Source organism: Salvelinus sp. IW2-2015, linkage group LG16, assembly GCF_002910315.2.
Source record: "Salvelinus sp. IW2-2015 linkage group LG16, ASM291031v2, whole genome shotgun sequence".
Taxonomy (NCBI): Eukaryota; Metazoa; Chordata; class Actinopteri; order Salmoniformes; family Salmonidae; genus Salvelinus; species Salvelinus sp. IW2-2015.
The window spans coordinates 12,463,508-12,584,756 of record NC_036856.1 but is presented as its reverse complement, the minus strand read 5'-3'; the positions used below and the strand labels follow the sequence as shown (position 1 = coordinate 12,584,756).

The 121,249-nt window shown below is 42.2% G+C and overlaps 1 protein-coding gene across 4 annotated transcripts; it reads left to right on the top strand.

Moving 5' to 3' along the window:
- Positions 1-7,808: 7,808 nt before the first annotated feature.
- LOC111976149 (protein strawberry notch homolog 2) lies at positions 7,809-117,789 on the top strand. 4 transcript variants are annotated; one of them, XM_024004906.2, is made up of 30 exons: positions 7,809-8,025; positions 37,013-37,217; positions 39,691-39,779; positions 56,768-56,882; positions 97,420-97,581; positions 98,214-98,297; positions 98,952-99,051; positions 99,273-99,433; positions 99,916-100,049; positions 100,364-100,454; positions 100,574-100,717; positions 101,072-101,189; positions 101,443-101,548; positions 101,728-101,881; positions 104,359-104,535; positions 104,726-104,823; positions 105,457-105,539; positions 107,740-107,916; positions 108,045-108,166; positions 108,347-108,478; positions 108,684-108,819; positions 109,714-109,826; positions 110,872-110,943; positions 111,056-111,164; positions 111,246-111,461; positions 112,093-112,187; positions 112,706-112,798; positions 113,417-113,548; positions 113,866-114,133; positions 114,313-117,789. In XM_024004906.2, exons 2-30 carry the CDS (start codon positions 37,107-37,109, stop codon positions 115,317-115,319), a joined length of 4,599 nt encoding a protein of 1,532 aa, XP_023860674.1. In that variant the 5' UTR covers positions 7,809-8,025; positions 37,013-37,106; the 3' UTR covers positions 115,320-117,789. The 4 variants fall into 4 exon arrangements, with proteins under 4 accessions (XP_023860674.1, XP_070303632.1, XP_070303633.1 ...); XM_070447531.1 differs by lacking the exon at positions 98,214-98,297; XM_070447532.1 differs by lacking the exons at positions 7,809-8,025; positions 37,013-37,217 and adding an exon at positions 39,351-39,395.
- The last annotated feature ends 3,460 nt before the right edge of the window (positions 117,790-121,249 follow it).

Genomic DNA, 121,249 nt, shown 5'->3' with positions numbered 1-121,249 from the left:
AAAGATCGTAACCATGTGTGTGAAGGTGTATACTTTTGTATCAAAGTAAATTTGTTTAAGACTACCAAGAAACACTCTGTGTGACCCTGATTTAGCCCACTGCAGTAACTAATTAAACCACATTCAAATTATGTGTTTTTTGTAACAAGAATTTGCATATGTTAAATAAATGATTGACTGTGCCACTGCCAATTATCAATTGCTTGCCTAACATACCTAATTGGGCATTGTATGTCCTTTTGCTTTTCTTCCAGCAGAGTGCGCCAAATTCAAAATTATAGTATATATACACCAAGCTGGAATTTTCAGAGTAGTTTATGGGCAATGCTAAAATAAAGCAAGACAGGTAATGTGTGGGCAGGACTAATAACAAACTAATCCAATATGGTAATAAGGAAATCACAGCAGCAAGGGAACTTTGGCAGCTGTGAACAAYAAGAGGCAAATAAACACATACAATAAATCTACACGGAAATGAGGAGAACTCAAAGAGATAGATAGAGGACTCATCTTTGTATATTTTTGCCATCATAGCATCTGTGACAACATGGGCAGTGCCATTGAGGCAATCTCCATTTTGAAGTATTTCATTTTTTTCTTCACAATTGTGTGATCCCTGTTGAACATGACTCCAACAGGGTCACCAGGAGGGATCAGCCAATAAAATTGGAAGTCCCAACCAGTTGACTACATTAAAATGGTGGAAGCCCTCAATGGCGCTGCCCATACTAATAAGGCCTTTTGGCTAGTAGAGGCCGCTATCATTCTCTATGGTAGAGCATAACAATGAAATTTGGATTGTGATCTTCAGGAAATGTCATTGAACGTGGAAAAAGGTCTCTATAACTACTCAATAACTATTCACTCGAGATGGAGACATGCATTGCTAATCTCTAAAAACACTATTCCAACACTATTCCCAGAAGTGAGCCAGATCAAATTTGATTCACAAAATGCCCCTGTTCCATCCTGTTGTTATCAGTTTGGGATGATCATTTGTTTTGTTTGTAAAATACTTACTGGCACCTCCTTTATGTCCCACTCCAGGGACACATTATTTGAATTGCTGAGGCAAATACAAACCTAAGAYGTGATACACTTCTGTGCAGACAAAGCAATGCACCACCTTGTCTGTCCCTTTTTGTCCGAATGAACCTCACCCTGTGCTTCATAACGCCCCCTTTGTTGGAAAAGGGGACTGTTGTACCAGGAAGTCAGTGGCTGTGTTTACTGGAAACAATTTAACCTCTTCTAGTTGCATCATTTAATAACTCAGCAGGGAAGGATGGATGCCAAAATGACAGCAATCAGCAATCTATACACACCGAAATACACTTATTAGATGACCTCAATGGTTATTATTACTGTGGGATAATCATGATGCATTAAAGGTCCAATGCAGCCGTTTTTACCTCAATAACAAATCATTTCTGGGTAGCAATTAAGTACCTTACTTTGATAATTTTCAATGAAAATTGTCAAAAATAAACAAAAATTGCTTCTTAGCAAAGAGCAATTTCACAAGCAAGAATTTTACTATGACTCTCTGGGAGTGGGGAGGGGACAACTGAAAACTATCTGTTATTGGCAGGGAGGTTTGGAACTTTTCTTAGTAGTCAATTCCAACACTTTCCAACCTCATATTCATTATCTCCAGCACCATACCAGTGTCTACATATGTGAAAATAGAGCTATCTACGAAAACGTATGTAGCGTCTGAATGGTTTGAGCTACAAACTAGCTAACTAGAGTCTCTGAAGGTAAACTGGTACCAGTTTTAAAAAATGAATGGAAGTATGGATGTAGTTTTATACAGTACCCGACAAAAGTTTGGACACACCTACTCATTCAAGGGTTTTTCTTTATTTTGACTATTTTCTACATAGAAAAATACTTCTACTGTAGAAAAATAGTGAAGACATTAAAACTATGAAATAACACATATGGAATCATATAGTAATCAAAAACGTGTTCAACAAATATTTAAACATTATATTTGAGTAGCCAGCCTTTGCCTTGATGACAGCTTTGCACACTCTTGGCATTCTCTCAACCAGCTTCACCTGGAATGCTTTTCCAACAGTATTGTTCCCACAAATGTAATAATAGCACCGGAGAAGAAGGCAGACGCTTTACCTGTCCCCAAAACCGATTGTGTTTTTTTGTTCGTTTATTTGCTGTTTTTTTACTTATTTTTTTTCTTATTTTGTACATAATGTTACCGCTACCGTCTCTTATGACCGAAAATAACTTCTGGACATCAGGACTGTGATTACTCACCACGGACTGGCAGAATCTTTTTTTTCCTTTAACGAGTCTGACGAGCCCGACGAGAACGATATACTGCTTTCTCTGGAACAGTTCCAGATGAGGAGGCGGAGAAAAAGGGGCCAAAGGGCGGGCTGCCTTCTGAGAATTCATAGGCGATCGAATAAACCCCCACTTCCTTCCATTCTGCTAGCAAATGTGCAATCTTTGGAGAATAAAATAGATGACCTACGCACAAGATTAAGATTAGAATCGGGCCGCGGCCCTTGCAGAGCAAGGGGAACCACTACTTCAAGGTCTCAAAGCGAGTGACGTAACCGATTGAAACGCTATTAGCGCGCACCACCGCTAACTAGCTAGCCATTTCACATCCGTTACACTAGCACAGACTGGAAAATGTTCCAGGATTCCTCCGATGGCATTGAAGAGTACACCGCATAACTCTAAACACACCTCTGCTGTCTTCAACTAGGATCTCAGTGATCACTGCCTCATTCCCTGCGTCCGTAACGACCACCCCTCATCACTGTCAAACGCTCCCTAAAACACTTCAGCGAGCAGGCCTTTCTAATCGACCTGGCCCAGGTATTCTGGAAGGATATTGAGCTCATTCCGTCAGTAGAGGATGCCTGGTTATTCTTTAAAAGTGCTTTCCTCACCATCTTAAATAAGCATTCTCCATATAAAAAAAACGAACTAAGAACAGATATAGCCCCTGGTTCACTCCAGACTTGACTGCCCTTGACCAGCACACAACCTTGCTGTGGTGTATTGCATTAGCATCAAATAGACCCCGCAATATGCAACTTTTCAGGGAAGTTAGGAACCAATATACACAAGCAGTTAGGAAAGCAAAGGCTTTCAGAAATTTGCATCCTGTAGCACAAACTCCAAAAAGTTCTGGGACACTGTAAAGTTCATGTAGAATAAGAGCACCTCCTCCCAGCTGCCCACTGCACTGAGGCTAGGAAACACTGTCACCACAGATAAATCTACGATAATCGAGAATTTCAATAAGCATTTTTCTACGGCTGGCCATGCTTTCCACCTGGCTACCCCTACCTCGATCAACAATTCTGCACCCCCCACAGCAACTTGCCCAAGCCTCCCCCATTTCTCCTTCACCCAAATACAGATAGCTGATGTTCTGAAAGAGCTGCAAAATCTGGACCCCTACAAATCAGCTGGGCTAGACAATCTGGACCCTCTCTTTCTAAAATGATCCGCCGCAATTGTTGCAACCCCTATTACTAGCCTGTTCAACCTCTCTTTCGTATCGTCTGAGATCCCCAAAGATTGGAAAGCTGCTGCGGTCATACTCATCTTCAAAGGGGGCGACACTCTAGACCCAAACTGTTATAGACGTATATCCATCCTACCCTTTCTAAAGTCTTCGAAAGCCAAGTTAATACACAGGTCACCGACCATTTCAAATCCCACCATACCTTCTCCGCTATGCAATCTGGTTTCCGAGCTGGTCATGGGTGCACCTCAGCCATGCTGAGGTCCTAAACGATATCATAACCGCCATCGTTAAAAGACAGTACCATGCAGCCGTCTTCATCAACCTAGGCTTTCGACTCTGGCTTTCGACTCTGTCAATCACCGCATTCTTATCGGCAGACTCAACAGTCTTGATTTCTCAAATGACTGCCTCGCCTGGTTCACCAACTACTTCTCAGACAGAGTTCAGTGTGTCATATCGGAGGGGATGTTGTTCGGACCTCTGGCAGTCTCTATGGGGGTACCACAGGGTTCAATTCTTGGGCTGACTCTTTTCTCTGTATATATCAGTGATGTCGCTCTTGCTGCTGGTGATTCTCTGATCCACCTCTACGCAGACGACACCATTCTGTATACTGCTGGCCCTTCTTTGGGCACTGTGTTAACAAACCTCCAAACAAGCTTCAATGCCATACAACTCTCTTTCCGTGGCCTCCAACTGCTCTTAAATGCAAGTAAAACGAAATGCATGCTCTTCAACCGATCGCTGCCCGCACCCGCCCGTCTAGCATCACTACTCTGGACGGTTCTCACTTAGAATATGTGGACAACTACAAATACCTAGGTGTCTGGTTTGACTGTAAACTCTCCTTCCAGACTCACATTAAGCACCTCCAATCCAAAATTAAATCTAGAATCAGATTCCTATTTCTCAACAAAGCATCCTTCTCTCATGCTGCCAAACATACCCTCGTAAAACTGACTATCCTACCGATCCTTGGCTTCGGTGATATCATTTACAAAATAGCCTCCAACACTCTACACAGCAAATTGGATGCAGTCTACCACAGTGCCATCCGTTTTGTCACGAAAGCCCCATATACTACCCATCACTGCGACCTGTATGCTCTCATTGGCTGGCCCTCGCTTCATATTCTTCGCCAAATCCACTGGCTCCTGGTCATCTATAAGTCTTTGCTCAGCTCACTGGTCACCATAGCAGCACCCACCTGTAGCACGCACTCCAGCAGGTATATTTCACTGGTCATCCCCAAAGCCAACTCCTCTTTTGTCCGCCGTTCCTTCCAGTTCTCTGCTGCCAATGACTGAAACGAATTGCAAAAATCACTGAAGCTGGAGTCTTATTTCTCCCTCACTAACTTTAAGCACCAGCTGTCAAAGCAGCTTACCGATCATTGCACCTGTACACAGCCCATCTGTAAATAGCCCACCCAACTACCTCATCCCCATATTGTTATTTWTTTTTTTGCTTCTTTATACCCCAGTATCTCTACTTGCACATTCATCTTCTGCACATCTATCACTCCAGTGTTTAATTGCTAAACTGTAATTATTTCACCACTATGGCCTATTTATTGCCTAACCTCCCTAATCTTACTACATTTGCACACACTGTATATAGATTTTTCTATTGTGTTATTGATTGAACATTTGTTTATCCCATATGTAACTCGGTGTTGTTGTTTTTGTGCTGCACTGCTTTGCTTTATCTTGGCCAGGTCGCAGTTGTAAATGAGAACTTGTTCTCAACTGGCCTACCTGGTTAAATAAAGGTGAAAAAATATATCTATACATTTTTTTTTAAAGTCATTGGCTTCATCAATAAGTGCATCGATGACGTCGTCCCCACAGTGAACGTACGTACATACCACAACCAGAAGCCATGGATTACAGGCAACATCCCCACTGAGCTGAAGGCTAGAGCTGCCGCTTTCAAGGAGCGGGACTCTAACCCGGAAGCTTATAAGAAATCCCGCTATGCCCTCCGATGAACCATCAAACAGGCAAAGCGTCAATACAGGACTAAGATCGAATCGTACTACACCGGCTCTGACGCTTGTCGGATGTGGCATGGCTTGCAAACCATTACAGACTACAAAGGGAAGCACAGCCGAGAGCTGCCCAGTGACACGAGCCTACCAGACGAGCTAAACTACATGTATGCTCGCTTCGAGGCAAATGGCACTGAAACATGTATTAGAGCACCAGCTGTTCCGGAAGACTGTGTGATCACGCTCTTCGCAGCTGATGTGAGTAAGACCTTTAAACAGGTCAACATTCACAAGGCCGCAGGGCCAGATGGATTACCAGGATGTGTACTGTGAGAGTGCGCTGACCAACGGACAAGTGTCTTCTCTGACATTTTCAACCTCTCCCTGTCCGAGTCTGTAATACCAAAATGTTTTAAGCAGACCACCACAGTGCCTGTGCCCAAGAACACTAAGGTAACCTGCCTAAATGACTATCGACCTGTAGCACTCACATCTGTAGCCATGAAATGCTTTGAAAGGCTGGTCATGGCTCACATCAACATCATTATCCCAGAAACCCTAGACCCACTCCAATTTGCATACCGCCCCCAACAAATCCACAGATGATGCAATCTCTATTGCACTCCACACTGCCCTTTCTCACCTGAACCAAAGGGACACCTATGTGAGAATGCTATTCATTGACTACAGCTCAGCGTTCAACACCATAGTGCCCTCAAAGCTCATCACTAAGCTAAGTACCCTGGGACTAAACACCTCCCTTTGCAACTGGATCCTGGACTTCCTGACGGGCCGCCCCCAGGTGGTAAGGGTAGGAGACAACACATTCGCCACACTGATCCTCAACACAGGGACCCCTCAGGGGTGCATGCTCAGTCCCCTCCTGTACTCCCTGTTCCCTCATGACTGCACGGCCAGGCACAACTCCAACACCATCATTAATTTTGCCGATGATACAACAGTGGTAGGCCTGATCACCGACAACGACGAGACAGCCTATAGGGAGGAGGTCAGAGACCTGGCCGTGTGGTGCCAGGACAACAACCTCTCTCTCAACGTGATCAAGACAAAGGAGATGATTGTAGACTACAGGAAAAAGAGGACCGAGCACGTCCCCATTCTCATTGACGGGGCAGCAGTGGAGCAGGTTGAGAGCTTCAAGTTACCTTGGTGTCCACATCACCAACAAGCTAACATGGTTCAAGCACACCAAGACCGTCGGGAAGAGGGCACAACAAAACCTATTGCCCCTCAGGAGACTGAAAAGATTTGGCATGGGTCCTCAGATCCTCAAAAGGTTCTACAGCTGCACCATCGAGATTATCCGGACTGGTTGTATCACTGCCTGGTATATCAACTGCTCGGCCTTCGACCGCAAGGCACTACAGAGGGTAGTGCGATTGGCCAAGCTCCCTGCCATCCAGGGCCTCTATACCAGGCGGTGTCAGAGGAAGGCCCTAAAAATTGTCAAAGACTCCAGCCACCCTAGTCATAGACTGTTCTCTCTGCTACCACAAGGCAAGCGGTACCGGAGTGCCAAGTCTAGGTCCAAGAGGCTTCTAAACAGTTTCTACCCCCAAGCAATAAGACCACTGAACTGAAATGGCTACCCAAACTATTTGCATTGACCCCCTTCCCCTCTTTTACACCGCTGCTACTCTCTTTTGTTATCATCAATGCACAGTCACTTAAATAACTCTACCCACATGTACATATTACCTCAACTAACCGGATATAGTCTCGCTATTGTTATTTTACTGCTGCTCTTTAATTACTTGTTACTTGTATTTATTATTCTTATCTGTTTTTTATTTGTATTTTTTWATGTATATATGTATAATATATATTTTTTAACTGCATTGTTCTTTAGGGGCTCGTAAGTAAGCATTTCACTGTAAGGTCTACACCTGTTGAATTCTGCGCCTGTGCCTTATAAAATTTGATTTGATTGAAAGTAAGAAACTGTTATTTTCAAAACCTGCAATGAGTTTCTAGCCAGAGGGAGGATTTTTTTCTTACTCCCCACATTACCGCGAATCTAAAAGGGTGTGTATGAAGATGATTTTCGAATTGCTCAATTTAACCAGCAGCAGGCGTTGTAAGCACTGTTGTTGATGATCTTTGATTTTAGGGCCATTTCAAAACAGCTGAGAATAGGCAATGTAGGCAATAGACTGTAGTGTTTGAATTGGCTAAATTGTGTTAACAATATTTCTTGTAGTGTTTTCTGTACTTATTTATTTTTATTTTCGTTTTTAATTGTCAAAGTTACTACGGCAGATAAAGTATGCTGTTTGTTATCCACGAACCTCAAGTCACAATCAGAGTAGCCTACAGTGTGACGACAGCAGCGGAACTATCTGCTTTCAATTCAAAATGGCAGCGTCTATCAGGAAGTGAAGAAACAACTGAAAATAATAAGTTGGACCAAATTCCTTGTTTTGGTTCATTTAACTCAGGAATTCGATTGAAAACATACGTGCGATCTGAGCTGGAATTTAGATTAAGTAACACATTCGTGGTAAGTTTAATTTAAGCGTTTCATAAAGATAAAACACGGTGCGAGCGACACATCGGCAGCTAATGTTAGCTAGCTAGCTACTGTTAGCTATCAATTCCAAACTCCAGCGGCTCGAGCGTTCTTGTCAAGCAGCTTGATTTTAGTTAGCTTGGAAGTCAGGCTAGTTTAAGTCATCGCACTTTGATAGAACAAATTTGTTTAGCTAAGTAACATTTGTGCATGTATAAGTTACATTTTTTCATAGTTAATGCTGCTGAAATGTTGTCAAATGTCCATATTTTTGTTTGTCCAGGTTGAGGTTCGCAAAGTTATACATCTTCGTTTTGCTATCGTTATCTCTTACCCAGCTAGTATTGCTAACGCTTTGTGGTACTATCTCAGCTAACACCTTGGCCTGGCTAGTGGTAGCTAACAAGATATCTCTGTATTTGCACTGCTTAGTTAGCTAACCTAGAGAGTGGAGTAGGGGGAATAGCTGGAGGCGTTATATGTGTCACTAGCTTGCRTGGATTGTAGATCACGGACAGCTGTGCGGAGGCATTGACCCCCTAAGAGTTAGTCTTGCTTATCTGAGTATGTGTAAAACTAGTGGAACTTTATAGCCCTAGCCGTATAAATGTTAGCTATTGAGTCTGCCTTTTTTTTATATATCAAATTGTAATTGTCGGCTTGTGTAGACTTTGGCGTGAAATGCTCGCTTGCTTATGAGACCTTCGCAACAATGCAGAGTTTAAAAATGGCAACACGAGAAATAAAATGCATAAGAATGGAGCTAGTTAACAGTTATATACAGGGAGTGCCAGTACCAGATCAGTGTGCAGAGGTACGAGGTATTTGAGGTAAATATTGTATCTTCTTGTAGGAAGGGTAAAGTGACTAGGCATCAGGATAGATAGTAATAAGAGTAAAATAAAAAACAGTATCAGCAGCAAATTGTGTGTGATGTGTTTGTTGGCCTGTGTGATGTTTGTTGTCGGTATGTGTGTGGAAGTGTCAAGTGTGTGTTAATTCTATTTAACCTTTATTTAACTAGGCAAGTCAGTTAAGAACTAATTTTGACCTAACCCTATCCCGGACTACGCCAATTGTGCGCCGCCCTATGGGACTCCCAATCACGGCCGGTTGTGATACAGCCTGGAAGCGAACCAGGGTCTGAAGTGAAGCCTCTAGCACCGAGATGCTGTGCCACTCSGGAGCCCCCCCCCCCCCCCCCAAAAATATATATATATGGTCTAGTGCAGGGGTCTCCAACAGGTAGATCGCCAATCAATTCTGAAAGTACATACATTTTATCATGTGTTCCATCGCATACTGTCATAAACATAAAGCTCCCAGCTACTATCCAATCAAAGCTACATTGACATTATCCCACTCCTGGTTAGCCACTATTGGCTTAAAAAGCCAAATGTAACACAGRCTGCCAGTTAATTTCCAGCAATATTGCCTATGTCTGTTTGGTGCGCACATTTATTTCACTCCCGAGTGTAGCCAGTTAGCGATGCCAATGATAATGGTCTTGTGGTTAGACAGAAAGACTTTACCCCAAAACCTTCTCAATTAAATGTTAAGTGCAAGGTAGGCTTAAATGACAAAGATAATCATGATTATTTGTATCAATTGGGTGGCCATTGTTTTCCAAATTCTGCCATGATGTGCTGCAGCAGTAGGCCCAACAGCAGAAACATTGCTAGACTGAGACATTCATCTCTTGCTTAATGCGCAATTAAGAGAATTACTCCAAAAAAATCACCCAAAATTGGTCTTCTGATGTGATTTAAGCATTAACATGTGCCAAGAAGGTCCATTTTCATTGTTTCTCTATTGAGAGTAGGCTTGTCAAGATACCAACATTTTACAAATAAGATACCACGTACTATCGCGATACCACAGTGGGGAAAAAGATGTGGCCTAGCATCCTGTTCGCCCAGTCCCCCAGATGCTTGTTCACATTTTCTAAATGTTCTACAAAAACCTGTCACTGAAATTCACACTTCTACTCAATACAACATATTGAATTTAACTTCACACTTTTCAGTGTATAATAGAATAGTGCATAGAATGGCTGATTTGCTAAGTCCTACCTGTGATTTGGCTGGAGGAATGGGAGGAAGGAATATACACCAGCAGAGGCTGCTGAAGGGAGGACAGCTCATAATAATGTCTAGAGTTGTGCAAATGGATTGGCCTCAAACGCATAGAAACCATGTTTGATACCATTCCACTCCACCTATTGCGCTCCAGCCATTACCACGAGCCCGTCCTCCCCAGTTAAGGTGCTACCAACCTCATGTGATATACGTTACCCATTGCTCCACAAAAGTCTCCGAGCAAGTGGCGTAACCTATTGAAACGCTATTAGCGCGCACCCCGCAAACTAGCTAGCCATTTCACATCGGTTACACCACCCTAATCTCGGGAGTTGATAGGCTTGAAGTCATAAACAGCTCAATGCTTGAAGCATTGCAAAGAGCTGCTGGAAAAATGCACGAAAGTGCTGTTTGAATGAATCCGTACGAGCCTGCTGCTGCCTACCATCGCTCAGTCAGAATGCTCTATCAAATATCAAATCATAGACTTAATTATAACATAATAACACACAGAAATACGAGCCTTTGGTCATTAATATGGTCGAATCTGGAAACCTATAATTTAGAAAACAAAATGTTTATTCTTTCAGTGAAATACGGAACCGTTCCGTATTTTATCTAACTGGTGGCATCCATAAGTCTAAATATTCCTGTTACATTGCACAACCTTCAATGTTATGTCATAATTACGTAAAATTCTGGCAAATTAGTTCGCAACGAGCCAGGCGGCCCAAACTGTTGCATATACCCTGACTCTGCATGCAATGAACGCAAGAGAAGTGACACAATTTCACCTGGTTAATATTGCCTGCTAACCTGGATTTCTTTTAGCTAAATATGCAGGTTTAAAAATATATACTTCTGTGTATTGATTTTAAGAAAGGCATTGATGTTTATGGTTAGGTACAGTCGTGCAACGATTGTGCTTTTTTTGCAAATGCGCTTTTGTTAAATCATCCCCCGTTTGGCAAAGTTGGCTGTCTTTGTTAGGAAGAAATAGTCTTCACACAGTTCGCAACGAGCCATGCGGCCCAAACTGCTGCATATACCCTGACTCTGTTGCAAGAGAAGTGACACAATTTCCCTAGTTAAAAGAAATTCATGTTAGCAGGCAATATTAACTAAATATGCAGGTTTAAAAATATATACTTGTGTATTGATTTTAAGAAATGCATTGATGTTTATGGTTAGGTACACGTTGGAGCAACGACATTCCTTTTTCGCGAATGCGCACTGCATCGATTATATGCAACGCAGGACACGCTAGATAAACTAGTAATATCATCAACCATGTGTAGTTAACTAGTGATTATGATTGATTTTTTTATAAGATAAGTTTAATGCTAGCTATAAACTTACCTTGGCTTCCTACTGCATTTGTGTAACAGGCAGGCTCCTCGTGGAGTGCAATGTAAGGCAGGTGGTTAGAGCGTTGGACTAGTTAACCGTAAGGTTGCAAGATAGAATCCCTGAGCTGACAAGGTAAAAATCTGTCGTTCAGCCCCTGAACAATCCCGTTAACGGGATTGATTTGACAACAGCCAGTGAAATGCAGGGTGACATTCAAACAGAAATCTCATAATTAAAATTCCTCAAACATACAAGTATTATACACCATTTAAAGATAAACTTGTTGTTAATTCCACCACAGTGTACGATTTCAAAAAGGCTTTACGACGAAAGCATACCATGCGATTATGTTAGGTCAGCCCCTAGTCACAGAAAAACAGCCATTTTTCCAGCCAAAGAGGAGTCACAAAAAGCAGAAATAGAGATCAAATGAATCACTAACCTTTGATGATCTTCATCAGATGGCACTCATAGGACTTCATGTTACACAATACATGCATGTTTTGTTCGATAAAGTTCATATTTATATCCAAAAATCTCAGTTTACATTGGCGCGTTATGTTCAGAAATGCATTGTCTCAAACAAACATCCGGTGAAAGTGCAGAGAGCCACATCAAATTACAGAAATAGTCATCATAAATGTTGATGAAAATACAAGTGTTATGCATGGAATTAAAGATGTACTTCTCCTTAATGCAACCGCTGTGTCAGATTTCAAAAAAGCTTTACGTAAAAAGCACACCATGCAATCAMCTGAGTACAGCGCTCAGGCACCAAAACAAGCCATACAGATACCCGCCATGTTGTGGAGTCAACAGAAGTCAGAAATAGCATTATAAATATTCACTTACCTTTGATGATCTTCATTGGAATGCACTCCCAGGAATCCCAGTTCCACAAATGTTTGTTTTGTTCGATAAAGTCCATCATTTATGTCCAAATACCTCCTTTTTGTTCGCGTGTTTAGTTCACAAATCCAAATTCACGAGGCGCAGGCACTTAGTCCAGATGAAAAGTCAAAAAGTTCCATTACAGTTCGTAGAAACATGTCAAACGATGTACAGAATCAATCTTTAGGATGTTTTTATCATAAATCTTCAATAATATTACAACCGTACAATTCCTTTGTCTTTAGAAATGAAAATTAACGCAGCTCGCTCTCACGGCCGCGCGCATGACTTCTGCCTGACCTCTTAGTCAAACAGCTCTTATTCGCTCCCCCTTCACAGTAGAAGCCTGAAACAAGGTTCTAAAGACAGTTGACATCTAGTGGAAGCGTTAGGAAGTGCAATCAAACCCAATATTGGATAGGCAAAGAGTTGAAAACCTACAAACCTCAGATTTCCCACTTCCTGGTTGAATGTTTTCTCAGTGTTTTGCCTGCCATATGAGTTCTGTTATACTCACAGACATCATTCAAACAGTTTAGAAACTTCAGAGTGTTTTCTATCCATATCTACTAATAATATGCATATCTTAGCTTCTGGGCCTGAGTAGCAGGCAGTTTACTCTGGGCACGCTTTTCATCCGAACGTGAAAATAGCGCCCCCAGCCATAAGAAGTTAACCCTGTTGCCCAAAGCTAACGTTATAAGCAGCCAGCTAGCTTCAACTGGCCAGTGATGCTCGACTGGACCGGGTTATGTGTTGTGAAGCTAGCCACAATAAGGATTAGGCACAATAGTGGCATTTGCCTTTAAAATAAAAGTGTAATTGACAGTGATGCAAATGAATACAAATAGTAAAATTATGCCGTACTTTTATTTTGAAGGCTAACCGCTAAGTCCACTTGTGGCTAATCCTTAAAAAAAAATGGACACTCAAAGTTCCATAGAAATCCTGGTTGAGAATGAAACTACTGAACAAATGAACAACGAAACAGCACAGCAAGTAAGTGAAAGAAATAGGTTTTGATTGTTTTACTGGTATTGGGGACATGCGTAAATGCCAACAAAACAACTTGTTGATGTGTGTGTGTAACCTTTAATTAACCAGGCAAGTCAGTTAATTAAGAACAAAGTCTTATTTACAGTGACGGCGCTGGGCCAATTGTGCGCCGCCCTATGGGACTCAATCACGGCCAGATGTGATACAGCCTGGATTCGAACCAGGGACTGTTACGCCTCTTGCACTGAGATGCAGTGCCTTAGACCGCTGCGTCTGTGTGTGTGTGTTAACTATTTAACTGTCTAGAATGCTTAAAAGGCAGCTGACATTTTAAATATCTGTTATTGTGTTTTTTGGCAAGGAAGATATTGGTATCTGACAAATGTAATATTGGTGCATCACTTATTAACCATTATTTTGCTGGGAATATTGACAAATGCATCTGTTGTACCCAAGAACCAGGGGAAGGGCTTGCAGGGTAGAGGAGAAAACTGGCTATTACAAAAATGAGTAGCTCGTGACATGTTTCATTTAAAAAAAAGTAGCGCTCATGCAAGCAAATGTTGGAGACCCCTGGTCTAGTGAGTGTGTGTGTGTGTGTGTGTGTGTGTGGGGTCAGTGCAAGATAGTTTGCATACCATTAATTGATTATTTAGCCATCTGGCTATTTAGCAGTCTGACGGCTTAGGGGTAGAAGCTGTCTCTGATTCCGTTGGCCCGAGAGCCATTTTCCGGACGGTAGCAGAATGAGCAGTTTGTGGCTGGAGTATTTGGCAATTTTTCAGGCCTTCCGCTGACCCCACCTGATATAGAGAGGTCATGGATGGCAGTGAGCTCGGCCCCAGTAATGTTCTGGGCTGTCTGCACCACCGTCTGTTGTGCTTTGCACTCAAGGGCGGTGCATTTGCCATACTAACAGTGGTGCAAAGTACTTAAGTAAAAATACTTTAAAGTACTACTTTTACGAAACTACATTCCCAAATAAAATGATTTACTTTTTACTCCATACATTTTCCCTGATATCCAAAAGTACTTGTTACACTCAGCAGATAGACAAAAAGTTATGTTAATAACAATTAAACTGTTTTGCCTTGCTAGCTGAATTCAGAGCTTGTGAGATAATACCTAAATCCAATTTGGCTAAACTTCCTCTGGAACACGATCCTGGACTTCCTGACGGGCTGGCCCCAGGTGGTGAGGGTAGGTAACAACACCTCCACCACGCTGACCTTCAACACAGGGGCCAGCCCGTCAGGAAGTCCAGGATCGTGTTCCAGAGGGAGTGGTTCAGTTCCAGGGTCCTTAGCTTGGTGATGAGCTTGGAGGGGACAATGGTTTTGAATGCTGAGCTGTAGTCTATGAACAGCATTCTCATGTAGTTAGTTATTTCCTCTCTTGTCCAGGTGGTAGAGGGCAGTGTGAAGTGCAATTGAAATTGCTGTATGTGAATTGGAGTGGGTCTGGGATGATGGTGTTGATGTGCGTCATGACCAGAGTTTCAAAGCACTTCATAATTACAAATGTGAGTACTACAGGGCGATAGTCACTTTGGCAGGGTACCTTGGAGCTCTTGGGAACAGTGATAATGGTGGCCAGTTTAAAACATGTTGGGATTACAGACTGGGACAAGGAGAGATTGAAAATGTCTGAAGTCACTTGCCAGCTGGTCTGTTCATGCTTTGAGAACGCACCCTAGTATTCCCGCTGGCACGGAGGCCTTGTGATTGGTAACCTGTTTAAATGTTTTGCTTACATTGGCCATGGAGAGTGAGATCACACAGTCATCCAGTCAAAAACAGGGTCTTTCACGCAAGCCACAGTGTTATATTCCTCGACACAAGCATAAAAAGGCTTTTAGCTCGTTTGGTAGTTCTTGCTGGCAGTTGAGATAGACCCTCTTACCCTGTCTCTGGATTCCTTGGAGGTACAAGTAAGGATAATTGCCCATGAAGAACTCAAATGACCATTCTCTCACAAATCTGTAGCCACTTAACACATTTTTTCCCCAGCAGAGTACAATTGCCACAGTCACTTTGCTGCCTGCAGGATAGTCAGGGAAAATGCTAACCTTGACACAGGTTGCCATGGCTACTTTTCCAATTAATTCGTTTCCCCTTGTGAGGGATGCTATTTACTGATTGTGAAGTGAATGATATGCTGTGTTGCTGAGTTTCCTGACTATCCAGTGACATGGTCACTGGCCTTGGTGTTGTGAATATCTAACCACCTCACTCTCATTCCCCACGGGCACTGGATCTTAATGGCAGCAGACAAGCTGTTTAACTATTGGAGTGTAATGCAGGAATAGGCCTACTGAGTGAAAACCGCAAGCTTCCGCCCTTGCTTCTCTCAGTGTACCCCAGAGCTCGATCAATAGACACCGGTTCTCTTCATGATGACGTGTTGACAGCATGTCATTGTAAAAAAAATTCTACTCCATTGTTCCTCTTTTGGCATGTCCTGTGAAACAGCGGTGTTGATGAAATGGATCTTACATGAAGAATAAATGCAAAATGTTGACTTCTTTGTATTGAAGATGATAACAAACTAACATTTAGGCTAAGTCTTCCGGAGGATGTTTATAAATGTGCTATAACCGAAATCTTAATGTTTGTTGATGTCTTGCTGCTAGGCTGAGTGAGTTGAGCCACAGTCTTGCTCCCGGTCACTGCCCCAGAGTGGGCTCCGAAGGGCACAAGGCTCTGTTGTTGTCGAGCGCAGGCAGGAGTAGCAGAAGGGACGGAGAGCAGGGTGAGCACTGCTGTGATTTAATCCACCCAAACAGCCCGACATGGACTTTTTGTACGCCCCCCCCCTTCTCCGCTCCAGCCGGAGCTAGTGATCAATTTCATTTATGACCTCTGGGCTGATTCGAGCAAGAGTGAAAAATGTAGAGTTGAGGAGGGAGGAGTCAGGGTTGTGTAATGGGTTTGACTGTTCCAGCCGTTCCTGGAATCTGGCCTTCATTAGGTAATGGTCCATGTATTAAACATGAACTTGATCCGGCAAAGCCATGGCTTTTGGAGCTAAAAGGGGTATACTGTTCCTACTACAGAGTCAAGACACCGAGCCTTTTCTGGTTGGCTACGTCCTATGTGTGTCGGCCACATGAGCCATTCTGAAGATGATTGAAATGCTGGAGAGCGTGCTCAATGCTGTGCCTTGCAGTAGGTTGTGGAAAGCTGAGGAGTATGTCAACATCCTTTTCTGAAAAGCAAACATTGTAATTTCACCATGGGACTGATCCAGGAAGGAAATATGAGGGAAGTATTAACAACCACATTGATGGATGAAGATGAATAACATATGTGTCATTGTCCAAGCTCGCCTAGATTGTGGGCAGTGACATTTTAAGATGTCTAATTTAACACATACCCAACAACAAATAAGGTATTTATGAAGTACCTGGAAATGTATCCATAGCATGAGGATTATTTGCATTCATAAATAACAAAACATGCCTTGTAGTTTTGCATCTACGCAGAGCATTCCCATGAGTGCCTACAGAAATAGATGATTGCAAATTAGCTGCCATTTCTCATTCTCTCATCAATGATGTGTGTAAAAACTGCAGAGCGAAGGGGCTGTTTTCATTAGTAGTTAATTTATGGAGAAAGATTAGTGTAGTACTGCTGGTGCAGAGGATTGTAATTATTGTGTGGATGGTTTGTCAACTCGCTCAGATCTGCATATGTACTTTAGCATACTTGTCTGCGTGACGACAGACCCTGGGGGAATTGTCTTAATCACATACAGATCTGGGACCAGGCTAATGTAATGCTACTGTATGTGACATAAGCGCTCTCTTTTRTGTGACCTGGTGAAAAAGGAGCTTAACTCTTTTACTCCTCTCCCTGGTGATGGATCCCTTGTGGCAGTGGTGGAAAAAGTACTCAATTGTCTTACTTGAGTAAAAGAAAAGATGCCTTAATAGAAAATGACTTGAGTAAAAGTATTTGGTTTTAAATATACTTAAGTATCAAAAGTAAATGGAATTGCTAAAATGTACTTAAGTATCAAAAGCAACAGTATAAATCATTTCAACTTCCTTTATATTAAGCAAATCAGACGGTACACTCCAACACTCAGACATGATTTACAAACGAAGCATTTGTGTTTAGTATTTTGTCAGATATAAATATTGAAGTACAGATACCAAAACTACTTAAGTAAAAAATACTTTAAAATACTACTTAAGTACTCTACACCACTGCCTTGGGGGCATTTGGAATGAACATTCTCAGGAGATTATCTTGTTTGACTTGGGAAGATTATCTCCAACTCACTTTTAACCCCACCTCGGGTTGAGCTCACCTATGTAGGAGAAAACGTAATACACTACATGACCAAAAGCATGTGGACACTTGCTCGTCGGACATCTCATTCCAAAAATCATGGGCATTAATATGGAGTTGGTCCCCCTTTGCTGCTATAACAGCATCCACACTTCTGAGAGGCGTTCCACTAGTTGTTGGAACATTGCTGCAGGGACTTTCTTCCATTCAGTCACTACAGCATTAGTGAGGTCAGGCCCTGATGTTGGCGGGTTAGGCCTGGCTCCCAGTCGGCGTTCCAATTAATCCCAAAGGTGTTCCATGGGGTTGAGGTCAGGGCTCTGTGCAGGCCAGTCAAGTTCTTCCTCACCGATCTTGACAAACCATTTCTGTATAGACCTCACTTTGTGCACGGGGGCATTGTCCTGCTGAAATAGGAAAGGGCCTTCCCCAAACTGTTGCCACAAGTTGGAAGCACAGAATCGTCTAGAATATCATTGTATGCTGTAGAGTTAATTTTTCCCTTCACTAGAACTAAGGGGCTGAGCCTGAAACATGAAAAACAGCCCCAAACAGCTGTTTTTCCTCCACCACACTTTACAGTTGCACTATGTGTTTGGTCAGGTAGCGTTTACCGCCAAACCTACATTCGTCTGTCGGTCTGCCAGCTGGTGAAGCGCGATTCATAACTCCAGAGAACGTGTTTCCACTGCTCCAGAATCCTATGGCGTCGAGCTTTACACCACTTCACCCGATGCTTGGCATTGCGCATTGTGATCTTGTGTGCGGCTGCTCAGCCATAGAAACCCATTTCATGACGCTCCCGGCTAACAGTATTTGTGCTGACGTTGCTTCCAGAGGCAGTTTGGAACTCGGTCGTGAGTGTTGCAACCGAGGACAGACGATTTTTACGTGCTTCAGCACTCGGCAGTCCCGTTCTGTGACCTTGTGTGGCCTACCACTTTGCTGTTGAGCCGTTGTTGCTCCTCGGTGTCTCCACTTCACAATAGGGCAGAAATTTGAGTAACTAACTTGTTGGAAAAGTGGTATTCTACTGCCTAAGTTTGTCAATGGAGATTGCATGGCTATTTGCGCGATTTTATACACCTGTCAGCAACGTGTGTGGCTGAAATAGCCGAATCCACTAATTTGAAGGGGTGTCCACATTCTTTTGTATAGTGTATTTAGTCTTGTGGTGACAGCTTCAACAATCCCTTTTAAGAGGATGAATTACATTCGCAGAGGAAAACATTTTAGAGTGGAAGTCTTGGAAGATAATACACCAAGAAATCTTGAAAGGCTGTCATGTCTGTAGATGCTTTTCTGTGTGTCTGAGAAGGGAAGGGATCGCTCTGTGCAATGTTTTCACAGATCAGGCTCTGGCTGAGGCTCCAAAGGGAGCGGAACAGAAACCAGATGAGTCCCCTTAACACCTGTCCACTGTAGGAAGCAGCTATCTTGAAAGCAAAAATACCCAGTCAGACTGGCACCGGACGTGCTGAGCTTAACATTGTGATAGTTGTGTGTTTTGGAATTGGGTGGAGAATGTGAGGGATAGAGAGACTTGTAGGTGTTGCTGCTTGCAAAATCCACACATGCTAGCTAGCTAGTCTAAACCAAACAAAAGAATTTACAATGGAGTACAGATACAGAATGCAGGGAGTGGTCTGGGGGCTTGAAGATTGCCCTTGCAGCCAAGATGAATAACATATTGTGTAGCTTTTAGTCCACCCCCAGCTTTCCCATCTCTTTCAGTAGTTTGTCTTTCCAGCCACTCTTCCTCAGCCTCTGTCTACAGCCAAGCCATGTCCCCAGAGCACTCCAAATGTCATAGGTGGTGACCAATTCCTCTAAACTCTTGCCTTGCCCTGTCAAGCTTCAATACAAAGCAGTAGCTTTATTAGACTTTAACAGAAATATTTGTATCGGTCTTTATTCCACAGATAAGGCGCCAATATTAGAATGAACAGATCCGTCATTTGCAGTCATTTATTTATATTTTTCAATGGTTGCCTGAAGAGGGTGGTCTACGAGCTGCTCATCATTGTCTTAAGTCAAGACTTGAGAGAGAGTAGGCATCATGGCCTAAAATTAACACCCGCCAAATGCGGCCTTATTCTAAAATGGATTAAGTAACCCCAAAAAATCCTCAGCAATCTACACACAATAGCCCATAATGACAAAGCGGCCAGCTCTAGGAAGAGTCTTGGTAGTTCTAAACTTCTTCCTTTTAAGAATGATAGAGGCCACTGCGTTCTTGGGAACCTTCAATGCTGCAGAAATGTTTTGGTACCCTTCCCCAGATCTGTGCCTCGACACAATCCTGTCTCAGAGCTCCATGGACAATTCCTTGAACCTCACGGCTTGGTTTTTGCTCTGACATGCACTGTCAACTGTGGGACGTTATATACAGTTGAAGTCGGAAATTTACATACACCTTAGCCATATACATTTAAACTCAGTTTTTCACAATTCCTGACATTTAATCCTAGTAAAAATTCCCYGTCTTAGGTCAGTTAGGATCACCACTTTATTTTAAGAATGTGAAATGTCAATAATAGTGAAGAGTGATTTATTTCAGCTTTTATTTCTTTCATCACATTCCCAGTGGGTCATAAGTTTACATACACTCAATTAGTATTTGGTAGCATTGCCTTTTAAATTGTTTAACTTGGGTCAAACGTTTCGGGTAGCCTTCCACAAGCTTCCCACAATAAATTGGGTGAATTTTGGCCCATTCCCCCTGACAGAGCTGGTGTAACGGAGTCAGGTTTGTAGGCCTCCTTGCTCGCACACACTTTTTCAGTTCTGCCCACAAATTTTCGATTGATGGCCACTCCGATACATTGACCTTGTTGTCCTTAATCCATTTTGCCACAACTTTGGAAGTATGCTTGGGGTCAATGTCCATTTGGAAGACCCATTTCCTATCAAGCTTTAACTTCCTGACTGATGTCTTCTTGAGATGTTGCTTCAATATATCCACATAATTTCCCTACCTCATGATGCCATCTATTTTGTGAAGTGCACCAGTCCCTCCTGCAGCAAAGCACCCCCACAACATGATGCTGCCACCCCCGTGCTTCACGGTTGGGATGGGGTTCTTCGGCTTGCAAGCATCCCCCTTTTTCCTCCAAACATAACGATGGTCATTATGGCCAAACAGTTCTATTTTTGTTTAGTCAGACCAGAGAACATTTCTCCACAAAGTACGATCGTTGTCCCCATGTCCAGTTGCAAACCGTAGTCTAGTTTTTTTTATGGCGGTTTTGGAGCAGTGGCTTCTTCCTTGCCGAGCGGCCTTTCAGGTTATGTCCATGTAGGACTCGTTTTACTGTGGATATAGATACTTTTGGCCCTGTTTCCTCCAGTCCTTTGCTGTTGTTCTGGGATTGATTTGCACTTTTCGCACCAATGTACGTTCATCTCTAGGAGGCAGAACACGTCTCCTTCCTGAGCGGTATGACGGCTGCGTGGTCCCATGGTGTTTATACTTGCGTACTATTGTTTGTACAGATGAACGTGGTATCTTCAGACATTTGGAAATTGCTTCCAGGGAAGGAACAGACTTGTGGAGGTCTACAATTTTTTTTATCTGAGGTCTTGGCTGATTTCTTTTGATTTCCCCATGATGTCAAGCAAAGAGGCACTGAGTTTGAAGGTAGGCTATGAAATACATCCACAGGTACACCTCCAATTGACTCAAATAATGTCAATTAGCGTATCAGAAGCTTCTAAAGCCATGACATAATTTTCTGGAATTTCCCAAGCTGTTTAAAGGCACAGTCAACTTCGTGAATGTAACCTTCTGACCCACTGGAATTGTGATACAGTGAATTATAGGTGAAATAATCTGTAAACAATTGTTGAAAAATCACTTGTGTCCTCCACAAAGTAGATGTCCTAACCGACTTGCCAAAACTATAGTTTGATAACCTCTTGGTGCACGGATCCCTTTAACTTCTCTAATATATGTGGGACGCTAACGTCCCACTACCAAAAGCCAGTAAAAATGCAGACTGCCAAATTCAAATATATTACTATAAAAATCAAACTTTCATGAAATCACACATGAAAGACACCAAATTAAAGCTACACTTGTTGTGAATCCAGCCAACATGTCTGATTTCAAAAGGATTTACGGCGAAAGCACACCAAACGATTATGTTTGGTCAGTACATAGCCACAGAAAAACACAGCCATTTTTCCAGCCATAGAGAGGAGTAACAAAAAGCAGAAATAGTGATTAATTTTATCTCTAACCTTTGATGATCTTCATCAGATGACACTCATAGGACTTCATGTTACACAATACATGTATGTTTTGTTCGGTAAAGTTCATATTTATATCCAAAATCTGAGTTTAGGCGGGACGCTACTGTCTCACTTGGCAAAAAGCCAAAGAAAATGCAGAGCACCAAATTCAAATTAATTACTATGAAAATTACTATAAAAATCTAACTTTAATTAAATCACACATGAAAGATACCAAATTAAAGCTACACTGGTTGTGAATCCAGCCAACATGTCAGAATTCAAATAGGCTTTTCGGCGGAAGCAAACGATGCTATTATCTGAGGATAGCACAATAGTAAACAAAGACAGAGAAGCATATTTCAACCCTGCAGGCGCGACACAAAACGCAGAAATAAAAATATAATTTATCCCTTACCTTTGACGAGCTTCTGTTGTTGGCACTCCAATATGTCCCATAAACATCACAAATGGTCCTTTTGTTCGATTAATTCCGTCGACATATATCCAAAATGTCCATTTATTTGGCGCGTTTGATCCAAAAAACACCGGTTCCAACTTGCTCAAACGTGACTACAAAATATCTCAAAGGTTACCTGTAAACTTTGCCAAAAAATGTCAAACTACTTTTGTAATATAACTTTAGGTATTTTTGATGATCTGTGTTCAATACAGGATTAAAACCAACTATAGCTAGCTTTCTGGTCACGCGCTTCTATCTAACAGGACACTTCATGTGACTCTCGTTCAAGATGGCCGTACTTCTTCATTACACTAAGGAATAACCTCAACCAATTTCTCAAGACTGTTGACATCCAGTGGAAGCGGTAGGAACTGCAAGCAGGTCCCTTAGAAATCTGGTTTCCCAATGAAAARTCATTGAAAAGAGTGACCTCAAAAAAACATCTGAATGGTTTGTCCTCGGGGTTTCGCCTGCTAAATAAGTTATGTTATACTCAGAGATGATTCAAACAGTTTTAGAAACTTCAGAGGGTTTTCTATCCAAATCTACTAACAATATGCATTTCTTATCTTCTGGGGATGAGTAGCTTGCAGTTGAATTTGGGTATGCTTTTCATCCAAACGTGAAAACGCTGCCCCCTATCCTAGAGAAGTTAACGGGATCATTTTCGTAAACAACCACTGAATTGCAGAGCGCCAAATAAAAAATAAAAAATWACTAAAAATATTTATTTTCATGAAATCACAAGTGAAATATACCAAAACACAGCGTAGCTTGTTGTTAATCCACCAGATTTTGAAAATATGCTTTACAGCGAAAGCAATCCAAGCGTTTGTGAGTTTATCGATCACTAGACAAAACATTACGAACAGCTAGCAGCAATGTAGATTGGCCACGAAAGTCAGAAAAGCAATAAAATTAATCGCTTACCTTTGATCTTCGGATGTTTGCACTCACGAGACTCCCAGTTACACAATAAATGTTCCTTTTGTGCGATAAATATTATTTTTATATCCAAAAACCTCAATTTTGTTGGTGCGTTATGTTCAGAAATCAACAGGCTCGAGCGGTCATGAAGGGCAGACGAAAATTCCAAATAGTATCCGTAAAGTTCGTGGAAACATGTCAAACGTTTGATTTATTTATTTTTTAATTAATTAATTTTACCCCCTTTTCGTGGTATCCAATTGCTAGTAATTACTATCTTGTCTCATCGCTTCAACTCCCGTACAGGCTCGGGAGAGACGAAGGTAGAAAGCCATGCGTCCTCCGAAACCCAACCAAGCCGCACTGCTTCTTAACACAGCGCGCCTCCAACCCGGAAGCCAGCCGCACCAATGTGTCAGAGGAAACACCGTGCACCCGGCTCCCTTGGTTAGCGCGCACTGCGCCTGGCCCGCCACAGGAGTCGCTGGTGCGCGATGAGACAAGGATATCCCTACCGGCCAAACCCTCCCTTATCCGGGCGACGCTAGGCCAATTGTGCGTCGCCCCACGGACCTCCCGGTCGCGGCCGGCTGCGACAGAGGCTGGGCGCGAACCCAGAGTCTCTGGTGGCGCAGCTTTAGCTGCGATGGAGTGCCCTAGACCACTGCGCCACCCGGGAGGCCGTCAAACGTTTTTTTTTATAATCAATCCTTAGGTTGTTTTTAACATAAATAATCGATAATATTTCAACCGGTCGGTAAACTATTCAATAAAAGAGTGAGAAAATTTCGAGCTACAACTTTCACGTGCATGAACTAATCGAAGGACGTTCAGCTATCCACTGACGCGTTTTGATAAATATTGCTCATTTTTCAGAATAAAAGCTTGAAACTATGTCTAGACTGTTCACACCCTGAGGAAGCAATAGGAACACATCTGGTTGATATCCCTTTAAATGAAGGAAAGGCAGGCAATGGAACAAGGATTTTTCAAAATAAAAGGCACTTCCGGGTTGGATTTCCTCAGGTTTTCGCCTGCAAAATCAGTTCTGTTATACTCACAGACAATATTTAGTGTTTTCTATCCTAATCTGTCAATTATATGCATATTCTAGCATCTGGGCCTGAGAAATAGGCAGCTTACATTGGGAATGTTATTTTTTCCAAACATAAAAATGCCCCCTAGCTTCAAGAGGTTAACAAGACATTTGTGGAGTGGTTGAAAAACGAGTTTTAATGACTCCAACCTAAGTGTATGTAAACTTCCGACTTCAACCGTAGAAAGGTGTGCCTTTCCAAATCATGTCCAATCAATTGAATTTACCGCAGGTGGATCAATGGAAAAAGGATGCACCTGAGCTCAATTTAAGGTCTCATAGCAAAGGGTCTGAATACTTATGTAAATAGGGTATTTCTGCAAAAAAAATTATACATTTGGAAGATATTTATATTAACCTGATCACTTTGTCATTATGGGGTATTGTGAGTAGATTGAGGGAAAACATTAATTTAATATATTTTATAATAAGGCTGTAATAACAAAATGTGGATAAGTCAAGGGGTCTGAATACTTTCTGAATCCACTGTATTTGTTCTCTTGTCTTGACAGTGTCAAATGTATTTTCTCCCACTTAGATTAGACACCAACTTTATATGTAAAAAATTAACCTTACAAAGTGAAAAATATGTTCTTACAGTGTGTGATGGCAGTCATAATGTGTTTGACTTCACTACTTTGAACCTTTTCTTAAAGATTTATTGGATACTTTAAGGACCCAAACAGCTTTTCATTTACAATACCAAAATCTTATTTTCAATACATTTAGTGGCTTAAGTTTCCTTTAGCGGGGTCCTTATGCAGTTGTAAAACGTGCWTTTAAGATGGCTGATTTCCACAAACAAATGCTTAATTTTTGGTTCCTTATATACAAACATAATTTGTATAGTTGCAGTTGAAATATATAGCCAATACATTTTGTATTGAATAACAGTGAAATTTACATTATGGTTTCAGTAAGAAAACATTGTCGTAATGAACAGCTAGCGTGTGCTTGTTATAACAAGCTCTCATTGGTTGGCGTAAAGTGTTTGTTTACATGGCCTTTGACTATTGTAATTAGAGGTCGACCGATTATGATTTTTCAACGCCAATAACAATACCGATTTATTGGAGGACCAAAAAAAGCCGATACCGATTAATCGGCCAATTAATTTTTTTACAAATATATATATATATTTTTTTAAATACGTTTTTGTAATAATGACAATTACAATACTGAATGAACACTCATTTTAACTTAATATAATACATCAAATAAATTTAGTCTCAAATAAATAATGAAACATGTTCAATTTGATTTACTATTTCTCTCTATACCATTTGTACACTGCTCAAAAAAATAAAGGGAACACTTAAACAACACAATGTAACTCCAAGTCAATCACACTTCTGTGAAATCAAACTGTCCACTTAGGAAGCAACACTGATTGACAATAAATTTCACATGCTGTTTATTTCATATACCTTTGACTATTGGATGTCCTTATAGGCACTATAGTATTGCCATCGTAATCTCGGGAGTTGATAGGCTTGAAGTCATAAACAGCACAATGCTTGAAGCACAGCGAGGAGCTGCTGGCAAATGCAGGAAAGTGCTGTTTGAATGAATGCTTACAAGCCTGCTGCTGCCTTCCACCGCTCATTCAGACTGCTCTATCAAATATCAAATCATAGACTTAATTATAATAAAGACAGAAATTTGAGCCTTAGGTCATTAATATGGTCAAATCTGACTCTGCTTGCACAGAACGCAAGAGAAGTGACACCATTTCCCTATTTAAAATACATTTATGTTAGCAGGCAATATTAACTAAATATGCAGYTTTAAAAATATGTACTTGTTTATTGATTTTAATAAAGGCATTGATGTTTATGGTTAAGTTCACATTGGTGCAAGGACAGTGCATTTTTTGCGAATACGCTTGTTAAATCATCACCTGTTTGGCGAAGTAGGCTGTGATTCGATGATAAATTAACAGGCACCGCATCGATTATATGCAACGCAGGACAAGCTAGTTAACTATACATGGTTGATGATATTACTAGTTTAACTAGTGATTATGATAAGATTGATTTTTATAATTTTAATGCTAGCTAGAAACTTACCTTGGCTCCTTGCTGCACTCGCGTAACAGGTGGCCYCGCAGTTTCCTCATGGAGTGCAATGTAATCGGCCATAAACGGCGTCCAAAAATGCAGATTACCGATTGTTATGAGAACTTGAAATCGGCCCTAATTAATCAGCCATGCCGATTAATTGGTCGACCTCTAGTTGTAATGCACTGTAGTGAATCTACTCAATACAAATGCTGACGTTGACACCTAGTGGTGACATTACGAACAGAATGTTACTGCATTTCTCTGCTGTTGTGAACAGTGCAGTTTCAGATTTATTCATTCAGTCCTTGTTTATTAGTGTGCTTGTGGTGCTTCAGCACAAACACTTCAGCATTTTTATCCACTGCCGTAGATAGACAAATCTTTAAGTTGTACCTAAGGTAAACTGAACAAGTGTTTTGATGTACTTTCATAGTTAGAGGATTTAGTTGCTTTTTGGTGGTTATCATGTAAACCACAAATGTTCTTAACTAATGTTAATTTTAATATTTACTTAAGAAATCATCAATTAGTGTATTTGTTAAATTGTGCTCCAAAGGATTGTAAAGTTTTTTTCATTCCACCTCTAAAAGAAATTAAAATAAAATATATATTGTTAATTGGTGACATTTGCCCCCCTAAAATTGGTATCGGACCCAAAAATTCCATATCGGTCGGGCTAGACTTTATTGCTGCTAGTTTCTTTGTTGAATGTTTTATTAAGTTCAGGTTCAATTGATTTGGGAGTGTAGTTTTCAAGTGAAATATAACTCGTATTGCTTTCTTGTCATTGAGGCCTATTTCACTTGAAGCTGAGCTTGTTGAAGGGAAAAGATACCTCTTGCGCACACAGTTTTAAAATCTTGCAACAGCTGTTCTAATATAGGCTAATCTAATCTCTCCTTGCTGTTGGTTTGACAGTGAATGCTATTCTGCCATCCTGCTAGTGTGACCAAACAGTAGACTCCACTGTATCCTGCCCTGACCAATATTCCAGTGCCCTATGGCCTAGATCAGAATCACCCTCTCCCTGTTAAAATCCAAGTTTATTGGTCGCGCACACAGATTTTCAGATGTTATTGCAGGTACAGCAAAATGCTTCTGTTTCTAGCTTCAACAGTGTAGCAATAAAAAATAATATAAAAAAATTATATGGGATGAGCCATGACTAAAATACAGTATATACACATATATAGTGGGTGAAAAAATGTGTAAACATTATTAAAGCAACTAGTGTTCAATGACTCTGTACATAGGGCAGCGGTCTCAAAGGTGCAAGGTAGAGTACCGGGTGGTAGCCGACTAGAACAGTAAGGTTCAGGGCAGGGTACTGGGCGGAGGCTGGTTAGTGACWTTCACAGTCTGATGGCCTGGCGGTAGAAGCTGTTTCTCAGTCTCTCGTTCCAAGCTTTGATGCACCTGTACTGGTTGTGGCTCGGTTGGCCGAGGTCCTTGATGATCTTCTTGGCCTTCCTGTGACACTGGGTGCTGTAAATGTCCTGGACGCTCACGAGGACTGTGTGCTCTTGTTCTGTGTGGGCGACGTGAGTAAGTCATTTAAGCGTGTTAACCCTCGCAAGGCTGCCGGCCCAGACAGCATCCCAAGCCATGTCTGATGAAACCAGTCAATGAATCTGTGTATACGTCGATACTATTCTCAGAGGCGACCTGGAACATTTCCTAATCTGTGTGATCAAAACAATGAAGCATAGATTCGGATTGGTCTGACCAATGTCGAACAGTCCTTACCAATGGCGCTTCCTGTTTAAGTTTCTGCCTATAGGTGGGAAGGAGCAGAATGGAGGTGTAATCTGATTTTGCAGAAGGGAGGACAGGGGAGGGCCTTATTGCCTTCCCGGAAGGGAGAGTAACAGAGTAGCAATGTTTTAATACCACCCTATTCAGAGTCAGAGCAAACGGTCTCCTAAAGTGATTGTGAGAGAACTGTTATATGATGATCATTAAAGAAAAATACTAGTTATAATCTGAGGTAGGTGGTGGGGGTGTGGAGGGAGGAGTTGTAGCCTGGAAGGAGGCTGGGTTCTCTGGGTTAGCTGAGAGACACAATGCTTTTCTTTCCTAATGAGGTGGTGTTCCAGCCCTGGGAGATGGGCTCTGTAGGAGTCCAAAAGCCTGTTCCTTGGTTACCCAGCCATTACACACACTCCCTCTCCAGTCTTAACGAGGGCTGTTAAGGTGACTGTATTACCACCACACGGGCAGTCAAGAGTCATGACCACAGTCAAATTCCGTGTGAGTGCTGAGTCACGGAAACTAGACTTCTCCTAAACTGTGCTCTGATGCCGCTGGTGGTCATAAGTAGCCTACCAAACTTTCTAACGGCTAGCACTCAGAGCTCTATTGTCCCTCTAATCCAAGGCTCTCCAACCCTCTTCCTGAAGAGCTACCGTCCTTCAGGTTTTCACTCCAACCATAATCCAGCGCACCTGACTAATAATTAGTTGGTTGATAAGTTGAAACCGGTTAGTTACAACTGGGGTTGGAGCGAAGACCTACAGGAGCATAGCTCTCCAAGAACAGGGTTGGAGAGCACTGCTCTAATCAGTCTGACATCAATGCAAATGCAACTTWAAAAAAACTAAGTGTAGCCTATAGGCCTAGGACCCCTGGAACTGGGTTGGAGAGCCCATAGCTTACAGTTCTTAAAGCTCAGACACACCGGTAGGACTTTCAAAGTTTCCCTGCCCGACAGTACTTTGAATGCTGACACTCTGTTCAGAGGTGCTATCTCGTTTGTGTTCAAAAAGTTTGGAAGTCGTCAGCCACCCAGCCTTGTTAAAATACTCCAAACCAGAAGGTGGCAATAGTGTTTGGCAATGCATAGCCATGAGTGTTGCTTAAGATCTGGATTTCTATACGTGCTAATGTTGCTTTTTTCTAGAAAGACCCTGTTGATAGTAGCAAGATGGCCACAGCTAGATGACTACCTAACAAGATGACGAAAAACAATTTAATTCGCTCTCCATAGTCCTGTATTGCCAGCCCATTGCCCAATATTTAGCAAGCTAGCTAACGTTAGCACATAATGCCATGTCCTTAGCTAGCTAACACAGGCAGCTGTTTCATGGAAACTAGCTAATACATTGTGTATGTCAATAGTAGCTACAAGTGGTTAGCTAGCTTGGAGGAAGTATTTAGTGTTGTGTGCATTGTCTGTGGACTTAGCTAGCTACCATCCCATAGCCTACATTGCATATAAAGTGTGGCTGGTTCCCTGCTTAATCTTTTATAAAAATGTGGCTCTCCATGGGGTGGTTCATGCTCTCTGATTGGCTCAAAGTCAAGCTGTTGGCCACTGAAGAGCTCAAATTCTCTGGCACGGATGTCACGTGAATGTAAATTAGTTAACCTTGTGAGTCAATTTCCACCCCCCCAGGCTTATACTCTAGACTAAATGGTTAAAAAATAATGTACACATCCTATCTTGAGTCAGGCTAATTCTAATGGTGTTTCTAATAATGTTAAATTCAGCAGGAATAATGGAACGTCTGACTGTGTAGCATGATTAATATTTGAATGGCTGCAGTAACTCTAACAATACAGGCTCATAAAACACCATTTGTTTCTATATCCCTCCACTTTGATAGCGCTGCAGATTTGGTTACTCAGTCAGTTGATTAATTTCTCTTTGTCGTTTTCTCCCGTACCGAGCCACCCACAGATCCTCTCTGTGCGTCCGTGCCGCTCCATGAAATGGCGTGAGTTGAAAAGGGCCTGATAAATAATTCACTGTTTTGAATGACTGCTGAGTTTCCCAGGGAAGTAACTTGTTCCTTTTATGAATTTTTCATCACTTGGATAATTAATCCAGCATAGCAAGCCAGCCTATCATAACCACCAACATACTGGTTAATATAATGTAGCGTTGCTTTGTAATTAGATTAAAATAGGAGGACATTTAATGGGCAGAAATTTGCAGTGAGTGACTTTGATGTAGGTTGGAAGAAGTTTCATCAATGGTGAGGTCTGAGATGGTAACTCTGCGCAACAGGAACTGATGTAAAAGGTTTGGTCTGTTCAGTCTTGCAAGTGTGTGTGTGTGTGTCACCCTGTCTGTCATGATGCCCTGATCTTTAGAGCGTTGTTAATGAAGATGAAGCGGGCCGTTCATTAAAGGATTTACTCGGTGTGCCTTAAGCAGGATTAATGCCAGGCCTGTGGAGCGAGGGAAGACGAAACAAGTGTTTTTAAAGATTGAGGGATCGCATGGGAGGGGTGGAGGCCTGTCAACAGGCTGGTAGAGACAGCAGGCCTATACTGAGGCATGTTCAGATGTTTAGCTTCTATCCGGGATCCTTGGGATGTCCCTCCCCTAAACCCTAACCTTAATCCTTAACCATTATCTAACTGTTTTCAATTTAAACGTTAATAGGGTGATGTCAGAGTTTGGACGTCCCAAGGATCCCGTTTTTTCCATTGTTCCCTTACCCATACCACCGATGGAACAGGGAGCCAAGCGCTAAAATGGCGGCGAAAGAAATGGCAGCAGCTTTACAGACGCCTAACCAATTGTGCTATTAGGTGTTTTTTCCCCCACGTCATTTGTAACTTATTTTGTACGTAATGTTTCTGCCACTATCTTACGGCAAAAAAAGAGCTTCTGGATATCAGGACAGCGATCACTCACCTCAGATTTGAGAAAGATTTTTTCTTCTACAAGCAGGAAGCACAGGACATACTGCGAACACCCGACAAGGCCGACATCCCCGTTTATTAGCAAGAGAAAGAGACGCAGGTACAGAGGATACAGAGCGGGGTGCCTCGTTAGAATCCGGAGAAGGCGAGTGTGAAAGCTGCCGTTACGTCAATATTACTCGCCAACGTATAATCATTGGACAATAAATTAGACGTGGTACGATCAAAAATATCCTACCAACGGGACCAAAAACCGTAACATCTTATGTTTCACGGAATTATGTCTGAATGATGACATGGATATTCAGCTAGCAGGACCGGCTAGATAAAACAACCCACTCCGTTAAGATTGGGGGGTGGGGGGGGGGGTCTGCATGTTTGTAAACAGCTGGTGCACGAAATCTAAGGAAGTCTAGATTTTGCTCTCCTGAAGTAGAGTATCTTATGATAAATTGCAGACCACACTATTTGCCAAGAGTTTATCTATACTTTTCGTGGCTGTTTATTTACCACCACAGTGACTGTACGTACATAAGCCATGGATTACAGGCAACATTCGCACTGAGCTAAAGGGTAGAGCTGCGCTTTCGAGGAGCGGTACTCTAACCCGGAGGCTTGTAAAAAATCCTGCTATGCCCTCCAAACCATCAAACAGGCAAAGCGTCAATACAGGGCTAAGTTCGAATCCTACTGCACCGTCTCCGACGCTGGTCTTATGTGGCAGGGCTTGCAAACTATTACAGACAACAAAAGGAAGCACAGCCGCGAGCTGCCCAGTGACACGAGCCTACCAGATGAGCTAAATCACTTCTGTGCTCGCTTCGAGGCAGGCAACACTGAGGCATGCATGAGTGCTGTCCCGGATGTCTGTGTGATCACGCTCTCCATAGCCGACGTAAGACCTTTAAACAGGTCAATATTCACAAGGCCTCGGGGCCAGACGGATTACCAGGATGTGTGCTCCGGGCATGTGCTGACCAACTGGCAAGTGTCTTCTCTGACATTTTCAACATGTCCCTGATTGAGTCTGTAATACCAACATGTTTCAAGCAGATCACCATAGTCCCTGTGCCCAAGAACACTACTCACGTCCGTAGCCATGAAGTGTTTTGAAAGGTTGGTAATGGCTCACAACAACACCATTATCCCAGAAACCCTAGACCCACTCCAATTTGCATACCGCCCTAACAGATCCACAGATGATGCAATCTCTATTGCACTCCACACTGCCCTTTCCCACCTGGACAAAAGGAGCACCACTCTTTCTCTTCTGGTTAGAGCCAGTTTGCGCTGTTCTGTGATAGGAGTAGTACACAGCGTTGTACGAGATCTTCAGTTTATTGGCAATTTCTCGCATGGAATAGCCTTCATTTCTCAGAACAAGAATCGACTGACGAGTTTCAGAAGAAAGTTCTTTGTTTCTGGCCATTTTGAGCCTGTAATCGAACCCACAAATGCTGATGCTCCAGATTCTCAACTAGTGTAAAGGCGGACAGTTTTATTGCGCCTTTAATCAGTACAACAGTTTTCAGCTGTGCTAACATAATTGCAAAAGGGTTTTCTAATGATCAATTAGCCTTTATAAAATGATACATTTGGATTCGCTAACACAACGTGACATTGGAACACAGGAGTGATGGTTGCTGATAATGGGCCTCTGTACGCCTATGTAGATATTCCATAAAAAATCAGCCGTTTACAGCTACAATAGTAATTTACAACATTAACAATGTCTACACTGTATTTGATGTTATTTTAATGAACAAAWTTTTTTGCTTTTCTTTCAAAAACAAGGATGTTTTTAAGTGACCCCATAACCTTTGAACAGTAGTGTGTGTGTATATATAATACTTTTGTTACTTTTACCCCATTTTCTTTTACATGGATATTTTTGAAAAAGTGTTAAAATAGGCCTATACGTTGGTTTTGTTTCGAAAAATGTATACTCACACAAGTATTCAAATACTAACGTCCCTTTTGAATATTTGAATAAATGTGCACATCCCTAACCCATTGAGATGGGAAAAGGCCCAGATGGTAACCCTCTATACCCATCCTAGACCTGGCTGACCTGGCCCAGCCGGTCACCAACCGATGAAGCAATTAAGAGATTACCCACTCCTGTGACTGTTTTGAAATATACCCCCCTTTCTCTACCAAAAACCAACTCGACACTAGGCATTAAACCACTTAATACAAAGGTCAGGATTTTATCATTACTGTGTAACTGTTAATAGGGCTTACACAATTACCGTATAACCGACAGTTATGGATGAAAACCGTCATTGTTTTTGTGTGGAAGAAACAGCAGACTGTAGATGGGACAGCCGGTCATTCGTCTGGTTGAGTCCGATTCTGCTGTAACATATGCCTTGTTTGCACCTTGCGCTTAAATGTGGGCTTGGTGATTTAATCAATATGATCCTATCACTATCTGATCAACGTTTGTTGTGTCTCCACACGATTTCCTGGTCCAATATGAATGCATTTATTTTAAAGGTCCAATTCACCTATTTTTATCTCTATATCAATGCAATTCTGGGTAACATTAAGTACCTTACTGTGATTTGTTTTCAAGTAAAATGGCCAAAAATACATTTTACAAGCAAGAATTTTCACTCTGGACTGTCTGCGAGGGGAAAACGTACATTTTGCTGTTATTGGRAGAGTGGGTTGGAACTTTCTTATTGGCCTATTAACTAATTCACTGCATGGTGATGTCACTATGGAAGGCCGAAACTTCCTTCCACCAAAACAGGCTTTCAGGCGGTGTTTTCAAACGGCCAATCAGAATTTGTTTTTCCTCACAAAAGGGATTTTATTACAGAAATACTCCTGTTTCATCAGCTGTCTGTGTGGCTGGTCTCAGATGATTGCGCAGGTGAAGAAGCCYAATGTGGAGGTCCTGGGCTGGCGTGGTTGTGAGGTTGGACATACTGCCAAATTCTCTAAAAATAACTTTGGAGGTGGCTTATGGTAAAGAAATGAAGATTCAATTATCTGGCAACAGCTCTGGTGGACATTCTTTCAGTCTACATGCCAATTGCACGCACCCTCAACTGGAGACATCTGTGACATTGTGTTGTGTGATACAACTGCACATTTTTAGTGGCCTTTTATTGTCCCCAGCACAAGGTGTACCTGTGCTGTTGAATATTTTTTCATATGCCACACCTATCAGGTGGATGGATTATCTTGCAAAAGGAGAAATTCTCACCAACGGGATGTTAACACATTTGTTAACAAAAGTTTTGTGCGTCATGGTACCAACACTTTACATGTTGCGTTTATATTTTTGTTCAGTGTAGAACGCTTGTGGATTTATATTAAGAAGCGAAGTGGAAATCGTTGTCACGAACATCTGACTATACAGACGAAGTGTCCGTGGTCAAGCAACAACGACTGCTCTCCTTGAGTGACGTGGCAGGACTCGCTCTCTCCCTCAGTGGCAGGGAGTTTTTTTCCCTTTTTTCCAGTAATGACAATAGGGCTTGCAGGAAGAGGATCACTATCTATTGTCCTTGAACACAGTGGGCTGCTAAAGATGGACACCTTTCGGTTGCTAGGAGACATGAACTGCCATCATTGGCATGGTGATATGTTTGGATCCACTGGAGAAAAGGCGGGAGGAGCGAAAAGGGCCCAGGGATGTTGGGATTGGATCCCAGCGCTTCAGAGATGGGGACGGTGAGGGAATAAGGGAGGGAGCTGAAGAGAGTGATTGGCTGAGGTTAATAAGGAATAATGAAGCACTTTTGTTGTTTCTCACACTGAAGTTAGCGCCTGCCTGTGTTTGGCCTCATTTTCAATCTCCTGCACACCACTCTCATACAAACACATGCATGTTCCTCTTAGGTTTGTTTGACTGTACACCTACAATGATTTCCAAAGGGTTTTGATTGGAAATAAGACGGTAAGTAGGCCTCGCAATCACTGGGCATCCCAGGTTGCCTATTACAGCGCTGCATCGCTTACACGAAACCCAAACCGGCTGCGCGTGTGCGCCATCGTGCATAAATTAATTTTGTCCCCCTACACCAAACGCGATACACAGGCTAAAATATCAAAACAAACTCTGAACCAATGACATTAATTAGGGGACAGGTCGAAAAGCATTAAACATGTATGGCTATTTAGCTAGCTTGCTGTTGCTAGCTAATTTGTCCTGGGATATAAACATTGAGTTGTTATTTTACCTGAAATGCACAAGGTCCTCTACTCCAACAATTAATCCACACACAAAATGGTCAACCGAATCATTTCTAGTCATCTCTCCTCCTTCCAGGCTTTTTCATCTTTGAACTTAAATGGTGATTGGCATCTAAACATTCATAGTATTACCAAGACAACCGGCAAAACAGTTCGTCTTTCAATCACCCATGTGGGTATAACAAATGAGGAGATGGCACGTGGGTACCTGCTGTGTGCATTATGGTCAGATGTAATCAAACCTGTGTAAGAGATGTTTGATGACCGCCTGAAATTTCTGCCTGTTTTGGTGGGATGGAGTTTTGCCTGCCTGTTGACATCACTAGGCGGTACAATAGTTAATAGACCAATAAGAAAGTTCCACACTTCTCTGCCAATAACAGCTGGTTTTCAGTTTTCCCCGCCCCACTCAGACCACTCACTGACTTTAGACGAGTCTCCTGACACGTGTGGAGGTTGTAGATCAAAACGGAGAACACATCACGTTTCGCATGAGTCATCTTTCCATAGAGGTGCGCTACAGATTGTGAGAAGACCGATTTTCGGGATGTCTCATGATCTGACAAACGCTGCTCTAGCTCTYTCACCTTTCACCGCAGATGCGGTAGAGGGACATGGGTAAATTGCAGTTGGTCCAGAATAGAGCAACACAAATTGCACTTAGATGTACACGGAGCCCGGATGTCAGTAACATGCATGTTAATCTCTCCTGGCTCGAAGTTCTGGAGAGATTGACTGCATATCTATTGGTCTTTGTGAGGTGTTGGTGCTGAACTGTCTGTTCAAGCTTTTGGCACACAGTTCGGACACTCATCGGTATAACATAAAACATGCAATCGTAGGTCTTTTCACAGTCCCCAGGTTCGGAACAGAGGCTGGGAAACACCGTTTTAAAGAGAGCCATGACTACATAGAATACTCTGCCTCCCCAGGTAACTCAAGCTAACAGTAAAAACAGATTAATAAACAGATAAAATAACACTATGGCACAACTTGGACTGTGAAGAGGCAGCCATTATTTAGATGTATATATTTTTTTGTATTGTAATTTGGGCTGTATTGTGCTATGTAAGTGGGTGGCCATTCACGAGCCTTGGAAAGGCTCATATTGCAGGAGCCATCACCTATTTCTGAAGCGTGAGGCAGAGGCAGGATATTATGTAGTGTTATTTGTTTTGTTACCAGTTTGGACCCCAGGAAGAGTAGTCACTGCCTTGGCAACAGCTAATAGGGGATCCCAATAAAAAACAAAATAATACTATCTAAACTTGTAGTAATCATGGTCGAATTACAGACCGGTGGGTCCCCATGGATTTTGGTAGTCTGTCAGATATCGTTTTAAAATCTACAAACAATTCTCTCCATCCCATTGCAAAATGTGTAGAATTGCATGAAAATAAAAACTAAAACCGGGAATTTCACTTAGGGGCCCCAAAAGGCTAGAGCCAGTCTCTTACTGCATGTATTGGTATGGATGTGGGTACGCAGACTCTCGAGCCACTGTGGCCCCCGTGATGAGTTCAGATCTTTTGTGGCCTCCACCCTTTAAAAGTTGCAAAAACCTGGTTTTATGCTGTTGATTCAAAACTGCAATAGAGGTTTTAGGCAATTATACCGTTTTTGACCACACTACTGTGAGAAAAACACATTGACATGCTCCTGTGTAAAAACTGTCATTAGAATATGAATAATTTGACTTGAACCCCATGTCTCGCTCTCTCCAGGTGATGGAGTGTGCTGGGCATTAGTAGGAGCGCTGTAAGACACAGCCAGCATACATAAGTGAAGGTCAGGGGTCATGTGTCAGCCTGCAGCCTGATGCCCACACTCCCGTCACCCTCACTGGCCATGGACGGGGAGAACTACCTGCACCCAGAGGGGCCGCAGCTGGACAGCAGCATGTTCGAAGTGGCCTCTTCCAATATGGAGGTACGTCGTATGCACGCACCCACACACACACTACACGTTTACACATCCACCTATTTGGTAAACTCAAAAGTTCCAGGAAAATGTGGCAACATAATATGCTAATAATAAATGGCTGCACAATGTGCCAATATTATTCCAGCAAATGTGGCTCCATAATATAGGCTATATTATAGTATGCAAATAATGTTATTGTAATCAGAGGGCTTAATATACAGTGCATTTGGAAAGTATTCAGACCTCATCCCCTTTTCCACATTTTGTTACGTTACAGCTTTATTCTAACATTTATATATATATAAAAATAAAAAAAACTTATCTACACACTACACCATAATGACAAAGTGAAAACAGATTTTCTGTTTTTTTTTTACAATTTATATTAAAGAAACAAACACATTTACATAAGTATTCAGACCCTTTGCTATGAGACTCGGAATTGAGCTCAGGTACATCCTGTTTCCATTGATCATCCTTGATGTTTCTACAACTTGATTGGAGTCCACCTGTGGTAAATTCAATTGATTGGATATGATTTGGAAAGGCACACATCTGTCTATAAAAGGTCACACAGTTATCAGAGTAAAAACCAAGCCATGCAATTGTCTGTAGAGCTCCGAGACAGGGCTGTGTCGAGTCACCGATCTGGGGAATGGTACAAAAAGAATTCTGCAGCATTGAAGGTCCCCAAGACCACAGTGGCCTCCATCATTCTTAAATTAAAGAAGTTTGGAACCACCAAGACTTTTCCTAGAGCTGGCCAAACTGAGCAATCGGGTGAGAAGGGCTTTGGTCAGTGAGGTGACCAAGAACCCGATGGTCACTCTGACAGAGCTCCAGAGTTCCTCTGTGGAAATGGGACAACCTTTCAGAAGGACAACCATCTGTGCAGCACTCCACCAATCAGGCCTTTTATGGTAGAGTGCCCAGAGGTTAGCCACTCCTCAGTAAAAGGCACATGACAGCCTGCTTGGAGTTTGCCAAAAGGCACCTGAACACGATTCTCTGGTCTGATGAAACCAAGATTGAAATATTTGGCCTGAATGCCGAGCATCACGTCTGGAGGAAACCTGTTACCATCCCTACAGTGAAGCGTGGTGGCTGCATCATGCTGTGGGGATGTTTTTCAGCGGCAGGGACTGGGAGACTAGTCAGGATCATGGGGAAAGATGAACGGAGTYAAGTACAGAGATCCTTGGTGAAAACCTGCTCAGGACCTCAGACTGGGGAAAAGGTTCACCTTCCAACAGGACAACGACCCTAAGCACATAGCCAAGAAAACGCAGGAGTGGCTTCGGGACAAATCTCTATGTCCTTGAGTGGCCCAGCCAGAGCCCGGACTTTCTAAAAACCTGTTTTTGCTTTGTCATTACGGGGTATTGTGTGTAGATTTAATCAATTTTAGAATAAGGCTGAAACTTAACAAAATGTGGAAATAGTCTAGCGGTCTGAATACTTTCAAAATGCACTGTAAATACTATGCACGTCAGTCTCTCTTGGCTACGAGTTGGAGAGACTTGACTGCATCACTTATAAGTAACAATGTGTTGAATTCCAAATTGTTTGCATAGTCAACTTACACACAGCTCTGACACACACCAGACATGCCACCATGGGACTTTTCAGTCCCCAAATCCAGAACAAATTCAAGAAAGGGTACCGTATTATATAGAGACATTATTACATGGAACTCCCATCTGATATTGCTCAAATGAACAACAAACCTGGTTTCAAGAAATGGATAAAGCAGCTCCTCACGGCACAACGCCTCTCCCCTATTTGGCCTAGATATTGATATGTAGGTTATTTGTGCCGTTTTTACAATTATGTGCTTTTCTTGTCAATTAATGTATTATGTAATGTTTCATGTTTTGTGTGAACCCCAGGAAGAGTAGCTGCTGCTTTCGCAACAGCTAATGGGGATACTAACAAAATACAAAATATTGTCATGGTGGTTTAGGACACGTTAACATAACCAGAACCTGGAACACAAGAAATGGCTGTCATGTGTTAGACGGTTTGCCATTTTGTTTGGTACAGTGACATCTTTGTGGTGACAGTTATCTCGACTGATGCAGGGCCTGATACAGGTTCAGGTATTAACTAGTGCAAGGCATCATCTGTCTCTTCAGGAGTTGCTGGCACGATCTAGTTTCTCAGACCCAGAGGAACAAAGACATGGTAAATGGTTTGCCCAATAGCACTCTGGTTGTTTTCTCGATGGCACTCTGTGAAATGCACTGGTGAAAATAAAAGCACTATATTCACCAATGTAATTTGAGGGAAAATGGTACACCTTGTCACAGAGGTTTAAACTTAATGAATGCAGAGAACTTTTATATGATTCCTGACAAAGTAATTTGACAATATAAATGCAAAGCGTTTATGACCCTATGATATCTAGTCGCATAGAGTGTTGTGTTTGAGTCTTCTTAGGCATAATTAACTAATGAACCTTTTATCTTCTCTGTTTCAGAGTTCTATGTATCCTTCTGCTTCCTGGGGATCGCTCTCACAGCAGTCTGGAGGCTACAGCGCACACTGCCCTATGCAATCTGGAAACCAGTAAGTAACCAATCACCTCTCGTACCTTACCCTCCCCTCTGCTGTTTTACATGTGATGTGTGTAACCCTTTTTGTCACACACTGACACATGTGAGATCACATGAGTGTCTCAATGCATGTAATCTCTTAGCAAAGGTTAATAATACCTCTACTTGCCATCACTGTGTCAGTGATGTAGTCCTCCATATGTGCACTTTGTTTTTGTAGTAGTAAGGGATATCATTTACCCTGTTACACAGGGCTTATTAAACCCAAATTAACAAGGCAGCTGTCAAATACATTATTCAAAAGTGCCCCTAACAATAAAGGCCCAGTCAAAGTACCAATGCGTATTGAGTGTAATATTTAGCAGCTTGTCCTGTTTTGCATTTGCCTGTCTTAAAATCCGGGGGTGGCCTTCAGTTCCTTTTATTAAATCTCCTTAATTTCCTGTGGAGGGCTGCCTGACTGGCTGGCTGGCGTCGCCCTCGCTGGGGAGGATGGAGGTTATCTCTACATCAGGCAGCGGGCCCTTCCCTGGCCTCACATTGCTACCTAACCCCCACCTCTCAGACAAACACACACACGAGCACCTAACCCCAAACCTCCATTGTGCGCACACTGGCAATTGTGTCCCCTAAAAGGCCTTGGCTTGGCCAGTTCTGTACACAGATATGATTCCCCTGGTTAAACAGGGTAAGGTTAATGAGTTCAGTGCTTCTACAGCATTTTCTCCATTCAGTTTTCCCCCATGGCGAAGAGACTCAGTACGTAATCAGAATCTCTAATCCCTACCCGGTGTTGATTTAACCAATGATGTAGTTTGCTTTCCCTCCTTGCTCTTTGGGTGATTTTTCCTTGAAAGCATTCCACAAATGACGTTAGCAGTTTAGTCAGCATTCAGTTCACTGGTAGTGGTCTCAAGCTTCTTCAATCTAATCTTTGTCGCATTTTCCCCCCACAGGTGCTTTATTAAAGTAAGCTAGTATAGGGCTGGGTGATATATTGAAATAATTGGATTAATTAGAATGTATGTTTGAAAGCATTCCACAAATGACGTTAGCAGTTTAGTCAGCATTCAGTTCACTGGTAGTGGTCTCAAGCTTCTTCAATCTAATCTTTGTCGCATTTTCCCCCCACAGGTGCTTTATTAAAGTAAGCTAGTATAGGGCTGGGTGATATATTGAAATAATTGGATTAATTAGAATGTATGTTTTAGTGCAAAATTCCACATGCCTCTATCACAAGAATCATGTTAACATTTTTATGAGCGTTTGTCTGCTTGTTCTAAAGGTTTTATTTTTGGTCTCGTCGCCTTCGCTGCTTCTGTGCTGTTTTCACCTTCCCAATCATATACTAAGCCCCTGCCACTCACAACAAAGATGAAAGATCACTTCTTCCTCTGACAACAAGCCGTTTCAACTCATTATTTGCATTTGAGGTTTGGTCCAACAGAATCGGTCATATGGACACAAACACATTGAGACATTATTTCTCAGATGGGAATCACTGTGCTGCCATATTTATAGACCTATGTTTTAAGCAATTGAATGTATAATTTAAGACAAGCGTAGCTGCTGAAACGATGCTGTGTCCAGGTCTACAATCAGACTGGTACACATTAACAATATCATTTGAAGTAAAAAATATTATTAGCAGAGTTTGCTAGTGATTCGAACATTTTTGCCAGGCAAGATAGTTCAGAAATTGGGTGCTAGTTAACCAAGTCAGAAGGAATCCACATTTGTGAAGGGTGAGGACATATGCGCCACCTTCCAGATCTTAGGGATAGCACCAGAAGCAATTGTTTAATAAAACATGTGGATCAAAGGTTCTACAATGATGGGGGCAGAAAGCTGCAGTAGAAAGGGATCAAGCAAATCGGCTCCTGTTTTTTACACCATTTTTTTTTAAAGTACCTAATTTACATACATTTGTTCAAATTAAGAAGAAAAAAAGTGAGTGCCTGGTATCTCTGCTATCTGTTTAGAGGTGAATCAATAACTCTAGTGGAACTTTATGTATTTTCAGAAACCATTGTCTGTTATGGAACCAGAGGCTGTCAAACCTGCTGGGGCAGTGAAGGGGCTGTGTTTTTTTTCTAATAAAGATTTTACAATTTTCTGAAATTTGGCTGGATATCTACCACTCTCAGATACACAATTCAAGAAGTATTTAGACTTTGCTTTTCTAACTAGGGTAAGACATTTCTCAAATGTCTGAAGGACTGCCAGTCAGAGGTAGAATCAGTTAATCTAGCCTTAGCCCAAACTAAGTTTCCTTCACGAAATCGTTCAGACCATTCATATGTGAACCATGGGTTAGATCTGTCCTTAAGCCTTAATCTCTTTATATGGGGCATTCTTATCTGCAACAGTGTGAAACAGAGAGGTAAAACATTTAAAGGCCTGATCTGAATCATCGCTAGAGGACACACCCTCCCAGTCATACAGGAAAGGTTGCTCATTGAAAGTTCTAAAATGTATCATAGTAATAATGCGTGGACACAATTTAGGTAGCTTAGTATCTATAATATAGGAGTGAGATAATGGTCACTGAGCTCGTTAGCAAAGATTCCATATGCTTTATACATATGAGGGGCGTTTGTCAGGATATCCAAAAGAGTAGGTTTTTAATGGTGTTTTAACTTGGGGCGGGTTGGTTGTGTTAAATTTGGATCAGACAAAGATATTTGTACTATCTGATACTGGCATCAACCAATCCAAGTTAAGATCCCCCAATATTAATAATTCAGATTTTGCATATTTATACCGCAAGTCAGACAATTTGTTAAGAGCAATTGGGAGGGCTGAGGGACGGTGATAAACTCCCACTAACGTTAATTGTGCATTGGGGACAGAGGTGGTAATGCACACAGCAACATTCAAGTTGTTCTTTATGAATTTGGCAACGCCCCCACCTTTGTCAGACCTATAAACATTATATCCATTCAGAGACGCATCAGTCTAGCACACTTTCTTAACCAAGCCTCAGTAATTATCTAAATGTCAATGTTAGTTTTGAGAAGCCTGAATTACAGTAAGATCAATAAAATAAAAATTTAACTTCTGACATTTACATGAATTAGTCCAAGGTCACAGCCGCGGGATTTCAGATCAGAGGGAGTCTCTAACACAAACGTGCTATGATCATTAGGTAACCCTCTATATGAAATAGCTGTGTGGTTTGCTTGAAATGGTATACATACAAAATTGCTTAGAACTGTGCCATTTGGTCTATGCCTCGAAGGAGGATGTTCATTAGTACAAGACTCAATGCGGGTTACCTGTTTCGTGGCAAGGACTGATATCCCATCACTTTTTTAACTACCTTTTCAATGTTAGCACTCAGTTTTAGCTGCCAGCTGAAGGCGGGCTAGATGAGTAAAGGGACTGTTGTCGTCCTGTTGTAATGTTGGATATCACTTGCCTGGCATCAGGGTCTCCAGGACCAGAGCGGATTCCTGGGGGTGGACAGTCAACTTCTAGCGGTGCAAAGTTGTTTGCCAGGCAGAGTTAATCCTCCAAGGCAGGAATGGACCGCCTGGTTGCAGCACCTTTGGGCCCTTTCACCTAACCACCTCTGCCCAGTCTCTAGTTGAACAAGCCACCTGCTTCAAGAAGTGAGGGAGAGCGACATCGCACAACTCTCCACCACCCTGGGCGAGAGATGTTCAGCTCCTAAATATCTTTAGCCTGGGCTTTAGCCACATGAATTAACTCATCGAGGCTCTGCTTCAGCTCACCGGCGAACGTCCTGCAGCCGCCCGATATCTTAAATCAGCCAGTCAGACCAAAGGCACTTTTTACAGACATAACACTGTTCTGACTTCTACTCTGTCCCTCTGGTTAGTGAACATTTCAGTGGTAGCATTGGACAGTCAATGGTTGCCGTTGATATCCATTGGATGGCCGACGGTTGGCATAATGCCAAAAACAAAGCAGGCTATCCACAGCTAGCAGCGCCAGCTTAACGTTTAAAAAGTTCAGTAAGTCGGTGTGTTCCGTGAAGAGCTAAAAAAAAGAGTGCATCAGTCCGGACCTGTACAGGCCATCGGTCAATACACTCATATAAAATATATAATAGCCTATAAAGGAGGATAGAATAGCTCATGAGTTTAACTACTCGCTCCACTATTCACTCCAAACACAACTTGCTATACATCGTCCCAGATTGCTCTGCGGCCAAGATGTGGATGGGGGAGTGCTCAGCCCACCGTTTCCTGTCGTCCACGATCAGATCCTTTTGTCTTGCTGACGTTGAGGGAGAGGTGGTTGCCCGGGCACCTCACTGCCAGGTCACTGACCTTCTCCCTATAGGCTCTCATCGTCGTCAGCTATCAGGACCACCACCGTCAGTCGTGGATGAACCGGGAGTACAGGAGGGGACTAAGCAAGTCCAGGATCGTTCAGTGCCAGGGTCCTGAACTTAGTACCATCCAAGCTCATCACTATGGTGTTGAACGCTGAGCTGTAGTCGATGAATAGCATTCTCACATAGGTGTTCCTCTTGTCCAGGTGGGAGAGTACAGCGTGGAGTGCAATAGAGATTGCGTCATCTATGAAATCAAATGTATTTATGGAGCTCTTTTTACATCAGCAGATGTCACAAAGTGGTTATACAGAAACACAGCCTAAAACCTCAAACAGCAAGCAATGCAGATGTAGAAGCACGGTGGCTAGGAAAAACTCCCTAGAAAGGCAGGAACCTAGGAAGGAACCTAGAAAGGAACCCGGCTCTGAGTGGTGGCCAGTCCTCTTCTGGCTGTGCCAGGTGGGGATTATATGAGTACATGGCCATTATGGCCAGATTGTGGATCTGTTGGGGCAGTATGTGACTTGGAGTCTGGGATGATGTTTGTGAGCCATGACCAGCCTATCGCTATGGAGCGATAGTCATTTAGACAGGTTACCTTGGCGTTCTTGTGCACAGGTATTATGGTGGTCTGCTTGAAACATGTAGGCGTTTACAGACTGTCAGGGAGAGGTTGAAAATGTCAGAAAAGTTTTAGAATGATCAGGGACATACAACTATAATTTTCCTAAACAGAAAACACATTAGTGCAACACGTTTGGCAGAAAATGGCTTCATTTTCATCAGATGACAACAGAAATGCAACGCTATTTGGCTGGCAGCCACACATGAAAAACCAAGGTCTTTTTTGCAAAAACTATGCATGGCCATCATATTTATGTTTAATATAGAATGTAGCCAGCTACATTTCCTAATGTTTTTCTTAAAGTTAATCTTGCATTTTATTGGAGAAAAATAGGCTGGCTACACCAAGAAAAGTACAGAAGAAAAGTAGCTACACATCAGTTTTCTGATAGAATGCCCACCTGTAAATTCTCATCCGAGTGAAGTGCAACTGAAGCACAAAATGAGTGATGCCGAGAAGAAAATACATTAAGAAGCATTTTAGATCTACGTTTACGAAAAGCATCAAGATATTTCTTATGCGTTTTTCCTGCATGAAAAATGAAGAATTATGCGTTAACTAGCAAGTTAAACTTAGGGTTCGCTTATCTAAGTAACTGGTTGAATTAATAAGGTGACGGGGCATCATGTTGGATTTATGACGTGTTTGAGAAGTCAGCCCTTTGATGAGCTATCTGTACAGCTGCCACTGCTATCTATTGATTTCCTTGTTTTTTTTCTCCTCTCTGTTCTTGGCCCGTCTTCTCCGATTAGTGCAGGCAGGCCCGTTGCCCTAGTTAGCATATTTAGCTAGGAACCTCCATGGAAATTCGCTATTACTTGTGATAATTTCGTTAGCACTCTGGTAATAGACACCCAATGGGCTTTTTTGTGTTTTTTGGCACCCACTTGTGTACTTAGCCAGTAATAGCGTAAATCCTAGGATGAGAGGAGGACAGTATGAAAATTTGGATGCCGCTCAACCCTATTTTGTATTGTTACTGTACTGTTGGAGCTAGAAAAATAACTATTTCGCTTGCACCTGCAAGCTCATCTGCAAAATATGTGTACGTGTCCAATAAGATTTGATTTTGACTACGCTTGGGCGGTATACTGTATCCCGGGGTTTTTGGAAATAGTCACGGAATGGAATTTCAATACCGTTTTTTCTAATACATTTTAGTATTTGTAGCTACTTTTTAAATACCTGTAGTCAATATGTTAGGAAATTGAACATTGCTTTCTTCATTTCACCTGTCACGTTATTATGAAGCTTACGGCAGTCCCCAGTCACGTGGTGTCTTTTTACAACCACACAATGACGAGAGACCGGAGCCTTGTGAGTCACTCACTATTGCGACGCATGGCGCCAGGTGATCTAATTATTAGGGATGTACCGATATGACATTTTTGATGTACCTATATGTCAGTTATTCGAATGGAGCTAGGGGTGTGTTCATGTTTCTTTCAAACATATTCTCAAATGCCATTGAAATGGCAGCAGCGGTATGAGAACCAGCACATTCTTGAGCATGCAATATGGCTTTCCTCAGTACGAAAACCTCGTCGACCCACTGTGCTGTCAGACTCATAATTCTCATGGGGCTGACATCGCTGGTCCAAATGCCAGTCATGAAGCTAATAGCAGTGACGCCCATAGCAAGTAGCTCAAGGATGTGAGTTTCAACAATACTGTAACTCCGAGTGGCAACATCGGAAAAATAGTGCCTACTTGGTAGTGTGTACCGGTGCTCGACCAGTCTGCGAAAGCCAACATCATCCACGACAGAGCACGGTTGACTGTCAAGTGCAATGAATTCCATTATCTTGGCGTTAACCTCTCGGGGATATGTGGGACGGTAGCGTCCCACTTGGCCAAAAGCCAGAAAAAATGTAGCGCTCCAAATTCAAATATATTACTATAAAAATCAATCTTTCATGAAATCACACATGAWAGASACCAAATTAAAGCTYCACATGTTGTGAATCCAGCCAACYTGTCTGATTTCAAAAAGGATTTACGGSGAAAGCACACRAAKCGATTATGTTAGCTCAGTACATAGCCACAGAAAAACACAGCCATTTTCCCAGCAAAAGATAGTAGTCACAAAAAGCAGAAATAGAGATAAAATGAATCACTAACCTTTGATGATCTTCATCAGATGACACTCATAGGACATCATTTTACACAATATATTTATGTTTTGTTCGATAATGTGCATATTTATATCCACAAATCTCGGTTTACATTGGCGCCATGTTCAGAAATGCCTCCAAAATATCCGGAGAAATTGCAGAGAGCCACGTCAAATACAGAACATACTCCATCATAAACTTTGATGAAAGATACATGTTTTACATATAATTAAAGATACACTTGTTCTTAATGCAACCGGTATGTCAGATAAAAAATTAAAAAAACTTTACGTAAAAAGCACACCATGCAATAATCTGAGACGGCGCTCAGATTTAACAACATTTCTCCGCCATGTTAGTCAACAGAAATACGAAATTACATCATAAATATTCCTTACTTTTGATGATCTTCATCAGAATGCACTCCAAGGAATCCTAGTTCCACAATAAATCGTTATTTTGTTCGATAATGTCCATTACTTATGTCCAAGTAGCTACTTTTGCTAGCATGTGTAGTACATGTGTCCAAACGCTCGCGCAGATGCAGGCAAACGTCGGACGAAAACTTCAAAAATTATATTACAAGTAGAATAAAAACTGGTCAAAGTAAGTAGAGAATCAACTTCAGGATGTTATCATATCCAATAACGTTCCAACCGGAGCATTCCTTCATGTCTGTAGAAGTTATGGAACGCAAGGTGATATTATGAGAGAAAGCGCGTGACCAGGAACTGGCAATCTGCCAGACCACTGACTCATTCCCCTCCCATCCGTCCCCACAACACAGCTATAAGCTTCATTCCATGTTCTACAGACTGTTGACATCTAGTGGAAGGCGTAGGAAGTGCACACAGTCCTATATTAAGAGGAATTGAATAGGCGATGAGTTTAACCTCTACTTCATCACCTCCCGGATCCGGGATCCTCCTCATCAAAAAAGCTGACTAGCATAGCCTACCCTAACGCGGGCAGGGGATATCATAAATATAATTTTCATGAAATCACAAGTCCAATACAGCAAATGAAAGATAAACATCTTGTGAATCCAGCCATTTTCGATTTTTAAAATGTTTTACAGCAAACACAATATGTATTTCTATTAGCTAACCACAATAGCCAAACACACAACCGCATATTTTCACCATGTTTCCACCGCATAGGTAGCTTTCACAAACCGACAAAATGGAGATATAATTGTCACTAACCAAGAAACAACTTCATCGAGATGACAGTCTTATAAAATGTTTATCACTTAATACATTTATTGTTTTGTTCGAAAATGTTGCATATTTTGAGGTATAAATCTTATAGTTTTTTACATTGCAGCCACCATCAAAAATAGCACCAAAAGTTAGTCCAGTGTGGTAAATAATTAACCATTGAGAGCCAAATTCGCTGAATATATCATTATATATACTCATCATATAATTCAATTTTATTTGAAACATAATACACACTCGGTGTACAGCAAATGAAAGATAAACATCTTGTGAATCCAGCCAATATTTCCGATTTTTAAAATGTTTTACAGCAAACACAATATAGAATTATATTAGCTTACCACAATAGCCAAACACACAAACGCATTTATTCACCGCAAAGGTAGCTTTCGCAAAAACCAGCAAAAGATATAAAATGAATCACTAAGCTTTGGACAACTTCATCAGATGACAGTCTTATAACATCATGTTATACAATACATTTATGTTTTGTTCAAAAATGTGCATATTTATAGCTACAAATCCTGGTTATACATTGTGAATACGTAGCAACGATTCACCAGAATCTCTGGAGATATTTTGGACACTCACCTAATCTGACCAAAGAACTCATCATAAACTTTCCATAAAAATACTTGTTGTATGGCAAATGAAAGATACACTAGTTCTTAATGCAACCGCCGTGTTAGATTTWAAAAAATAACTTTACCACAACATACAGCTTGGGTTATTGTGAGACAGTGCTCACCAACACGGCGGAGAATAGACATCAGAATGTTGTACAAGGAGTCCTATTTCCAGAATACATCGTTGTTTGGTTTTAGAATGTCCATTTCTTCTGTCGAATTTGCGCCACAATGCTAGCCAAGGTTGCTAACATTCCCATCCTCTCTTGGCGCAAAGAACGGAAAACTCAAAGTCCCAATAAATGTTGAATAAACTGATAAAACTGGGTTGAAAAAACCTACTTTATGATGTTATTATCATATGTATCAAATAAAATCAGAGCCGGAGATATTCGCTGTGTATACCGAACGCTTTTCAGAAGACAATGTCGAGGTCCCTCACACGCCGTCGAAGACAAAGAAAATACCGGACCTGTCTCTCCAAAAGCTCTTGTTCGGCCTCAGATCAAGCTAGACACCCCATTCCACCTTCCACTGCCTGTTGACATCTAGTGGAAGGCGTATGAAGTGCACGCATATCGATAAATAAAAGCCAGTTGAATAGGCAGGCCCTGAAACAGAGCCTCGTTTTCAGATTTTTCACTTCCTCTATGGAAGTTTGCTGCCAAATGAGTTCTGTTTTACTCACAGATATAATTCAAACAGTTTTAGAAACTTGAGAGTGTTTTCTATCCAATAGTAATAATAATATGCATATATTAGCATCTGGGACAGAGTAGGAGGCAGTTCACTATGGGCACGCAATTCATCCAAAAGTGAAAATGTTGCCCCCTATATCAAAGAAGTTAATGGATTTCGCCTTTTGCGTTGTCTCGCTGAAATGTTCTTACTCTTTCAAATGACTGTTCGACTTGTTGACTGCTAWATCCACACAGCAGACATTGTGGGCTAGGTTAGGAATGCTGTGTTGCACATGTAGCACTTTCTCGTGGCGTCATCTACCTACGTTATATAGGTATGCACGTCAGCTTTGACATCGGTTTTGCACATTGACGTTAAGCGAGACATTGGGCCGATGTTGGCATTTTTAGCTAGTTGGGGTACGTACGTTGCCAGAGGTAGTACCTTGGGGAGTCCAAAGAGTTGATCTGATTGACATATGTTTAGACCATATTTTTTTTTACAGTAGCTAAAATTAAGTTACTTCCACACAGTTGATTTGAGTCCTGTGGGACAGCGAGAGTCTTGGTTGAATTAGCCTCAGCCTCTCCCTCACATTTCTGTTCAGAGCGATTCACGTATGTGAATGGGTCGGTCTCCAGCACTCTGTTTACTCGCCACACGCACACCTTTGTTTTTCTATCCTTGTGGTGACCAAACAATTGATTCCCATTAAAAAAAATCCCATTTTCCCTTTAAAACTTCATAGGGGTAGCCACATTTTTTGTAATAAAAAAAAAAAAAAYAAGATTTTTTATTTATTTTTAAATTCGCCTAAAATGACATACCCAAATCTAACTGCCTGTAGCTCAAGCCCTGAAGCAAGGATATGCATATTCTTGGTACCACTCGAAAGGAAACAATTTGAAGTTTGTGGAAATATGAATTGAATGTAGGAGAATATAACACAATAGATCTGGTAGAAGAAAATACAAAGAAAGAAAAACMTGTTTTTCTACCACCGTCTTTGAAATGCAACACAAAGGTTCCTCATCTAACCCTCACTCTGGTTGTAATTCCGACGGTGTCCACAAGATGGCAGCAGTGTGTGCAGATTTTCAGCAAACTACATGACATTGTGTGAAGTCACCCAGGGAACATTTGGGCAAATCGTGAAGGAGACATTCACATTACATTTTTCTGCAAGAATATCGTCAAATCTGTATACTTTGATTTAGCTTTTCCAGTGTTAGTAGCCATATTGTAAGTTCAACATTTGCAAAACAACTAGTTTTCATAACTTCATAACTCTCCATATTCTTATAATTTTTGTCCCAYAGAAAAAGGCTTGCTGTCGCACAAGGTTAGCAGGTACATTTTGCGACAGATACAGGGTTTCCCGTAAAGCCAAGCTTTACAGATACTCCCGTAAAGCCCAGCTCATTGACTATCTAGCTAGCTTTGTTTGACCCCGATTGGTGCTTATTTGACAAAGTTACAGTTGATCAAGTGAAGACCGCCTGCGTCATCGGCGTGCCATGAAGGCGTCGCTCTGACCAAACTTGGTGTCCTATAGGATATACTACACCCCTAATGATATAGTGAAGTTTGGTTACGTTCTAGAATCTCTGAGGAATAAATACGAATGTGATTTGACTGGTTYAAACAACGTTTAGGGTTAGATTTTCAGATTCCTTTCTTTGCAAATTGAACGAGTGAAAATACAAAATCGATCGTGCATTCAATATGGACCTTTTTTAGGATATGAAAAATGATTTTATCTAACAAAAAGACACTTCATGTTATCTCTGGGACCCTTTGGATGATACATTCTGAAATCTTGCTCTGATTTAAGTACACATTTCACCTTCAGAGGTGAATTTATCAAACCTATCGTGGTGAAAGTGGGTTGTTCTCAAACAATAGCATGGCATTTTTTCGCAGCAATAGCTACTGTAAATTGGACAGTGCAGTTATATTAACAAGAATTTAAGCTTTCAGCCGATATAAACACTTATATGTACCGACATTTGTTGTTTCTCTAAAATCTGTGATCATTACACAAGGCACTGCATGATTTACAACTGTCCGGTTGACGGGACGCCTAACCTTTAACATAATCCTAAATTTGACCAATAAACCTAACCCCTAAGCCTAAAATAGTCTTTCCTTGTGGTGACCAGCGAAATGTCCCCACTTGTCCTAATTTTCATTGTTTTACTATCCTTGTGAGGACTACTGGTCCCCACAAGGGGTGTAGAACAAAAAACACACACTGACTCAGTCTTGGATGGAGGAAATTCTTTGTTAATATTTATGGATGTTATTGAGATGCTGAATGGATAGATTTAGCAATAGGGTCGCTATCCATCAAACAGCTGTACATAATATACCATACAGACGACCTATTTAAAAATTCCTTCTGAATTTAAACGGAACTGAAGCCCAACACTTACTGGTTGTTGCGACACAGTGGGAGATTGTCATGGCCTGATAGTCTGACATAGCCACACGGTGTCCTGATCCTATCTGGTAGTTTGGTGGTAAATGAAGTGCAGGTTTGTCTGGAAGTCTAAATGAAAGTTCCTGATGTGGCAACACACAAACACACCTGTTTTATAGTGCCTAGTGTTGCAAAGGGTCAGAAACTTTCCAGTGAATTTTGCTTAAATTCATCAAAAAAGTTAGCTTATAACAGTGAACCTTTTTTTATGGGATACACAAGGCAATTCTAGGTATTTTGGTTAAACTATCCCCAATTCAATGGAATTGCAACCCTCTGCATGCACAGTGCATTCTTCCATCACATGTACAGCTGATTCTCAAGATCTAGCACACTAATGAGATGCTATTGAGCCTACACTGTGTGAGCCAAGGACTACATGCTTTCTGGTAAGTTTTGATTACAATACTGGGTGGGGTGAATATATTTTATATGACATAATTTTTTGTTAAATAGTAGCCTACCGCAAAGTGTTTAAATCATTTCTAACTTAACAATTTCTGCTAGTTAGTTTTTACTACCATGTGGGGTTTATTTAGCTTGCTTGAGTYTTAATTCACCTGTTTCCAGACATGTTTCATTTTAAAACCTGTATCTTACAAAGGAGTTGTTTAATCTAACTGCTTAACTATTTATTTGTATATGGAATTGTATTTGTTTTTTTACTAATTTTTTTTCTAATCTTTATAGGAAAATGCCACGGGCACTATCRGATGTGTGGAGACATTTCACTGCAGCTAATGTAGAAGGAAAAGCTGTGTACCTTTGCAAATACTGTGCCAAATCATATGTGAAGAATGCAACAAAGATGCAGAATCATCTGGCCAAGTGCATAAAGTTCCCTCAGCGCCCACACCAAGCAACCTCTGACAAAAGTCCCTCTACTTCTATTCGAGGTGAAAATGATAAATCGGACACCTTATCGATAGCAACAGCTCATGGTCCTCCTGGAATCATATATTTTTTTGATTCAATGGAGGAACGTAGTTAGACATGCTGATGAATGTCTTGCTCGAGCTGTGTATGCAACTGGTTCACCGCTGATGCTCACAGGCAATGGGTATTGGAAGAGATTTCTGAATGTTCTTCGCCCAGCATACACCCCTCCAACCAGACATACTTTATCTACTAATTTTCTGGTTACAGAGTTCAAGTGAAGGTCAAGCAAATCATAGAGAAAGCAGACTGTATTGCAATCATCTCTGATGGGTGGTCGAATATTCGTGGGCAAGGAATAATTAACTACATCATCTCCACCCCTCAACCAGTATTCTACAAGCGCACTAACACCGGGGACAACAGATACACCGGTCTCTACATTGCAGATGAGCTGAAGGCAGTCATGAATGACCTTGGACCACAGAAGGTATTTGCACTGGTGACAGACAATGCTGCGAACATGAAGGCTGCTTGGTCTAACATGGAGGAGTCCTACCCTCACATCACACCCATTGGCTGTGCTGCTCATGCATTGAATCTGCTCCTCAAGGACATCATGGCACTGAAAACAATGGATCTCTACAAGAGAGCCAATGAAATTGTTAGATATGTGAAGGGTAATCAAGTTATAGCAGCAATCTACCTCACCAAGCAAAGTGAGAAGAATAAGAGCACCACATTGAAGCTTCCCAGCAACACCCTTTAGGGTGGTGTTGTCATGTTTGACAGTCTCCTGGAGGAGATGGAGTCTCTCCATTAAATGGCATATCAGTCTGCCGATATGGACAGCCCCATCAAGAAGATCCTCCTGGATGATGTATTTTGGGAGAGAGATAGTAGCAGTAGCTATTGCACGGATTGAGGGAGACAATGCCATCTTGTCTGATGTTCAGACTCTGCTTGCAGATGTAAGAAGAAATCCATACTGCCCTGCCCACGTCACTGTTGCTCCAAGCAGAGGAAACTGCAGTTCCACCTTGGCCTGAATGATGGCAAGGTTCTTGGCAGTCTGGCGAAGTACACTTCCAAGCAAGGGCTTTGGGATGGACATGCAATATGGCAGTCGTTCCAAACATATCTAATCAGCCACCTGGTGGAAGGGACTTGGTGATTCTGAGGCTTTTTCCCCTGTTGCCTCCGTCATCCTCCAACTCCCACCAACATCAGCCGCCTCAGAGCGCATCTGGTTCTTGTTTGGGAACACACACCAAAGCACGCAACAGGCTGACCAATACAAGAGTTGAAAAATTGGTGGCCATCCAGGCAAATTTGAGGCTTCTTGAGCCTGATAACGAGCCATCCTCAACAAGGTTGGACAGTGAAGATGAAGCCCTTAGTCTGATGTTCAAGAGGTGGACATTGAGGAGGTCCAGGGAGAAGACATGGAAGCCTGAGAGGAAGATAGTCTAGCAACTAAAGCTTTGGTTATCATTTTAAACGTGTTTTGGGAGATGCGATAGATCATTGGGGATCATTCAATTTTCCCTTTTGTTGTTCAGTGAAATCATCCCATGTGAAGAGTTAACTAATTAACAGTTCAATTCGTAACTAAATAGATTTTATTTCTATTGGAAGGATTTAATAATTTTCAATTGTCTACTTGTAAGGTTTGTGTTTCTGTCTCCATATAGGGTAAATATATCTGCAAAAAAACATATACATTTAAATTGTATTAATATTAATTTGCATATTTTTCCATTAATTTCCACGGAATTCCCACCTCMGAGTATTCCCCCAAATGTGCAACCCTAACAGTGCCCTTTGTGCTTGTATTCTTTATACTTTCTTGGGAATGCGAATTTGCCTGGGGCTGATTTCCCTGCTGTTTGATGATCAAACACATGCGCCATCGGGTTCTTTTTATTCAATAATTGTCCGAACTAGCCTGTTATTCTAGACGAGCAATACAGGTTTGATCTCTCAATGTTATTGCATTACACTTTAGTTTGTCATGTCCTACTGTCCTGACCAAAGTCAACTTAACTGGCTTTATCTCCCCAGACTGCAATAACAGTTATGCATCAAGTGAGAGGTGATAGGTTACTTTCTGCCTGCCTGCCCTACATACACTAGATTGTCTAACACCAGCTTGAACCAGTCCAATTGATGTAATAAAATAGCCTTTTAGTTACAGAAATATAAGAGATTAGAAATAGATTTTTGATGCTGCATAACTGGGTTGCAAATATTCCGGGAAAGGCTTGCAGTCAGTGAGGCACTGTTGAACGGGGCCGACTGGCTTTGTGTTATTGGAATGCTGCTAGTACTGACACATTCTGCCAAGGCAGCAATATCACTGTCATATCAGAAGAGGCTACAYGGTTAGGCTCAGGATTTCCACTTTTTATTTGAAGCTTTAGGATGCTGCACTGTTACCCTTGCTAGGTGGCTGACGGTAACCCTTCAAAATAGATAAACACGTTAATAAACACCTTCTGTACAGGTGTTTTTTTTCCTACACTGATCAGGAAACCCTTAATTCTGATCCTAGGAAATCTGCAATACTTTTTAGGGATTTACCACACTGACTATTGTGTGTAGATCAAATCCCTGAATCTCCTTGTTAAAACACCCTCACACCAAGCTTTGCTCTAGCTATACAAAACCGCCTGGCTTTAGACCACCAGCAGCTCTCCCCGTGGCTTATCTCTCCGTTCCTATGTGAGCCCTTTCTTTAAATAACAACCTCAATTATCCTCCAGCTGATCTGTGTCCTGTGTTGGAGGACAGTTTCATCCCTCAATCCCCCATGTAGAGATCAGCTCTCACAGGATTTGAGCCTGGGAGCTGTGCGGTRGTTACTTTCTTTCTGTGCTACCCTCATTTGGGCACCATCTTGCCCTGCCTGCTGTGACTCAGTGAGAAAGTGAAAATATCACAGGCGGCAGAGGTTCCTGAGAAAGCCGTCAGTGGGTGTTTTTCCACTGAACTAGGTTGTGATTCCCGGAAGAGCGTGTGAAAGAGCGGAGTGCCTCTCCGTTCCCTGAAGCGCAGAGGGGAGTCACATGAAGCCCTGAGCTCAGAGAGCCGTGACTCGACACAGCTGTGTGCCACTCCAGTGTCTTTGTGTTGGTGTGTGTGTTGCAAGTCGCCGCGGTACAGCTCCAGTGTGTTTGTGTTGATGCCTGTGGGTTTCTGTGCAAGTCTGACTCTGGAAGAAGGCAGCATGTACAGTCAGTGTGGCCTCCGTGGATCATGGAACCCGATGACGGGTAGGTTCTTTCGCTCGTTGCCTCTCGCTCTCCCCTCTGACTTTTTACCTTCATAGTTGGTTGTTATTAGGGTCGTGATGATACAACTATTGTGATACTCGTTAGTATTGTTGCAAGGAAACTAACAGATTTAACTTCTTTAGGAAAACAGCCCTAATGTTGAAGCATACACATTGTCATCCAGAGTTGCATTTAGTTATTTTCCAAGCTATATCGCAAAATATTTAACATACTGCAGGTTTTTAAAGGACCAAAGAGTTCAGCCTGCTTTTTTGTTTTCATTTTTGCCATTGAAAAATTATTGCGATACTGGTATTGTCACAGTCCTTGTTGTGCTCTGTGGCAGCGTCAGGCGTGACTCACTCTCCGTTCTAGTGGTTCAGCTGTGAGGCAGGCCAAAGGCTTTAGTGTTCACTTGAAGTAATACAATTTAGGTTTTATGGCGTGTCTGTAAACTGCTGATAGAAGATCACAAGTTCAGTTATTAATGCGTATTAAGATAATTATCGCTTGTGTTATGACTCCACAGTTTGTGGGGTTCATGTGTTCTTTGTTGACTTTATTTCTTTATCCTCCAACCATCATTGCTCTTAGTTATATCTTTGTTGGGCTAGTTTGAGAGTGTTGTTTTCCAACCACCCTGTGTGCTCGTTTCCTTTGTATAAATAAAAACCAAACCCCTTTGGCCATGCAGAGAAAAGCACAAGTTCCCACCCATTTAATGACTAGCTAGTTCCCTCTGCTCTCCCCTTCCCAGTACATCTCATTAAGCTGCTTTACCTCTGACCTTTTTCAGGCAATACCACTTGAATGACACCATGCCGGATATGCACATCGACATGTTCAGCCATTCTGGGTTCCATGATGATTTCCCCTGCCTCAATCTCCCCAGAAACGGAGGCTTCCCTCAGGTAAGACCTCTCCATATCACACTCTCTTTCTATCCTTCTCTCTACCTTGTTTGAGCAGTCTTATCTTCACCTCTGTCTCGCTCTCTTGCTGCCTCGCTGTCACTCTCTGAAAGGGAGGAGCTGCGGCTCCCACTTACTWCTTTCATCCTACCTTAAACGTTGCACGGTCGGTTATTCCTGCCTGCAGAAACAGTGATTAAACGTTGCATCTGACACTGTCTAGACAGTGTTAAGAAGCTACCTGCTCCTTTTCCTGTGAAGGCTTGTTATTAATAAGCTGCTGTAATTTAGCAGGGCTTTGGTTGTTGGCCATCAGGTTCTATTCTGTCACTCTGAGGAATATGTCTGTTCTCATTGCACTTTTGAGGAACACTTAAATGCGTGGTGTTTTTCGGTGGAGTTTTTGTATGGAGGAATTTAATCTCTTGCTTTCCTCATATTTTCTTGCGGAGGTTATGCATCATCAATCACCCTGGAGACATTTGGGACAGGCTTATTTTAACTTGGAAATGTGTAAATGACAAAGTAAGAGACAATTCCCCCCCTCCGTTTTATATTTAGCATCCTTACTGGGCTATATTTAACCTCTTCATTTGCATTTTCCAATTATGCACACTTTGTCAGGCCAGGCAGTTCTTAAGTCCCATATGGAAAAGTAATCTCTCTCCTCTGCTGACTGAGAAGCCCTAACAACACAGGCGAGTGACTTCACTTCTCATCTTGGCTTATTTGTATGGGGTTGAATGTTGGGGCATCTCCTCGTAGAGCTCCAGTAGCTGTGTGTGTATAGGAGAGCAGTGATGTGTTACTAAAGAGCCAGTCACTATGCCTCTCARGTCCGTCCTATCCTGTATCAGAGTAATGCCGGTTTAACAGCGGCTGGGCTGGGGGCATGCCTATGTACTTAATGAAGAGCCTCTGACCCCAGTGTGCCACCTGCCAAGTGCACACAAAGGCCTCGGAGTGAACGCCCTGCAGCTCCCTGGTACTGCCCAGCTGTGTGGTGTAGACAGGTGCTGCACACGCTGTACCAAACTTCTTACTCATATACCCTTCAGAAAGTATTCATATCCTTTGACTTATTACATATTTACAGCCTGAATTCAAAATGGATTTTATAGATTTTTTTTCTCACCCACCCTCACAATACCCGATAATGACAAAGTGAAAACATGTTTTAAAAATGTTAGCAAATTTATTGGAAATGAAGTACAGAAATATCTAATATACATAAGTATTCACACTCCTGTGTCTATACTTTGTAGATGCTTTTCTGGGTAAGTTAAAAGCTTTCCACACCTTGGATTGTGCAAAATTTGCCTATTATTTTCAAAATTCTTCAAGCTCTGTCAAATTAGTCGTTGATCATTGCTATACAACCATTTTCAGGTCTTGCCATAGATTTAAGTCAAAACTGGAACGTTCACTGTCTTCTTGGTAAGAAACTCCAGTGTAGATTTGGCCTTTTGATTTAGATTATTCTGTCCTGCTATAAAACAAATTCATCTCCTAGTGTCTGGTGGAAAGCAGACTGAACCAGGTTTTCCTCTAGTATTTTGCCTGTGCTTACCTCCATGCCGTTTCTTTTTTATCTTGACCAACTCCCCAGTCCGATTACAAGCATTACAAGCATAACGATTACAAGCATAACACTATGCTTGAAAATATGGAGAATGATACTCGTGATCTATTGGATTTGCCCCAAACGTAACGCTTTGTATTCAGGGGGATAAGTTAATTGCTTTGCCAATTTTTTAGGAGTGTTACTTTAGTGCCTTGTTGCGAACAGGATGCATGTTTTGGAATATTTTTATTCTGTACAGGCATCCTTTTCACTCTCAATTAGGTTAGTATCGTTGAGTAACTACAATGTTGTTGATCCATCCTCAGTTTTATCCTATCACAGCCATTAAACTGTTTTAAATGTCTCCATTGACCTCATTGTGAAATCCCTGAGCGGTTTACTTCCTTTCTGGCYATTGAGTTAGGAAGGACGCCTYTATTGTTTTAGTAACTGGGTGTATTGATATAGCATCCAAAGTGTAATTGATAATTTCACCATGCTCAAAGGGATATTCAATGTCTGCTTTTTTATTTTTTATTTTTTTAAACCCATCTACCAATAGGTACCCTTCTTTGCAATGCAATAGAAAAGGGTACTATTTAATGAGGGTACTATTTAATGAAGCAGCCAGTTGAGGACTTGTGAGGTGTCTGTTTCTAGACACTCTAATGTACTTGTCCTCTTGCTCAGTTGTGCACCAGGCCGTCCCACTCCACTTTCTATTCTGGTTAGAGACCGTTTGCGCTGTTCTGTGAAGGGAGTACTACACAGCGTTGAGACCGTTTGCGCTGTTCTGTGAAGGGAGTACTACACAGCGTTGTACGAGATCTTCAGGTTCTTGGCAATATCTCACATGGAATAGCCTTAATTTCTGAGAACAATAAAAAGACTAACGAGTTCCAGAAGAAAGTGCTTTGTTTCTGGCCATTTTGAGGCTGTAATCGAACCCACAAATGCTGATGCTCCAGATACTCAACTAGTCTAAGGTCAGTTTTATTGCTTCTTTAATCAGTACAACKGTTTTCAACTCTGCTAACATAATTGCAAAAGGTTTTTCTAATGATCAATTACCTTTTAAAATAATAAACTTGGATTAGCTYACACAACGTGCCATTGGAACACAGGGGTGATGGTTGCTGATAATGGTCCTCTGTACGCSTATGTAGATTCCATTAAAAATCAGCCGTAGTCATTTACAACATTAACAATGTCTACACTGTATTTCTGATCAATTTGATGTTACTTTAATGGACCAAAAATGTGCTTTTCTTTCAAAAACAAGGACATATCTAAGTGACCCCAAAAATGTGAACAGTAGTGTACGTAGATGCATACATACATACAGTTGAAGTCGGAAGTTTACATACATCTTATCCGAATACACTTAACCMCAGTTTTTCACAATTTCTGACATTTAATCCTAGTAAATATTCCCTGTTTTAGGTCAGTTAGGATCACCACTTTATTTTAAGAATGTGAAATGTCAGAATAATAGTAGAGAGAATGATTTATTTCAGCTTTTATTTCTTTCATAACATTCCCAGTGGGTCAGAAGTTTACATACACTCGATTAGTATTTGGTAGCATTGCCTTTAAAATTGTTTAACTTGGGTCAAACATTTTGGGTAGCCTTCCACAAGCTTCCCACAATAAGTTGGGTGAATTTTGGCCCATTACTCCTGACAGAGCTGGTGTAARMGAGTCAGGTTTTAGGCCTCCATGCTTGCACAGGCTTTCTCAGTTCTGCCCACAAATGTTCTATGGGATTGAGGTCYGGGCTTTGTGATGGCCACTCCAATACCATGACTTTGTTGTCCTWAAGCCATTTTGCCACAACTTTGGAGGTATGCTTGGGGTCATTGTCCATTTGGAAGACCCATTTGCYACCAAGCTTTAACTTCCTGACTGATGTCTTGAGATGTTGCTTCAATATATCCACATCATTTTCCTACCTCATGATGCCATCTATTTTGTGAAGTGCACCAGTCCRTCCTGCAGCAAAGCACCCCCACAACATGATGCTGCCACCCCCGTGCTTCACGTTTGGGATGGTGTTCTTCAGATTGCAAGCGCCCCCCTTTTTCCTCCAAACATACAATGGTCATTATGGCCGAACAGTTCTGTTTTTTGTTTCATCAGACCAGAGGACATTTCTCKAAAAAAGTARGATATTTGTCRCCATGTGCAGTTGCAAACCGTAGTCTGGCTTTTTTATGGCCGTTTTGGAGCGGTGGCTTCTTCCTTGCTGAGTGGRATTTCAGGTTATGTCGATATACAGTGGGGAGAACAAGTATTTGATACACTGCTGATTTTGCAGGTTTTCCTACTTACAAAGCATGTAGAGGTCTGTCATTTTTATCATAGGTACACTTCAACTGTGAGAGATGGAATCTAAAAGAAAAATCCAGAAAATCACATTGTATGATTTTTAAGTAATTAATTTGCATTTTATTAAGTGACATAAGTATTTGATACATCAGAAAAGCAGAACTTAATATTTGGTACAGAAACCTTTGTTTGCAATTACAGAGATCATACGTTTCCTGTAGTCCTTGACCAGGTTTGCACACACTGCAGCAGGGATTTTGGCCCACTCCTCCATTACAGACCTTCTCCAGATCCTTCAGGTTTCGGGGCTGTCGCTGGACAATATGGACTTTCAGCTCCCTCCAAAGATTTTCTATTGGGTTCAGGTCTGGAGACTGGCTAGGCCACTCCAGGACCTTGAGATGCGTCTTACGSAGCCACTCCTTAGTTGCCCTGGCTGTGTGTTTCGGGTCGTTGTCATGCTGGACTACCCAGCCACGACCCATCTTCAATGCTCTTACTGAGGGAAGGAGGTTGTTGGCCAAGATCTCGCGATACATGGCCCCATCCATCCTCCCCTCAATACGGTGCAGTCGTCCTGTCCCCTTTGCAGAAAAGCATCCCCAAAGAATMATGTTTCCACCTCCATGCTTCCGCGTTGCGATGGTCATCTTTGAGGTTGTACTCATCCTTCATCCTCCAAACACGGCGAGTGGAGTTTAGACCAAGAAGCTCTATTTTTGTCTCATCAGACCACATGACCTTCTCCCATTCCTCCTCTGGATCATCCAGATGGTCATTGGCAAACTTCAGATGGGCCTGGACATGCGCTGGCTTGAGCAGTGGGACCGTGCGTGCGCTGCAGGATTTTAATCCATGACGGCGTAGTGTGTTACTAATGGTTTTCTTTGAGACTGGTCCCAGCTCTCTTCAGGTCATTGACCAGGTCCTGCCGTGTAGTTCTGGGCTGATCCCTCACCTTCCTCATGATCATTGATGCCCCACGAGGTGAGATCTTGCATGGAGCCCCAGACCGAGGGTGATTGACCGTCATCTTGAACTTCTTCCATTTTCTAATAATTGCGCCAACAGTTGTTGCCTTCTCACCAAGCTGCTTGCCTATTGTCCTGTAGCCCATCCCAGCCTTTTGCAGGTCTACAAGTTTATCCCTGATGTCCTTACACAGCTCTCTGGTCTTGGCCATTGTGGAGAGGTTGGAGTCTGAGTGTGTGACAGGTGCAGTTGATACAGGTAATGAGTGGAGAACAGGAGGCTTATTAAAGAAAAACTAACAGGTCTGTGAGAGCTGGAATTCTTACTAGTTGGTAGGTGATCAAATACTTATGTCACAATTAAATGCAAATTAATTACTTAAAAATCATACAATGTGATTTTCTGGATTTGTTTAGATTCCGTCTCTCACAGTTGAAGTGTATCTCTAATAAAATTACAGACCTCTACATGCTTTGTAAGTAGGAAAACCTGCAAAATCGGCAGTGTATCAAATACTTGTTCTCCCCACTGTAGGTCTCGTTTTACTTGGGATATAGATATTTTGTACCCGTTTCCTCCAGCATCTTCACAAGGTCCTTTGCTGCTGTTCTGGGATTGATTTGCACTTTTGCACCAAAGTACGTTCATCTCTGAGACAGAACACGTCTCCTTCCTGAGCGCATGACGGCTGCTTGGTCCCATGGTGTTATACTTTCGTACTATTGTTTGTACAGATGAACGTGGTACCTTCAGGCATTTGGAAATTTCCCCGAAGGATAAACCAGACATGTGGAGGTCTACAATTTTTTTTCTGAGGTCTTGGCTGATTTATTTTTGATTTTCCCATGATGTCAAGCAAAGGGCACTGCGTTTGAAGGTAGGCCTTGAAAAACATTCACAGTACACACTCCAATTGGCTCAAATTATGTCAATTAGTCTATCAATAGCTTCGAAAGCCATGACATAATTTTCTGGAATTTTCCAACCTGTTTAAAGGCACAGTCAACTTAGTGCATGTAAACTTCTAACCCACTGGAATTGTGATACAGTGAAATAATCTGTAAACAATTGTTGGAAAAATTGCTTGTGTCATGCACAAAGTAGATGTCCTAACCGACTTGCCAAAACTATAGTTTGTTAACAAGAAATTAGAGGAGTTGTTGAAAAACGAGTTTAATGACTCCAACCTAAGTGTATGTAAACTTCCGACTTCAACTGTACATACATAAACAAACAAACATATGTGGATACCCCTTCAAATTAGTGGTTTCAGCTATTTCAGCCACACCTGTTGCTGACAGGTGTATAAAATCGAGCACACAGCCATGCAATCTCCGTAGACCAACTTTGGCAGTAGAATGGCCTTACTGAAGAGCTCAGTGACTTTCAACGTGCACCTTCATAGGATGCCACCATTCCAACATGCCAGTTTGTCAAATTTTGTCCCTGCTAGAACTGCCCCGGGCAGCTGTAAGTGCTATTATTGTGAAGTGGAAATGTCTAAGATCAGCAACGGCTCAGCCGCGAAGTGGTAGGCCACACAAGCTCACAGAACGGGACTGTCGAGTGCTGAAGCGTGTAGCACATAAAAATCGTCTGTCCTCGGTTGCAACACTCTACCAACTTCCAAACTGCCTCTGGAAACAACGTCGGCACAATAACTGTTCGTTCGGAGCTTTATGAAATGGGTTTCCAGGGCCAAGCAGCCTCACACAAGCCTAAGAGCGCAATGCCAAATGTTGGCTGGATCGGTGTAAAGCTTTCCGCCATTGGACTTTGGAGCAGTGGAAATGCGTTCTTTGGAGTGGTGAATCACTCTTCACCATCTGGCAGTCTGACAAACAAATCTGGGTTTGGCAGATGCCAGTAGAATGCTACATGCCTGTATGCATCGTGCCAACTAACATTTGGTGGAAGAGGAATAATGGTCTGGGGCTGTTTTTTCACGGTTCGGGCTAGGCCCCTTAGTTCCAGTGAAGGGAAATCTTAACGCTACAATGTTAACCTCACTAATGCTATTGTTTCGCTGAATTAAGCCTGGGCTATATAAAATTCAAATGTATGTTTTTACGCTATATTCCAAATGCCTGTATCGCAGAATCAAGTTATTTTATTTTCTGTTTTTAATCGCATTTTATTTCCGCTTGTTCTCATTCAGCTTGTCTTTTTGATCTCTTCTTGTTAGCTCATTTTGTGCTGTGCACCTTCCCATTTACACCAGATGTGACTCACCATCTGGATTTGGTCTTGTGTAGCAAAATTTGAAATAGTTTTTTTTTTTTACGTTGTATAAAAGTAGAGCCTCAGCTACAAAATGGTATATCATACACTGCATTTTTAAGAAACAATGGGAAAGTAATTCTCCTTTGAAAGTTATAAAACTTGTTAATTCACTTTTGAGATAATGGCCTTGTAATGTTTTGGTTTCTTGTGAAGAGCTTTTTGTCTACACCCATTCAGCATCGTTCACACCCTCTTAAGCTTGAGCCCAACCCATCTTGTTTCGCTCTCGGAGAGTTCAGAGCGCACTCTTGACGCTCTGMCTGATGATTTAACATGAAAACAGCCTAACCAGCTCTGCTGGCAACAATTTCATTACGCTTTTTTGCCGACGTTTACTGTCACCAGCCATATTCAACGGGTGTTGTACARTTGAGCTTAAGACATGTAGCTAGCTAGCTAGGTAAACAATGAACCTGGCAAGGTCAACAATGTCTTAAGATCACACACCTAACGTTAGCTATCATAGCGCCAAATCATGTTACTACCCTGCATATGAATATGCTGGTAGCTAACCAACCAMGTTCAATATTAGCTAGCTAACATTAGGTTCTAACTAGCGAAGCAAACAGTTCTGGGATACGAATAATAACTTCATACACATGACGTTAGCTAGGGAGTCAGCCAGCTAACGTTAGCTAACAGTACACTTTAGCTTGAAATGAAACCACTTTCTGTCAAAATTAGAAACATGTKATATCTGAATGTAGCTAGCTAGACTATCTTACCTGTACACACATCGTCATGCACGGATGCCATGCCACGATTGCCCTTAGTTTGAAGATGTAATCCGGAGACAGGTGTTTTTGCCATCTCTTTAGCTATCATACTCTGATTTCAAAACMTGATCCTCCAGAAAGTGGAGAGCAACACTTAAGCATCTCCACTACACAATACATWAAAAAAAGYTGCGTTCGACAGGATTACCAACAGACTGACCAGCTAAAATAGACGTCTATATGGCAGACCAATCCGAACTCCCCTCTCGACATGTCCAGCCCACTCATTATCTCAGCCAGTCATGGCTAGTGGGAAGGTTGCTGTTTCTGTGGCTTAACCCTCCACKCTCAAAATTTAACAATTTTATTCATATTTACAGATGGCATACAAGTTTGTTATCAAGGCACATGAAAGTTCACGTGTTCCAGTAGACATTTCTGCCCCKAAAAAGTTTAAATGGCTCTCCTGTGAAGTCGTGACTTGCGTCATTCACCTATTTTCCTGAAACGGATCACATAATGACGGGATGCTCATGTCTCATCCCTAATACTGGGAGTCGTTGTCCTAAAGGCAGGAAGGCTTTGGTTCAAAATACCTCTCGCTTTGCCTCTTTCTCCCAAGCCCCTCCCCCTACCACTCACAACAACAAAGATGAGAGATCACTTCTTCCTCTCTGACAATCGGTTTCAATTCGCTATTTGCATTTGAGAGTTGGTCCAACCGAATCGATCATATGGACACAAAAAAATTACATTTTACTTTAGAGAAGTTAACCTTTCGAACCATGCCCTGTTTGTTTGAAATCATCAAATTTCYAGCAGAGCAGACACTACTAAACAGATGTACCAATGAACATTCATTCTGGAAAATTAATGCTCAYTTTGTCGCGTGCGCATTACGGTAGCACGTAASGCTAGCAGAATTTTTGTGATTGTTATACTAGCTGTTTAGTATGTTTTTATAAATGTGCAATAAGCATAAAACAATTTATAAAAGGAATTGGCAACTCGTTCTGAGAAATAAGGTAGGGCACTTGATTTCAACATCTGAAAAGTGGACAGGCTAGCATGCTGTTCAAACAGTTGGAGATAAGATTGGAACATTGGCAAGCAACATAAGATTGCGTTCAATAATAATAACAACAATTCAACTGTTTTGCCTTGTTAGCTGAATTCAGAGCTGGTGAGATTATACCTACATCCAAGTTGGCTAAACTTGAAATATAAATATTAGCTGGCAACTCACTAGCACATGGGCTTGTGCTTGAGAGATTGTTTGAGACTGGTTTTAATTTTGCTACCTGCTACATCAGTGATTGTGCATGGTTCTGGTGAAATTTGTTACAAAAAGGGCATGTTTATAAAAACAAATGCCAGATCAGTGATTATTGCAACAAAAAAAACAGGTACAACTTTTGATAAAACAGATGTTGTAGTGCTTGTGGAAGGCATATTCAGTCTAGGTATAATTACACAAGCTCTGAATTCGTTATGTATTTCTGACTGTTTTAAATGCAGTGTATTTGACKTTTAATTGTACAACAAAGCTTATTTAGAGAACATAAAAAAAATAAAAAAAAGATATGTCGTGGATCGCCCATAAATGTGAACATTTTTAGTTTTAGGCCATATTGCCCAGCCCTAGGCTGAATGGAGGCAAGTCATTGCAGCAATGTTCCAACATCTAGTGGAAGCCTTCCCAGAAGAGTGGAGGCTGTTATAGCAGCAASGGGGGACCAACTCCGTATTAATGCCCATGATTTTAAAATGAGATGTTCTACTAGAAAGTGTCAACATATTTTTGGTAATGTAGTGTACYTACAGTACACWCATACACTACCGGACTCTCACACTCTGACAAACACCTCACCCTTCAATCCTAACCTCAATAATGCATTACAAGGAACACCAGGGGAAGACTATTGCCCTGGCATCCTATGACACAACCTTACCTCCAAAATGCCTGTTATGCTTTGGAGACACATGAATGAGGCTCAATGAGCCTGTGTCCCTTGATTTCAATCTGATAACCGTATGATATTCAAGATGGGGGGGTTTTAGGAAAACAAAAATAGCAGCCTGCCTTTGTCATATAAGATCAATGTTACTTCATGTATATTCCTTGTGGTATTTCATGTGACTCGTGGGATTTSCCTAGTAGGTCTCCATGTTGCTTTGTTCTTGTTGAAGTGCCAGGGGACAAGCGGTGTCACTGGGTCCAACATTAACGATGTCTCGCTGGCCCAGGGCCAGTAAAACCATGTTGGGCCGGTAACTTTTCAGCACAMTTTTGCATTCCAGTTAAACGTTTACCTGCTCTGTCGCAGTCTACCATTGAAGACTACACATGGAATAGTCATAATATGTCTATTTACCCAATATTATTGGCAGTTCATTCAAGCCCCACCACTCTACCACGAGTCACAACTTCTTGAGCACTCCAGCAGTACGAGTTGATGCCTTCACACAGCACATTTTAATAGCAAAAAGAAGCTCCCATCAATCTACTCGCTGAGTTTATTTATTTTAGTACGTTAGTGGGGGGAAAATGTACAAATTAAACCTTCAATAGTGAACATACTAGCAATATGCTGGCTACTGTTTAAAGTTTGCAAAAYGCTACAAAAAGACACCTATCAGTCATCCTGGCTAGCCTAATATAGCCAGGTCTATCTCATTTGGAACGTAGTTGTTTTAAAGAGCCAGTGTCCTATTTTGGGATGTCAAAAAWYTTCTTAAAATGACARACTTTAGAAACAAAAATTWATGCAATTAATACAATGCTATTCTAAATAATAGCGTTATGACTTATATTGCTAAATTATATTACATAGCTTTTTAATACATAATAATCAAATGTTTCACATTTAATAGTTGAATATAGAGAAAGCATGCCAACCTATAGGCCCTGCATGACCCCAATGCATTTAGAAAATACACAATGTCCGGGCCAGTAGATGACTGTCATCCTTGACATTTAGACTGGCCCTCCTAGACTACATTGTTACGTTTGAGCTCAATGTTTAACGGTTTCAAAAAGTCATTCTTCAACGCCGAACAGAGCCAGTAGCTTCCTGGCTTGTAAAGCAGTGGAGCTGTCTGAGTGCTGGTTGTTCAGTCTGACCACACTGCATCCATGTGTGCGTGTGAAAAGGGGCTTCAGCACAAGGCAGGCAGAGAAAATGTAAGTCACGGGGTCATGAGTAATCCTGAACCACTCAACCATGAGCACCATCTCTCTCTGCCCCTTCCCCCACTCTCCCTCCATGCCACTCACTCCTTTCAATATTACAGCATGGTAACACTAGGCCTATGTATAGTATGTGGAGGATGTATGTCGTAATTGTGCTCCTGATAAACTGCATGAGTGGCACAATTATATTATGCTTCAACCGGCTGGTAGAGTACTGTATGCTAGCGCTGAAGTTACGCAGGTCCAACTGTTACTCAATAAATTKTATTTTATGAATGTCCCCTCAGAGTGAAATCCAATCAGAGGTGCGGCCTTTAATAGCCACGGCATCCGACAGAGCTAGTTTGTCGTTTCTCTAGTGTAMAGCTCGATCAGGATATCCTTATTGTTTAGAAATGCACTGCAGTGCTGTGCACTAAATGTTCATCTGGGGAATGGAGATGAACCATATTTTGAGTCTGAGAAATATTACTCTACCACGTTATCTATGAATGATCATTGAGTGCATCACTGATTTATTCATTAGGCCTATATATCCATATGAAGGCTATACTGTGTACTCTGGACTCAATAACCTGACCCTGGTTACCATGGAGAATGGAGACATTTCCATTGTGCTCTTGAATGTAATTATTGTTGGTCTCCTAACATCAGCTGCCCTGAGTGCTTTCTGATTAAAATGGCTGGTAAGGAGGCCCCTTCTGGTACTCGGCAGAAACTGATTGGCTCTGTGAGGGGAGAAGTAATAGGAGTGTGTATGCTTGCGGTGTGTGTGTATGTGGGAAGTGCCTTGGGCCTCTGTAGTACTCAGGATGAGCGTTGCAGTCAAGCTTGGTAGAAGGATCTTGTTGTGGGGAGGTATGTAGGCAGTTAATTGACCTTTTCACATTTCTGACCGGTCAAACGGTGCTGCACTTAGTAGGTGAGGATGTGTAAGGAGCGGTGGAGAGTTTGTGGCGCTCTGTGTGTTCATGCTCGCCTACATGCGTGTTTACCTGAAATCAGAATGCATGTAAACGCATGGCTAGCGTTCTTGCTAGAGAGAGTACTTTCTGTGGCATGATGCTAGCATGTTGTCACTGAGTTTAGAGAACGAGTAGGACTGCTTGCAGGGCCACACACACACACACACTGATGACCTCCACGTAGCCTGGGTCACGAGCTCTGAGGTCTGCTCTCCGCACAGACCATCTGATTTGCTGTGTGACATGATTCAGGGAAAATAAGAAAAATACTGCCCTGCTTACTGGAAGAAGATTAGTAGGAAAGCACTTTTACGAACCATAGTTCTCTCCTCTAAGCCACGGTCTAGAGTGACGAGTGAACAGAGCTCTACATCCACGGCGCATACACACTCGGCACTGAACGCTTTAAAACACACACACACACACACACACACACACACACACTGCAGATACTCTTTGCTACTTCCTGCGTGTCCCACACCTCTGTATAGGTGCATATGTCAGTTTATCTTCTGTTATGTCACATTGGTGTGTTTGAACCGGCCCGTTCTGCCTCCCCACATGCTCATATCCTCCAAGGAGAGACAATATGAGAGGCTTTAATAAAGGCATGTTCAACTCCGTAGTAAATCCCTCTTAAGCCCTGGACTGCAAAGGAATGGCTCAATAAGAGACTTTGGATAAGGTCCGTTGACTTAACACTGTCAGGTTCTGTACCAAGAGAAAGGTGCCATGTGTTCTGTTTCATTGTAACTGAATCAAGCTCAATGACTTGTTTTATTGTCCCTGCTTGTTTTGTTGCAGTAGAAAGCCTTGGAGATGGTACTGTTCATTTAATAGTTAAATTATGAGATGCAGGTCTTATTCCGGGCTTGTTTTGCAAAGTCAGTTTCATTTCTCTTCTAACACGTGTCACAAATGGCCTGTTGGATGGCCTACTTTTATACCAGGAAGTAAACAAAGGGGATTGTAACAGAGTTGCTACAGGCAGTCCTCCCAGTTGAGGCAAACAACTAACCTTGCAATTTGTGGGAAATGTTGCTTTTAATGTTTCACACTTATGGATTTAGTTCTGTGTCATCAACAGAGATTGAAAATGTAGTTCTCAACAACAGCAGCAGCCCACCCTGCCACATTGTTTGTATTGTCTGGGCTGTGACACAGAGGGGAGAGATGATACTGAATGCTTGAAAGATGCAGCTCATCAGTGACACATCCTTGCCAATGTTCCAATGGCCTCAGAGGGATCTTTACAGGCCAGAGGATTCCCACAATCTCACTCATGGCACCACCAAGAGGGTCCACTCAGTCGGTCTCCCCCCGTAGACCAGCCCAGTGGAGGTGGTTAACAAGGTGCCACAGTAGTAGACCTGATGCCCCATCTGTTCCTGTGAGCAGGGGGCAGTGGCCATGCACCTTTTTTTATATAAAAAAGTTAATCCGTAGCTATCTTTTTAGTACTAGCCTTTAAAAAATATATGTATTTGAATTTATCAGTAGCATTTTCCCCAGATGTTTTGACAATCATATCATAGCCTTGTTTCCCGTAAGCGGAGATGGAGTGTGTCTGTGCAGGACTCTGGATGGGCAGATAGAGAAGACATCAGCTGTTGAAGGGCCTTCCATCATATCAGTCTAAATCAGTGTAATCTCTTTATGTATTTAATTTTTTTAGGTAGACCTAGCATTTATCTGTATTACATATACGCCTATGCTGTAAGTTATGACTTCAAAAATCTATCAGATTTGTCAGTGTCTTTTGGATTGTCTCTGTGGACAGAACAGTTAAAGATTGAGACATCAAAACCTTCTCAGTATTTATGAATCATGTAGCTAGATGTCTCTGTCAGTGTGTGTCCGGTGCTTTGACAGCTTGAAATGACAAGTCCATATACTGTAGCTCAATACTGATAAGTGACTACTCATTCCATTAGCTCTTTAATTGGTTTGACATCTCAGCAAAACTCGATGATTAAAAGTCCAGATAATGTTCACTTCTAGCAGCAGCACAGCCTTGAAACAGAGCCTAATCTGTCAGGCAGACAAAAGTCAGTGTCTGAAAATAAACCTGCTAGCCAGCCAACCTCTAAATATAATAATCATTAAATACTGATCCGAGACATTGAACACGGCCGTATGCAACGGCGTGAGAGCCGCTAGCAAGGACCCATTTGCGCAGGACTGTTTAAACTACAAATGCGGTTGAGTTACACCATGTACAGTAAAATGGGCTTGACTGCCAGTAACTCTAGTCACTTACCAACAGAAGCATCATTTCCTGAAAACTCCTCCCCTCCTCCCTCTGCTCCCCTCCCCCTCCCCTCTGCTCTCTCCCCAGCACCTTAGAGCATTGAGGAACTAGACCACAATCAATATGTCTAAACCTCTATGTAAATACCTGTCAATCCAGCCATAGTAGGAAGTGTATGTTTTTAGGGCAGTGTTTTCTTCCCAGAGCCTACCTGTAGTGTGTGTTGTCCATTTGTGTGTGTTGGTGTGTTCTGATAGGAACTGGTAGGGCTGTCTGCTATTGGGAAACATTCCAGATGTGAGGTGTTTCCACTGCTCCAGCACATGGAAGGATCTGTTGTAAGGGAAAGGTGAATTAGGAGAGTGTGGTATTTCACCCCAGAGCTTTTGGACTCATGTCTTCTATCCTGCCGTTTTGGACTAAACTCTATTCACAGTTGGGACGACCACTTCCCAAGGTACTGCTGTTCTTTAGTTCTTAATGTTGATGTGTGTAAAGCAGGGAGCTTGGTGTCTGGGGTTAACACAAATGTGTATATATGTTAGCTGACTGTTTTAATTTGATTGTTTCTTTTTTTAATCAAATGTTTGTTTGAGCCACGGATTGTCGTGTAGAGGTAATGGAGAATATGTAGTTTAGGTGTTATCTAGTGCATTTCCCAATGCTGTTTTTAGTGTGGTTGTAATTTCTTTGTTTGAACGGGTTATTAAAAAGGATGCTTCCTACTCCTTACACCTCCTTAAAATAGAATAGAAATCTTCTGTACACCTATGACTCAACTATGTTCTGCCTAGCTTGCATCGTGGCCTCATCTGACCTATGTAGAATTTTGTCTAAAAACCTAATCTCTTTTTATTTTTTCCCTGTATTGAAAACAGTAACTCCCTTCAATGTACTCTGAACATTTCATGACTCTAGGACCAAGAAGAGATATTCAAAATAGCTTCTGAGGTTTAATAATTGTGTATTTGTTAATGTGAAAATGTGGCAGTTTTTTTGATTTCCTAAAACTTTTCTGTTTTAGAGATAAGTGGTTTTCATCAGACGGTGACGATTTTCTGAAGGTGTTCAGGGCTCAACAGTGCACACATTTACCTCGGATATGCGCCTAAATAGGAGCACCACTGCGCCTAGAAAAAGATATGATTCTAMCTTTAATATCTCAAGTATATTTAATTGTGCTCCTAAATTTCTTTGTGCGCCAACATTTTTCAACTTAGGCGCACACGTGCATGTTGTTAAATAAACAAATGCAGCGTAGGGCCCAGGTGTTGCCATTTCAGAAATGTATGGGCACTGCTCTTATCAATAAGCAATTGCTGAAATATGTTCTGGTGCTCATTTGATTCTTCACACGTTACTCTTAGACATTGGACGGCTTTATATTCAATATGTCATTTTCAATAAAACGTCATAAGTTCAATTTGGCTGCTGGGGGGCAAGGAGCCCCCTAGCTCCGCTAAAACCATTGACATCTACATCCCAGTTTCAAGGGATTGTTAAATAAATGTTATAACTATTTGGTTTTAATATCATCACCTATTGAGCATAGTCATAACTACACATTTCTGTTTAGTCCATATGAAACAATTGCGCAGATTTGGCTCTATCATCAGAGTGATACAACTAGTAACTGAATGGTTTTCTTGATCTGTAAACACCAATGATCATGTCATTTGAGATATGTGAAGGTACCTATCCATTTGGCATGTAGCTAGCTAAACAAACATAATTTTGCTTACTTCATCAGAGATTAGGCTTTTGGAAAGAGCTTGACATCGGCAAGACCTCGTCCTGGTGAAGTTGACAGTTAGACTTCAGTTATCGGTGTAGATGGCAAGCAAATCATGATGTAGTTTTATTAATTTTTGTTTATTTAGTGATGTGCCTTTGGCAGCAGCTTTAAATAATGTTATTTTTTTTATTTTTTTATTTTTTATTTTTTTTATAAATCTTTGCTTAACTAGGCAAGTCGGTTAAGAACAAATTCTTATTTACAATGATGGCCTAGGAACAGTGGGTTAACTGCCTTGTTCAGGGGCAGAACGACAGATTTTTACTTTGTCAGCTCAGGGATTCAATCTAGCAACCTTTCGGTTACTGGCCCAACACTAACCACTAGGCTACCTGCCGCCCCAATCCCCAGCTAATGGGGATCCATAAAAAATATAAATCAAACTATTTGGATAGAAAGCTAGTTTATCCCCTGAAAGTTTGCTTGTTTTAACTAGCCACCTTGACGTGATCTGTTATTAGCTTGCTAGCAAATTTGACATGGTCCATCAGTCAATGTAGCCTATATCATGTCTGTCAGCAGCAATCGTAATTAAACACTCTTAAAAACAATGTTGAAAAGGGGATCACATTCGCTAACTTCTCTAGGTAGGCCTACATTGGTTTGGGGGGAGAAAGTACATTAGGTCTACTTACCACTATGTTTAGCCAACTGTACAAAGTTTCTACCGGTAGCTTGCAAAGTAAAAATTTTATGCTTTTACATTGAATAATCTGAAATTTGTAGGTCTGACTATGCTATTCAAGAGGTGGTAATATTTAGGGCTGTCCCCGCCCCCAAAAAAATCTTTGTCGACCGAGAGTCGTCTGTTCTTTCGACCAATGGATTGATCGGAAATGTTTAAAGTGTCTTTTCCCATATACAGTGGGGAGAACAAGTATTTGATACACTGCCAACTTTGCAGGTTTTACTACTTACAAAGCATGTAGAGGTCTGTAATTTTTATCATAGGTACACTTCAACTGTGAGAGACGGAATCTAAAACAAAAATCCAGAAAATCATTTGATCACCTACCAACTAGTAAGAATTCTGGCTCACAGACCTGTTAGTTTTTCTTTAATAAGCCCTCCTGTTCTCCACTCGCTACCTGTATAAAAGACACCTGTCCACAAACTCAATCAAACAGACTCCAACCTCTCCACAATGGCCAAGACCAGAGAGCTGTGTAAGGACATCAGGGATAAACTTGTAGACCTGCAAAAGGTTGGGATGGGCTACAGGACAATAGGCACGCAGCTTGGTGAGAAGGCAACAACTGTTGGCGCAAAATGGAAGAAGTTCAAGATGACGGTCAATCACCCTCGGTCTGGGGCTCCATGCAAGATCTCACCTCGTGGGGCATCAATGATCATGAGGAAGGTGAGGGATCAGCCCAGAACTACGCGGCAGGACCTGGTCAATGACCTGAAGAGAGCTGGGACCACAGTCTCAAAGAAAACCATTAATAACACACTACGCCGTCATGGATTAAAATCCTGCAGCGCACGCAAGGTTCCCCTGCTCAAGTCAGCGCATGTCCAGGCCCATCTGAAGTTTGCCAATGACCATCTGGATGATCCAGAGGAGGAATGGGAGAAGGTCATGTGGTCTGATGAGACAAAAATAGAGCTTTTTGGTCTAAACTCCACTCGCCGTGTTTGGAGGAAGAAGAAGGATGAGTACAACCCCAAGAACACCATCCCAACCGTGAAGCATGGAGGTGGAAACCTCATTCTTTGGGGATGCTTTTCTGCAAAGGGGACAGGACGACTGCACCGTATTGAGGGGAGGATGGATGGGGCCATGTATCGTGAGATCTTGGCCAACAACCTCCTTCCCTCAGTAAGAGCATTGAAGATGGGTCGTGGCTGGGTCTTCCAGCATGACAACGACCCGAAACACACAGCCAGGGCAACTAAGGAGTGGCTCKGTAAGAAGCATCTCAAGGTCCTGGAGTGGCCTAGCCAGTCTCCAGACCTGAACCCAATAGAAAATCTTTGGAGGGAGCTGAAAGTCCGTATTGCCCAGCGACAGCCCCGAAACCTGAAGGATCTGGAGAAGGTCTGTATGGAGGAGTGGGCCAAAATCCCTGCTGCAGTGTGTGCAAACCTGGTCAAGAACTACAGGAAACATATGATCTCTGTAATTGCAAACAAATGTTTCTGTACCAAATATATTAAGTTCTGCTTTTCTGATGTATCAAATACTTATGTCATGCAATAAAATGCAAATGAATTACTTAAAAATCATACAATGTGATTCTCTGGATTTTTGTTTTAGATTCCGTCTCTCACAGTTGAAGTGTACCTATGATTAAAAAAAATGACAGACCTCTACATGCTTTGTAAGTAGGAAAACCTGCAAAATCGGCAGTGTATCAAATACTTGTTCTCCCCACTGTATAAACACCCTATGGAAAAATACACTTTAAACATTTCCGATCAATCATTTCCGACACTTTAAACATAAAGTGTTTGAATAAAATCAACTATATGTATGCTACTTTGCCTAATGCTTTAAGCACTACAATTAAACATGAAGACACACAAATGACTAAAGAGTGAGGCAGAGATCAATATAGCCTAACCAGAAGGGGGGAAAAACCTGTTCCCGACCCGCCTCCACCCGCTGCTGCTGGCCTTAGCAGATTCTGCCATTATGTTCCTGAAGTTGCCGGCAATAGGCTACACCAGCGGTCGGCAACCTTTTCCATTTTTTTAGTGCCACGTTATCATACCATTTCTACTGATTTGCTTGCCAGTTATGATTTTCATATGCACATTTTCGTGGAACAGTTTAATTTAATATTTAATAAGGTCTTCATATTTCAAAATCAATGTCATGTGGTTAATCAAAACTAGCTAAATGAAAATTATTCCCATCTAAAAGTAACTTCTATTGCCATTGCCAAATATGTAAAAAATAACCTACATAAAGCCAACAAATGAAAACTTTGCAGCCCGCAGATAGAAAATGTCCTGATTTAAAAATAAATATTCTATAAATCACATTGGCTATGCATGCCCTGTCTGCAAGGAACTTGAAACGTATCAACTTATCTTGGATCCGGTCTGAAGCTGGTGCTAGCAAACTTTCAACATTGTATAAAAATGATGGGCACTCAGTTTCCTACGTCAGTGAGCGCTGTACAGACATATACAGCTGTAGGCTATTTGCGCAAGGGATACGAAGTAATCAGGTAGGCCTTTTTAATGACATTTCCACCAGATCAGAGCTTGACATTTTGTCCCCTTTCATGCTGAGTAGTTATCGAAAGGGAGCGAGCTGGAAATATTTTTCAAATAGGCTACATTGAGGATCTATTGTCATTCTCAATGGGTGTAAAAACGGACTGCTTACTTGCTTTTTGAGGCAAAGAAAACATTGCTTTGAGAAGCTCCACAGTGATGGTGAGTTAAGACAATCAGAAATAGTATCAGATCCCCAAATGGGCGCATTTATAAGCCTACATTTGCGCCCAGGCCAGGTAGCCTAGGCCTAGTTCTATGCGTAATCATATAAAAATGTGCGTGTCCTTACTCAAGATTGACAGGCGTGCTTAAATTGACAATTCGTAAATGGCATGAAATAAACCAGGACTTTTCCCCCTCAGTGTAGCCAAGGTTGTGTGCTTTGCAAAAAACGTGTGCACTCCGACAATGACAACAGTAAGACTATAATAATAATAATATATTGAATGCATTTAACAGAAATTACCGTAACAAAACTAACATTGTAGATTAGAAGTTATGGTAATTAACGGTAAATGATCCTGGTGTGCCATCCCTGCGGCCTCCGCAATGGATTAGTCCCCTCAGACAGGCGTGAATCAGACGTGTGTCTCGTGTGCAGCTAACATTTTTTAAATATTTGCCACTGCTCGACTAAAAAATCTTGGTCGACTAAATGGGTTCAGCACTGATAGTAAACTCAGCAAAAGAAGAAACGTCCTCTCACTGTCAGCTGCGTTTTCAGCAAAGTTAACATGTGTAAATATTTGTATGAACATAACAAGATTCAACAACTGAGAAAAACTGAACAACTTCCGCAGACATGTGACAAACAGAAATGGAATAATCTGTCCCTGAACAAAGGGGGGGTCAAAAGTAATAGTTAGCATCTGTTGTGTCCACCAGCTGCATTAAGTACTGCAGTGCATATCCTCCTCATGGACTGCACCAGATTTGCCAGTTCTTGCTGTGATATGTTACCCCACTCTTCCACCAAGGCACCTGCAATTTCCCGGATATTTCTGGGGGGAATGGCCCTTGCCCTCACCCTCCGATCCAGCAGGTCGCAGACGTGCTCAATGGGATTGAGATCCGGGCTCCTCGTTGGCCATGACAGAACACTGACATTCCTGTCTTGTAGGAATTCGCGCACAGAACAAGCAGTATGGCTGGTGGCATTGTCATGCTGGAGGGTCATGTCAGGATGAGCCTGCAGGAAGGGTACCACATGAGGGAGGAGATTGCCTGCAATGACGACAAGCTCAGGCCGATGATGCTGTGACACCGCCCTAGACCATGACGGACCCTCCACCTCCAAATTGATCCCGATCCAGAGTACAGGCCTTGGTGTAACGCTCATTCCTTCGACGATAAACGCGAATCAATAATAAATAAATAATGAAACATGTTCAATTTGGTTTAAATAATGCAAAAACAAAGTGTTGGAGAAGAAAGAAAAAGTGCAATATGTGCCATGTAAGAAAGCTAACGTTTAAGTTCCTTGCTCAGAACATGAGAACATATGAAAGCTGGTGGTTCCTTTTAACATGAGTCTTCAATATTCCCAGGTAAGAAGTTTTAGGTTGTAGTTATTATAGAAATTATAGGACTATTTCTCTCTCTACCATTTGTATTTCATATACCTTTGACTATTGGATGTTCTTATAGGCACTTTAGTATTGCCAGTGTAACAGTATAGCTTCCATCCCTCTCCTCGCTCCTACCTGGGCTCGAACCAGGAAACAACGACAACCACAGCCACCCTCAAAGCAGCGTTACCCATGCAGAGCAAGGGGAATAACTACTCCAAGTCTCAGAGCGAGTYACGTTTGAAACGCTATTAGCACACATCCCGCTAACTAGCTAGCCATTTCACATCGGTTACACCAGCCAAATCTCGGGAGTTGATAGGCTTGAKGTACAGCGAAGAGCTTCTGGCAAAACGCAGGAAAGTGCTGTTTGAATGAATGCTTACGAGCATGCTGCTGCCTACCATCGCTCGGTCAGACTGCTCTATCAAATATCAAATCATAGACTTAATTATAACATAACACACACACGTTTTTTTCCTAACGGGTGGCATCCATAAGTCTAAATATTGCTGTTACATTGCACAACCTTCAATGTTTTATCATAATTACGTAAAATTCTGGCAAATTAGGCGGCCCAAACTGTTGCATATACACTGACTTCGTTCATTGCGTGCACAATTTCACCTGGATAATATTGCCTGCTAACCTGGATTTCTTTCAACTAAATATGCAGGTTTAAAAATATATAGTTCTGTATTGATTTTAAGAAAGGCATTTATGTTTAGGTACATATTGGAGCAACGATACGCACCGCATCGATTATATGCAACGCAGGACACGCTAGATAAACTAGTAATATCATCAACCATGTGTAGTTAACTAGTGATTATGATTGATAGATTTTTTTTAATAAGATAAGTTTACTGCTAGCTAGCAACTTACCTTGGCTTCTACTGCATTCGCGTAACAGGCAGGCTCCTTGTGGAGTGCAATGTAATCAGGTGGTTAGAGCYTTGGACTAGTTAACTGTAAGGTTGCAAGATTGAATCCCCCGAGCTGACAAGGTAAAGATCTGTCGTTCTGCCCCTGAACGAGGCAGTTAACCCACCGTTCCTAGGCCGTCATTGAAAATAAGAATGTGTTCTTAACTGACTTGCCTAGTTAAATAAAGATTAAATAAAGGTGTAAAAAAAAAKAACTGATTGTTATGAAAACTTGAAATCGTCCAATCTGTTTAATCGGTCGACCTCTAGTCTGAGCACTGATGGAGGGATTGTGCGTTCCTGGTGTAACTCGGGCAGTTGTTGTTGCCATCCTGTACATGTCCTACAGGTGTGATGTTTGGATGTACCAATCCTGTGCAGGTGTTACACGTGGTCTGCCACTGCGAGGACGATCAGCTGTCCGTCCTGTCTCCCTGTAGCGCTGTCTTATGCGTCTCACAGTACGGACATTGCAATTTATTTCCCTGGCCACATATGCAGTTCTCATGCCTCCTTGCAGCATGCCTAAGGCACATTCACGCAGATGAGCAGGGGCCCTGGGCATCTTTCTTTTGGTGTTTTTCAGAGGCAGTAGAAAGGCCTCTTTAGTGTCCTAAGTTTTCATAACTGTGACCTTAATTGCCTACCGTCTGTAAGCTGTTTAGTGTCTTAACGTCCGTTCCACAGGTGCATGTTCATTAATTGTTTATGGTTCATTGAGCAAGCATGGGAAACGGTGTTTAAACACTTTACAATGAAGATCTGTGAAGTTATTTGGATTTGTACGAATTATCTTTGAAGGACAGGGTTCTGAAAAAGGGACGTTTATTTTTTTGCCGAGTTTATTACATCCAAATAGTTAACATTTTATTTAACAATCCCTTAAACAGCAAGCAGTTGTCAGTTGTTTTAGCGAAGCTGGGGGTCTCCTTGAAAACTACCAATAGGCTATTATATATATTATATGTGAAATATGATTATTGTATTGTTTTTATTGAGCATATTGGTGGTTTTGGAGAGTGGGAGCTGGAAATGCTGTTGTGTTTCACATTGAGCTTCATGGGCTGCTCGTCCCTGTTGGTGTCTGCCAGTCACAATTAATGTGACAAACGGCTGTCCGAACAGCAGCCTTTCCAGTAAGTCCTAGAACCTGGTAGTTGTGCACGACCACCATACAGCACAAGTGTATCTGCGCTCTCCTCCTCTCTCTATTCCAAGTATAGAGGACAGGAAACAGTTATACATTCTCTAAAAGGTTTTTGGTCAGAATTCATCTGTAGTTTATATGATTCATGGTCATTCATCTGATCACATGATATGGCTCCAAGGGTGTGCCAAGCTGATATTATCGACAATTTCCGTGTTTTGACCATAATGCCCATTTTTTTTACGGTCATATTTATCTGAATATGAGCGTCATGCAGTGATCAGCGTCATGCTCTTTTTTTCCATTGACGTTCGCCCAGTGAGTGTGTAGAGTAAACTTTGTCCCCAGTAATAATTCCCCGGACCTCTCCGGTCCAGAGGGGCTGTGTGTGTGGATTGCCAGTTCCATGGCAGATGCTAGGGAGCCAGCACTATTTTAAGCATAGAGTGACGGCAAGGCATGTGCCTTACTGGAAGTGGCAGAGGGAGTGAGAGAATGGAGGAGGGAGACTCATTGGCACTGGGATCACTATGAGTGGTGTCCTCCTGTCCTGGGTGAGTCACTGAGTTAGAACTTGACAACCCCGGCCCACTGACTGACCACAGGTGGAACATACTGACAAAGACTGAAAGGTTAGCTGAGTTCATGGGCTTTTGGTTTTGGAGTGTGTGGGTTGGGATTTCAGAGGGTCTTTTTTCTTCTTTAGCCAATTCCATTCCAAGTCAAAAAAGTAAAGAGAACTGGTATTAAGAATGTTTCATGTCACTAAGTTTTTTAGTACTGAAAATAGTTTTGTATTTAATATATTATAGCCTATTTAGTTTGTCCTTATTTTCCATCTTAGCCTGTGCAATAATTACCAGGCAATTCTTTGGAATTGAGTTATCTGATGGGAACTGAGTTACTTATCTGATGTCAGATCCCCACCGACTCCATTTCCCTTGTGGATGAAGGCTCACATCTGCCCCGCACCCCAAAACACACACACACACACACACACACACACACACACCTCTGAATGCACAAGAAGGAAAGATTGGTAGCCTAGGCCAGGTATCCAGTTTTTTCTCATCAGTGCAGAATCAGATGAACTGAACGACACAAGGAAAGGAATCTACATTAAACAAGAGATGCCCTCAGTGTGTGCCAGCGCCTCTCCACCAAGCCCTTTTCTACTTCCTCTTGGCAGATCCCCACAGCTGCTGACATAGAGATCACCAGGGCCGCTGGCTGCTGCCCTCCTATTGGGCTAACCCTCTTCCCTTTTGCATGACTGGCTCTGTTATCATTTCCCGAACGATGGTGTTTTTCCCGATTTCTTATTATATCTGATTGTTGACTGAGAGCTTATACTTGTTGCAGAGAAGAAGAGAGGGGTTCCATGTAAGGGAACTGAGTGTTACAGAACATTCAAATAGAAATGTGTTGTATAAACCAGACATGATTCTCTGGTGTGTAGAACAGATTAGCTCTATACATTACATTTCTGTTATCTTAACGTTGTACCCCACTGAATGCATTTGGTGGTGGTGTTGACTTAAGGGGATTGGTATGAGTGTGACCTACTACCCCTCCACTTTCAATGGAAAACACAGCCTGAAAGATTCTCCCCATCTCTCTCTGCCAACCCAAAACAGACAAAGCCATCTCAGGAGGCCTCCTAGCCAGCTGTATTCTTCTTTATCATTAACCCATAAGCCTGACATGACATCCTTTTATTATTGAAGAGTTAGGAAACATTGGAACGTTCTAGAGGCCAGCTTCCCTTCTTTCCTGTGGCTGGGCAGGACGTGAAGGCCTCTGTGGGTGTCCCTGTCCTTGTGCTGGGATGGGATGGGCTGTGTGTTTATAGGGCAGAGCAGTACACTGTACTGTATGTAAAGGATGTGGGTAACGTAGACTGCCTGGGATAACATAATCCAGACAGCTCCGTGGCTCCCGGGCCTCCCAGGCTATCAGTCAGGCTCTGGTGACAGCAGCAGGGACAGGGTTCCATACAGGGTCCACAAACATGACCCACACTGGAGACCGGTGGGGCTTCCTCCTCCCACCGTCCCTGCTGGCCCTGTCCCAGACACTGATCGAAGGTCAGTTTTGCGTCCCCTTCCTTGAATAATATGGTTAGGTGTTTTGGTATTTTATTAGGATCCCCGTTAGCGGTTGCGAAAGCACCAGTTACTCTTCCTGGGGTCCACACAAAACATGAAAATGACATGATACAGAACATTAATAGGCAAGAAAAGCTCAAGGACAAAATTACATACATTTTAAAACGGCACACATCAAAACATCTAGGATAGGACTGGAGGAGGGAAAGTTGTTTTCACAAGCAACTGCTATTGGGAGCGTTTCAACCAGCTGTGTTGGCATCAGGGGCTGTGACGTTATCTTTGAGTCAGCAGGGTGGCATATTGGAACATTACAGAACCACTTGGCTCCTAACGCCAAGGGATTTAAAGGGTCATGAAACGATAAGGCCGTACAATTTATTATTTTTAATAAACCACACAGCAGTATAGAAAAATAAACGAAGGAAAGAAATACTCATTTTTGGTCTGATTCTGCTAAAAATGCTTAACCACGGCACATTTTGGGTAGAAAAACATCCAAACGTAACACCAGAATAAGAGTTGGGTTAAGGTTGTCGTCTTGAGATGGACTGAATGACTGTGACTCTCCACTACCTAGGCTGGCATGGCAGAGTAGATGGGGATTTCCTGGCTGCCTCATCAGATTTTCTGGAGGAGGTAGTGGTGGTGAGGGTTTCAGGAAGTTTTTGCTTATTCCCTCTGGCTGAATGATAGGAGGAGGCGGTAGAAGTTATCCTGATATCCAGACCTAGGATCAGCTTACCCCCACCACCAAATAAAAGCCTTACCTTTACAAGTGGATAAAATGTCAAACTGACCTCCGCTAGTGCTGAGCGATTAGTGCTTTTTGAGGTCGTTACGATTCTCTTTTTTTTTAACATGTTAACGCCGTTATTTCATAATGCATTTCATAATTGTATAGCTTTTTAATGTGATTTCCAAGTCAAAAATAGTGATTCAATTGCCAAAACATTGAAAATATCCATTCTCTGTCAGTTCCACATTGGGTAGACACTAATATAAAAATAAGAAATTACTATGAAATAATCTAATTTATCAATTGTGTATATTACTTATTATTATTATTTTTTTAATCCTTAAAGTAATAATTGTATTTCTGCTCAGGCAGTAGCAGTCAGCCAGCCATGCCATACTGTACGGTCTTTTTAGTCATCCTATTTAGCTATCCTGCAGAACTGTCTGACAATCATTTTACTAGTTCTTCAAAGTAGATAAGGTATACTTTAACCAACTGTCTCTCTCTCTTGTAGTTCTGTACATTCCTCTTATGCGGTCTATGCGGTCTGTGTGTAACCCTAACCTAAAATAGCAGGCATAAAAGTGGATCTCTACAGAGATCTGTATTTAATGACGCGATGCTCATGTCTATGCCCTAACAATGGGAGTCATTGTCCCAAAGGTGGGAAGGCAGGCATGTGTCAGTTCAAAATAAGCCCATAGAAACGCATTGTGTTATTTTGGACAGATTTGCCTCCTCTCTGATCTGTATCTGAGCTTTTTTTTAAACCGTGCAATGGATTATGGTCATTGTAGTTTCTGTGCTTAACAAGGTTGAATATTTGCTTAACCTCTCTTGGGTAGGGGGCAGTATTTTCACGTCCGGATGAAAAGCGTGCCCAGAGTAAACTGCCTGCTACTCAGGCCCAGATCCTAGGATATGCATATTATTAGTAGATTTGGATAGAAAACACTGAGTTTCTAAAACTGTTTGAATGATGTCTGTGCGTATAACAGAACTCATATGGCAGGCAAAAACCTGAGAAAAAATCCAACCAGGAACTGGGAAATCTGAGGTTTGTAGGTTTTCAACTCTTTGCTTATCCAAGATACAGTGAAAATGGGGTCATGTTGCACTTCCTAAGGCTTCCACTAGATGTCAACAGTCTTTAGAACCTTGTTTGATGCTTCTACTGTGAAGGAGGGGCGAATGAGAGGGGATTAAGGTCTCTCCCAGAGTGCCACGAGCTGAACATGCGCGTTCATGTGAGAGTTAGCTTGAGTTCCATTGCATTTCTGAAGACAAAGGAATTCTCCGGTTGGAACATTATTGAAGATTTATGTTAAAAACATCCTAAAGATTGATTCTATACTTCGTTTGACATGTTTCTACGGACTGTAATATAACTTTTTGGACTTTTCGTCCGTACTTTCCGCTGGACTTGCAGTTTAGATTTGCAGTTTAGATTGTGTACTGAACGCGCGAACAACAAGGAGGAATTTGGACATAAATGATGGACATTATCGAACAAAATAAACATTTATTGTTGAACTGGGATTCCTGGGAGTGCATTCTGATGAAGATCATCAAAGGTAAGTTAATATTTATAATGCTATTTCTGACTTCTGTTGACTCCAACATGGCAGATATCTCTTTGGGTTGATTTGTCGTCTGAGCGCCGTACTCAGATTATTGCATGGTTTGCTTTTTCCGTAAAGTTTTTGGGAAATCTGACACAGCGGTTGCATTAAGGAGAAGTGGATCTAAAATTCCATGTATAACACTTGTATTTGTATCAACATTTGATGACTATTTCTGGAAATTGATGTGGCTCTCTGAAAAATCACCAGATGTTTTGGAACTATTGAACATAACGCGCCAATGTAATCTCAGATTTCTGGATAAATATGAACTTTACCGAACAAAACGTACATGTATTGTGTAACATGAAGTCCTATGAGTGTCATCTGATGATCATCAAAGGTTAGTGATAAATTTTATCTATATTTCTGCTTTTTGTGACTCCTCTCTTTGGCTGGAAAAATGTCTGTTTTTTCTGTGACTTGGCTCTGACCTAACATAATCGTTTGGTTTGCTTTCGTCGTAAAGCCTTTTTGAAATCGGACACTGTGGCTGGATTTACAACAAGTGTTTCTTTAAAATGGTGTAAAATACATGTATGTTTGAGGAATTTTAATTATGGGATTTCTGTTTTGAATTTGGCGCCCTGCAGTTTCACTGGCTGACGAGGTGAGACGCTACACTCCCACGTACCCTAGAGAGGTTAATGAAAACTACAGCTCCCTTCAGCCCGGCATCCCACATAGTTCTTGACTTGATTTCTCTGATTTCTGTCATGAATGATTTGATTTCGCTCTAAAAACATGACACGTTGGGCTCACAAAAAAATAAAAATAAATGGAATTCTAGTAATTTAACCGACGTCGGCCAATTAGTTGTTTAATAACCCCGAAAAATAAATACAAATGTTGGTTAATCGCTCAGCACTAATATGGGCAATGTGATTTTAGAGCCAGAGAGAAACACCTGTACTCAGCGTTAGACTTCCTGAAAAAATAAACTTGCTGAACAGAGGCTAGCCATACCTTCTACGGTTGTTGAACAATGGCTAGCCTCCATGTCTTGTCACAGGCCTGCTGTGTAAAGCTACTATAATAGTTATTTCATTTCTTTTTTGCCAGGCTGTTTCTCTTCTCCCTGGATGCCCCAGTAGGTGTTTTAGTGATATTACACAGAGTCACACAGACCAATTAATTAACATAAACACATTTAGCATCTCCGGGCTTCCACACACAGCCTACAAGCCACTGATGCAGACCTTTGGAACATCTACATTTTAGAATGTCTAATACAGCCATGTAATATAGTCTGCACCATCACAATAAATCCATTATTTATTTTAGACAGGTCTAAAGAAGCGTGATATGAAGAAAATGTTGACTTTCAGAAAGATAGAATAGCATACTCTGAGTTGTCCTTGTATTAGGTCCTGATCAGGCTATGCCAAATGGCTGTGGGCTACACTAGTTCATTTAGCAGGCAAGATTTGCTTAGAATTCAATGCCATTATTTTATAGTTTGAAGAATACAATTGAACATAGCTGAATAAAATATAAAGAATATTTTCTCCAAATAATTTGATGGAGTGCGCACATGCGGCTATTCTGTGTTAAGCAGTTAACAAAGACACAGGTCCTCCTATATGCTTAATTTAGAGTTATTTATGTAACTTTAGTTATGATACATGTTGGGCTATATGTTTTTGGTTTTTAATATATTCTAAGACTGCATGATGTGCCTAATGATTTGAAAAAAGTTGCATGAAAGGCATATGCTCTGCTTTGTTTTTTGCACTTCAATCTCTCATTCACAATTTGACAAGCACTTGATAATGCCTCGGCGCGCCTCCTTATCCAATTCCGAGGCGCGTATTGGAAGAACTGTCCATTTTACTTTTAGTCAGCCAACAAGATGAGTAGGCCTACCGAACAGCAAAAGCACTAGCCAATGTCAGTCTACTATCCCCCATAGTACAAAAGTTGACTTTCTATTCTGTGTAAGAAATTAATATTCCAAACATAATGTGGGACAGTTGTGAGATGGGATAGCATCACAAAACCTGTTTTAAGCAATGAGCCTGACGCAACGGATGAGAACGTTTAGCTTAAAATGTTGATAAACGGTTAGGCTATTTCTTATAGTTATGTGCAGCAATGTGCACACGGCAGTGGGCTATAAGCGTGAATGTTCCGTTAGCAGGATAACACCATTCTCAAGTGACCACAAATGTGAATATGCATGTAATGCTTTTATATTAAAGGTGCGTTTTATGGTGAACATTTTCTTCCCCAACCTTAACTCACGCACTGCGTATGTATGCCAGTTAGGCTCTATACCTGTTGTAAAGCAGATTAATGTGCTTCTTTTTAAAAAGTTATTTGGCCAGTTTTGTTGTGATACGAACCTTATCAATACATGTAGGCCTATGGGCTAGGCTACATGATGTGTGTGCCTATATTTGAAAAAGTCAAGAGAGGAAAAAGCATGCGCTTTTTATTGCTTAAGCTGGGCATCATTCACAAGTGATGGGCTAATATTGTCACCATCACACTTATCTTGATTTGATCATGTCTTTACATATAGTAAGTGTGAAATTTGTTTGGATTTGATTCAGAATGGACCATTATCATGCACCTGTCTCAACAGGAGCACCGGAAAAATATACCTGTCATCTATGTACTTAAATAGCGAATGGAGGACACCCCCCCCCCCCCCCCSTGATTCATTTTCATGCCAGCCAGGTAGGCTGAGCAATGTGCTTAATATTAGGGAAGTTGATAAATATAGTAGACCTAGCCTATAGAAAGCTGCCATAACTCTTGTTTTCTCACACAATTGCATAACCTACAGAAATGTTGTGCAACATGAGCCCGATGGGCTGTCATGAGGTGTTTGATTAGATTGTCGATGACATTTGCATTGATGTCAGAGTGATTAGAGGGACAATAGTGCCGAGTACCAGTTTGGTAGGCTACTAATGACGATCAGCAGCATCAGAGCTAGCAGAAGCCTAATTACTGTGACTAAACTGTCTTGTGGAATTTGACTGCCGTGTGTGTGGGGCTGTAATAAGGTCAACGTAACAGCCCTAAGAGTGAGCCCCTTACGTTGCTCTCTGACAGGGGTGCTCATTGCAGCAATAGCCGGCTGCTATATTTATGGGCTTTATTTATGGGCTTTTCATTTTTTTTTATCTGCCGAAATTCCTCCGTTACTGGCTAACGGAAACCCTGGTGTGTGTGTATTTAATGTGTTTGTGTGAAATAGTCGGAGGTTTCAGATCATATCACTGAAGGATTGTGAAAAGGAGGCCTATATATGGGCATGAATGTGGTTTTCCTCTGCGTGTGGGTTTGGATGATGGGAAGGAGAAAACGCTGGGTTCAGCACTTAAACGGGAGAAGTGGAAGAGGAACATGTGAAGGACTGGCTTTGTGTGAGTACATGAGGATTGACAGACAAACTGGGAAAATTCTGACCAACACGCGCAGCTCTGCAGTTTCGTAAATGAGCACTTGCGCAACTTGTCCGCACTCTGAAAACCTTTTATCTCACAAAGGCCATACACTCTCTGCTACTGTTCTCTCTCTCTCTCACACACGCACACGATAAACTTCTTGCCCAATCACAGATTTCTCCATGTTTTCCCTCTGAAAACATTCTCTCTGTCTCCCTCTTTCTCTTTCTCCCACTCTGCCGTTTCCATGTTTTGTCCTGTGAGGTAGAGAGGGAAGCAGGATTAGGAGCCAGCCAGGCAGGCAGGCTGTGCCTGTTGAAGGCCAGATTACCATCAGTGCAGTTGGTATTCAGGTTTTATCTCTGCCTAACAGAACATAATCTTAGCTGCAGCACCGGCCGCACCGCCGGAGGAACAAATAGTGCTTTACCAGTCACGCATGCCTCACATTTATTAAGAAAAATACATTCCAGTCTGCTCTGGTTCTCCTCTCTCCCTCTGTGAGTGGAGATTAGTGGAGCTGGGGGGTACAATTGGTTGGTGATTTTGAGAAGAACCGCCTCGGCCATGATATTTTCGAGAGACCGTTTCTGTTCTTTTTTTGTTTGTTATTGAAGTTATTTATTTTTTCATTTTTTCAACAAACACAACCAAACAAACAAATAAACAAACAAAAAAATATTTGACATTGTACAGCATAAAAACATTGAGCATGACATCCAGACATATCCTCCAACATGGCACATATACACAGTCAAATAGTATCTCACAAGCTACAGTACAGAACTAAATGGGTTCGCAAGCATAAGTCATCACCTGCAAGTCCTAGAAACATGACAAATAAAATGTCCAGATTCTAGAATTGTTGTTTCTGCCAGTGATCCTAGCAAGCATTTGTTCATAAGATGCTACTTCCAACATTGATTGTATCTACTGTTTCAGAGTAAGAGTAGCATGACCCTTCCAAATTCTAAGGATTACTCTAGCTGCTGTAACCATACCAACAGTGATCAGTGCAAATTCCTCATTTGTTACATTAGGTAACTCTTTTCTATCGCCCAGGAGACACATTCCCTGTGAAACTGGAATTGTTAACCCCAATCATTTCTCCAGATATTTTCAAACATCCTTCCAGAAAGGTAGCTCTAATGTACATTCCCATATTGCTCTTAAAAATGTCCCAGTCTTTCTGGCATTTCCAACACAGAGAATTGTTGTTCAGCCCCATCTTATGGGGCTAGTTGGGGTCCAATAAAACCTATTTAGTGTCTTAGGTTTCCCCCTGGCTTCTCTTATGTTTGGACAAGATTTTCAACCAGGTGTCATCCTCAATTTCACACTTAAGGTCAGCTTGCCATATTGTTCTGCCGTTTTTTACAGTCTACTCTACAGATGACTAAATATTGAGTAAAAAATGGCTGCTTTATGTTTGGGTAATTACAAATACTCCGCTATTGGGTTCTTTCCTGGATTTTGTTGGTAGCCGGTTAACAAACATTCCCTCAATTATAAATATTTACAGAAATGTCCCTTGTCTCCCACATCATATTTTTGTTTTATTTTTTTTTGTTTTATTTGGGCTGCAATCTGAGGTGCAGTTAACTCTAATTTATCCGCTGCAGCAGAGGTAACTCTGGGTCTTCCTTTCCTGTGACGGTCCTCATGAGAGCCAGTTTCATCATAGCGCTTGATGTTGTTTGCAACTGCACTCGAAGAAACTTTCAGCTTCTTGAAATGTTCTGCATTGACTGACTTTCATGTCTTAAAGTAATGATGGACTGCAGTCTCAACTCAAAATTCATTATGACCTGTCCAGTGTATGCCTGCCGTTCTTCTCGTGTAGTTGTTTCTTCGCCATTGCAAACTTCTTATTCATTGCCATTTTCCTTGGACAGGTACAGGGAAAAAGACAGCCGGTGGCCTTCCCATTGAAAGCCACCCTTTTCTTTTGCGGCTTTAAGTATCTTATCCTGGGATGTAGATTGTAGGAAGTGGATGAGAACCGTTCTCGGCGCCCATTCTCGTCAGGCATGGTTAAGCTGCGCTGGGTTCGTTCAATTTCAAATTCGTGCCGGTCGTCAACTCCAAATCATTCTGCGATGATTGTGCACACACGAGATTAGTCCACAACCAGCCTCACTCCCCTCTTTCAGATTAACATATCTCACCGTATTTATCCTACTTCTGTTCTGAAGTACTTTGACACGATTTCACAATATGTCCAGTGTCCCTCTGCCTTATACATCCTCAGTTGTATCGCATCAAGTTTTTCCTTCAGCTCGGTAGTTGTTTTTATCATGGAGACATCGGATGCAAGACCCAACAAAGTCGTATTCATCTTTCCCATTTGCTCAATTAGATTCTAAAGATGTACTGATTTTATCTGGGTTTACTTGATTATTCGCGAGGACTTGTTTGTTTGCTAGTCTGTGGCCTGTGAATACTGCGTTAAGCTTGAATACATTTTTAGCGTGTGCCGACATTCCAATAACGCCACTTCAGCGAGCTGTTTCAAAATGTAAATTATCTTTATATTAAACTGTACTACAAGTCAATATATTAAGACAAATGAAATTGTATGCCGATGAATTTCAATATTGACATGTGGGTATTAGGAGCTCTCTTAAGTGCTGCCATCTTTTTCAGCGGTCTCAAGTGACACCCCAGTTTGTTCATCTTAATCCAAGTTTTTCTCCTGGCTTGACAGGGAAAGGTTGGTATCATCTTCCCTGGGATGAAATGGTTCATCCTGTCGGAACAAGAGCACTGGAGCTGTTGGGAGAATGAGATTAGTTCCGCTCTCCGACTGTTTATGAAAACATTACAATATGAATTGGTCAATCAATAAACAAAACGTCATAGTCGTTCCACCTCAAAAAGCACGAGGAATTTGACACCCGCCATGTCAGATTGACATTTTTCTGTAGTTAGAAACCAATACGATAAGCATTTCTATAAAATAATTTGAAATGTGATTTTGATCTTGAAAGCTAATTGATTGCACCCAAATTTAATGAAATATAATATTCATTAAATATAGTAACTTCCGATTTACAAAAAAAACTATGATTTAAGATGTGACGAATCTAAATAAATTGTCAAACAGAGCCCACCCCAATGGCCAGTATATACTATCAGTTCTCAGTGTTTGACAAACTGTATGAAGCTGCAACGTGGATTATTGTTTATTCATACTATGAAATGTATTCTCAGTGAATTTGGTATGTTTCTCTCCCCCTTGGTCAGAGAAATTAGCTATTGAAGCCACTTGCATTTTCCCCATAAATGAAGTGCAAGTAACAGGTTTTGCCCACTAGATGCCACTGTTCCTGCTACTGCCCTTTTATCCATTTAACCAACTCTCCTTGAATGGTCCAACAAGAGGCAGCTCTCTGAGAGGGCTATCCCTATGGTGAAATTATGAAGCCCAACAAACATATGAAGCCCAACAAATGTGAGACAGTCAAACTTCAAGTTTCTCGGCATACACATCTCAGAGTAGCTGAAATGGTCAAACCACGCGGACACAGTGGTGAAGAAGGGATGACCGCAACTTTTCAATCTCAGGAGGCTGAAGAAATGTGTCCTGTCCCCGAGGGCCCTCAGTGTTATACAGGAGCACCTGCCTGCCCTCCAGGAAACCTACAACACCAGGTGTTGCAGGAAGACCAAGAAGGTCATCAGGGACCCCAGCCACACGAGCCATGGACTGTCCTCCCCGCTTCCATGACTCGGACGCAGGCAATATAGGAGCATCATAGCAAATACTGAAAGACTGACCAATAGCTTCTACCATCAGACTGCTGAATAGCCATCACTAGTCAGCTACATTCTAACCCTATCCCTTTCCTGCACTTCCCACCCCTGCAACCCTGTGCATGTGACTAATCTCTCTAAATCTAGGAGAAGAATGCAGGATGGGTTGTGTTATGTTACATAGTGTCTTGTTGCCTAGTTTTTATTGTAAGAGTTTGAGGCCCTCCTATGTGTGAGTTCCTTGTGTGAGGAAGGAATTTATCACTAAGTCTGTGTTCCCACTGTAGGAACTGCTGAGCAGTTGCGGAAGGTGGGTGTAGTATGTGTCTCTCTTCGGAGCGGCCTCTGGTTACGTTTTGTTCCTCCTTGTTTACTAATCACTCATCTGCCGGAACAGCCACATTTCTTGGAATGATAGTGGGGTGAGGGGAGAGCGTGATTGGTGGAGGAATGGAGGGGGGAGAGTTTCCATGGATCGTCTCTGCTTTTCTCCCCCCGTTCTCTTCTATACACACCAAACTGCAACCGTTCCACTTAGCTGTCCACAGGGCACAACTTCAAGAGGCTAATTTCAGAGCTTAAGTCTGATCTTGCCCTAGCAGAGTTAACACACACACACACACGCTGATACAACCAGGAGAGTAATCACAGAGCTACCAGTAAACACTGATTAGCTGAGTGCTGTGCCCTTGAAAAAGCTCTCTATAGGAACTCTTTACCACCCCCGAGCCCCACACACACACACACAAGCGCATCACCACATCCTGCTCCTCTGACCCCGTTTGTGTAAACACACACAGACCCACTGGCAGATGCGAGGGGCAGTTGTTTTCCATTAATGTTCTTTCATTAGTTATGAGTGTATGTTATGCTCTGATGTATGTTTTGGTATTTTATTAGGATCCCCATTAGCTGTTAAGAAAGCAGCAGCTACTCTTCCTGGGGTTCACACAAAACATGAAATATTACGTAATACAGACCATTAATATTCATTTAATTAATTAATAGACAAGGACAGAACTACATACATACAGTGCATTCAGAAAGTATTCAGAACCCTGCCCTTTTCCCACATTTTGCTATGTTACAACCTTATTCTAAAATTGATTAAATAAAAATGTTCCTTCATTAATCTACGCTACCCCATAATGACAATGTGAAAACAGGTTTTTAGACATTTTTGCAAATGTATTACAAATAGAAAAACAGATACCTTATTTAGAAAATGATTCAGCACCTTTGCTATGAGACTCAAATTGAGCTTTCGTTCATCCTGTTTCCATTGATCATCCTTGATGTTTTTAAAACTTGATTGGAGTCCACCTGGAGTAAATTCAATTGATTGGACATGATTTGGAGAAGAACACACCTGTCTACATAAGGTCCCACAGTTGACAGTYCAAAAACCAAGCCGTGGCTTCGAAGGAATTGTCCGTAAAGGATTGTGTCGGCACAGATCTGGGGAAGGGTACCAAAACAATTCTGCAGTATTGAAGGTCCCCAAGAACACAGCAGCCTCATCATTCTTAAATGGAAGAAGGTTGTGACCAAGACACTTCCTAGAGCTGGCTGCCCGGACAAACTGAGCAATCGGTGGAGAAGGGCCATGTTCAGGGATGTGACCCAGAACCCGATGGTCACTCTGATACAGCTCCAGAGTTCCTCTGTGGAGATGGGAGAACCTTACAGAAGGACAACCATCTGTGCAGCACTCCTCAGTAAAAGGCACATACAGTTGAAGTCGGAAGTTTACATACACCTTAGCCAAATACATTTCAACTTAGTTTTTCACAATTTCTGACATTTAATCCTAGTAAAAATTCCCTATTTTAGGTCCGTTAGGATCAACACTTTATTTTAAGAATGTGAAATGTCAGAATAATAGAGTGATTTATTTCAGCTTGTATTTAACTTCATCACATTCCCAGTGAGTCAGAAGTTTACATACACTCAATTAGTATTTGGTAGCATTGCCTTTAAATTGTTTAACTTGGGTCAAATGTTTCGGGTAGCCTTCCACAAGCTTCCCACAATAAGTTGGGTGAATTTTGGCCCATTCCTCCTGACAGAGGTGGTGTAACTGAGTCAGGTTTGTAGGCCTCCTTGCTCGCACACGTTTTTTTCAGTTCTGCCCACAAATTCTCAGTAGGATTGAGGTCAGGGCTTTATGATGGCCACTCCAATACCTTGACTTTGTTGTCCTAAAGCCATTTTGCCACAACTTCAGAAGTATGCTCTGGGTCATTGTCCATTTGGAAGACCCATTTGCGACCAAGCTTTAACTTTCCGACTGATGTCTTGGGATGTTGCTTCATTATATCCACATCATGTTCCTACCTCATGATGCCATCTATTTTGTGAAGTGCACCAGTCCCTCCTGCAGCAAAGCACCCCCACAACATGATGCTGCCACCCCCATACTTCATGGTTGGGATGGTGTTCTTCAGCTTGCAAGCATCCCCCTTTTTCCTCCAAACATAACGATGGTCATTATGGCCAAATAGTTCTATTTTTGTTTCATCAGACCAGAGGACGTTTCTCCAAAAAGTACGATCTTTGTCCCCATGTGCAGTTGCAAACCCTAGTCTGGCTTTTTTATGGTGGTTTTGGAGCAGTGGCTTCTTCCTTGCTGAGCGGCCTTTCAGGTTATGTCGATGTAGGACTCGTTTTACTGTGGATATAGATACTTTTGTACCCGTTTCCTCCAGCATCTTCACAAGGTCCTTTGCTGTTGTTCTGGGATTGATTTTCACTTTTCGCACCAAAGAACGCGTCTCCTTCCTGAGCGGTATGACGGCTGTGTGGTCCCATAGTGTTTATACTTGCGTACTATTGTTTGTACAGATGAACGTGGTACCTTCAGGCGTTTGGAAATTGCTCCCAAGGATGAACCAGACTTGTGGAGGTCTACAATTCTTTTCCTGCGGTCTTGGCTGATTTTATTTTGATTTTCCCATGATGTCAAGCAGAGGCACTGAGTTTGAAGGTAGGCCTTGAAATACATCCGCAGGTACACCTCCAATTGACTCAAATAATGTCAATTAGCCTATCAGAAGCTTCTAAAGCCATGACATCATTTTCTGGAGTTTTCCAACCTGTTTAAAGGCACAGTCAACTCAGTGTATGTAAACTTCTGACCCACTGGAATTGTGATACAGTGAAATGATCTGTCTGTAAACAATTGTTGGAAAAATTACTTGTCATGCACGAAGTAGATGTCCTGTAGTTTAACATGACATTTGTGGAGTGGTTGATAAACAAGTTTTAATGACTCCAACCTAAGTGTATGTAAACTTCCGACTTCAACTGTAACAGCCCGCATGGAGTTTGTCAAAAGGCACCTAAAGGACTCTCAGACCAGGAGAAACAAGGTTCTCTGGTCTAATGAAACCAAGATTGAACTCTCTGGCCTGAATGCCAAGCGTCACGTCTGGAGGAAACCTGGCACCATCTCTACGGTGAAGCATGGTGGTTGCAGCATCATGCTGTGGGGGATGTTTTTCAGCGGCAGGGACTGGGAGACTTGTCAGGATCGAGGAAAAGATTAACCTAGCAAAGTACAGAGATCCTTGATGAGAACCTGCTCCAGAGCATTCTGGACCTCACACTGGGGTGAAGGTTCACCTTTCAACAGGACAACGACCCTAAGCACACAGCCAAGACAACGCAGGTGTGGCTTCAGGATGAGTGACCTAGCCAGAGCCCGGACTTGAACCTGATCGAACATCTCTGGAGAGACCTAAAAATAACTGTGCAGTGCTGCTCCCCATCCAACCTGACAGATAAGCTAAGCTTGTAGCTTCATACCCAAGAAGACTCAATGCTGTTATTGCTGCCAAAGGTGCTTCAACAAAGTACTTAGTAAAGGGTCTGAATGCTTAAATAAATTTGATATTTAAGTTTTTTTATTTGTAATAAATGTGTAAAATTGTATAAATATTTTCTTGCTTTGTCATTATGTGTGTAGATTGAGGAGAAAATCAATTTTAGAATAAGGCTGTAACAAAATGTGGAAAAAGGCACACAGCCTACATGTCAGTACATACACACATTATCTAGGTCAAATAGGGGAGAGGTGTTGCTTTTGCTGTTTTTCTGTTCATTTGAGCAATATGAGATGGGTGTTCCATGCAATAATGGCTCTATATAATACTGTACTTTCTTGAATGTGTCCTGGATGTTCCTGGGTCGCTCCACGAAATGGGTGCCTTTTGCGTCCCTTTGATATTTTAAATATACATTTTGCCCCAATATTGAATTTTAAAAGCCTGTTACATTAAATGAAGTGCCCTTTAATATAGACCACATAGAGAATTTAATTAAACAGATTTTAACATGTCCATTTTGACATGTCAACTGTGTCACTTCTAGGAAGATTTCCCACTTAATCCAAAAATGTCTCCCAAGTTTCACCATCATTGTTAAAGCCCTAGTTAGTTTCTGAAGATTATTATTGATTTCATGTCATTAGTTACTAATTTACGTCTGTCCCTCATTTTAAGATCAACCCTGTTACGTGAACTGAACTCTCATTTTAATATGTTGAAACTATTCCTTTTGAAATATATTTTTAGAAAGAAACATTGAACATCTAATAGTCAAATCCTAGTGTAAAAGCAGGTGATCTGGTTCTACTCTTTTTTTTGCCGTTTTCCTGGTGTTTTGTGGTGAAGAACTGAGCCAGCCAAGCATAATACGTCAATCCTGTTACCCATAGACATGGTAGAAATGTTTAAACAATAAATACTTTTTTTTAAATGAGAAGCTTTCATTCAATTGCCCCGCCCTGTTGCACACAACAAGCTTACATTCTCCCTAACACAAAGATTTATTTCTGATTTGACATGAAAATCTTTACCCTGTTACGGTCAACGCTGTTACTTTATTTGGTGCTTAGACACTAGTCATTTTGTTTAACCTCTTGGGATGGGAAAAACTCTTTATTTTATGAAGTCGAACATGTGCTCTTTATGGCAGAATGTTAAAATAAAAAATATCACCGAATTGGTCACCGACTTGGTGGAACGACCCTTCTACTGTGCTGGACAGTGTATCCTACATGCTGTCCCTGGTCAGTCTTTTTTTAATTCCATGGTTTGTATCAGTCTTGGGCTGCTGGCTCATCTTTGGTTGGAGCTGCTGCTCTTGTTATGTACAACTGGGCCTAGTTGATTCTTGGGCCTCTGGGTGGTTCCACTAAAAAGAAGTGTGGGGTTGTGGGAGCCTCTACCAATGACCGACCGTCCAATCATACTGTGGGAAAACTATACACATACTTACCTACATATGTATTGTATTTATGTACTCACTCACACGTACAGTACATGAACTTACACATGCATAAACAAATACATTTACGAGGGCACGTCTTACATCACTTATCAGGCACAAACGCACTGCATATGTTTTACTATCATTGTGGGGACCTAAATGTATTTCCATTCAAAAGCCTATTTTCCCAAACCTAAACCTATCACTTACTCCTAACCCTAATTCTAACCTAAAATAGCTTTTGTCCTCGTGGGGACCTGGGAAATGCCACAAGGGAGAATTTTCCTTATTTTACTATCCGTTTGGGGATTTCGGGTAGCCACAAGGATAGTAATATGCGCACGCACGGTGTCGGGTTCCAGACAGTATCTCCTCCATGGTGCTCGTCTCACTCTGATTTAGGTCAAATTTGTTCTCGTGAAATCATCATGCATATATTGCGTAAAGAACTTTCAAAACATACACAAAGCAGTTTATGTACACTTTTCTTTCGGCATTGTATCTCTTTCTAATCATAACATTGCTTTAAAGGGTACTACTGTATAAACCAAGTAATAATTTCACAGTACAAAGATTTTAAAAAGTGTCCTTTTATTATACCCCACTGAATTTGCTGCAACATGAGAAGGGTCCATCACTAAGTTGATCCAGAAAGGAGAGATCTTACTAACATGTTTTGTCTGTCGCCCTCTCTGTGTCTCCAGGACCTGTCCTGCATCGATGACCTCTCCAACAACTCTCTGTTCTCCTCTCCGGCCGACTCTCTGTCAGAGTACGCCGATGCCCAGGACTTCATCCACGCAGACAACCTGGCCCACGTGCCCACGCTATGGGACATAAACACACCAGCACAGAGCCAGCTGGAGGTGAGGGAACACGACTACAGACTCCCTCTTACTTAAAAAATAATACAAAAATAAATTAATAGTCATCTAGCACACACCCACTCTCTCACATAAGCTGTTTTCTTTTTCTCACACAAAACAATGAGATATTCATCAGCACATACATGCGTCACCACACACTACTACCTAGATAAAAATAGCTCTGCCAACTAACACCACTATGTTCATACCCACACATACATGCTCACTCTAAAAACAAGACCAAGTGTCTGTGTGCTTAACACTCGACAGCAATTCTCAAATACACGTCATGTACAGTAGGTAAATGTCGCCTCTAACCACTGATCCAGGGTCAGATATGTTTACAACCCATCTCCGGGAAGAGAGAATGTTAGGGAATATGACTCAGAAGTGGGGAAAATGTTATTTGTTTGAGTCTGTGTTTTTCCTATTGATTCTATTGTTGTTATTTTCTCCATTATTTATCATTATGTATTCTGTGCTCTTTGTTGCCGCTGGCTTTCACTGACAAGCTGACATATCACTTATGTTGTTGTTCCAGAAGTTCTGACATTCATGACTCACACGACTCGGGTGTGACTTGCATCTTTTCATTTGGTTTGAATGTTGTTTTTTGTTTGTTCTCCCTGCAGCTAAATGCCAACCGGTTTCAGGGTTTGAGCAGTTTGGAGGATATCTCTGCCATTATCAGCACCCCACCTTTGGGAGGATACCAGGTAGCCTCAACCCTCCAAATTTAATCRGACCTAAATTAGTCAAGTGACTGGCTGAGGCCCATTTTGAAAAGCACAAGAATGTGGAGATAGAGTCAAAACTGACTGCATCATTTTAAATATGCGACACTAACTTACAAATAAGTTTGGCATAACTTTAATCCCACATGAATTATTGCTGCCTTTTTTGCGGACGTTACAAAAATAGTTTTTGAAATATTGTGTAAATATATTGAGTAAAACAGTCGGTTTTGTTAACTTCTCTGTCACTCTTAGTGAGCCCCTCAAAACAATGAAGTCTATTTCTCTAATCTATCCACTCAGGCTCTTAATGACCTTATTAACGAGCATCAGGACAAGTAATTGCAGGTCAGCTAATTATCAGTTAATTAGCTCTGTCAACCCTTTGACCTGTAACCATCCACCATGATTTAGACCTTAAAAAAWAAAGAATTCACCTCATATCTATCTTGTTTCTGTCTTGTCCAGTTGGTTGAGGTTATTMTACTTATCATCTTCCTCATCCGCACTGATCTGAAAAGAAAAGAGGGGCATTTGCTTTCACTTGTCCAGTTTTATCATATCAGTGTAGATGGACAGGAGGCAAATAATAGACATGATATGAACTACATTACCCATATCCCTTTGCTTATGCAGGTTCAGAGAACCCAGACTCCGGCAGAAGAGGAGGAGGAGGAGGAGGAGACAGAGGAGCTGGGACATGTAGACACCTACGCCGACTACAAACCATCCAAATGTATGCTTCCCGACACTACTCTCAAGACACAATATGTCGTCCTGGTTGCTGTTTTTGTGTTTTTATGTGGAAGGAATTTGAATTTTGCAATTAGTCATATAACTACTCATACAGGGAATAATAATATAATCTGATACTGATAGTTAGTCTGTGAGGGATTTAGTAAAATGTTGCCTGTCTGTTCAATCTTTAAATGATCTCCCTCTTTTGTCCTTCCTCAGCCACCATAGGGATCTCCCACCCAGACATAGTGGTGGAGACCAACACGCTGTCCAGCGTCCCTCCTCCTGACATCACCTACACTCTATCCATTCCTAACCTCACCATCAACTGTGGCCTGCTCTCTGCCCTGCAACTCGAGGCCATCATCTACGCCTGCCAGGTAACACTCACCTTTATCACCTCTGACCTCACCCGTCTGGTCTGGCAGGAACAAGTTCAAGTATGTTTTCAGCTGTGCTTTTGATATCTCTCTGTGTAAGTTGTTCAATAGTATGCGGTGGTTTTATTAAATGCCTGTCTTTTATAAGAGTGTCGACTAAATTACTACAATGTGAAGTGTTAGTTACCGATAATGTGTGTACAGGAACAAGTTCAAGTTTGTGCTTGGAAAATACAGTGTGTGGTTCATAAATAAAGGGTATATTATACAATGTCTTAACTCTTTCTACTGTATTGCCTACTTTAGCTGTGGAGTTTATCTCTATGTTCAGTATTTGTTCAATATATTATGCTGCTGTTTAATTGAATGCATGTATTGTAAGTCACGCTGTCTATTAAATGACCTCAATATGACACGTATATGTTAGGCATAGTGTATGTCTGTATACACATATGAACGCCGTGCTCCATGTGTGTTCCCAGCAACATGAGGTGATCCTGCAGAACAACCAGAGAGCAGGCTTCCTGATAGGAGACGGGGCCGGAGTGGGGAAGGGCCGTACGGTGGCCGGCATCATCCTGGAGAATTACCTAAAAGGAAGGAAGAAAGCACTATGGTAAGACACTGTATTCCTTATACTATTACTCTACTCAATACATTACCCAGCCTAGCTGTTTCTCCCTACCTTATATCCTACCATTACGTAGGTGGGCGTCTCCCTGCCTAATAGATTTAAGTTTGAGTGGTTTCGATTGTAAAACGTTAGTTGTAATGGATATTGCATCAGACTGGGGCCTTTGTGACCTGCATTAGAAACCATCAATGAAAGTCAGTGCCATTGATTACTACCAACTCTGAAATAAACCTGTTTCACTTGTGCGTCATGCTTGTTTTGTAAAGATGCACTCATTCTCCTCTTCCACCCCTCAGGTTCAGTGTGTCCAATGACCTGAAATACGACGCAGAGAGAGATCTCAAAGACATAAATGCTCCCACTATTCCTGTGCATGCCTTAAACAAGGTTAGACAATGAGAAAGGAATATGTCAAACAACCATTACAATTACTGTATGGTGTCTTCTGAGGTTCAGTAAGCACAAATTCTGTCTTGTTTAACCTCTGCTTGTGTCGCTTTCTGTAGATAAAGTATGGCGACACAGCTACCTCAGAAGGAGTCCTGTTTGCGACATACTCTGCTCTGATTGGGGAGAGTCAAGCAGGAGGGCAGCGCCGCACCAGACTCAAGCAGATCCTGGACTGGTGCAAGCCCGGCTTTGACGGCGTCGTATCCTTATACACTACCACCTTAGTCACTATTAACCTGATATCTAATTGTAGATGATCCGGGTKCGTGGCTCTATCAGGATTTCTGTCTACGTATAGAATTGTTGTACATTGAGCTTTGTGTGGATACCAGTCAATGCACTGGCCATCRTAGAACTACTGCATGTTCTAACCGCTATTACTGAAGCGAGTCCTAAAATAAGAACAAATACGTCCTGATGAAATTGCCCGTCTAGCATGACCATCTAGTCCAGTGACTACCAATAATCCTTGAACATAAGTTTAGCTCAATCAGCATGTTTACGCTGGGCAGGTTCACATTGTAGCAGCGTTTTCCCCTTGACCATGTTCCTAGATTGTGTTTGACGAATGCCACAAGGCCAAGAATGCCACATCCACCAAGATGGGCAAGGCCGTGCTGGACCTGCAGCACAAGCTGCCCCTGGCCAGGGTGGTTTATGCCAGTGCCACAGGTGGGCCTTTCTCACACTGTACCTGGACCTCTGTCTTCTTTCACTATCTCACAATGCCTGTACTTTAGGACTGTTTGTCTACTTGTTCCCGTCTGTTGTCCCGCTTTATCTCATTCAGCCTGTTTTTGTCTTCCCTCTTCCTCTCTCTCCCGGTCTTTCTTTCAATTTCTCTGGGTCTCTTAGTTATACTCGTTCTCTCTCTCTTGCTCTCTCTGTATCAATATCTCACCCCTGCTTCTCTGTCGCCCTTCAGGTGCCTCTGAGCCAAAGAACATGATTTATATGAGCCGCCTGGGGATCTGGGGCGACGGCACACCTTTCAAGACCTTTGATGATTTCCTGCACGCCATCGAGAAGAGGTCTGGCCTCATTCCACACGCCCTTTTCCTGATTTATATCACTATCTTATTATTAAAATGTATATGATTATCTATGTTGTATGAATAACATCTTGTAATGGTTTGGCTACCAGACCAGTCCTGGTATTTAGAATACAGCATAGCTGACAGGCTGTGTGGTTTGGATTTTTGGTTGACAGGGGTGTGGGCGCCATGGAGATTGTTGCCATGGACATGAAGGTGAGCGGGATGTACATCGCCCGGCAGCTGAGCTTCTCAGGGGTGTCCTTCCGCATTGAGGAGATCAGCCTGGACGACGACTTCAAACTGGTCTACAACAAATCTGCCAAACTGGTGAGCGACTGAGAAGACGTGTGCATGCGTGCGTTAGGTCCGGGAATTGCCAAGGACTTCGCGGTACGATGATATCACGATACTTAGGTGCCGATACAATATGAAATGAGATTCTTACGATTCTATATGTATTGCGATTCAATACTGTGATTTTATGTTCCAAACATATTGATCACTATATGTATGTAAACTCAGCAACAACAAAAAAAGTCCTCTTACTGTGAACTGCGTTTATTTAAAGCGAACTTAACGTGTAAATATTTGTATGAACATAACAAGATTCAACAACTGAGACAAACTGAACAAGTTCCGCAGAAATMGAATAATGTGTCCCTGAACAAAGGGGGGGTCAAAATCAAAAGTAATAGTCAGTATCTGGTGTGTCCACCAGCTGCATTAAGTACTGCAGTGCATCTCCTCATGGACTGCACCAGATTTGCCAGTTCTTTCTGTGAGATGTTACCCCACTCTTCCACCAAGGCACCTGCAAGTTTCCTGATATTTCTGGGGGGAATGGCCCTAGCCCTCACCCTCCGATCCAACAGGTCCCAGACGTGCTCAATGGGATTGAATTCCGGACTCTTCGCTGGCCATGGCAGAACACTGACATTCCTGTCTTGCAGGAAATCACGCACAGAACGAGCAGTATGGCTGGTGGCATTGTCCTGCTGAAGGGTCATGTCAGGATGAGCCTGCAGGAAGGGTACCYCATGAGGGAGGCGGATGTCTGCAATGACAACGAGCTCAGGCCGATGATGCTGTGACACCGCCCCAGACCATGACGAACCCTCCACCTCCAAATCGATCCCGCTCCAGAGTACAGGCCTCGGTGTAACACTCATTCCTTCGACGATAAACGCGAATCCGACCATCACCCCTGGTGAGACAAAACCYCGACTCYTCAGTGAAGAGCACTTTTTGCCAGTCCTGTCTGGTCCAGCGACGGTGGGTTTGTGCCCATAGGCAACGTTGTTGCCGGTGATGTCTGGTGAGGACCTGCKTTTACAACAGGCCTACAAGCCTATTGCAGACAGTCTGAGCACTGATGGAGGGATTGTGCGTTCCTGGTGTAACTCGGGCAGTTGTTGTTGCCGTCCTGTACCTGTCCTGCAGGTGTGATGTTCGGATGTACCGATCCTGTGCAGGTGTTGTTACACGTGGTCTGCCACTGCGAGGACGATCAGCTGTCCGTTCTGTCTCCCTAAAGCACTGTCTTAGGCGTCTCACAATACGGACATTGCAATTTATTGCCCTGGCCACATCTGCAGTCCTCATGCCTCCTTGCAGCATGCCTAAGGCACATTCACGCAGACGAGCAGGGACCCTGGGCATCTTTCTTTTGGTGTTTTTCAGAGGCAGTAGAGTGGCCTCTTTAGTGTCCTAAGTTTTCATAACTGCAACCTTAATTGCCTACCGTTTGTAAGCTGTTAGTGTCTTAACGACCGTTCCACAGGTGTATGTTCATTAATTGTTTATGGTTCATTGAACAAGCATGGGAACAGTGTTTGAACCCTTTACAATGAAGATCTGTGAAGTTATTTGGATTTTTATTAATTATCTTTTGAAGGACAGGGTCCTGAAAAAGGGCCGTTTCTTTTTTTGCTGAGTTTATTTTAGATTCTAAGTAGCCACGCTTTGCCTTGATGACAGCTTTGCACACMCTTGGCATTCTCTCAACCAGCTTCATGAGGAATGCTTTTCCAACAGTCTTGAAGGAGTTCCCACATATGCTTTTCCTTCACTCTGTTGTCCAACTCATCCCAAACCATCTCAATTGGGTTGAGGTCGGGTGATTGTGGAGGCAATGTCATCTGATGCAGCACTTTTAACAAGGCAAACRTGTTAATTGAAATGCCTTCCAGGTGACTACCTTGTGAAACTSGTTAAGAGAATGCCAAGAGTATGCATTTTTTGGTTACTACATGGCTCTATATGTTATTTCATAGTGTTGATGTCTTCACTATTATTCTACAATGTAGAAAATAGTAAAAATAAAAACCCTTGAATGAGTAGGTGTCTAAACTTTTGACTGGTACTGTWTGTGTGTGTATATATATGAGAGAGAGAGAGATCTGATGCAGAGAGATGAGAGAGCATGTGAAAATGAATTCTGATCAGTCATGGAAATAAAAGTGCTTAAAGCAAATTGGCTCCCTATTTAAAAAGATGGAGAGTAAGATATGAAGGACAAATACTGGTGTTTTGGTGCATGTATCACCAACTAGCGCAAAAATAATATATTTAACTTCAGATTTTTTTTCGCCCCCCATCACTAGTGTGCGTGTAGGTAGTGATGTGTGATTTGTTTTTATGTGGAGAAATGTGAGCGGTGACTGCATTTGTTTGTGTGTAGACTGTGTGATTGCTAGTAAATTTACCGGTGTGTGTGTGTGTAGGGATGTGTGAATTGTGTGTAACTGCCCTGTTACAAGTCACTTCACATCTTTAGACATACTGTATGTGTGTGTCCTCCTCAGTGGGCGGAGACTCTGGCCGTGTTCATGCGTGCAGCGGATGAGCTGTGTCTGGTCAGCAGGAAGTCCCTGTGGGGTCAGTTCTGGTCGTCTCACCAGCGCTTCTTCAAATACCTCTGCATCGCCGCCAAGGTCCGCTGCCTGGTGGAGCTGGCCAATAAGGAGCTGGAGGCTGGCAAGGTGAGACTGACCAGCACGTGTATTAATTAATTCATCCTTTATTTAACCATGATTGTCATTTAGATGGGAATCTCTGGCCAAGAGGCGTTAAATCTGCATTTGAATGGGCAAAGAAAATAGACCCATGTTTTTCCTTGTTGATATGTTTAAGTGTGACGCTCCGCTCATGTCTTGTTTCTCCCCTCCCCAGTGCATTGTGATTGGTCTGCAGTCTACAGGAGAGGCCCGAACCAGAGAGGTCCTGGATGAGAACGATGGACACCTGGACAGATTCGTATCTGCAGCAGAGTAAGTCTTGTGTCCATGGCTCTCTGAAGCCTTGGTTAAGTGCAGTATTGGAGCAAATTGATCTTTCTCAGCCCTGACTCAAACCTCACACACACAACACCACAGCTTTCATCTAGTGTAACCGGGACTTTTCTGTCTGACGCGCCTGTGGTTTTCACATGAATCATTTGTCTGTTGCCGGGTACATTACCGGCTCCTAGTTAAAAGACATTCCATTTGTCACTCTCCAGCTTCAGTCAAAGGTTTAGTCAGAACCCTTCACTTTTCTCAAACACCACTACCTGAGGGTGTAGGATGAATCTTCCCCTAGACACTGATCCAAATTCAATGAATCTCTTTTCCCAGCTAATGGTTAAGGGGTAGGATTTGGGGAGGGTAAGCTGATCCTAGATCTGTACCTGCAGTCATGTTCGACCCGGGAGCATTACTTGGTGTCAGGCTGGAAATTACCCTCTCTGTCTGTCTGGACAGTCTGTCTGTCTGGKCCGTCTGACCCTGGGAGACATGAAATGTATATGATAAGGTCAATCAGAGCTTGTCACTKACATCTCTATAACCCGTCAGAACTATCCTGTCAGCCTTCCACAGTGGTAGATTCAGATGATAACTGTCTGTCTGGTCTTTTCTCCTCAGGGGGGTGTTCAAAGCTCTGGTACAGAAACACTTTCCCTCTGAGAAACCGAGGAGAGAGAAAGCGCCTGGAAACAAGAGAAAACGTACGTCAACTAAAATACTAAAAGCTCTGTGCTCACCTTGTGAGGTGCTTTGTCTAAATTAGCATTTGTGTTGTCAGGTCAAGAGTTTGCGTATATAACAGGGGTGTAACGGTATTAGTACCGACCATACGGTACGGGGACCTCCCTTCTGTCCACAACTCAAACTAATACATAAAAAAACACAAGGCCTATGGGATGTGCATATGCTGTGTTGTAGGCCTCTGCCTCATGAGTAAATCTAAGATAATTKTATTATAACAACTAGAGCCTATGCGCATGTTGTAATCAAAGTTTAAATCTTAATTGGCACATTTCAAACTGTCCTTTTGTGAGGCGCAGACGGGAACTAGTTCTGTACGAGGTTGAGTGGTTTGCGAAATCTTGGCTTCCCAGTAGATTACAACGACGATGGACAGAGAGTTGTGGATAACAGATTAACAGTATGACGCCACGCTCAATGAGAATAGCCTATGCAGCTGCCAACACCTCAAATATGTTGACACATTTACATCGACATCATCCCTGTATACCGGAGTAAGACGGAAACGCTAACATGATGACCAAACCAGCTCCGCGCGTGCATGTTGATTTTGTCTATCCCTACCGGACGTGTTCATGACACACAGTTTAAAATACCAAAACCAACTGTGAACCAACTAAATTATGGTCGAAACACATATAAAACATAGCTAGCTTACTGTTGCTAGCTGATTTGTCCTGCGAGATTAACATTGGGTTGTTGTTGTACCTGAAATGCGTACAGTATGGTCCTTGAGTCACACAACATTGTGTGTTCTCTACACCGACATTTTATCCAAAGATAAAAGGGGAAACCTAGTTACTTTTTAGTTTGTTTTTCTTTGATTAATCTTGTCTCGTTCATTCTTCTTCTGTGGATTTTATATGGCGGTTGGCAACTTTAAGGTGCATTACCGCCACCAACTGGACTAGAGTATGGACCTCGTTCATCGTTCAATCGCCCATGTGGGTATATGCTCGGAAAAAACAATGAGTAGATGGGAGAGGCGGGACTTGCATTGGGTCAAGCGTTTAAAATAGAACCAAGTCCTATTATAGCGCCTGGCTATGCAGACGCCCATTGACGTGCGCGAGCAGTTTGGATGAAATMATTGAGTGTAGGCGCATGCAAGGCGGGTGGTCTGATCAGCGTGTCAGAAACAACAACACAACATAGTCTCCCCTCTACAACACAACATAGTCTCCCCTCTACATTCAATCAGCCCTTGGCAGCTGATTCTGACTGGGCCAAAGAAATTACAAGAGCGATAGGTAGGCTATGTTTATTTTATACACCGCAGATATGCGCCCATTCTCGGTGGTTGAGAATAGGGGGTTTTAGCTCCTTGTGAAAGTGCTAGAGCCACGTTATGAACTTCCCTCTTGCGGGAGATGTACCCCAAAGCGGGAGATGTACCGTGCTACAGACACACCCCCTTTATGAGAGTCCGCATCTGATGGAGGTAGTGTCGTGGTGCGTTTGTAACCAAGTGGGAATTTACCACATGAACGGCCCCTTAAACTGYTAATTACTAGTGGGAAACTCGTCTATCATCCTGAGCACCCACTTCTCCCACATGCTGATCTCTGACGTCAACTACTAAGGAAATGGCCTCTATAACAGTATTTCCGGGCAGTTAAATGCAACAAAACATTATTTATCAAAAGCCATCTATTAATGTGGTTTTTGAACTCTAGAATTTGTTTAGAAGCATGATGGCTGTACTTTTGGTTTATGGTTGATGCAGCTTGTTGGCCATTTAGCCAATCGGCAGTTCTCAACGAGTTCAAATCACATGAATGCATCCAACTGGTATTTACAACGTCATAACGGTTAAATTCCCACCTCCTACATGGTCCCACCTCACAGCATCCGAGTGGAAACTTGAAAGGCCCAACATAACAATCCGGTCACAACAGACAATGCCAGGAACATTGCGAATGCTGAACATTATGGGTGGCATTTCATTTTCCTGTGGTACCGAAACCGAACCGTGTGACCACAATACCACAATACGTGGTGAACCGTTACACCCCTATTATATAATGATAATAGCAATTTAATTTGTATATGTTGCAAAGTGTTGCCTCAACATGTCCGGTCAAAATCTCATCATGGACTATTCAGGTGAAGCSACTGAGCCCACAGTCTGAATTCACTCGTGTGCGTTCCGTCCACTAGGTAAGCCCAGGGGCCGGCAGCCCAAGTTCCCAAAGCACACCATAGTGGATCCGGGGGGTGTAATCAACATCAGTGACGACAGCAGCACGGACACGGACGGCATGGACACCGACTCCAACTCCTCACCCGACTCCCTGCTGGACAACAACAACGACGACGACGTCATCTTCGTCGACAGTAAAAACACTTGGCAGACATTTGGGGGGCATCTTRCTGTGGTCTCTCCATGGTGGTTTCACTGTGTGTGACTCTGGTTACAGTCGTTAACATGCCTCTCTGTCTGGGGTTGGTTGGGTTCTCTACAGCCAGGATAGAGGAGATGAAGCAGGGCCTCCTGAACAAGATCGCTGACCTGGGGAAGGAGCTACCTCTGAACACTCTGGATGAACTCATCGACAAGTTGGGAGGTCCAGAGAAAGTCTCGGAGGTACGTACCCCTATGTTGCAGAGAAGTGTCCATTCAACCTGATAGAAAAAGAGTACTCTGAAAGAGACATTTGAATGAAGTACGTGTATTGTAAGGTCTCCATCAGAAAAAGGGAGAGATGAATACTGGATACAAACTAGGCTGTAGTTCTCCGTTGACGCCTTCTAACCTCTCTTGTAGATGACTGGTCGTAAGGGGCGTGTGGTGCGACGGCCTGACGGGAGCGTGCGCTACGAGTCGCGTGCGGAGCAGAGCCATACCATCGACCACATCAACCTTAAGGAGAAGGACCGCTTCATGTGCGGAGAGAAGGTGAGACACTGGACTGGACCGCTATTTGAGCACCAGGCAACCTCTAGAACCATTCGAAGGGCCTCGCTCACAGAATGTGTTTGTTCTTGCTTAGAAAATCAATATCCTGTGATATGTTATGACAGTATTATTCTGTGGTCTGTCTTGCAGTGTTAGTGTTTTTTTCTATCCGCTAACCTCCTTCCCTCTCTCCTCCTCTCCCTAGCTGGTGGCCATCATCTCAGAGGCGGCCAGCTCGGGCATCTCCCTGCAGGCAGACAAGCGGGTGAAGAACCAGTGTCGGAGGGTCCACATGACGCTGGAGCTGCCCTGGAGTGCAGACAGAGCCATTCAGCAGTTTGGTGAGTCTGGAGAGGACCAGGGGTTAAAGGTCAGGAGTCAGTTAGGTTAGGTTTAGAGGTCAGGATCAGGGTTAGACTCTCCTCAATGCAGGTCACACACTGCAGGTCACACACTGTCATTCAGTGTGTGTAACCTATAATCTCTCTTCACACAATCCACTGTTAGATGTTTCACCCTAGCCTGATGAAATGTAATTTCATTAGTATCTGCTGCCTCTTCAAATGGCCTTCCCTAAAGACAGATTTCATAATTCGATGTATATCAAATTAAAATATGTTTTGTCTTTTTGGACCTAAGGAGGCGAGACATTCTAATGATTAGAATGAGTCACATTTATTAATGCTGCGTAACTTAATTTGGAGGTGGTGCAGTTTTGTCTGGCTGCAGGGAGAGAGGTGTTCGACTAAATCAGAATAATATAATTAGCCTTAATATCCGGTGCTGTCTGCTAGATATACAGCAATTTTGCACCCAACAACAGTGGAAAAGCAGGCCTGTGCACACACACACATTGCGGTCTGTGAATGAATTGTTTGCAGTAATTAACTGACTTCCCGTCAGCCGTGCTCCCTTGGGGAGCAACTTACTGTGTGGGTTGGCATGTGTGGGCCTGATTGACAGACGCTGTTTACACTAACAACAATACACACACACACACACACACACACACACACACACACACAAACAGTCAGGTGGCCTAGGTGTTCCAGGAAAAAGATGTTCCATAGAAAATATCTGGTGGGTGGCTCTTAGTAAGACACTTCTCTATTCAGAGACAGATTTACCAGGAAATCATCCTCTGTTCATACATCATTGAAATCAACCTAACCAACTAGTTCCATCTGAATCTGTCTTTTCTGACTGGTCTTCCTCCTCTGTGTGTGATTCACCAGGTCGTACCCATCGCTCCAACCAGGTGACGGCTCCAGAGTACATCTTCCTCATCTCTGAGCTGGCCGGGGAGAGACGCTTTGCCTCCATCGTGGCCAAGAGACTGGAGAGCCTGGTATGTGCGGCTCTTACCTCATCTACAACACATCCCATAAGTCTGTGTTTTACTGGAGTGAAGATTGGTATGCTGAGCTAATAACTTAGGAGCAGGGGCCACCCTTTTACTAGTACTGGCCACCCTTTTACTGGTTTCTCCATGCATCGCGCCGACAGAAACAAACATCTTTCCGGTAAGAAGAGGGGCGGGGGGGTATGCCTTATGATTAACGAGAAGTGGTGTGACCATCATAATAACACACAAGAACTCAAGTCGTTCTGTTCACCTGATCTAGAACTCCTCACAATCAAATGTCGACCGCATTATCTACCAAGGGAATTCTCGTCAATCATAATCACAGCCGTATACATTCCCCCCCAAGCAGACACATCGATGGCCCTGAACGAACTTTATCTGACTCTTTGTAAACTGGAAACCANCCCAGCCCTCACCCTGTCTAGGCACTGCTCTGTCCTATTGACCAGCTGCTCTGAGGTCACATAAACACCTTTCACACAATATTTCAAACCCAGGAAATGCCTCCGGTCCTCCTTTGGTCTGAATAATGTTATTTTCAGACTTTGGAACACACCCAGGTCTGGGTAATTATATGAGATTCCTATGAGACAGTTTTCCATATTGTAATGTCTTTACTTCAGTCATTTATTTGCCTTCTCTCTCTGAAGGGAGGGGTGAGGGGGAGGTGTCTCTACCAGCCTCAGAATGGGTTATGCCATGCCAGGACCCAGCCTCTCTTCTTCCCGTCTCTCCTAGCCGCTGAATACATGTTTGGCTGCCTCCAGATGAGCAGTGACCTCATATCTGGCAGAAACACCCCTTTGTTTTCATCCCAGAACATTCCTTTGTGGGCACCAGCAGCAGCTGGCTTCAAGTGGACCTTCAGTCACAATCTGTGCATTTGACATGTTTTGGCAGTGGTGTCAATTCAGTGCCTCTATGCTTTAGGTGTCTGCTGCAGTTMAGAAAATGTGTTTGTAGCTGGTGTTTCAGTATGTGATATATATATAAGACTTTAGTGCTAACAGTGTGTTCCCATGTCCAGGGTGCATTGACCCACGGTGACAGGAGAGCCACAGAGTCCAGAGACCTGAGCAAATACAACTTTGAAAACAAGGTATGCACTGGCTTGAATTACACCTGTGATTCGTTGTGTTGGAGATTCTGGGGGGGATGAACAGTGACCTGACTTCTTAAATGACCTGTATCCCTTTTTGTATTCTCTGTAGTATGGTACCAAGGCTCTAGATAAGATCACCAAAGCCATCCTGGGTCACATTGAGAGCAAGGTGTCCCCTCCCAAAGGCTACCCTGGGGGCGATGCCGTGTTCTTCAGAGGTATGTTGAGTGCGTGTCCCAAACATTATGCAAGTCCTGTCCAAAGCTACATTGAAATAATGACTTTATTCCCTGTTTCAGACATGAAGCATGGCATGATGGACGTGGGCATCTTCTGCAAGGAGCCTCGCTTTGGTCTCAGTACTGAGAAAGACTGCAGCATCACCAAGTTCCTCAACAGGATCCTGGGCCTAGAGGTCCACAAGCAGAACTCTCTGTTCCAGTACTTCACTGACAACTTTGACTACCTGATCGAAAAGGACAAGAAGGAGGGCAAATACGACATGGGCATCTTAGGTATAGAGTTCCAACACTCACACTAAGCAGCATTTCTACATTACAGTATGGAGACTCTTAACATGAGGTGGTAGTGGTGCTTGGATATTTTATGTCTACACATAAAACCTGAGTCAATAAAAGGGTGCACTTTCCCATATTTATGTAATTTTTATTTATTTAACTAGGCAAATCGGTTAGGAACAAATTCTTATTTACAATGACGGCCTCCCCCTTGCCAAACCCTAACCCGGACGACGCTGGGCCAATTGTGCGCCGCCCTATGGGACTCTCAATCACAGCCGGTTGTGATACAGCCTGGAATRGAACCAGGGTCTGTAGTGGCGCCTCTAGCACTAAGATGCAGTGCCTTAAACCCCTGTGCCACTCTGGAGCTCCTTAGGTTGTATAGTAAAGGCCAACTATACACATTTAGCACCATATGCTGCACAGTATAGCATATGAATAGCATTCCACATACCATTCAAACAAATCCGCTGTGCTGCATTTGGCCTTCCAAAAATATTTTTCCATGAACAGAAGCATGAGGCTGATAGCTTGTGATGCTCTGTATAGAGATGATAGCTTGTGAGGCTCTGTATAGAGATGATAGATATGTATCCTGACTGGAACACTGTGTCCTGTCTTTCAGATCTGGCCCCAGGTAATGATGAAATCTATGAGGAGAAACAGGAGACCTTCATGACAGTGGGTAACCCCCAGGACGGACAGGTCGTGCTCTACAAGGTAGGCATCACTCCCATGGTACACTGGTACATTATTCATGTACAATAGGATTATCGATCTATATTTTTGCAGTGGCGGCTCATACCAAATGTACATAGATTTGCATGCTGATCTGTGTTTTCTAACTAAATCAGTGCTGCTGTTTGGGCCTCTTCTCTGGCCTGAAAAGTAGACATTACATCTCAGAGACTAAACCTAGAAATAAACACAAAGCACACCTATCATTGACGCGACACAACAAGAGAGCAGTGTTTCCCACATACACAACCAAAGAGGCAAAGAGATAATTACTAGTGTCTCCGGCTTCCTGCCTTGCCTTCGCTGCAGGCTAACCCTAGAGTTGACGTTTCAAACCAACACAACCAGGACCGAGAGCTGTGCGTGCAGGCGCGGGGGGGGGGGGGTTTGGGCACAGATTTTTGTGTGTTACAATATTGACTCATGCCTATAGTGGGTACTCTCTGCGTATTGCTTTCCCATAAGGCAGCTACTCTAACCTTTGCCTGTTACCCCTATAGATCAGCGTGGATAGAGGGATGCCCTGGGAGGAGGCCTACGAGAAGGCCCAGAACCTCAACAGTCCTGACGAAGGCTTCTACCTCTCCTACAAGGTGAGTCTAGCTGGCTACCATAGAGCAGAGAGCGATGCTCTGCATGTCCCAGCACGCACACTGACGCAGTACCAGGAAGCCTGTGATACTGTGAGTCCCTGTACCTCCTCAGGGCTCAATCAGCGCTGGAACAGCTTCCAGACTGGCTGTTTCCCAGAGGTGAATGACAGTTCAGATGGGTCCAGTTTCCTCTGTTCAATTTTCTGTTCTCTGGAGTGGGGCTCTTTCATCCCACATCAAGGGAGTAGAATGGAATTGTGAACCTAAAGAAGGATCATTTTATTCAGTATTAATTGTAGTGGCAAGAGTGAACAATATACACTGTCTCGTCCTTCCTGATGCTGGTTTTTTAAATTATACTGTAGTTACATTCACTTGGTTCATACTACAATTCAACAAAGAAATTACTATTCAGTCTTCAATTACCCTCCAGGCAAACACTTTAACACTGCCAGTGTCCCAGTTAAACGCAGTATAAATCTTCCGCTTCTTTCTTGATTTGATTTATTGGTGGTTTAAAACAATTGTACAGATGGAGTTCAATAGTGCCCAGAGGAAAACACATGAAAGTATTTTATAGAACTTTAAAGTAATTTCCGTCTCCTATGTGTTCCTCAGTTGCGGGGGAACCACCCTTGTGTGCTGCTGGCGGAGCAGGGCCGAGGGAGGAACTTCATCGTCTACAAGCCCAACATCGGCAAGCAGGCCCACCCCGAGAGCCTGGACAACCTGCAGCAACGCTACCGCAAGGTAGGGCTCAGTCTGACACACACACACCGTGCACACACAGGGACACACCCACACGGATAGAAGTCTGTTGGTCGGCTGAAGAAACAGCTATCGGGTTTACTGACATGCACACAGAACATGGCAAAGAGATTTGTCTTTGTTGTTTTGTGGGAAATGTCTCTGTTGTTGTTTTCTGTAGTGTATGCTTCCCTCTAGTGGAATTAACAAAGTAGTGAAACAGGAAATACAGCCCTGTTTCTATCCTGTAATCTAAGGTCCAATATACATACAAACAGGTGTTTAACATAAGAATGTTTTATATGGGGTTCCCCTCCTAGGTGACCCCAGACGAAGCCAAGGACAGCTGGGAGAGCCAGTTCAATTTCTCCTTTGGGAAATGTAGCCATGCTAACTGGAACGGGAAGTGTAAGAAGATCGAGGAGGGACAGGAGTGTCTGCAGGGTATGCGTCTGCGCCAGTACCACATGCTGTGCGGGGCGCTGCTGCGCGTCTGGAAGCGCGTGGCTGACGTGGTCTCTGACATCACCAGCTCCAGCATCCTGCAGATCGTACGCCTCAAAACCAAAAATAGTAACAAGCAAGTCGGTGAGTACTCAACAACTTCATGCAATTCACACACACACCCCATCACTGAATTTCTTGGCAAATATTTTTTTTCAGTGGCCAAAATCAAACGGCACAACAGGCTATGCTGCTATCGACTGAGCTAAATGATCGACTTGTACAAACAAATGTAAACCTAATACCCTCTTTTTCTCTCCTAGGTATCAAGATCCCAGAGAACTGCGTGGCCCGTGTGCGAGTGGAGCTTCTCAAAATGGATGAGGAGGTAAAGAGGAGGCGCAAGGAGAGGGAGCAGCATGCCCAGGAGCAGAGGCTAGCCGAGCAGCGGCAGCTTCAGGACATACACCTGCTTGCCAAGCCCTACAGCCAGCCCCACAGCCTGTCTCAGAGCCACAGGACTCAGAACTTCTACCAGAGCCTGACCCAGGCCAAGCCTTTACAGGTCAAGCCTCTACTACAGCCCAAACCTCCACAGGTCAAACCCCAGCCCAGCCCGATCAACCAGCTTCCCAGCATGGCCAGCATCTTCTCCCACTTCTCCCACCACTTCCCCTCCCTGCCCCCAATGCAGCCCGCTCCAACCTCCACCACCAAGCCTTTCCGGGTTGGGGAGGAGGTCCTGGACCTGACGGTGAGCTCCTCTCCCTCCCCAGACAGCACGGAGGGAGTCCTGGGCCTGGTCAGCCTGACAGGGGGCTCCGACTTTGACCTGGAGAGACTGATATCGCGGCACGCACTCGCCGCCCAGAACACTGCACACATTCTGCAGCAACCTCTACAGCCACCGCTGATCAAACAGCGGCAGCTACAGTCGCCACAGCAGATACAACCACAGCTACAGCAGTGGTCAGATCAGCCTTTAATCAACAGCGCCCACCAGGACTACTATATCCTTGACCATCCAGACTCTCTGCCTTACTCTCTGTCCAGCCAGACAGCTACTAACCCCGCTACCTCTTCTACCTCCTCCTCTTCCTCCAACACAGTGGCTCACGTCTCGTCCGGCCACCTCTCGTCCCCCTCCACCCCCTCCTCTCACTTCTCCTCCACGGCCCTGGCCCCCTCAGAACAGCAGCCTCTAGCCAACAGCCACTGCAGCACGGACACACTCATCAACGCGCGCGAGGTCCTGGACAACATGATGCGGACCAGTGCGGACCGCCAGTCGGTTATCCAGTACCAGCCGAACGAATGGGACTCTGCGTAACAACCTCTTCAGTGTGTCTGTCTGTCCTCTAGCTGCTGAGCGGGAACGCTCCCCTCAGGGCCTAGTCACACCACTGCCTGTCCTGTGCTCCTCCCCATCCCTCTCCAGGCTCTGGATCCACAGGCACGTTCACCAGACCAAATGGTTTGGTCTCATTCGGAGATGGTGAACGAATGACCCGGGTGGAATTGGCCGGGTCCCTTCATTGAGAGAGCAGGGGGGCTCAAAACCACAGTTTCTACACCGAGACTTGACTCATTGAAGAAACACAATTCCACCTGGGTTTGATTTTGTTTTTAAGAATATCAAAAACGCATGTGCTTTTTAAATGATCCATCACAGTTGGAATTGTGTTGCTTTGTTGAGGAAATCACAATGTATAAACATATTTTTCTAGAACCACAGCTTCCCCTACTGGTTATGTTGTGTATCATTGGTAACGTTGCTGGCTTCCAACTGCCTTTCATGCACATCTGTTGTGTGTTTGCTTTTCTGTGTTGCCTCATCGCCATTGCATCGACTTGAATTGGGCTATCTTACAACGCTTGGTTTGTTTAAACCAAGGGCTCCACTCAAAAACTTCAAACTGGAAAAATCAACACAGGGCAGATTGGTTCATAGGGGTGAAATGTTTTAGTTTTAGCCCCTTCCTCTCCCTTGTGTCCCCCTCTCCCTGCGGTTTCTATCATCACTCACGCCTGTGTCTGGCTTTAAAAAAAAGAAGGGAGGGGTAATGAAAACAGTCTGCCATTGTTAACAGTGCCTTTGGAAACCTACTTAAATGTAGTCTTTGAAACCCATATAGGCCTAATGTATAGATTTATACTCGAAGCATTGGCATCTTAATTTATTATATTTGTATTTAACTTACCCCACTGTTGAATCTATGATGGTGGTGGGCCAGGGATAGCCCCCACACCACAACTCAGTATGTGTATGTCTGTCTGTGGACCCTACACTATAGCGGTCTCTTCAGCCCATCGGCAGACTGTTCTGTGTTGGAACCCTGCTTTCCCAGGCCTTGTGATAAACCGAGAACAGGGGTTAGATGGGATAGACACTGCTGGTTTAATGCAATTGGGTGGATGGTTTTAAAATGGTGTCAAATATCCTACTTTAAGTCTACYCAACATTCATCCAACGATGTGACCCATGGTTTGCTTTTCATTTGAAGTTCTCAGGAAAGTGTCGAGTGCATTTGTTATTTTGTTTTGTTCAACTTTCTGACCAATATTAATATGAATATTTGTTTTAGTCCATATGTATATCGTATATTACATTTCAGAATCTGTGAGATCTGTCTGTCTTTGTGAAATGGATGCACTGTAATTTGTTAATGAAAAGCCTGGGTAAGTTCAACCAATCAAAAGCAATAAACAAGACATTTTGAATAGCAGATGTTTTAGAAGTCTAAGTACTGTTTATGCTCCACAGCCGAAGGTTATAGATTCACCTGTGCATGGTAAGAATTGTATTCCTCTTTCTTTCTGTTCTACTCCTAGTCTGTAGTTAAAGACATCTGAAATACTTATGAACTTTGTATAAACATTGTGATGGGGATAAAAGCAATGTGCTCTTGATGTTTTTGTCATCCTTGTTATTATGATCATTATAATTGTTATTTATATTTAAGGGACATTTTGTTTTTAGATTGTTATCCTGATGATACTTTAGGTCAGGGACATTTCTAGTTTTCAAGATTTATAAAAAKAAAAAAAATAAGTTTATAACCTGCCACCAAATAATATTGCACTGTGCTGTACAGGGTGGTTGGTTTGTTTCTTTTCAGTTCTTTTATCTGATTCTGCTTGTGACTTAAGTAGAATCGTTCCAACTTTTACAGCTTCTGCCAGAACTTTAGAATGCAAAGAGATACCAAAGTATTCCACCCCCCTGTAGTTACTGGCTAGATCTGACCTATTATAGCAATCTCAGGAAGAAATCTTAGACATGTATTGATTGGCGGGGAGATAAGAGAAATGTTATTGTTTTCCCTAACAACAGTGGTGAAACTAACCAATACACATTTTAGTGCTGTTTTATTTCCTCATTCTGTGCTGCAACTCTTGCTGTATTTTTTTTTTTWWATGTTTTTTTAATGTTTGAGACTTGTGATGGGTTTGTTTGTCGGTAAGTGTTGTGAATTGTTGGTGATTTTAAGTGTTTATGCTATCTTAGGGCAAAGATCAAACTCTGTTTCTTTTATGGAACGTTATCTTGTCCTTTTTTTTTTGTGTTTAATACATTTTAATGCTGACAAAGATTTTGAGCAGATTTGCACTTGGATATACTTGTATGTGCAGATTCTTTACCCACTTTCTGACAGATTCAAACATAACCCAGACATCCAATAGCTCAGGCCCGTGTTCTCGTAGTTACCCATCTCATAGCCCTCTCTCTCTCCTCTCCAGATTGTCCTAAATATATTTCCTCATCAGGCACATTCCAATAAATCCAAACATTTTCTCAATCTAACCGTTTGTGTCCCATGCTTCACCTATGGCCAATGGACTGTGTGGTATAACGCTCACATGAAGTAATATGCATTATAAACCTGGGGAAACGGACAAACACGGTTTGAAAAAATTTACTGCAATTTATCTTTTAGCTCGGTATTTTTTATTTTCCGAAATTTGCACTAAGAATGGCATAACTCAAGTTACTGTTGTCTGTTAACATTGAGAGTTGCAAGCTTGTTGTATTCCTGACCTTTTGATGGATAGCATTTTTGTATACTGTAACCATCCTTGTTTCTTCAGCTTTAAAAAAAAAAAAAGAAAGAAAGAAAAAAGAAAAAAAAGTTAACGTTTTTTTGTTTTTAGTATCACATTAAAATAATTTATTGCTAACAAAAACTAAACTAAAAACATGCTACTGATTGTATGTATTTTTAAACAAAGGCTATTTTTTCTGTAAACTGTGTTCAGCACTTTTATTCTGGGTTGTGCTTTTGTTTTCTATATATTATAATTAGATCGAAATGTATATATTGTAAAAAAAAAAAAAAAAAAAAATGCCTTTCGACTAATTCTTTAAAGGTTTTCTACTCATAACAAAAGGAAGGAATATATCATAGTGCAATCTTAACTTTGTAAACCAACAACAAATAAAACTGAAGATTGCGAAAATGGTGTTTACCTTTTTTTTATTGTGAATAAAGACCTTCTGGAGTGGCTGTGGCCTATACGTGCATAATCGAACACATACACTTCTTAGACAGATGGTGATTAAAACTTCTGTGACTACGGCTCCGTTTACACAGCCCAATTCTGATATTTTCCGTTTACACAGCCCAATTCTGATATTTTCCGTTTACACAGCCCAATTCTGATATTTTCCGTTTACACAGCSCAATTCTAATATTTTGTCCAATTGTCAAAAGACCAATATGTGGAAAAAGTTCTGAATCGGCTGCCTGTGTAAATGCAGCCTAAGGCCTTTATTTCATGTGACAGACTGACTTTGCTATGCAGGGTCCTTGCATCACAGGAGTGATGTGACTGATTTTAGAACTACTTGGGTTAACTCCCAATGCTTCCCCAAATAGAGGCAGTACCAATTATGTGTATATAAACCCTGGATTGTTGATGCTGTGTATTGGCCAATTAGAGGCTTTGAAGCCAATTATTCTATAGAGCTGGGTTTCCCAAAGTCGGTCCTGCCCCACCGTTTTGTTTTTGCCRTAGCACTACACAGCTGGTTCAGATACCCAAAGCTTGATGATGAGTTGGTTATTTTAATCAGCTGTGTAGTGCTCAAGCTAAAAACAATGTCTACCCAGGGAGGGCCCCAGGATGACTTTGGGAAACCCTACTATAGAATACCACAGTATGACTCATAATACCTGGAGGTCAAACGGAAATGGTTCCAATCATTTCCCCACAGGGGATTTTAGAAACACTTCAAATAAGGGCTGTGTTTCGTGTAGGCTTACCCTGGCGTGAGGTTTTGATAACCGTGTAAATCTCTAGGAAAAGGTGACTTATCAATATATTCACCTGGATTTATCCTCCAAAATAAAAACGGTAATCAGCTGCTAATGTGGCTATCATAAAGAACTACAAATACCATGATAATCTGGACGAGACTGCTGAATCGATGCAAAGGTATGAATCTATCTGTTAGCTAAATGTAGTAATGAATAAATAGGTTAGATTCCTTTAAATTGACACAACCTGTTGGCAAAGGTATCTGCTAGAGATGACGTGCAGGGATTTGTAGTTTTACATGATGCTAATTTGCATTTTTGAATCTGATTTACATGGTTACCAAAACGTCACGCCAGGGTAAGCCTACACGAAACACAGCCCTTATTTTAAGTTTCTAAAATCCCCTAAGGAAAAAATGATTGGAACCATTTCCCTGTTTGACCGCTAGGTTTTCTGGGTATTGTGACACTTCCACATGGCAGCCGGTGGTTTCAAAGCCACTAATTGGCCAATTATTAGCATTAGCTATGAATGACTACTCCTTCTGAGATGTACCAATTTGGTACTCCTCAGAAGGTGCAGTCCTCCATAGGAATGAATTTTTATTTTACCTTTTATTTAACTAGGCAAGTCAGTTAAGAACAAAATCTTATTTTCAATGACTGCCTAGGAAKAGTGGGTTAACTGCCTTGTTCAGGGGCAGAACGGCAGATTTTTACCTTGTCAGCTCGGGGGTTCAATCTTGCAACCTTTCAGTTACTAGTCCAACGCTCTAACCACTAGGCTACCTGCCGCCCCAGATTGGAATTCTCAGGTATTTCAATGTTTCAAGCACAAAATTACATGATCTGTTAACATAATATAATTTAAAAGTATACATAAAGGTGTCTGTAATCGAACATACTTGTCAAAAACGAATGTAGGTATTAATAAATCCATTTATATAGATTCCTAAATAGCTGCGTGGTGCCTTAAACAGCGCCCCCTGTRAGTCATCCAGGATTTATACACATTGGGCAGTACAGTTGTACCTTTTCTTCTAGTCTGTCTGTAAACTGTTTATTGTTTTTACAAATACATTTACCTTTTGTAGAGTAAAATGATCCCCCCTATTGACTGGGCATATAAACAGTTGGGTGTCATGCCTTGATAATCCATAGTTTTACGTTCCAAATATGACCAAGTTTGTAGGTCTACATCAACACACACAGGCAGCGTTTACACAAACAGCCCAATTCTGGATCTGATCGGATTAGTAAAAATAACAATTAGTAGATATAAATTTGAATTAGGCTGCCTGTGTAAACTCAACAATAGCCACTATAACTGACCCCAAATTAAGCTAGTTCTTTATGGTCCCACTTAAATCTAAAATTTGAGGCTATCAAAAGCATTGTTCACACTGCAGGCTTCAATGCTCAAATCAATGTTGTTTTTCAAATCCGTTTTGAAATACTGACTGTCCAAACAGCAAGTTAGAAGTGATCAAATCGGATTTGTGTGTTCAGAGAAAGGGTCGTTGCTATCAGGGATCCTTGGAACATCCCTACACCATTTGAAGTTGACATTTAAAATGGTTCAGGCAGGGTTTCCCAAACTCGGTCCTCAGGACCCCTAGGGGTGCCGTTTAGTTTTTTGCCCTAGCACTACACAGCTGATTCAAATAATCATCACGCTTTGACAATTTGAATCATGTGTAGTGTTAGTGCAAAAAGTAAAACGTACACAGAGTTTGCATAACTGCTCTTAAATGCAAGTAAAACTAAATGCATGTTCTTCAACCGATCGCTGCCCGCACCTGCCCGCCCGTCCAGAATCACTACTCTGAACAGTTCTGACTTAGAATATGTGGACCACTACAAATACCTAGGTGTCTGGTTAGACTGTAAACTCTCCTTCCAGACTCACATTAAGTACCTCCAATCCAAAATTAAATCTAGAATCGGATTCTTATTTCGTAACAAAGCATCCTTCACTCATGCTGCCAAACATACCCTCGTA

Bases quoted from the DNA above. Each gene is read 5' to 3' on its own strand.
- LOC111976149 (XM_024004906.2), top strand. From the start codon at position 37,107: ATGCCCACACTCCCGTCACCCTCACTGGCCATGGACGGGGAGAACTAC. The intron at 107,917-108,044 runs GTAAAAACACTT...GGTTCTCTACAG, and splicing joins CGACGTCATCTTCGTCGACA to CCAGGATAGAGGAGATGAAG. The intron at 112,188-112,705 runs GTAGGCATCACT...TTACCCCTATAG, and splicing joins GACAGGTCGTGCTCTACAAG to ATCAGCGTGGATAGAGGGAT.